This window comes from Ammodytes marinus (genome assembly GCF_949987685.1).
Source record: "Ammodytes marinus genome assembly, chromosome: 15".
In the NCBI taxonomy this organism is placed as follows: Eukaryota; Metazoa; Chordata; class Actinopteri; order Uranoscopiformes; family Ammodytidae; genus Ammodytes; species Ammodytes marinus.
The window spans coordinates 7793188-7937366 of record NC_137219.1 but is presented as its reverse complement, the minus strand read 5'-3'; the positions used below and the strand labels follow the sequence as shown (position 1 = coordinate 7937366).

Below are 144179 nucleotides of genomic sequence, written 5' to 3'. Positions count from 1 at the left end.
ACACTCAGGTGGTTTCTCTTGAAAATATGCATCCCCATATACAAAAGAATATAAATGATATGTAGTCACACATACTGTTTATACAGTTCATTAATTAGTGTTAATTATCATTTTGTTTTGAAAGGATATCATTTGTTATGCTTTTTAGCTACATATTGTTCTGTCCTAATGCCATTTTATTCAATTTAAACATTGTTAGATTCCTTTTATTGCCTTTTGAACAAACATACCATATTGTCTATATGCTGTATGCAGTTCATGCAAATATATGCCTCATCAGAAAATGCTACAGAACACAATGAGTTACAATGATAAAGGGATTTACAAGGGCTGCCCAGCATACTGTATACTGCTGCACACCTATATCTTGCAGCAGTGTATATGCAAACTACAAGACGAGTAGTACTACAAGCCATCATGACTCATGTGAATTTGAAGAGGATTACAGGAGATTAAAATAGAGAAGGAGTGAAATTGCCGTTATTACAGTTGGTTTTCTAAGTATATTGCATCATTTGACCATTAATAACATGCTGCTTTGTAGACTTACCATGCATTTACAACTTCTCACTGCGCCAGACTGTAGTATCTCCATTGCAGGTTATATGCCTACGTTGGCCTGTGAAGATATACTCTTTATCAGCACAGTGTGTGAGAATTAAACAAAGCTCAGACACTCGAGCTACAGAATTAGGCATAGAAAAGTGCAGACTGACAGAAAAGATTACAGCTAAATTCAGCTGAAATAGGGATAATCCCTGTTGTGCAATCGAACAAATGTTTGTACATCAATATTGTGAAGAGCCCTATTGACATATGTAATCCCTTGCCACTAACCATAACCTTAATAGAATAATTCAACGTACTGGATATCACCCCAATTGGCTCCCTGGCAGAGAGTTAGATGATAGGATCGATACAGATTGACTCTCAGCTACACTCAGCAGTAACTTAGCTTGATCCTTACAAAAAAAAACAACAGTTAGCCCTTTCTATTCGGGGTGTTATGCACTGGACACATTTTTGGACGTGGGTACAAACACTCTAGGAAGTTACTGAACATGTACAGAAATGGTGGCCTTACACTGTATGTATGAACACATGAATGTCTAACCATAACAATTAGCATAAACCTGATGTAAAACAGTGTTGACACTGAATCTCTTTTTTTTTTGTGTACTCATTTATTTAAAACACATCCTCACTCTTAAGGTCTACAACTCTAATTGGTCAAAGAGGAGTACCATAAAACACACACCCACACACACACATTACCACAAAAAGTGGGAGACGGTAAACGCAATGGTTGCAAGTATAGACACATTAAGACAAAGCGTGCCTTAATTGGGCAAATTAATTGAGACTTCTGATTCGGTTCTCTAGACTCTAAATGAGCTGCTTTGACTGCAACTCATTCACCCGTCTCTAATGTTGCCACTAATGCCCCATGGTGTTCTGTTTATCAGTGTTCACATCCGAGGACGCATACTCAGTTTGACAAGCACACAGTTGGGCAGGCGCTCAGGTTTACTGTCAAATACAATCGCGGCAGCACAGATAACACCAGCCTCCACGACAGCTGTACTCAGCTCCGTTCAAGAGGCAGTAAACACACTCACATTGTTTTTGTGAAATCATGAATCACTCTTTCTTCCCCTATGCTTTCACTCTTTCACACCTAACTTCCCCCTTTCTCCCCTTCAGGAAAACCTTTCCATCCCAGCATGCAACGCTCTCTGGCTTCGCTGCTGTCTATATCTCCGTAAGCACTTCAATGTCTAACTTAACTTATGTGTTTCTCTTTGTATGTGTGTGTTTGTGTGTGTGTGTGTGTGTGTGTGTGTGTGTGTGTGTGTGTGTGTGTGTGTGTGTTTTGGCACTAAATTTCTTTTATCTTTTGAATTCTTCTTTCATAAATGATTCATTTGTTTGCCTGGATAGAAATAATGTATTTATCTTTTGAATTGTCATGATAACTATGTACTCTTCTACTTATTCTTAAAAAAAAACATTGCTGCCGGCAACATAAAATGATGTCCTGCATATCAGAGGATTTCTAGATTTAATTAAACGTCACTTCAAATTTAAGTCACAATTGAATTATAGTGTTCACTCGCGGAGAGATTTTCCCACTACAGCACCCTCAGGCCAAAGAGCCAAACCAAATCTAACATTAATAAAATAATAGGAACTGTCACTTAAGGTCAGATGTCTTTGTTGCATCCTTGGTCATATTGGGTAGTTTTCTATTTTTTTGTTGCCATTCTGCTGTCCAGTGCTGACTGCAGCAGTATGTGAACTGTCAAACAGCAAAGAAGCACACTGTCATTTTTCCACGAGCTAACACGCTCCCACACATATACCCTCCTCCGCCCATTGGCTATTATGAGCTACCGGCCATATCACTGCTGCCTCACTGAGCCTGGAGTCTGCTCATTAAGGCTCGCAAGGAAGATTTCCTGGTGAGAGAGAAAAAGGCAGGAGGAGTGGAAATGGTGGAAAGCAGCTGTTGTGGTTGCTGCGGATAAAAACAAGTTGAAAAGCAGACCAAAAATGCTAGGGTCATATCATTCAATCAGTCTTGCTTTTCACTGCCAAACAGGTATTTCTTGTGTTCTGTCTGAAAATTGAAATTATTCCACTTATACCCACTCTACCCTCACTCTATCTTTTAAGAAATGTGCTGACACTCACCCACTTTACAAGACAGACTAGACATTTTAATTGTGTTGGAAATATCTGAAATGTCATACCGCTGACAGACTTATTTCCATCTCTTGCGTGAGGAAAAGTAGGACTTTCGTGCTCGACTCTAGATGGACAAGCTTGTTAAAGTGGATATTTTCGCAAAGCCTGCTTTTCTGTCATTCAGCTGTCCTCGACTTTATGTAACCGCAGCATAGTGTGCATGCAGAGACTCTGAATGTAACTGTAAATATATTCTCACTCTCCCTTCCCACTTACTTTCCCACTCAGTTTGACTGTCAAGGACTATTAATCTCAATGACCAGGTTAACCTCATCACAGTACATAGGTTTTTTCAAATTATGTCACCCATTTTGATAAAGGTTTTTGTCTTTACTGGAATGAATAAATATTTTGAAAAAGACAACATTTATTTTTGAAACCAAACAGGGAAAACTTTTCGCTTCTAAGTTTTTATTTTAAACTAAGCTAAGCTAACTGGCTGCTGGCCGTAGCCTCGTATCTAACGGACAGATGTCAGAGTGGCATCAGTCTTCCCATTTAACTCTAAGCAAGAGTATTTCTCATTATTCACCTATAACTAAGTTTAATATGTGCAGGATGACACCTGTAAAACCTCAACTCAACTGTTGAGATCTAACATATTATTTTGATGCCTTTTAATGATATCCTCTCTCTCTACAGATGTATTTCAATGCCAGCATCAGCAGCACGACCAAGCTGCTGAAGCCGTTGCTGGTGTTTGCTTTCTGCATGGCGGCGGGCCTCTCCGGGCTGACACAGATTACTCAACACCGCAGTCACCCAATTGACGTGTATGTGGGATACCTCATAGGAGCCGGCATCGGAGTCTACCTGGTCAGTTAGACAAAGTGCACAAGAGCAACGATTTATACGACCTGTTGAGCTCTGTAATAAAAATTTGTGGGGGGCGCCCTTAGCTCAGTTGGTAGGGCGTCCCCCCCATGGGCTTCGGCCAGCAGCGGACCCGGGTTCGATTCCAGCCCGCGGTCGTTCTCTGCATGTCACTCCCCTCTCTGCCCCATTTCAACTCTGTCTCTACACTATCAATAAAGAATAAAAATGCCAAAAAAATATCTTACAAAAAAAAGAAAATTAAAAATTGTGGGCAAAATATATGCCAAGGAATTTATTTAGCTAGTTTCAAGATAATTGCTACTTTTTATGACATTCAACTCAAAGCAAAGGCATTTGAACAAGTGCAAAAAGTCTTGCAATGGATTTCCTATTTCAGGATTCAGTTTGTCGAATTAGTGCCAGCATATGTTTGTATGTATTTAGAGGATTTGTTTTGTCCTGGGGGTGTAGTTAACAGTCAGTGTGCTTTATGGTGAGAATGACATAATACGCATACATTAAATATATATATTTAAATGAAGGGATTTAGTTGCCATTGTGTTATTAATGTTATTAACACTATGACAGCAAGTGCTAACAAATGCAGCTTTTTTTCATCACCTCTCCTCACTGTGTGGCTTCCATACTTGATAGCAGTTTATTTCATTGGCAGACTATATATATAGAGCAGTTTTCTATTACGGAGTGAAGAGGGGGGAGAGAGAGAGAATGAATAATCCGATAAGAATTTTCTGGAAAAATTTCACGCTTCTTTTTTTTTTACGAAAAAACTTGCCATTACCATTTTCCACGCAGCCCCTCGCTTCCTCTCTCTCGTCTTTCTTAGTTTTTAAGACGGGCCAGGCTTTCCTCCTCTCATTAAAGGATGAATTCTGAGCGAGTATATAGAGGAGGAGAGTGATTCATGCTGACCTCAGACTAAAAAGGAGGACGAAGCAAAGATTGTCTATTCATGCTTCTTGCTTCCCCCTATAATAGGACTATCAATTTTTGTCCCCCTCCAAAAGATTAAAGCAAATAAATTTCCCGTTGTTTTATTATACACCATGGGAACTACTATCTCCTCATTAATTTCTCCTCCCCTCCCCTGTATCCCTCTGTCCTCTGTCAGGCTGTGTACGCGGTGGGGAACTTCAAAGCATCGGAAGAAGACTCTCACACTGTACAGAGGCTGACCCCAGCACAGCAGAAGGACGGCCTGAGGGTGCTGACTCAGCGCAGTCATGACTCCCTCTATAGGAAGACTCCCAGGGTCTCCGAGAGCAGGGAGGAGCTGGGGGCCGGGCTTGGGTCCGGGGCCCGCAGTAAGGTATTGTAACAATAGTAATGATAATAGTAATCATTTTGACTGAGGAAACTTAAAGGAGAAGTAAGTGATATGGTCCTTTCAGCTAACCTCCTATCAGTGACTGAAGTTAGCAGTCCCCGCCAGCGTCCCTACAACACCAACACATGAACGCGCAGCCGTCTTCATCAGATAGTGCCGCGATGGAGAGCAGCGAGTCATCGTTCACGGGCACAGAGACCCGCCTCTTTATAGCTCTCTGCCTCCTGATTGGATAAAAACGAGGGGGATACTGGACATTTTATCTGGCAATGACTGCAAAGCTGAAAGACTGGGAGACCTGTTTATGAACTGCGCATACTATTTAAGTGCTTGCTGTATGAATGTAGAGTGATTTAACACGTATATTAACAAAGAAATATCACTTACTTCTCCTTTAACGATGATTTACAGAGAACGGGTGGGAAGGAATAAGTGTGAATTTCTCCCCACTCCTTTTTGGAACATGTAATCCCAATCATCAAGCATTTGTCATTCATGTATCTAGTTATGCTAATCTATTTTGTGTAACATCATTCATTTCTGTATGACACTTTTCTGTTTTCTTTAACATTTTTCGAAATAAATCTAAATGAATGTTTTAAGGTGAGGAGGGAGAAGGCGTCTCTGGCCTCCCTCAAACGAGCCAGCGCCGACGTGGAGCTCCTGGCAACGCGCGGGCCGATGGGCAAGGAAACCATGGTGACCTTCAGCAACACCTTACCCAGGGTCGCCAATGGCAACAGCCCCATCTCCCCGTCGGACGAGCCGGCCACCACCACCCAGCGTCACATGACCTTCCACGTGCCCTTTGATTCGCAGAGGAGCAGGCAGCTGGTGACGGAGTGGAAGCAGCGTTCCATAGAAATTCGCAGCCAGAGCTCCAGAGACGAAGAAGAGGGATTGGATGGAGGAGACAGTGAAGGAGGGGCAGGAGAGGGAGAAGGAGACCAGGATATGCCTTCCTCTCTCTATCCCACAGTGCAAGCCAACAAGGGCATGGCCACCCCGACCGGCGCCAGGATGGTGGTGTCACCCCCGCTGGTTTACATCCCAGAGGAGGCGTCTAGGCCCCCGCCAGTTTCCCCTAAAAGTGCCAAGACGCGCGCCAAGTGGCTGTCTTTCACCGAGGGAGGAGGAGGAGGGAAGGAGCCCAGCGTAGGGCCCATAGCGGTGTCCACCCCCCGCGTGCCAAACACCCAGCCCAACCAGCCTCTAAGCCAGCCTCCAAGAGTCACTCAGGTGAGCAAGAAAATGTGAAAATTATCTGCCCCGAGAATCGTGTCTACAGTGTTTCTGAGCAGTCATTTTTCATCATTTAATTTTCTCAAGTGGCGTGCAGCCAAGATTTGACACATAAAAGTTGAGACAAGAAGGAGAAGAGATTTAACAGCTGCCAAACTCTGTATGCGCAAGCGCAACACAACTATAATTTATGTCGTCGGTAAAATAAACACAGCACAACATACTGTAAGTGGAGAGCAATTTCGCTGATTAGTTTCCAATATAAAATTGTCTCAAAAGGGTTCAAACGCTTATGATAGCTGGAGTTTAAATCTTGTTAAAATGCCTGTGAGGGATATTGAATATGTTACTATTACCCTTTAAAATGTTACTGTAATAAAAAGCCCCTGAACTCTGGGTTTATTGCAGACATGTAGCAATTTTGTAAATACAAATTGTTTTTGTCCTTGTCCTTGGAAACACCAGCTGGAAAAAAAAAATGTTCTTGCAAGGTCCTTTCAGTAGCTGTTATGGCATTTTTGTCCAAATTCTCTGCCTCTGCAGACGGAGCTGCCATGTCATGGATTTTTATAAATATTATGAATTTTCATATTTCCAGTCATCTGACCGTGAGATTCAAAAAGTTATCATTCACTTAGGAAGTAGCAGTTGCCAAAAGCAAAATCACCGACAAGATACATTTCGTAGGTCTTCTGGAGCAGCTATTGACGCACAAGCACTCCTATACCCACTTTTATCTTTCCTTTGAGCATTTAATGCTAACCACTCATCGGAATCTGTACATATTGCGTTTACATATGTAGGTCTGGGGTTGCTTTCGTCACTTTTCTCTTATACATTGTTGACGGAAGCCTGAGACTCCAGAATTCTGCTGCTGTAATTGTTGTGCATATGACAAATAAACCATCTTTAATCTTGAATTTTAAATCCTGATAAAGATTTCCCTCTGTCTTCCAGGTGATAGCCATGTCCAAGCAGCAGCCGGGCCTGGGACCCCACACTCTGTCCACATCGGAAGGCGGCGGCTCGTCTTCCGGCGGCGGGTCAAACTGCTCCGAGTCTCCGTACTACCGCATCCCCTCCGACCGCGACAGCTGCACGGGGAGCAACCCGGGCAGCGTGGCCGGCAACGGGAGCATCGTCACCATCGACGCGCACGCACCTCACCACCCGGTTGTGCGCGTCTCGACCAACAATAACAGCAGCAACGGAGGGAAGCCGTGGGAGTGGAGGAACACAATAGGCGGTAACATGATGTCCCTAGACACGACCATGACTGGGGACAAACACCGCGTATCGTTGCAGCGCCAGGACAACGTCAACAACCACTACCGGGATTACCGCACGCTGCCGGTCAAGAAGGACTCGTCGTTCGCTTCGTCCTCGGCCAGCGGCAGCGCGGAAGGGGAGCTGCCTCTTCCGCCTCTACCCACCCCCCCCTCCCCTCTGCTCCCTCTCCCTCCTCCTCTATCATCCTCCCCTCTTCCACCTCCACTGCCCCCTCACTCGTCCTCTTCCCCTTTGCCACCCCTTATCTCCTCCCCCATGCCTCCTCCCCTCCCTCCACACGCCCCCTCACACATGCCCACACACCCACCTCCTCCCATGTCCAATCAAATGCCCCCGCCGCCCCTACCCGTCTCCTGTCCCGTGCCCCCACCTCACCACTCATCCTCCCAAATGCCTCCACCACCTCACCCGTCCTGCTCAGGCATGCTCCCCCCTCCCCCGCACCCCGACCTGCTGATGGACGCCCACAGCCAGGCGCTGTCCCGCTCCTCCACCCTGCCTCGAAGGCCCTCGGTCTCGGCGCGCAGCCACGCCGAGCAGGAGCACTACTACAAGGCCATGCAGAACGAGAGGATGTTATAGTTTTTGACATACGGCCCCTGCCGTCATTGACAACAGCAATGATTGTACTGAAAGGCCAAAAGAAACAAGTGAGTCAAAGTATGTTGTGTGGTGGCAAGGCGAAAATAGGGGTTTGTGACTTTTGAAGAATTACTAAAAGGTTTTGGAGACTTCAGTCAAAATTTGCTGGAAAAGAAGAAGAAGAAACAGCAGGGGTGGAGGACTATTGGGAGGTCTGGCAGCTCACACACAAAACGCAGCAGGGAGTATGTTTTTTTTTCCTTTGCTCACATATACTGCCCACAGCGCCGGCTCAACCGCCCCTGACTGGGAAAAAAGAACAGACAAGAAAAGAGAAAGCGGAGACAAATAGATCAGGGCGAAAAGAATTACAAGAAAAAAAACCTAGTTCACCTCAAGTTTCAGCACGGACATTCTCCGTGTTTCTTTTTCTTAAGAAGCATTCACAAAGACAGGACGGTGGAAGCCTCAGCAGAAAGAGAGATATCACAATGATCGGTCTGGGGATTTGCTAAATCGAGTGTCGTCTTCCCTTGAGAAGAGGGATAAGACGGAGAAAACAAAACATCTACAGGCAATACTAGCTCTCTCCTGCACACACTGGCGCATCTGTTTGAGGTTGCCAACCCATTACACACAGTGAAATTGCTGCTGTAACCAATGCTTCAGAAGCTGCCCAAAAGCTATGAATAAAGCAAAACAAATTCAGTTGTGTTAACTTTCGACCACAGGTTTCCAGAGAATTATCCACACAGACGAACAAACGAAAAAGCATGAGTGTCTTTTTTAGCCCCCTTGAATAAACAAACCATATGGGGGAATTTAATGTTTGACGTCGCCAAGCAAATCTGTCGGTATCCGCCGGGGAGAGAGAGAGAGAGAGAGCCGGCTTAGGAGGTGTTTGAGAAGAAGGAGGAAGGGTGTAGTGTGGGTATAAGGAGGATCACGCACAGTCGGGCGCCCCTATGCAGACGTCACTGGATGGATTACTGTTGTAAACATGAGAGGTGGTGGGATAGAAAGAGAGAATCGTCCCTCAAGTAACCGAGCTAGAGCAATGCAGCCAGTCTGTTTTTTTGCTGTGTGCTAAACCTGCCACGGAGCCTGAAGCAGCACTAAGGAGATTAACGGTTGTTTATCAGTCCATGCTATAGCACTCACTTCCCTCTGTTACCCCTTCGCATTCGGCGCCTTTGGCAAATCGCAATGGTGACGGGAATGTTAATGGAGGGCTGCCCCAGGCCAGTAGTGAAGCTCCCACCATCACCATCAACATTCACAATGGCTCAAGCAGGTGCTGTTTGGAAGCAGTTTAACGGGCATGGCTGCCATCAGTGTCTGCTTATACAGGTTAGCATTCCAAAGGTCTTGGCATCACTTTCTTAGTCTTAGTAGCGATGAAAGAGATCAAAGAATGAGCTGTCCACCTAAAGGCTTACAGCTTATTTTTGATATTTTTCTTTGTCAAAGGAATTGATGACTAATCATAGAAGTAACCAAATTATTAATCAGCAATTAAAATAAGCAGGAGTTTCAGCCCCTACACACTTTGAATCGATATCTCCAAGTCGAGGGCAGTGCATGCTCCTCCTGCACACCCCTCGCCTCTTGCGTGTGTATTTATACTACGTTGTACAAAGTTGTTATTTTGTAGCCATCATTTCATACATCCAAGTTGTTTTTTTTATCAGAATATATTCCGTCCAACGTCAAGTGCGCTGCTTCACATCGTATACTTTGATCATATTTTTCGTGAAAGAAACAAACTCACAAACACGCCGATTGACGAAAGAAAAACTTTTTTTTTTTTTCTCCCATGCACCACGACATCTGAAGGGGTACAGGAGCCGATTTTGTAAAGTTGTGTGCTAGGGAATGGGACGAGTTAAATGGAACAAGTTGTATTCTGTAGTGGAGCTCCCTCAGACGGGGGAGCTGGTAGATGATGTTTGCTTGTCAAAGTTTGTGCTTGCATGTGTGTACGAGCGTGTTTTTCTAAAAACTTGTATGCTTCAAGTCTGTGCCATTACCTTTATGTCAGACAGACATGCTGCATTTTTTCAGTGCTGGTGATTATCGTACTTCTTTCCCTTTTGACTGTAAAATAAATACTTGATATGTTATTAATACTATTATTATTATTCTGCAGTCCTCTTTTATGGGCAAATGTTTTTTCTATCTGTGGTGATGTGTAACATTAATAACCTGATTGAATAAAAAAAACTGAAGACTTCTTTGTTGAGGGTGCACATTGTACAGCTCAAAATAGGGACAGGGTCAATGCCGGAGCAGCTTTCACCGCCACGCTAATGAAAAGGATCCTCTCCATTGATTCTTGGGCTACGAATGCTTTCGTGCTCATTCATGCTGTACACTCACACATTGACGACACACACACACTCGCCCACAACACAAATACACACAGCCAGACGGACACAGCACATTTGCTCTTTTTTTTCCTGTGGGCTACAGTGTCAGGTTTCCATAATGAATTCTGCTAGAATGTTGGTCAATCCCAGATGACCTGCAGGGATGCAGCAAGCATTGGCTGAGGAGTGTGTGTACATGTGGGATACATTTTGGCCACCCCTCACTTTTGAATATACCTTTAATGGCCTGTTTGAGAGGTAAGAATTACATTTAGGTCCTAGTGAAAGGGTAATTATTTGCTATGGTAAGGGTAAAGGGCTAAGAAATCCATTATGACAATAAAGGTCCTCACAAAGATAGAAGTACAGTGTGTGTTTGTGTGTGTGTTTGTGTGTAAGATCTCCAGGTAGAGGGAGGTTACTTGTCAATTCAAATATATCACTGCTTTTTTGTGCATTTTTCTATCTGAATGCAGTGTTTGTGTTTTGCATTGTATGTACCTGTATGTGTGTGTGTGTGTGTGTGTGTGTGTGTGTGTGTGTTCAGACCTTCGAAGCATTGAGCTGTGTGATGAGGCCACAAAGGCAGTGGGGGTGCAGATGGTGTACCGAGGCCCGAGGACAGTCAGCCTGTCCATGACTCACACTGAGCAAGCCAGCAACTCGCTCTTTTTCTCTCCCTCTTTCTCTCTCTCTCTCTGTCATTGGTGGCCCAGAAATCAACCCACAACAAGTGTGCATATGAGTGACCACGGGATGCAACAGAAAAATGCAGAATGCGCTGTCCATATGCACAAGTCTATTTTCTGTGATTGTGCCTGTGTATATATGCGTAAACATTTGTGTGTGTGTGTGTGTGTGTGTGTGTGTGTGTGTGTGTGTGTGTTTGTGTGTGTGTGTGTGTGTGTGTGTGTGTGTGTGTGTGTGTGTGTGTGTGTGTGTGTGTGTGTGTGTGTGTGTGTGTGTTTGACAGTGAGAGTGAACTGTGCAGGAGAAAGCAGCTGACATTCTTTTCAGGACTGATTTCCCACTGCAGGAGAGCACAAAAGCCTATTGTCCGCTACTCCGCCTTTACTTTACTGACTTTGTCACTATCATTCTACGTACTCCCATCTCATCCTGCTCCCTATGAACCCAACCTTTACACACTGGCAAAGGGGATTCGGTGCTTTGAAGCCTATATCCTGATATTCCGGCAGCTCCATGCGATTACTGAAAGAGAGATTAGGAAACCGAAGGGTCACAGAGGGATCGTTTTACTGACAGTCCGATCAATATACAGGGGTCATTTTCCTTACAAAATCCAATATTGATTCAGTTTATGCCAGACGTCATATCCAAAATCCTGCCTTCTGGTTAGGATATACAGGGAGGGACCGCTGACAATGTATCCCCGCCCGGCCTTGGAGAGTCATTCTTTATCAGGGTTCATTACAGAAGCGGTTGAAGAACTCCTGTTTTAACAGCCCTCTCTGGAAGGGCTTCACCAATTACCAAAAGCAAACGAAAGTGATGGTTTTATATTCCCACAGCGTCACGGCTCTCGACATGTCCAGCCGTGCGCCCACCACAGTATATTACATTTAGTCTCGGATGGGCTTATTAAACCATGTTGGAAATCCTGTCATTTGTCGACCCACCAGACACAGACCTTGTAGTGAGGTCTTTCAGGATCCCAAATTATATCCAGCTTTAATGTGCCAGTCATACCACAGCCGGGGGCTAAGACTCACATTTCTAGGAGGCTGGCTTCCCCAATTCAGTAGCTTTGTTTCGAACTAGGGGTCCAAGAAAAAGTACTATTTTTTTTTAAATACATTAAATCCATTATTTTATGAGGCGAAACAAAAGACAACAGTAAAATAGTGCCTGCTAAAGTACCTGGCAATGCAAACTGTACCATCCACAACCATAAAAAGTTGACGCCATTTCACGGGTGAGGAGAATTATTTCTCTCCATGGATGATATAGTTGTGGAGTTGAAGATATATGCTAACTCGCTCACTCTTTAACCCGCAGGCTATACAGGTTTATACATTTCCTAACAAGCTGCTAGTTACACGTTTGCGGCCCAGCTGGGAGCCTGACATCTTTATAGGCTGATCCTCAAAGTACCTGCTGCTTCACAGGATAATCCTGCCATGAACCATTTGTTTTATATTCTCACCTAAACTGAAGGTCTACACAAAGTAATTATAAAATAAAATAAATCATCACTTTCATAGCAATGCTTGCAGCTCCGTAAGCTTGCACTGCTTTGAGCTAAATGCCAACATGAGCACGCCAACATGCTAACAACGACGGTTTATGCACCATGTTCACAACCTTTGTTCAGTGTGTCAGCATGCTAACATTTGCTAATAGGCACTCAATATAAAGTACAGCAAAGGCTGATGGGGGAAAAAAACTATTAGTTTTGCAGGTGCTTGGTCATGAACCACATCTTTGGACAGATGAAAAGTTTGAACTGAGGATGCCGCTAGATGAAAAGTGAAGGGAACAACAAAGGGATAGCAGTTATTTCAGAGGGAGATATTATCCGTACCAAAGTGTTTTGAAGTCCCTCTAATAAATATGACATTTAATTCAAAACCACAAATGTCAGCCCACTGGTGAGAGGAAAATACCAGAGGATAATCAATGTCATTACGACCCATCCTTTCATTTCATGAATGTCATAAATTGAGATGTTTCAGGATGGGCCATAGTGGCGGACAGACCTTAAGGCTTGCATGTCTGAACATCAATGAAACTCATCCATGGTAGAGTAAAAAATAGGTTAATCACATGGCTGACGATCTGTAAATGTTTCTAAGAATCCCTCAAAAGTTGTAAAGATTTTACACTCTCTCTCTCTCTCTCTCTCTCTCTCTCAGCTGCTCCAATTAGACTTGATATGTCTGCTTGGCTGTCTCCCTCCCTCGTGCTTTCTTCTGAGAGTCGAGACGATAAAGAGATAGATGGAAATGCATTGGAGTGAGCAGAAACACATACACAAGCTAGTGCATTCCTATGAACACGTAGCAACATACTCACTTAAAAACCCTGGTCTGGAGATTCACGCATTAAGACCAACACCCTAGATAGCCACCAATCACATAACCACACACTGACGCCTACCTTTGTCCCAGTGCCATTTGTCTACATGGAGAGACAGTGTTTGGGGGAACATTGCACTGTATTTATAAGCATGAGTGCGCTGATGTGGTTGTGGCCTTACATGCATGAGTAAGACTTTACAGTACATGGCTTCAATACCCTACAGGCATTGGAATGGGTGCGGTAACACACTGACACAGTTATCAGACCAGACTAATTGAGTCTGGGGACTGTGTGTGTGTGTGTGTGTGTGTGTGTGTGTGTGTGTGCGCGCGCATGTGTGTCAAAGAACTGTGGTATATGCACGTCTTGATATATGTGTGACCTTTCCATACATTTGTCTGGAACGTTATATCACAATCTTCTATGTTCTGTCTCCTTCACTATCCGCTCATCTCTTAACCATTTCAAATGTGGATGTAAGAAATCGAATAAGTCTGCGTGTGTGTTTGTATGTGTGCATGTATTGTATATATATATGATATATGCTTATGTGTTATTATGTCCATCCATGCATCCGTAATGAGGGCATGCAGTATGTCATATGAGCAACTCCCACCCCCTGCACTGTCTCACCTCCACTCACGTGTTTTTTTCAAATTCATAAATCTATCTCTCCTGCCATGGAAAAACTGTCAGGGTTCTCTCTGAAAGCCCTTTGGCAAGAGATCACGCACTCCTACAATCACCTGACCCAGTTTCCCTCCTCACATCACCACGGTTTAAAAGATGCCGGGGGATATTATGCACCATACACAACAACAACAACACAAACACAAATATATGGCTAACTAAACTCTGCCATAGTGCACAACACTGCACAGTTGCTATTTCAACAATCAAATAGTACACTTGAAAAATCTGCAAGTGCACTCATGCTCATGTGCCTCATCCAGTGTGAAATTTAACAAAAAAAATCCCCGTTATAATCCACTCTTAATCAGTCAGTCTGGGAGCATCATTTTAATGAGTAAATTATTGCGCTGCGGCACCACACTCATCTGTGATCCGTCCAATTTCATATCAGCTACAAGCAGGAGAGCAGAGACAAAGGCTGCATCTTTAAAAAAAAAATTATCTGACAGAGTAACTTAACTGTGTCTTGCCTGATCCTGGGTGTTTTTTCAAAGCGGGTGTAGTCACACATTTACAGCTTGTCACTGCGTCATACGTGGTGTGATGATGAGTGATGATCAGAGATTGCGGATCTGAAGTGGGATACGCTATATGCTTCAATGAATAAACATGGATCATTCTGCAGGGCACACAGAGTCAGGAAAAGGAAAGCAAAATGTTGAAAAGAGAGAAATAAAGAAACAAACAGCGGAAGGATGGAGGAGGACAGGACTGAGAAAGAGAGGAGGAGGTAAGGAATGGTAGAAAGAATGACAAGGGGTTATCAAAGAGGGAATGAAAAGAGAGAAACAAGCAGGAAAGATAGGGGCAAATAAGATAGGGGATGAAGGGATGTGTCATTGAAGCAACAAACGAGAATGCAGTAGTCAGGGATGTAGTTTACAGGAATGTTTTAAGGAAGGAAGGACAGTAAAAGAAGCTAAATGAAAGAAATGAATGGGTGAATGGGGGATAGAAAAAGGTCCTCGTCAAGTAATACCTAATACCTAATACCTATAGCTCATCCCCTGACCCATTTCCCTATGTTAATTTCTGCCCCTATTCGCTTTCATATTCCTATTAGAGTTACTGATAGGCGTGATACAAAACGTTCTCTCTGCCCTCATAGCATCGACCCTGATCCTACAAAAGTTACTCGCTCCAGCCCTCATAGAAGGATGAGTTCTAATCTAATTAACATTAAAACAGTTCCTGTCCCTCTCGCTCCTCTCCCTGTTGACCTTAGGTGTGATTTACTTAACATAAGGTCACTATCTAGTAAGCTAAATTCACCACAGATTCTTAAATCAAGAAAGGGCTTGGGTTTTATACATTTAAATATTAGAAGTTTATTACAGCATGATAAATTAGATCACGTAAAGATTTTAGTGTCCCAGGCAGATCCAGATGTTTTGATTCTGACTGAATCCTGGTTAAAGAAGAGTACAGATGACTCCATTGTTACAATAAATGATTATAACTTATTCAGAATAGACAGAAACACTAGGGGTGGGGGAGTGGCTGTATATGTTAAATCCTGTTATTCTGTAACACTTTTACATGCTGTCTCTGTTCCAAATTGCTTTGAATTTATCGCGCTAGAATTATCTTTATCGTCAAATGATTGTTTTGTTGTAATTGGTGTGTATAGGCCCCCTTCAGCTGAAACTAGCTCCTTAAACGATCTAGCACATATGCTCTCCAGTTATGGAAATAGAGAGGTAATTGTGATGGGTGATTTTAACGTTGACTGGCTCTCTGGTGCCTCTGAATCTTTCAAAGACATCTGCAGCAACATTAATCTTACACAATTAATAACTGAGCCCACAAGACCTAATCTAAAAAACCAAGCAAAATCAACTTTAATTGATTTAATCCTATCAAATAAAATAAATAAAATAGCCTCAGCTGGTGTTTTTGAGCTTGGGATTAGTGATCACTGCCCAGTGGCCTGTATCAGAAGTATTAATTTAAAAAGATCTCAACCTAAAATCATAATTAAGCGTAATTTTAAAGGTTTTAATGAGCAAGCCTTTTTAAGTGATCTCTATCATAGTGACATTCAACAGACTACGCAAATTTCGGATGTTGAGTTAGCCTTAGACCATTTCATCAATACTTTCACCTCAATTATAAACAAGCATGCACCCCTAAAAAAAAACATAGAGTAAAAAATAGATCAAACCCCTGGTTTACAAGTGAACTGTCTGATTTATTTTCCGAGAGAAATAAAGCATGGTCTGTAGCTAGACGCTCTGGAGATAATACCAATTGGACAATTTTTAGACACCTTAGGAATAAGTGCACAGCCATGGTCAGGAAAGCCAAATCTGAATACTACCTTGAATTAATCTCAAACTGCTACTCTAACCCTGCACTATTTTGGAAAGCTGTGAACTATAATAAAAACAATTCTAGCACAGTTCCCACTCAGATCAAATTAAATGCTCACACTCTCAATGATCAAAAAGAGATTGGCTTAGCTTTTAATAAACATTTTGTAGCTGCTGGTCAACTCTTTCAGAATGGAGGATTTAGGCCTTCTACCACCAGTAGTAACATACCGCCTGTCTCTCAAACTCCTCTTTTCAGCCTTGATCTTCTTCCCACAAGTGTTGTTGTAGATGCACTCCTCGCCATCAACCCCAAGAAGTACATGGGAGAGGACAATTTGGACCCCTTTTCAATCAAGCTCTCTACACATATAATATCAAAACAAATTACCCATATTTTTAATCTTTCCATCTCCTCTGGAATAGTTCCTAAAATTTGGAAAAAAGCTCATGTTATCCCTTTACATAAAGGTGGTGACAAGAACAATCTAAATAACTACAGGCCAATTTCCAAACTCCCATGCCTCGCAAAAATTCTAGAATCACTTATTAATAATCAGTTAAAAACATTTCTGACTAGTGCTTCCATTTTGAGCCCATTCCAATCTGGTTTTAGGGCAGGCCACAGTACTGTCTCTGCTGTGACTTTGGTTGCAGACAACATTGTTACAGCTTTAGACAAGAAAAAGCACTGTGCAGCACTTTTTATTGATCTGTCAAAAGCCTTTGATACTGTTGACCACCATTTGCTTTTACAGAGGCTGCATGACATTGGCTTTGATCAGTCTGCATGTAGCTGGTTTAGGGACTATCTCTCTGATAGACAGCAGTCAGTTAAACTGGGAAGATATCAGTCTGAGTTTTTAACTGTTACAAATGGTGTCCCACAGGGCTCAATTTTAGGTCCAGTTCTTTTCACAATTTATATAAATAACATTGTTTCATCGCTTAAAAACTGTCACGCCCATCTATACGCTGATGACACAGTACTGTATTGCATTTCCGATTCGGTGCACCAATCTATTGAGAACCTACAAAGCTCTTTTAACACCCTGCAGGACTGTCTAGTGGACCTCAGGCTTGTTCTTAATACAGACAAAACCAAATATATGTGTTTCTCCAGAGCAAGAACTACAAATTTTAATGATTTTAATTTGTATACAAAGAATGGATTTTTAATTGAAAGAGTCACAGAGTATAAATATCTCGGCATCTGGTTAGATGATAAACTCACTTTTAATTTTCATATAAATAATCTTGTTTGTCGACTACGACAAAAAATTGGCTATTTTTATAGGAATAAAACCACCTTCCCCTTATTTAGTAGGAAAAGGATTATTGAGGCAGTTTTCATGTCTGTCCTTGATTACGGTGATGTGGTCTACCGGCATGCATCACATTCATGCCTTAAACTCCTGGACTCTGTTTTTCACTCTGCTTTAAGGTTCATTACAGGAGATGCTTATGACACACACCATTGTCTCTTATATGAAAAGGTTGGGTGGTCCTCCCTTAAAGAGAGACGTGACACACATTGGCACATTTTTATTTACAAAGCCTTGACTGGGAAGCTTCCTCGTTACTTAACAGAAATGCTGCACATTTCAGATGGGCTTTATCAGACCCGCTCCACTGACATGCTTATGCTTTATGTCCCACAAGCCCGGTCTGAGCTGGGAAAGACAGCTTTTAGCTTCAGTGCCCCCGACTCCTGGAACAACTTACAGCTAAAAATTAAACTAAATACATTCATATCCTTTGGCCAATTTAAACAGACTATCTTGGATCTGCCAAACTCTACTTGTAACTGTTTTAATTAGACTATATTTTACACTTGTTGTGTATTTGATGTATTTGCACTGAATATTTTGTGTGTATTGTTGTTTTGAATTTGTTTTGACTCGACGTCATTGTAAATGAGGGTCACCCCTCAATTGGTCTCTCGAGGATAAATAAAGGTTAAATGAAATGAAATGAAGTTTGGAGTCACTTTTACGGCTGAAATGAGGAAATGAAAGAGCTGTCACTCCGCGGTGACTCCCAGTTGAGCCTATGAATGGATCAGTGGCTTGACCGCGATACTCGCTGACCTGCACAACAGCCGCCGATTAACACGTTGTCACATCTGAGGCCAACTTGATCCAGCACCAACGGGAGGGGGCGGGGGCAAATTCAGACAGAGAGGAAGAGCAAAACAAGAGTGTTTGTGTGTGTGTGTGTGTGTGTGTGTGTGTGGTTTACGTGTGACCTGTGAGATCTTCTGTAATATATTTTGTTATAATTTCATCACATATCCATTGAAGATTTCCAACAATTACTTTTTCTAAGTAGCTTTAGTTACCCAAACTAGATTTCTCCCTAGGGTCCTTGCTGTAGTAAAACTTTTCCAGTGCTGTGTGTGTGTGTGTGTGTGTGTGTGTGTGTGTGTGTGTGTGTGTGTGTGTGTGTGTGTGTGATTGCATGCGTGTGTGCGTGTGATTGCATGCGTGTGTGCGTGTTTAGGCGGACGGGGGACTAGACAGTGACAGTGACAGTATAGGTGTGTAACTAATTATGCATCCTTTTATAATGAGACTGACACTGACACGTTTCCTTTGCGTGACCCAATCATTATTCCCTTGTGGATTTAAGGGCCGCAGACCGATGATGATGTGCGTTTGTGTGAATATATTCCAAAAAAAAGGACAGCCAGATTAGGGGGATGGAATTAAATACTGAGTCAGGCCAGATCTTTCATTATTCATGTCTGGTTCAGTGGCGGCATTCTGCTGGCGTGCAGAGAAGCACAAAGGGAGAAAGTGATAGGGGGAGAGAGGAGAGGAAAGAATGAGAAAAATTAAACATTTGGAATTAGACAGAGGCCAGTTCAAAAAAACAAGCGGGGAGGGACACATTGTCTTTTGATGTACTTCAGTGGAAACAGCTCATTACAAAACCCAGCGACAACACACAAGGACCAAAGAAAAATACAACTCCTACACACGCACACCCACACAGGCACAACAGAGAGTAGAACTGAGAGGGGAATACAAAACAATGTACTGCAGCCCACAGAGGCACATCATTAGGCCTTTTAAAACATACAGTAAGAGACAGAGGCAGGTAGAGCAAAGAAATAGTAAAGACTTGAGGGAACAAGAAGTAATGCATTTTGGCTATTCCATGTTGGAGGAAACCTTAATATTCCTTCTCCCCTCAGGCCTCAATCTTCCTTCCAACTCCATCCCTCAACACTGTAGTCTGTCCCCCTTCTCTCTCTCCCTCTTTCTCTCTCTCTCTCCCTCGCTTATCCATTCACTTTCTCAACACCCACCAAGCCATCCATCCATCCCTCCCTCCCTCCCTCCCCTGCTGTGGATTTACACCCGCCTCCTTCAAATTCCACTGAGTTATTTTCATTTTTTGGCAATTTCTTATTCGGCGCGCGATGTTTATTCATGACCGAGGTTCTGAGAGAGCGATAAGAAGCCAAGTGCTGAGCTGGCCCCCGGGGGCTGCGAGGGCTCCCAGTCAAATCACACATGCACATAAACACCTGCTTTGCTAACCAACTGGAGCGTATTTGTGCATACACATGAAGGCAAACAAACCCTATCACACACATACACACACAATACAGACAGACACACACACACACACACACACACACACACACACACACACACACACACACACACACACACAGTTTTGGTGTTTTTCATCACCTACAAACTGTCACTGTCTTTATCAGATTGGGACTGCCTCCCTTCACTGTGTCGTCAAGGAGTAAATCTTTTTATTTTATTTTTTTATTTTTTGAGATGTCAGCACCGAAACACGCCTGACCCTCATCTGTCAGCATTGTTTATCATGATGTCATGACAGAGACAAAAACACACACACACACACACACACATACACACAGGCACGTACACACACACACACACACACACACACACACACACACACACACACACACACACACACAGGGAGACAACACAAGGGATGATATGTTTCTTTCACCATCCTTCCTTTGTATTTGGATGTTGCCAACTTGGTGCTCCTGTGTATGCAATTGTATATGGATGTGTGTGCGGACAGATTTGCAGTAGAAATGGCCAGAGGGGGAGAGACAGAGAGTGAGAGAGAGAGAGAGAGAGAGAGAGAGAGAGAGAGAGAGAGAGAGAGAGAGAGAGAGAGAGAGAGAGAGAGATTGAGCGAAGGCATGAGATACGTGATGCAAAGAAAATGAGTGAGAGACAGAAAAATAGGAGTTTGTCTCTCAGAGTGGGCTAAAAATCCTTATCCTTCTCCGTCACCGACTCCCAAATCTGTTTACTATTTCTATAGCTCTTTCCTATTTCAAGACCTTTCTCTAAGTCCTCAGACAATGACACACCAATCTTCTGCTCTCTTTCTTGAGTCTCCCTTCTGCACCTTTTCCATCCTTTTCAAATTCAAAAAATCCAGGGGCTGAGTCTGAGCTTGTGTGCTATAGTTTAATAACAACGGTGGAATTCCCAAAAATAGCTATAGCTGTAATCTCACTCACAGGTGGTTGGTTCTAGTTATGGTTCAATAGGGCTGCATAGGCTGTAGGAGGACGATGTGTTCAAAGACTAAACTGTGTTGTGGGGAAATGTCACTGTTGGGCGACTTTTCTCTACGGTGATGACACCACTGCTCACATGGAGTAACTCCCATGCCACAAGCCTCCAGTTTATAGGCTGTGCAATATTACGTAGTATGCATCAATTTGGTAAAAATGCGAGTTTTGTGCGTTCTCACTGAAATGCTGGTGAAAACCGTGTGTGTATGTCTGTGTCTGTGTGTGTGTGTGTGTATGTGTGAGTGTGTGTGTGTGTGTGTGTACTCTTCCTATTGACACAAGTGAAGCTCATTTAGAAAAAGTTGTGTGTCATCAGCAAACATTTGATCCAAAATATGTCAACAGCAATCTGATCAAAGCAAACAAACACAACCCCCTAGGAAGCCTATTAGAGTATATGGGTGTAAAATTCTTTAACTTCCAGTTTGCTAACCTATCCGATAATATTTAACGTCATATAGAAAATATTAAGATTTAAATTGAGGTTTTCCCAGGCCATATAATAATGAAAAATAGGCTACAAACAAACAATTGTGACATATCATTGGTTTAGGCACCTAAATTAAACGTGGCATATTTGGCATATTTGGCATATATTGAAGCTTTTCAGGCAGGAAACCTGAAAAGACAAAGTATCACCTCTGGATCACCACTACCACCTGCTGGACGTCGGGTGCAGGTGCAACATATTTTGGTTGCTCTGAGGATGCAGATGTGAAAGAATCATTTAGGTCAGATAATACCTGGCGACACCAAAATAGTTTAAATACAAAAACTCTTCGTCTGTGTTTCAATTTTATGTATTTTTGACTAAAAATAAAAAATATAACACGTCCATCTCAATATCACTGCCCCGGGTTGTGACGTCAGAGCCTGAGGTTACTTATGTAACTCAATGAGAACACATTTTGAGAAATTGTTACATCGAGCCTTTTCCACCACTAGATGGAGAAGTGGGGCAGAATTTAAACCCCCCTGAAAGGAAGAATGGTCCTTTTTCTCCTCTATAGCTAGGCTAAAAGGAGAGAGCTGGATTCGATCCCAATTCGCTATTATGCACTGCTCTTCTGCAGCCGGCCTGGTTCCTTTGGACGTCATATGATAAGGCTGGATGAGAGCCAGCCGGCAGTAGAGGGCCCCAGATTGGAGAGAGGAGGACCCATATCTCCGTCAACGCGCGCGGCCGGCCAGGGCCCCCTTTATCTCTCCAAGGCAGGGGAGGCGTATCCTTTTCCCCCTCGCTCTCTCTCTCCCACTCCTCTGCTGCACATACCACTTTGACTCTGTCTCTCTCCCCTCTCCCTCTCTCTCTAACCCACCCAGCACACCAACTATAGACTAGACAACCTGCTTCAGACGACGCCCATGAGATTTGCATTGCCAAGTCCGTCGTGCGTCTTTTTCGCTCGAGAGGAAACCATCGGGGCTCTTGTATTATTGTCTTCGGGCTGTGCGCTCAGGCTGCCCACCAGCACCACCACCGCGGCATCATCATCATCACCTCAGCAATAACAGAAGGGGTGCCAGCCAGTAGGCTACAAGAGGAGGAGGAGGAGGAGGTGGAGGAAGAGGAGGAGGAGAGGAAAGGGTGCTGCTTAGATTATTCCGAAAATTGACGCTCAGAAATAAACAAGGAGACACCCCGTTTCTGGAAGACGTCTCGTGGCGGGAAGCAACCAGGGATCTGCAAACTGAGTAAGTCGTGATTTAGCCTAGTGTTGCGATAGTGGTGTTTTCCTGTGGTTGACCTGTTTATTTTTTGGTAGGGTTTTGTCCAGCGGCTGGGCTATTATAATGCAGCGGCGCAATAGTAGGATACAACAATTGTTGAAGCTTCCAACCCCGGTAGCATCCCTTTTTTTTTACTCGGACAGGAGGGACATAGCGGGACATAAGGATGGAGACGAGGAAAAAATATAGGCTACAAGAATACATTGGCGTCATATAGCCTTTTTTGAATGCCTTTTCTGTAAACACGATCGCTGCGTTAATTCGGGGTTACTACTAGCCTATATGGCATCACAAGAGACGTCGCCACATCCCTTCACGCAAATTCAAAATAATAAGCTCACATGAGCTGGCTTAGAGGTGAATTATAGAAAAAATAGAAAAAAATAGCTGCAATATTATGTCATGTCAGCATCCTCTTTTTAAATCCCCCAGATAGAGGCCGCTGCTTTACTGTAGGCTATACTGTACTTCCAAGCGCCTAGCCCACACCGACAGGTGTAACGGGACGACGCTGTTTACGTGAATGCCTTTGATGCTTCATCATGTATATCGATCTGTTTTGCGAGGGGGAAAGTGTTTCAGGGTGGGTGTGTTGTTGTTTTTTTTTGTTGCCCCGACTGCGAATTTCCAGTGGCGCCAGTAGCCGTGCAGGGTCGTCACTGTATGGGTGAGAGGGAGATGATTGGCTACAGGCAGTGAGAGCAGAGTAAGGTATTCTATGGTGTGTGTGTTGTGATGTGAGCAGTCTGCTCCAACATGGCGCGCATGAGCTGAAAAACCCCTTGGCCATTACATACTCCTGTCTGGAATTTACACAGTGCAGTGCAGTGAACCAGACCCATAGGGTTTAGGATAACAGCAGCAGAGAATGAGATCTCACTCCCCCAAAGTGACTGCTGAGGTTTAGCTCAATTTCATTTCAGCAGCTCAGGTTGCCACGGGTGATAAAAAGTCTCTGGCTCCTCCGTCCTGTTAGAACATCATGTAGGCATGTATGTGTGTGTGTGTGTGTGTGTGTGTGTGTGTGTGTGTGTGTGTGTGTGTGTGTGTGTGTGTGTGTGTGTGTGTGTGTACACATTCTCCTATACTGTTCCTATTCCTGGCTCTCAATAGAACAATATCAATTGAAGCGACTCCCTGATTTTTTACTCCTGTTTTGGGGATTGTGTTGTTTGATCACAGCAGGCAGCAGGCATGGCCACACAAAGAGCGTGTTTTTGTTTGGTCTTGTGTTCATTGTTCCTCTGCCCTGTGAACTAATGGGGGCTGACTGTTGTGCACAACATCTTTTGTTGACGAGACCGCCCCAAGTTCACGATGACGGCACAAAGACGTCCAATAAACACAGCACGCCCCTTTGCATTGGTGGAGAGAACTCCTCTGAGTCCTCAAAAGTGTAGAGTAGACAGGACGTCAACCCCTTTCATTTAGTCATCTTAATAGCCAAGGTGACACCTGTTTGATTCCTGGAAAGTCCTCGCTGGGGAAATAAGAGCAATGAAAATGATTGACTCTCCTTCCACTTGTCACGTCGTCAGCCCAGGTGTGAATATGAATGTTGTTGTAAAAGAAGGGGGACGAAGGGATTCGATTTCAAACCCCAAAGGCGTGTCTGCAAGGTCAGGACAAATGCAAAGAATGATGCGTTTTCGGTTTAACGAGTAGACGGAAAAGTGTTCACCAGCAGTGGCAACGTCATGGTCTCTCTTTGCCATTTTCTGTACTGTGTGTCGCAGCTATACTTGCTTTTTCTAAATCTAAAATTGTCCATGTTTAATAGAGAAATTCAAGTACCGACCTCTAAGCTTTATAATTAAAGCACAAAATGTATGATCATGGTCGTAACAGCACGGGTAGTTATTAAACTAGATGCCTTTCTGAGAATCACTCCGAAAGACTGAATCTGTGAGAATTAATACCATCAGGTTTGGACTAGTGCAAACAAAAACAAAAAAAAACAGGAATAAAGACGACCAAATCAGTAGCAGATGTCTGCGTGCTGTTTGTTGTCCCCTGTGCCATTTTTTATTACATGAGCGAGGCATGTTAAGTCCACGTTAGGCCCCAGCCTGGCAGAGTATAAGCTGAGCGTCTATATCCGGTCTGCTGCTCTGTGTTGTGTCAGCGGCTCGCAGCAGGGCTGACAGCACTTGTCTTGTCCGCCCCAATCGTCATCTGGCATTATGACTCTGGAGAGCAACATTGCCTTGTGTTGAATGTGTTGTGTGTGCTTATATGCCTCTGTGTGTTGGCAATATGTGCAGCTTTGTGTATGCGATTTAGTCTGTTTTTGCATGTACTGTATGCAAGAAAGAAAAAAAGATGTGTGTGTGTGTGTGTGTGTGTGTGTGTGTGTGTGTGTGTGTGTGTGTGTGTGTGTGTGTGTGTGTGTGTGTGTGTGTGTGTGTGTGTGTGTGTGTGTGTGTGTGTGTGTGTGTGTGTGTGTGTCTGTGTGTGTCTGTGTGGTCTCCTGGCCTGGCAGCCTTGGCTCTGGGATGGATCTGCTTTCACCAATTTTGGATGGGGGGCAATGGGCTTTACAGGAAGGTCACTCGTCCTAATATTTGACTGTCACTGACAAATGAGGCGAAATGAGAATCAGTAAAACTCTTTACGAACCAACTAAAGCTGCAGTCAAAGCTCCCTTTAGTACGCCCTGAAGCCGAAGAGTAACGCTCTAAAAGATCAAACCCACTAACTTGTGACAGTACAGTGTTGTTGCTGATATGAATGCAAAGTTTATTGGTCTTAAATCAATCTCTACAACCCCGATGCTGCACTTACATAACAGTAAAGTCACACTAGATGTAGCCTACACATCATTTAAGTGGCTATAATCAATACATTCACATAAACAAAGTATCTCATTACATCTTCTACGTGAAACTCAACTCTACAGCCCATGGTTTTGGTTTTGACGGCCAGCAACTTTACTGTTTTGGTTAATCCTTCCTCACCACTCCCATCAAGATCCTTTCCAGCGGAAAAGCTGTAACAACACCACTGTATGAAACCTGCCCTGCACCAAACGGCCGACAAACAGAGTGAGCGACTAGCTTATCAACTAAATGGATCATTTAGCAGCTTTAAGCCTGATCCACTGGCCATATACTGAAGACTGCTATCAAAGCTGATGGCATGTCAGTGTTGTGTTTGTATTGCTTGTTTCCACTTCCCCCAGGTCACCAGTTAATACAAGTCTTAATGGTAGCTGCTAAAGGTAGCAAAATGTCCAATACATACTGTATATATATATATATATATATATATATATATATATATATATATATATATATATATATATATATATTATGTCTTTCTTTTAATATAGCCCTGCCACAGCTATTGCATCATTGCAAGTTTCCAGAATAACAGTAGTAGAACTGGTTGGCACCATGTCATCAGTGCAGCAGGCCTCTCACGGGTTCACATCCTGCCCTTGAGCAAGTAGCCCCCCAGTGATGGATGTTGCTAATTACCCAGCCTGACCTCGCTGTCATTAAGAAACCATTCATTCGGAGTTTATGAAATCACAGTAGACAGTATTGCCAGTCGAAGTAAAATGAATGTCATGCATTACAGAGGCCCTCACAGTTACTGTTTTGTGCTGGAAGATGGTGTATTGTAGAGCAAAAGAGGAAGTGGAAGTGAAAGCGTGCTCAGCAACTAGCCAAACACAGTGATGAGGAGTAACATCTGGGAAGATAGTAGAGTTGTAAGAGATATTATTTGATAATGCGATGCAATCCACCTTGCCCTTTCTGTCACCATATTTCTTTTCTACTTCTATTCATCTCTGCCTGCTCTTTTTCTCCTGGATAGTCACTTTGCTCTTTTCTTTTTATTCTGTCTATCTCTCATTACAACCCCCTCCTCGCTGCTTTGTCATGACAGATAAGGCGAGAGAGGATTTGGTTCTTTTCACTCTCCTCCCCAGCAGATACTCTGTCTTCTGAAAAAGTGTCATTTTCAGATCTGTAAATCATTTTAATCTAACAGGGAAATATATGTTTGTGCATTTGTGTATGTGTGTGTGTGTGTGTGTGTGTGTGTGTGTGTGTGTCTGCTAACTCACCCCTCCTCTTTAAACACGCGCACAGCCACGCGCTCATATGACGATCACCAGTGTTGTTGCAAAGATGATATCAAAAGCACTATTGATAAGCGACAGAGAGGGATCATCACTCTTTTTTGATCCCGAGATTAATCTGAACCTAACACGCCACACACAAAAACACATTCAACCAAATTCCCTCTCTGGTTCCCCTTGTAAAGGAAACATACTTTATGTATACACTGTATATGTTTTTATAAATCCTCAAGAGACAGGGTGATATTGAACAAACGCACTTAGCATGAACAATTCCTCTTGAGAGCCTTAAGTGGCCAAGGACTGGGTTCTTGCCATAAGGGAAAGAACCTATTGGCCTAATGGTTCCCGTGTTAATGTTGCTCCAGTAATGCAAGTATATCCGGAAATACAAAGTTTGCTGATTGAGCAGAGAGACGCGTAAAGCGCATCAGGACAAGGGAGACCACTATAGAAATAGTAAAACAAAAAGCAATGATGTCAGCATATTGTGTTGACGCTAATGCAGGTAGCCTATATTGTGTTTGCAAAGAAAAGATGCAGACTGAGGAAAAAGTCAATAATTAGAACCGCCAAACCCATTTACTCATCCTACTTCAGCTCTCGAAAATGTCTCGGAAATATGTCGAAGCCGCAATGGTTAGAGACACAAAAAGGCATTTGTAGCCGTTTTTGAATAACATGTTTGTAATCTGCCAGCTGTCAGGTGATGCATTGATAATGCAGCATCCATACAGACAGGCATGGATAGGCTTTTTTTCACTGCTATACTTATGTTCAAATTAAGGCATGTGGGAAAACTCCAACAATGAACGCATTGTAAAAAAACAAAAAAATAAAACAGTATCTCTAATGGTGTTGTTTTGTGGCAAGCAGAAGCGAATGAGAGATGTTTTAGCTGGAGCACCCAGATTCAAGCCCAGATGTAGAAGTTCTGTTTTGTTTCTTAACCGGGTGACAACTCCAAGTGCAAAATGCCTCAACATGAAGTTACCTTGATGGCATAGAAGTTGACTTTGGCTGTCTCTGTTTGGAACTGACTTGTTGCTCGCTTTGATTTTGGGCCGCAGCAGTCTATTCATTTGTCCATTAAATGTATAAGATTATAGAATATCTGTATATTATACAGAATATTATCTGTATTAACATTTCAAACAGCTGAATATGACATATGACGTGAAAAACATAACAATGTCACATTTCAGGAGCTGGAACAAGTGAATATTTGACATGTTTGCTTGAAAAACTATTAAAAAAGATGATTGATTATCAAAAAACTTTGCAATTAATTCTCCTATCAATCCACTTATTGATTGATCGACTAACTGTTGCAGCACAAATATAGTAGTACTACGGCCAGCATGCGTTTGTTTTAACTTTGGTCCTAGTTCCCTTTCAAAAACACACTGCTTATCAATGCGACCTGATTGGTTATCAGGTGTGGAGCTAAATGTCCTTCATATCACTCTCAGAAATGGCGGTTGCCACTCTATTCTGAGATACACATTTTTTTTTTTCAAACAGTGAACCAAACTCTTTCTGTGACATCAAAGACGCTGTGCACATGTTCTCCTAAGGTCTACAAGTACTTTTGCTTAGCATTTTGGTTGGACGACAAGATGAATGAACAAGTTGGTTTCAGCATAACCCAACCTTTAGAGGCGCAGAAAAAAGCTGCTAATCATGGCGATGGGGGGAAAGTAAAGCAGAAGTAGCCATTGCTGCCAGTGATGAATAAAAGAAAGTCTGAATTATTGCTGTTATACAATAGGTAGTAAAAATGTTTTGCCATATAGCCAGTCTTTCCCACTTTCAGTATGTTCTCCAATAAGAAAGTTACAAAAATGAGGTGACGCAGACTATCCCTTTCCAAAAGTGAAATACTAGATATCTTTACCTTGCGCTTAACAATTTACCTATGGAATGTGTATTAAAGATAGTTCAAGATACAGTGTGTTTTGGAAGCTTGACTTATACTAGGAACTATCATGAATGTCAATATATTTTGGCCTCTGCTTCTTTCGTTTTGGCTGTAAATCCCCCAACATTATGTAAGTGCAAAACTAAATCACAGGAGGATTTCTTTTCTCAATTGAATCTTTGTCCAAAACAGTGGTTCACTGTTGACAGTCGGACAAGACAAGTGTGACATCAGAACTGACTCTCACTCCCTTAAGTTCTGACCTCCTCATGCCACCCCCACGTGTCTCTGTGTCTGTGTGTGGCTTCACATTGGTTCTCTCCACATGAATGTTGCACAGTATTTCACTCTCTTCTGGTACTGACAGAGATGTTATTTGTGGGTGACCTCTTGGTGGTTGGAGGGGAGAAGAGTTTTTACCCCCTGACCTTTTGAATACTAACATGTGACCTCAGCGGACTTCCTAGAGTTTGTATTGGCACCGCACTGTTTATGTTTGGCAGAATCTGTGTTGTGCCGCAGATAGGAGGAGGAAGATTTCAATGTGTTGGTGGAGCAGAAGTCATGGGGTTGCGTGCTGGCCTGGGCCAAGTGTGTGAATGTGTGTGTGTGTGTGTGTGTGTGTGTGTGTGTGTGTGTGTGTGTGTGTGTGTGTGTGTGTGTGTTGTGTGTGTGTGTGTGTGTGTGTGTGTGTGTGTGTACACTTGTACAACTATTTTTGTGAGAACCAATTTGAGTGTTGAGACCTTAAGAGTGAGGACATTTTTGGAAAGTGAAGACATTTTTGCCGGTTCTCACTTAGGGGTGCGCGTGTGTGTGTGTGTGTTTGCGTGTGTGCGTGCGCTTGTGTGTGTGTGTAGCCGGGGGGCAGAAAGGCAGGGAGGAGCATTGTTGTCCCTGGGCTCTTTTGGTCTGGAGGAAGGAAGCCGTGGAAGTGGGGAGTAGAGAGAGAAGGAGAAATAAGTGCCACTCCAACAGCAGCGAGTGTTAAGAGGATTTAAGATTAGTTTCCTCGTTTCAGACTCTCGCCTTTTTCTAAAGCTTGGTCGGGGTCATTAAGCTCAAGAGTCATTTTCACAGTCATCGTTCTTTCTGAAAAGCAAAGGTTTTTTTGTGCCAGACAGTGTTAAATGTGTTGATGTATTAATTTAGTATGTGTGTCTGGTCTGTACACGTTTTTTTCATTGTGGAATAGCCAGAAATAACTTCTTGTTGGCTTCCGGGATCTTTCAATATTTGAAGAGTAAGTAATTAGTAGTTTAATTAACTTCCATTTTTTTCATTTCATTTTTTTTCTGCCTTCTAGTTTCATCTCATTTCAACACAGGAGGTAGTATTGAGAGTTTGCCTACGTGTGAGTGTCCTGGGGAGTTTCATAATAGCTGCACAATACCAGTTAAAAGGTTCTTGCAGTTATGAGTTAACACCTGAGTGAACACATTTTCCCATTACCTACAGAAATAGGTTATTAGAATGTGTGCGACATGTTGTCTGAAACCATAACAGGCTATTTTCAACTATATGTTTTGTAACTTGTAACATCACATGGACGTTTAAAATTAGGATGACTGTATCTGCCTTGGTGCGCTTTGTGAGTTTTTTAAGGGAGTGGGACGGTGTGTGTGGGATTGACTAAAAATAAACTACAGTGCCCAATGCTCATCGTAGTGAAGGAAGATGTCAGTATAGTAACAGTGATGCGCTTTTAATGTTATTTGTGGACAAGGATTGATGTCAGTGGCACAGAAAATCCTAATATTTTTGGGCCTTTTTTGGTGATGTCACCCCTTTTCTTAAGCCAAAGGACATCCCATATGGTTGCAATTGTGTAGGTGGTGGATCAGTTTAGGCCTTGTGCATTGAAGTATGTACTGTTTAATGAAGCATAGATGCTTTAAAAACAAGCTTTAAAAAAACAAAATCAGTGCATCTGGTGAACGTGGGAGTGCAGGATCAGAATCAGTGTATGTTGCTGTGTCCAATTCCAGGTCGTTCTTGTTTTTTTGTTTTTGATAATCCTACAGAAGCGGTGATGAAACCTGGTGTAATCATCCACCACTGCCAACAGATAGTCACTTAGATGGATGGGCCCATGGCTGTTCCAGAGTCACGCAGTGCGACTAGCCCGTACAGCGTGTACTTGCTGACCTTTTCACTCACAGCCTGTAGCTCAAATAATTACACTGTTTCTCTCACTGACTTTCCGGAACATATTAGTCCAATTGGGCAACCTTGTTCCTTTACAAAAAAACATGCCTTTTAAAAACGTTCCCAAGTGATGTTTTTGTTCCAGCAGGGAAAATAATTTTGTATGAAAGGTGAGATTTAATGGTGTCATTAACTAAAACCAATGTTGCAGGAGTGCCAAATCTAATTTTGTTTTGGTGCTTCCTGCAAATTCAAGGGAAAATAAATGAAAGAAAACCATTGATTTTTCGCATTGCAAGGGAGAGAATCCAGGTTGGGCCTTATAGGTCAACATGACATTTTGTAAACAAGGATGCTAAGCAGGATTGTTATTCTTTTAGCTCACTTTCAAGGTATTTAAGTCCGGGTACCAGAGGACCGTAAGCACAATCATGCTATTAGAAGAGGATGCCGGTTACAGGCAGCTAATGTGTTCCTGGAAATGCTACAGCAGCAATGCACCCAGTCAACAGGGAATAGGGCTGGTCATTTCTCCGTTTCCCCTCGACTTTTTCTCTCATGCACCTGCCATGACATATTGACAGAAACATCCCTAGTCTTAGTCTGCTGTTTGTATGAAAGGATATTGCTGATCTAATATGTTTCTGCTGGCCTGGTCTATGAGCAAGCTTGCGACTGCTGGCGTCCCTGGATGTCTTCTTTTCTCGGCCATCAGTGTAATTACTCTTCTAACCATGATGCCAAGATGCTTGTCTACGTGTCCTTTCTCCCTGTTTGTCCATAATTTATGAGGGGAGCCAGCATGATAAAGGCTCACCATGTTCTAACAAGGTGGACATATTTATCGTAAATAATTCATTACAGATGTTAGCCTAGAAGTTAGAGAAGCAGGGCTGACATTCAGATTTGAATGGTGGGACAAGTGTGGAAAAGCTGAGTACTTAACCCCCAATTGGTGCAATGGACATCTGCTGTGAACCTTAGCATGATCTGGATGGTGTGGATCACAAGTAATAGAGCCAAAACGGATTATGTCCCTTTAGTTGAAGGTAGCTTCATGTTGTGATGAAATAAAACATTATTGAATTAGAGAAGCTGCTCTTGTTTTGTTAGATAGACATATGGGTTCTGAAGAAAACATGGCATTATATGGTATTGACCCCAGAACTCAGATATTTTATCAAGTGATTCAACATTATCTATAAGCAAAGCTGGGGTATGTGATTTCTGATTGGTCAAAGTTAACATGAGCGATACACTTTGACCAATCAGAGCGAGGCTCCGATTCTCTGTTCTTATTGGCTGTTGGGACTGTCCATTCACTTTGGCACGACGTTGTTGGTGGAGAGCATGTCAGGGAGGGACCAAAGAGAACAAGTGGAGCTGTTGAGGTATTTGGATTCGAATCTCTATCCCAACTGCCATTTTCTCCCCAAATCCTCCACCCCAGCTTTAAGACTTAAAATCCATGGTTTAAACATATTTAAATTATGTCAACTTTTGTGTTAAATAGTATATACTGACAAATTTGTACCACTGAAATTTCAAAAAATTATTTTCAGTTGGCTTATATGTATGGCAAATGACCAAAATGTTGACGCTTCTTTTTTTGTTTAATTACACTTACAAGTCTGTATCGTGACCTACATTGTTCTGTTAAACCGAGAGGAAGTCATGTGACACGTCAAGTGACATTGGTGTACATTTTTTCTGTTACTATTGCAGGATGTTTTGAATAAACATTTGAGTAGTGTGAGCAGATTGTGTGTCAGTGTGTTGGTTCATTTTTCAAATCTAATTGACATTAATGTAACATGTTCTGTCTGTACCTCCAGCCTGTCGTAGCTTCTGTATGGGTGTGTCCTGCCCAGTATGCTCACAGTGACCTCTCCCAGGTCAGGATGGTCAGCCGGTGCTTTCAGTTCTCCTCCATACCACTGGTGAACCGAACCAGATGAGGCTTATAGTCAGCTAACTGCCATGCTTCCCCTTTAACCTGAGGGCTGGGACAGGGTAGGAGATAGGGAGAGAATTATATCAATGCAAACAGAACCAGAATACAGGCTTTACTTTTTTATTATCGAGTAATTAATTTCACAGTGCTGGCTTCTCTTATTCAGACTGATTTTATACACTGAATCTCCAGATGTTTTTCCATCTTTCTTGTTTGTCCTGGATCGCTGGGAAAGGCGAAAAATTGGAAAGAATGTGTCTAGACAGTGCAGCAGTGTGTATGTGTGTGTATATGTGTTCATCTTTGTACTTAGGGGGTTGATCAGATGATGATTGTGGTTTTACTTTTTATCCAAAGGGTCTCCATGTGATTGGGATGTGGCTCTGTGGAAGAGCAGAGAGCAGTGTTTGGTGTTTGACTGTGTGTGTGTGTGTGTGTGTGTGTGTGTGTGTGTGTGTGTGTGTACTTGCAAGAAAGCCAAAAAATGGGCATAAATATTAAATGTTACAGAGTTTCCTTCCCTAGTACACCCCTGAAGTCTTTGTCGTGCAAGCTTCTGCGATTGGACAGCGTGTATGAACAAGCATGACAGAAATTGTAATGTTATGCTCTTTCTTCTCTCAATTCTTTATGATTTGGGTGGAGGCTGAAATTAAAAGTGTAGCAATCAGACTCACCCTACAGCAAGGACAAGATAAGAAGGATTTGCTCTATTTGATATGCTCACAATACAAGCATTGTGAGCGCTCAGTTGGTTGAAATGTTTGCAAGCAAATTCCAACAGTGACAGTGGGTGTCCTGGTCATTCATCCGGAGGAGTGACAAGATCAAACCATTTGAACACGTTTTACTGCCACTGCAGAGGGGTGGGCGGGGACAAATGTAGAGTTTGTTTATGTCAAAGCTGTTTTGTGGGTGTTTGCATTGGGCCAGCAAAAGAGAAATAAGAATCCCATATGTGTTGTCATGCAGTTCCACCATAAGAATCTAATCGGATTTAGTTTTAAAAAGGAAAATTGAGTTTGTTCAGGCACAACACTCACATACATTACACTTAGCCTATGGTTTACTATTAAGTACACGGTCCGGTCTTTTGCACATTCCCTATTAAATGTCTTCCTCCAATGTCGAAATGAAAAGGACACTTGTGTATTTACATTCCTATACAACAGAAGATAAATCCTATCCTATTTTATTATTTAGGAATGCCATTTCAGATGCTATTTCAATCCCTATTATAAATATAAACCTCCCTTTTTTACGACGGATGTCAGAAGTGCTGAAGAATGTTCAACTTGGAATAGATAAATGTCAGCCATTAACTACCAAACTTTATGTAAGATATTTTTGAGGGAGCACCACACTGTGATAGCTCTGTCCCCAGTCTCAGTGGAGCAAAAGTCGCACTCCTTCTATACTCTCGCTTCCATCCTCCATCCTGCAACCTTGGTCTGGAACCTATTAGAGCAGGAATCTCCAGCAGCGCCCTGCTAGCACATTAGCATGCCTTCCCTGACTCTCCCTGACAGGAAAGAGAGTGACACTGACTTAGTGCAGACAGACAGATTTTGAACCTCGGCCACTGGGAAGTCATTGGAAGGTAAATGGCTGGGGTGCGAATGCTACAATCCAGGATAGTTGTTTGTCACTGTGTGTTAGGTCTGATGTTGGTGGTCATTTGTGGTGTAACTGTCTCTCTCTCTCTCCCTCTCTATCTCTTTCTGTCTGTCTACCTCCATCTGCCTCTCTTTCTTGACTGCAGGATGGAGGAGGTGTCACAAGAGGAGAGAATCCAGGCCATCGCTGTAAGTTATTTTTTATGCACACAACACATTTATCCACATTTGCGTTCTCTCTCACAAACATACAGACACACAGACACACACACACACACACACACAAAGTGAACATCAGGCCAAACTGATGACGGTCGAAGCAGCAAATCATCCCTGCTTGTCAGGATCTGACCGCCCGTCCTAATGGCTCAACCTTTTAGATCCCATCTCCTTCACCCATTAGAGGCCATGGAAAGCTAATGCAGTAGCTACAACTCAATGCCATTTTTTTTCTCTCTCTCTCTCTCTCTCTCTCTCTCTCTCTCTCTCTCTCTCTCTCTCTCTCTCTCTCTCTCTCTCTCTCTCTCTCTCTCTCTCTCTCTGTCTGTCTCTCAGTGTCTCTCTTCCCTTTGCCGTCTCCCCATGTGTGTGTGTCTCTCTCTCTCTCCCGGGCGTTTATTCTTTGGGTCTGTTCTATCCTCTCTTTGTTTTCAGACACACAACATGTAGGTTTTTCCGCTCTGTATAATTTGCTGAGTAGTATATTACATTTTCACAAAACATTTATAATTTACAGTTCCCGAGACATTGGATTGTAGTGGGTGGTCTACTAACCCGATTAACTCGAAATCATGATAGTGGTGTCATTTAAAAAACAGGGTGTTCTAAGTGTTTCTTTTTGCGAAATAATTCCTAATGTGTACGTGTTGTAACAGGACAAAAGGAAGAAGCAGACAGAGATTGAGAACAAGAGGAGGCAGCTGGATGATGACCGACGGCAGCTCCAGCATCTCAAGGTACAAACACGCTCCCTGCCACATGCATACTCATACGCATTTTGCACATGCCCTATTTGTACTACTGTACTTGTGAGAGTACCAACACGTCAAGCTTTAATCGGCGAAGTGTGCACAGGATAAGATATAGCTTGCCCATACCGTCTTGCATATGGAACAAGACTTTGCTACACTGGTTAGCGCCAGCTTCACTTACTTAATACTTGTATGTTTCCCGTTAAGCTATTGACTGACAGATGCTGATAGTAGGATGAATCAGTTCCAGGAAAGAAACCCATTCTCATGTCCCTGAATTGTGTCCTTGAATTAACAAAAGAACTAGCAAGTGTTTTCCACATTGTACGGCTTCAGTTTCATTCACAATGTACATTATAACAATGTGGTCATATAATAAGAACATCTATATTCACCTTGGATCTAGCCTACTTCTTATACACACATGGAATCAGTAAATATAGACAATAAAAACCAAGCCAGCAAGTTATTTTTCTCATTGTACCACTGTTGATTCACAATGTTGTCAAACCCCACATCGTACAAAGCATTTCTTTAGTATGACCTGACCCTGAATCTCCCCATCCATACTCATCATCAGTTGCTAAGGAAACTGTCCATCATGTTTGTTTTTCTTCATTTTATATATTGTGTGACAAACAATATTAGGGTCGGACCAAAGCATCTTAGCTCTAACTTTATAGCAACCGTGCACTGCAACCCAGGAACAGTAGCTTCTTCATTAGTGCTAAAGCTTCATTCATACTTGCAGCTCTGTGGAGCCTCTATGCAAGAGATTATGAACACAATTATTTACAAGCCCAACTTTAACCCCCATATGCCTCTTCCTTACACTTCATTTTATTAGTTGTACTCGACCTATGAGCAACGTTAGACACCCAAGCAAGAATATTACACTACTCATCAATTTCTTCTGAAACTATCAGTCCTACACGGTGAGAATGAGATACTCCCTGACTGTTGCTGTCACGGAATGTTCAGAATGGGCAGCAGATAACACCAGCAGCTCCTCCACATGCTGTTTTTACACACACACAGTCACAGTCACACACACACACACACACACACACAAACGCACACACACAAACACACGCACACACAGACACGCACACAATCACACAAACACAGACCCTAAACAACTCACACATTCAAATCTGCATGCATGCAGACACACTCTTATTATATCAGAGCCTGGGCTTTTGTCAGCTTATGTGTCAGCACTATCAAAGCTATTTCAGCCCCGGACAGTTCACTGATACGACAAGCAAAGGTTGCGGAGTGTGTACGCCTGCGCAGGCGTGTGTGCACTTTGTGGCAAAACTAGTGCCCGTGACCTGTGCTATTGCCCTCGCTTGCTCCCACTTTTTTTTCTCTTTTCAGAGTAAACCGTGTGTATATGTGCGAGTGTGTGTGTGTGTGTGTGTTAATTTTTGTGTGCATCGCTTCATAGAAGACCACCGAAGCCTCAGACAATGTAGAGGGCTTTAGCAGAGGAAACAGATTTTTATCCCACTCCCACCAACAGGAAACGGCCCTCACACCCACCGCACCCCACTTTGGTCTCGCACGCAGACACACACTGACACAGACACGCCGAGGGGAAGTGTAATCACGCCGTACAGGAGCATTACAAGGCTCGTTGTGCAAACCACAGCAAGTACGGCTTTTCCAGAGGCCACGCTTCATGTGGAAAACCCAATAAATGTTTCCGTTTACATGCCACGTTTTTTATAAGGGTGTACCTGCCGCACCATTAAATGTTAAACACTGGAGGAATAAACAGGATCATACACACACATACACACACACACATCCTCACAGTGCATACAAATTGGGGAGATGAAGTCGGACTGCTTAGAACACATTAATAGGAATTCTGTTTTTAATTAGCAAGCCACGGCAGATATGATCATGCATGAGGCAGCTGTCACTGTCGTTTAATTAAAACCTCTAAATATGTAAAACACGCAGTTTGTAGCGGCGCGTATAAAAAGTAGGCTAATGTTCAAAAATGACAAGCTAGATCCAGCAACCTGTTACCTTCACAAAATACTAGTAAACTGCTAGCATGGCTTTGTCCAAAGGTGACAGAATCCGACTACTAAAGCTCAAAACACTTTAGCAACTGAAGGCAGTAGTGGACAAAACAATAACTATTCAATAGACTGGATAAACTATATAATTTAAATAATACAAATAAATAGGCTACTGGGATGTTACTTTGTAGAAAGAAGATGCAAAATGAATTGTGAAATTAAGGCCTTTTCACAACAGCTGCTCAGTTAATTTTGTGTGTGTGTGTGTGTGTGTGTGTGTGTGTGTGTGTGTGTGTGTGTGTGTGTGTGTGTGTGTGTGTGTGTGTGTACCACAATTCCGCCCTTTGTCTGCTACGTTAGCAGCTTTTACTCCAAAGAACAATAGAGAGAGAGAGAGATAAAGAAAGAGAGAGGTAACTTTAGCGCTCCAGCTTTACGACTGCTCTTGCATACCGGTGTGTGCGTGTCTGCGTGTGTGTCTGCGTGTATCTGCGTACACATGAGTGAGTACATTTAGTGATGTCAGGCATTGGGGTAGTAGGGTGTGGCGAGAGAGAGAGAGAGAGGCTGAGAAAGAGAGAGACTGAGAGAAAATAGAGAGAGAGTGAGGCAGGGTTAGATTCAATGCCCAGGAGACCATGAAGTAAGAAGAGTGTTGAATTACACTGTGAGTGTGTGAGTAGTAAAGTAGTACTGTAAAGCTCTGGGTGTCTGGAGCGGAATCACTCAATAGGGGGAAAGCAGGAGTTGAAGCAGAACAACAGACGCTTCAACAGATAACAGCAGAAAAACACAGATTGGAAATTCGGGGAATTACCAGGTTGACATTTACAACCCTATTCATAACAACATGAACAAACCTAAAAGTTCACGAACTGTGTGACGGTTAGAGATGTATAGCCTACTAGAGGGAGGAAGGGGCGAGTCGGATAAGAAAAGAAATGGGGAAGGGGGGAGTTGTGCTGTAGAAAATTCTTGTTGCATCATTGGAGAGGAATTCACATCAAGTGCAGGCTCCAGATTTCCAGTCAAAACCGGCGAAAAACAAGAGCTTTTTCTAGCACTTTTCCATATGGCCGAGCATGGATTGTCTTTCGCTGCGCGGTCTAACAGCTGCGACTAAGACACACTGTTATATTTACCTCAAAGCACGCTAAAGCATTTGCGTTGATATTAGCTTATCTACCGGAGGGAATGTGGATGGGGAGTCGAGATAAGTATGCAGGGCTACTTGGGGAAATTGATAGAGGAAATAAACAGAGATGAAAAAAGTGAAAGGTATATGCAAGTCCACCTCGGAAATAAAATATATTCACATGCTTCTGATTATTTAAATACATTTGGGGGGTACTTAATTATCTTGTCCTAGAATTAACTTCATCTAGAGTAATTATAATGAGATTAAGCGTTTTCTATCCGTAAATCTAGTCACAGACTATGCGCTCAACTCAGCCTTAAATAAATAGTCTTGTGCCCATTATCAGCCTCTATAAGAAAAGTTTGATGGGGTTTCAGATTAGTACTATCTTGTTTTTATCATTCAGTGATTATCTAGATTTCCAGTCTACTGTAATGATCAATTAAGTAGAATACGGAGATAATTATATCTTAGTTTATTTATTTTTTCAATTGCCAGAAGCCTTGATGCTCTGGCTGGGTGCCATAGTCCACTTGGCAACAACACGTTGGCAGCATGGGGAAGCATGTCGCAGTATCACTGAGTGGCAGCAGTCAGTAGACAAGTGCTGGACTCCGTGGTAGATTGTTGCTGTAGATTAGCTTAAGGGCTATTCGTTCTCTGTCAAAGTGCCCACTGATCTCTTCTCAAAGAAAACTCACACAGATGTCCAAGTGAGAGAAGGGCGATAACGAGTGGCATTTTGGGAGATTGAAGTTCCGCTAATGAATTAATCGGCTGCTTCTGATGGAAGGAGAATGGTCAAAAGTCCCAATGTCATTACGGCTGATGTACACACTCATACACCAAGCGCATGAGGGGGGTTATAGTGAGCTGTTTTTTCCACCACTATTACATAAATAACTTGTAGGAAAATGTAATAAACTCTCTGCCTTATAGGGGTGCAAATCGCTGGTTTCATCACGATACGATATTAAATGGATTCATTGGACAACGATGCGATATGTAGAAAAAAAAGCTGAAACCAATTCTCTTGTCTTATCTGTTTGCCTTTTCTCTCAATGTTGATTACTCATCAACAACATGTCTATATTTGTCCTGTCCCCTTGCAGTCGAAGGCACTGAGGGAGCGCTGGTTGTTAGATGGAGCTCCGGCTGAGGAGGAGACCCAGATGCGTCTGCATGAGGATGAGGTGAAGACCAAACTCCTGGAGCAGGTCATCCTCAGGTCAGCATCTTAGACAGAAAATTGCACGTCCAATGTCCAAATATTTGAAACAGACTGAAATAAACTGTAAGATTGCTGGATGAATGAAGACAAAACCCTCATTCTTCAAGCCGGGAATATATTAATCATGGAGATCATGTTGGCCTTTGAAATGCAGCCATGGTCAACAGTAACAGGGCCCGACAACGCTTTAATGTCATGTGTTAGTGTTAGGCGTCGCATTACATGTGATATAGTACGATTCCTGTGTCAGTTTAAGATAAATATCAGGAAATACTATTTCATTTGTACATTGAAACTGTATTTACTCATGTGGTGTTGGAACTTGATGAAATAAACGTGAATCCAGTCTGTATATGTCCGAGTGCCAAGTCCAAACATAGATAAAAGGCATATAAACAACTGCTCGGTGTTTTTCATACATTTAAATAGTTTTTAACTAGGAATGGAAATTTGAGACGGTTTAATGGCATTGGGGCTGACATGATGAGCTAAATAAAACATACTTTTATCATCATTTTTGTAGAATCGGTCATCCACTCAAAGTTTGCCAACAATCTATGTGGCAAAAACTAATTATAGCTAATTTTTGATAATTAATTTCACATGTGTGTGTCTGATTGTGTTTGTCTGAGTCAGGCTGGAGCAAGAGATCGAAGAACTGGAGACAGGCGGACCAGCCAATAAGGGTGTGGCCAAAGAAAATGGAGGTAAGTTCAGTGCCCATGGCAACTGATGATCACAGGGGAAAACCATGGCAACTCAGCCCACACACCTAGGTCAGCAAGAGGAGAGTGAGACAATAATGGCCTCTTCATTTGCTCCCCTCCCGGAGGTCGTTAAAACAATATTTCCCTTCTTTCTTTGTCTCTCTGACTTATGACCATGCATGCACTCTCTCTTTCATTTGGCACTCTCCTAACCTCTCCAATGATACTCTGGTGCCCCCTATAGGTGAGAATGGAGTTGTGCAGTCATCTGGCCAGACCCCCAAGAGAGAGGTGACAGGGATTGAGGCCAAGCTGCTGGGTCCAAGCCCTGACCAAGCTAGCGAAGACAACCCAGTCACCCTGGTGTTCATGGGATACAAGACCGTGGAGGAGGAGCAAGAGAACCGCACGGCCTTGGAAGGGGTGGACGGCAACGTCAAGGCTGAGTTTGTGGTGATCGAGGACGGGGAGGGCAAGGCAGGAGGGGAGGCCGCCACGGAAGAGCAAGCTCCACCCAACGGGAGCATGGCGGAAAAAGAAAAGGCCAACGGGGGTGGAGAGGATGGGGAGAATAAAGAGAAGGAGAAGAAACAGACCTGCAAGTGCTGCACGGTCATGTGAGCTGTGTGTGAAAGTGTGTGTCTGTGTGTTTGTGTGTGAAAGTGTGTGTGTGTGTGAGGGGCACACCTGCTCCAGTGACAGCTTGTGTGCAATTGCATTTGTCTGTATTTGTGACAATGTAAGTAACTTTGTGTCTGTGTGGGAGTGTTGGCTTGTGTGTGAGTGTGCGCGCATGTGTGTGTGTGTTTGTGTGTGTGTGTCAGGACTGGAAAAAAAGACAAAAAACCGAAGTACACAGCCAATACAGCAACAATGAGAGCCGATACAAGCTCCAGCTACAAAAACAAGAACCACAAAGACTCATAAGTACACTTTACTCTGTATACTTTATTCTGATATGTATTTGACTTTTGATTTCTATTGATATTTTTCTATTTTTCTGTCTTGACATTTATATTGTATTCGGTATGTATATCTTTATTATGGGACTGTGTACTGTAACTTCATTGTTATTATTGTTGGGCGGGAAAAAGAAAATGTATTAGCTCTCTGGATTGTACTGCTACCCACCTGGGGAAATCTGGAAACTTTCAATCATTTCAGTCTGAACAGCAAACTATGAAGGACACAGATACTTAAATATATATATATTTCTTTGTGTAGGCCTACCAACTATTTATCAGTCAATTTCATATTGCAATATTGTCTAAGATATTATTTTAAATAGTATTTTAATATATTGATATGAAATTATGTTTTATACAATGTATTTATTGTTTTGGTTTCTCTATATCATCTCAAACCATTAACTGCATGTAAGCTTGTAAGCACTACCAGATGTTTTGCATTACAATCATAACAAGTGTCTGTGCTTTCTGAGACTCATATTGTGATCATATCTTTAGTCACACACGTCTTTCTATTAGTGGCAGTCGATATAATTGGCAGTGTTGTGCATTAAGTTTTAAAATAAATTTGCAGCACGCAGACGAAGAGGCTAGTTAGAACAGTGAGCACACTGCAAAGCGCATTAGCTTCTCATAGATAGTAAATGTGACACAATGTACATGAAGTTCAAAGCTTTTGTATTTTTGGAAAATAAGATGATTCCACGTGCTTTAGTCATGGCGGAAAAGCACTGCGCAAAATGCTTCAGTAATTTTGTTCTCTCAACAGTAGAATCAATGTAAATCTTATGAGGTAGCACTGCATGACGCCTTGCAACTGTTTTGCCCGTCTTGTCACTTGTTAGGTCTCTTATTATACGCTGTCACGTTCACATGAATGTAAAAACCCAGGGGTTAAATTGGGATTCGTTCTGCCGCAATGAGAAGAGGCGGGCTCGCTCAGCTCACCGTCAAAGAAAAAATAAAATAAAAAAAGCTTTTTGTGTCTTTATGAACCAAATAAAATCTAATGATACTGTAATGTAACTGTGTGTTGGTCAGCTGCTGGTTTCTGTCCTGCTCGCTCCCAGTTTAACCCCTGACTTTGTAGACCTGGGCCCAGTAGCGCTGGAATACATTCACAGAAATAGAAAAAAAAAAGATTTGGGTGAATTGGCTTTTCTCACAAATAATGATGATCTCTAGGGACCTTAAACAGTCCAAGACAAGGCATGCATAGGAAATACATGTTGGCCTTATAGTCTTCTTACTTCTTTGGCAGACAATAGAGGCCATGGACATGGACAGTCTTGGCCAGTGCTCCCCTACCCCCTCCACAAGCTTTTCCAAATCACTGATTCACTTACACGGCATCACCTTTACCTCAATATAACACCTTTCATCCTCATTGTCCAACACACACAGCCCCACCTTCAATGCACGGAGACACGCAGCTCAAAAACCTCTGAAGTTGGTGCTAATCCTGAGTCTTGTCTAATACTCTCCATCCGCCAACTATTACTTATTTTCTATTTTTTTTCTTCCCTCTGTCTTACTCAAAAATCACTGGTGAGTGAGGGGCATTGTGGGGAATCTACTGCCTCCCACATACACTTTGAATATAAGAGAGTCTTTTGCAACCTTCAGTGCCAGATGCATTCTCTCGAGTCCTGCCTACATTTAACACCAGAGATATGATCCCCTCTTACATTCCAAAGGGAGGTCAACAGGCGTGGACAGATGAAATATAGTCTATCTATGCTTTCCATATGTACAGTTCCACTGTAATTGTACAACTTGCAACTTTGTTTTCTATCAAATTGACTCATTTCTTTTTCTTTCCTATGGCCTCTTTGCAAGGCAGTATATATTGTATTTGATGTGTGTATTTTTCAAAAAAAAGATGACTTCATCTGTGTATTGTTGGTGCCTTTGTCAGGTTCAGTTTGATGGACTTGTCTGTCTGCCGCCATTTTTAGACCGGGGTTTTTTCTTGCTCTGCTCCCGGTCATGATGACCCAACTGGAAAAACACTGCCTTCTACTCTAGAGGGTCACTAAACAGATATGACAGAATATTATACATGTTTTTTTCAATCAAACGCAGCTCAGACGATAGTGAATATGCAGACAACCGTTGGTGTTTTGCCAAAATTCCGAACTGCAGCAATTGTTTAACATTTTGCCTGGATAGAAAACGTTATGCGGGAGACTAACTGACAGTTTATGTGTGTATTATACACATAAACATGTGGATATATTTAAGCATACATAAAGCTGTGAACATAGAAATACATGTAAATGTGCTGAGCTAAAGCTTTGCTTAATAGTGGGTCTCTGGGACAGCAGCAAAAGAAGCAACCTTGTGTTAAAATCAATGCCTGTTTGTCTATTCTGTGGTCGTCTAAATGTTTAATCTTGAATAAAAACTACTGTTCGTTTACAGCAAGTCAGAAATGTGTGTATGTAATTAACAGAATGTATGCTTACTGTAGATAGGAGCTGTGGTTGATGATGTGAGGGATTTTGGCATCTCTGCTGATGGAGTGTCAGATGGGCTCAGGACGCCTTTCTGGGGTCACAATTACAGATACGACATCGATTTATATTAGGACTAACACATTTGAGTACTAAAAATATTATTAGGTCCTCCTCATTTATGGAAAAAGCATATTTCTAAAGGATAAAGGTCATAGGTGTGATGTGACGAAAGATGTTGAAGATGAGATGTAAATGGGAAACAGCGTGTTATAAAGAGCAGTCTCCCACCAGTGGTACTGTATATTAAGCATACGTTTATGGGATTTCAGCATCATGAGAACTACATACTGTCTGTCAATTGGCTGGGGTACTTCCAGGAGTGCTCTACACGGAACCTGCCACTAGAGAGCATACGCAGACTGTTTTGCAAGTTAAACCTGCTTGTTTGCATATGGGGAGAGATAGGGCTGGGGGTAATCAGGGAGACAAAGATGGAGGGATATTTAAATGAGGCATTCATCAGATGGAGGTCAGGTATGCATTTTTTTTTCAAAAGAGCTGCCATAATTATTTTGAATTATGCTTCACCAGTTCTGCCTCCAGTAAATGACTATTTAATAATCCTCTTGAGCCCTGTGTGAATGTGGCATATTTGGTTTGAAGGCAATAGGCACATAGACTCTGTGAAGAGACGGATTTTAACATTTAAGAGAAGTGGCAGAGGCGTTACACCTCAGGAGACAGAGAGTGTATTGTGTGTGCAGGTTGTTTTTTAGGTCAAACCACTGACAATGCTTTTCCACACGCTCAACAGATACTCACATGCACACACACAAAAGCACGTAAGCAAAACACAACTGTCCCAGATATGACGGGAGTGGAATATGAAAAAGCCAACAGAAATAAAAAAAAGTAGATGATGTAAGTTTGAAAAGTTTTTAAAATGTATTTTCAATTACGTTATAACAAGTCCCAACAAATAAATCATCCTAATCAAAGCTCACTCTAATTGCTTCTATATGGTAACGGGTAACAGTATTTGGTTTTCCTCTTTATTAGTTTGTCAAATGTAGGGTTTAGCTACTCCAGTATGAGATGGAAATGCAAATACAATGTAATGAAACAATTGAAACCCCTTTTGCGTTTAAAATACAACTTTAGTCACCCCAAAATAACTCTTTCTGATGCCTGCAGGAAACAGTGCAATCAGTATACAGTACTTCAGCACCAGCTGCTGTGTGTACGGCTTCTATTTTCCAGGAAGAAATGACTGTACACACATCTTATTCACACACATCACTAATAACTTTGTACTGGCATTACTTACTTTGGCGGGGCTTCTGTTACTTCCCAAAACCCAGATAGTTATTTCCCCTAATTTTCCACAACAAGAATTCAAAGTGGTAAGTCTGACAATGAATTAAAGAATATTTTGATATTAACATGTTCCCTCCTTCCCCCTCTTATAAATTGGCGAGCCATGAAAGTAAGCCTACATAATTTCAACTTACTTGGTTTGATGTGAAACTATTGGACCAGACTCTCTCTGCTTGACCTCTTTCCCCATGACTATAACTCTGCCATACAGAGGACATGTGATGTTTTGCTTTGTGACATGCATACCCCTGCTGTGTCCTTACATACTGCAAGTAGTGTGTAACTGAACTTTAAACTAGTTAATGTTGTTATTTTCACTCCAGAACTTATTGCCATTGAATCGACAGACATACAGACGGACGGACGGACAGACAGACAGACAGACAGACAGACAGACAGACAGACAGACAGACAGACACGGGTGTAACCATATTGGTGCTAATAGCCCAAGGCTATAAGCACCAATATGGTTAGACCAGTTACACCCCACCAAAACCAGTATTGTTGATACTCTGAGTGGTGGAAACTGCAGCACGTGCTGTGTCCTGAATCTTTTTACCCTGAAACCAACTGTACATTTAGATTCCACTAAGTGTTGACAGACTTTGGTCCAGATATTGTCATCACAAATAATCAGGTAGGCCTATAGCCTATACTGTAAATCGAAAAAAGCAACAATAAAGTATGTATGCATTACCTGGCTATTTCCTTATAATGCAACTTTTACTCTACTACATCAGAGGCAAATATAGCAAACATAGCTGCACCACAGCTCAAAGCCAAATTACTGACAGATTAAGAATTTACACAAAGATGAATAAACATCGTATGATCCATATTGGTTTAAAGGAGTGGTATAATTGGTTCCAGATGGTCTATACATTACATAGCTAAGGCTACCCACAATTACCATAAATAGGCTAGGCTACCATATTAGCACACCTAAAACATGGGGGCACTAGTAGCCAAAATGTAGGTGGGAGCATGTTCCCCTTTTATAATAGGTCCATGATTTTCCCACAGCTCAATGTCTCCACATCCCTGGTCCCAGGTTTCTAAGTTATCTAGAATAGTAGGCCTATGTCTGTGTGTGTGTGTGTGTGTGTGTGTGTGTGTGTGTGTGTGTGTGTGTGTGTGTGTGTGTGTGTGTGTGTGTGTGTGTGTGTGTGTGTGTGTGTGTGTGTGTGTGTGTGTGTGTGTGTGTGTGTGTGTGTGTGTGTGTCATTTCTAGCCTCTCCCTGTCCCTTTATCCAGCTGTGATGCCTGAACCCATTCGCCAATTTCAGGAAAATAGGGATGATGACCCCATGTAGGCTAGACGGTTCTTTGGTCGTAACCTAGGATATCGAGTGACTTTAATGTAAAGTTAAAGTCACTTTTGTTCAACCAGGCCTGTCGGAAAGGAACAGTTTTACCACAACTAAGATTGCAACTACATGAATTACGCCTAATTCTAGTTAGGGACAGTTTTGCACAAACTTTTATTGTAACATAAAACATGACTTTTGGTACAGTACGCTATTTTAAAAGACTACCAAACCAATCAAGGCCTTACTTTTAAATTAATTAATTCAATAGGCCTATATGTTAAGACTTTTTGTGATTTGCAGGAATCTTGAGTTTAGTCTATTGTAACATTTATTCCATAGCCTACTTGACACCTTACCTATAGCTATGTCTTTTGTAAAAACCTCGGCAGGATGCTTCCTCGCTTCTTTCATGTCATCAATGTGGTCACTCAAAGTACACTTATCGTCACATTCATTCAATCAAACCTAACCAGTAGAGTAATATTGATATCAGTGTGCTGGAAAATTGCCGCGGCCCTGTTTTTTGTTTTGTTTTTTTACCCAAATTGATAGTCGTCTTGTCCAATCCCGACTTCAGCAGAGGCTAGTCCCCGCCTGTTTTTGGCTCTTGAAAGTGCCTGGACTAATCAGCGCTCGCCTCCGTGTGTTCAGCCATTTTGTAAGAAAATCTAGCAAGTCTGCCGCCCTACCTTCGCTTCAGACCTGCAGTTTTTTTCTTGTGCAATGGACGGGTAAGTAAAAAAAGAACCACTCTTAAGTCTTAATTTTACAAGGCAAACCGGCCGTTTACCTACTTATATTAATACATCGGTTGCTTAATACTCTAATTTGGCTTTGGTGGCTGTTTGACTTCACCGTTAGACCGGAAAAGTTTTGAGACATTTTTTTTTTCCACCAAAACATGCAACAGTTAGCAGACACGGAAGCTAACTAGCAGCTAGCCGTCGCTGTTAGTAACAAATATGAGTTATGTGAACGTAAACGTGTTTTCGTCTTATGCCACCGAAAAAGAAAGGTGAATAGACGTGACTTATCCAGAGTTCAGACTTGGACAAACCTTTTTAATTTTTGGTATCACATTGGTAGTACTCCGCCGTTTGCTCTCGCGGACATTACTACCTTGGTAACTTGGGGTTTCACGGGAGCTCGAGCACTAGCTAAAGCAACGTGTCTCATTTCCGCATTCATTTGTCTGCGGAGTGCCAGGGCCATGTTGAAGATGTCTGTTCTGAACATGTCATGCTGATTCAATCAGAGAGACTTCATTGGGTTATTTAGATAAGAGTAGGATCAACAATAGCTTTTAGTTTCAACCAGGCGTATTCGACTCGTTTGATCATCTGAATTAGTCAGTGTAAAGGAGGTACAGTGAGGGGCGGATGTTGCCTTGAAATCGTTCGCCACTTCGATTAACGTAAATGTCACATTAGTGATTGGCTTCCTTTCTACTTGCTTTTAAATACCCAATCTGAAGTACGATATTGTGTTTTGCCATCCCTCTACAGCCGCCTAGACGCTGAATTGTACCCTCTGGGAGCCGGCTACGTCCCTGAATTGGAGTAAGTATTTGTATTTTTTTTTTGCATGGCTGACTTTAGCTCGAAATGTCTAGGTTGACTAAGTGTGTTCTAGGTTTAAAGCTTGTGGATTATATTCGTAGCTGAATTGGGAAGTCCATTTTAGTTCGATTGGACGGCTCTACATAATTAATTTTGTAAGGACCGAATTTCCAGAGTGCACATGATCTGCGGTTGTGATGCATGTTTAACGTGATCTCGTCATAGCGTATGGTTTTATTTTCTATGATGTTCTGTGTCTAACTATGTACTTTCTTTCGCTTTCACAGAAGTGTCCATGACATATCAGTTGGCACAAAGGTAGGATTTTTTTTTAAATACATATATTTTCTTTGCTCCTTTTTTGCTTTCCCTCCATTTTACTACCTAGACTAAATAATGAAAGCCAATGGTTACGGTGTCTGTTTGCTTGGTTTCTAAAATTCCTGGCAGCAAAATAGGTTTCAAAGCAGATGATTTTTCCTTGTATTTGCATTTTACTAACTTTGTCTGGGGTTTCTACATGGCTCTCACTGCAGCCAAATTAATTATTAGGAAACTGGTTTGAGAAACTTTACAGAGTGAAGATGGAAAAACAACTGTGCTGACATTAGGGACTTGAATAACATAGTCTGTGAGTTTGCAAGAGCTTCCTCTATAATTACAGAGAAGCAGCCCAAAGCCATTTCTCATGTGTAATGAGTTTGCAGTTGCAGACTGGCTCTCCTTTTTAAGATTTATGATGTATAACTGAATGGTCAGCACATGGAGGTTGGAGAAACTCTCAAGACTATGGACATGGAATATGTTATAATTAAATTAGGATAGATTATATGAGGTGGGGCTTTATGTTTTCCTGTTTCTGTGGCTGTTGGGAAATGAAACTTCCTGTTGTTAATCTTGTGTGTTCCTCAGTAGCCAGTTTGTCGCATTGGAATGTTATGAAAGCAGCAGCATCCTGCCCTTGTATTTTTCTGCCTTTTTTTGCCATAATTTGCTCTCATAATTTCTAGTGAACAGGAGGTTTTTGTTGTGTGACTGGAAAAGCCCATCTCTACATGATTGTATGTGCAAATAGTGTCTGCAAACTTGTTGAAGAGTGAACATGTTTGTTTTTGTCAAACTGCTGGCTGTTAACCTGCGTACCCAATAAAACTGCCAACTTAAGTAGTAATCCTTGGCAACAGGGCCTGGGCAGCTATGCGTAGCAGTAATTGAAGTCAACTTAGATGTAACCATCCTCCTGCAAAAGGTCCTCATCCTCCCGACCAAAGGTCTTTACACTGTTTGAACAAGCACTTAAATGCACACGCCCATAACGGGGACACACCCCACCCCCTCTATTCACCTCAGTGAGGCCTGTTGTTGTTCAGCATGTTAACAATGCGTAGTTTAGAGGGCGCTTATTGGCACTCAGTATTTGACTCCCGGTAACTTTTCCCGTTTTGTGGATTTGATGTGCTGTGGTAGTGGTGATACTGAGTTACGGAGTGCTGCCCTGCTGGAATCTGTAATTATTCCGTCTGGGCAGAGTGTCTGGCATTCCGCGGTCACATTCCAATCTCCCCCCTCCAGCCCCTGGTGAGGCACAGCTCCCTGCCCCCTCCACTGGCAAGGGCTGAGCACCGTGAGCAAACATGTATGTACCTGTCCTGTGCTCTTCTCCTTTGTGCTTCGCCTTTAGAAATTACCACCCGCCTAACCCCCAACAGAGTCCACAAGGAAGTTGCTTGCAGGCGCCAACAGAAACAAACAAATCGTTACATTCTTTTCAAGCTCATAATGGCCTTTTTTCTCTCCAAATGATGCATTACATTTAGTGATCCCATGTTCTTTCCATTTATTGCAATGAGAACCAGGTGTGATTTGGAATAAAGAGCAGAGCAATTGCCTCCAGTCCATTTTCCCATTTTAAAAGTTAGTTCAGGGCAGGCCAACGCTATTGTCTGCAAGAGGAAGCTGGTCAACAGTTTCTGCATGAGGGCGAGTGATGTGTCATCGCCCCCCAAAGGTTACTTACTTTCTTGAGCAAACAAAGGAGGTGACCACTACACATTTATTGGGTCTTGTAGGAAAAATGGGTTTTGCACTGTGTTGGAGTCAACTTACAAACCACTTATAAGCTCCATTTTTCTTCCATTGGCTTTTTAATGTAACTCTTTTTTTGTGCTGCTCTAAACTTTCCCCCACATTCTCCAAAAGCAATGTCTTTCAATGTTTCTTGTTCGAATAGTTATACAATCCTCAGTTTTGTATGTGATTTGATGTTCCTGTTCAGCACTGTAGATTTTCTCAGCTCGGTAGTTATTATTAGATTGGGGAAGAGAGAGAGAGTCTCTTGCTATGGAACAGTAACCATCAGTCCCCTAGAGGAAGTTTAACAAAACCCTGGAAGCGGCCTTGATGTTTCTGCTCTTCCTGTTTGCAGTTAGTCTGCTGACTGATAATGTGACTGTGCCCGCCCACGACTGTTCAGTCAGGCTGGAGCCACTTCCTTCATTTCTCATGGCTATATCTGCCCTTGGCACATTTATCAAGCAACATTTTTGTTTTTTTACATTTTATTCCCACCAACTAGAACACACAACTCTTACTCATTCACTATACTCGGTATTGCAGGCTTCTTGTTTATGTTCCACCAGTTTGAGCTAACCAGCCACTCCCATGTGTAAAAAAATAAAATAAAAAAACGACCCCCTTTTGTCCCCTTTTTGATTGCATCCCACGCTTCAGCATATCCTGCTAAGTTGCATCTTGGTAATTTTAGCTCAGTGATTGCTTGTAGTTTATGCATTCCATTTATGTAAAGATTTGAACATTGGCCAAAGTAGGGTGCCCCCTGATCCTGAGGCCTCGCAGAAAAGTCATAGGAATGTCTTTTGTTGCTTTAAGTTCATGAATTGAGATAGCAGACCCTGTTTCGTGTGGGCCCCAGATTGAGTGAGAGTGACCAACTCAGCCAAACCATCTGGATGTCAAAGGGTAGTGTATACTACTGCTTACAGAGTTGTGCTCTGTGGAGCAAATAACTCAGTATCCAACACAACCCCATTACAATGTTTACAGACACCGCCAAATGTTCCCTCCCAGGTCACCTTAGTACTGCTTTTTTTTAAAGTAAACTTTGAATCCTGACCGGAATGTACTCTCTAAAACCTTTGCATGTTAAAAGCATTGGATCAAGGTGGAGAACAATGCTAGCAAACCTGCATGACTGGATGTTAAAGCGCTACAGGCCTCTTCAACTCCCAGAGTGTCCTTGGGGCTCCATATGTGTGCGTGCTGCCGTGTAACAATGACCCTAGTCTCAGCCCGAACAGGACCTTCATTGTAGAGTGTTGTAGAGCTTAGGCTGCTGAGCCTCTTCTTGTGACTGCTATACTTCATCTCCCAACACCACAAACACACGCTCGGCAGTGAAACGGCACTTTATATCTACTAAAGAGAGAGAGGGAGAGAGGATAGTCGAGACTGTTTCAGCAGACAGTAAACTAGTGTGGGCTGGGCGATCCCCATTGTGACTTCCCATCCAGACTGCTACAGTTTGTTATCCTTCCGCCTAATACTGATATATGAGAAGATGGGTTGTACTGACCGACAGCTGCTGCTGACATAAGCTTTTACTGCTGACTGTGTGCTACATTTTAAATAGTAGCTCTTCCTTGAGTGTGATTTTTCAATGATACATGAGCATTTGGCACATTGCACCAATTAAGAATATTTTTATTAACTAGTCATTATAACTGTTGTAGAATGTTGTAAACTAGTGTGAATAATTTATTTTGATGGGAAGTGAAATATCCCTGGTCACCTAATTCAACCTGGTGAGGAAGGTGGGTTTCTTCTGAAGCGGTCAATCCTCTTTTAGTTATCAGATTACTTCCTACTCTATCACACAATGGCTCGGTAATAGGAGAGCCGTGCTCTCCACCTGCCAGCCCCTGCCCTCATTGGTGAATGCACTGAAGTGAACCATTGTTTTCTCTCCTTCTACAGAGGGGATCCGACGAACTCTTTTCTTCCTGCATAGCCAACGGGCCATATATCATGAGCTCAGGTAGGGGTCTTGTCACGGAAGGGTGAATCCTTTTTTTATTCAAGTGCTTGTTGGGTCTGTGTTGTTTGTGTTGCCATGACGATCAATCCATTATTCAAGAAGAACCAGAGCCCTCTGTTCCCTCTCTGATTGTATCTGCTTCTGTTTTTTTTCCTTGCAGCCAATGGCAACGACAGCAAAAAATTCAAAGGTGACGTCCGTAGCCCTGGTGTTCCGTCACGTGTGGTCCACGTACGCAAACTGCCCAACGACATAAATGAGGCTGAGGTTATTGGACTAGGACTGCCCTTTGGGAAGGTCACTAATCTGCTGATGCTGAAAGGGAAAAACCAGGTAAGGACTGATATATTAAGTCTGGTAACCACCCGTATGATATGCACTCCTGCATGACATTTCATCTTAGACGCAAGACAAATAATCAGCTTTTTTACCTTCTGTCCAGATGTGAAAATGATGACGATGACCCCTTGATCACATCCTAATGTTTTTTATGATTAGGCTTAGATTTCCTGTAGGAAGACATCGCTTCCCTTTTTTTTTAATGTATTTCTATTATCTCCAGTTTTCTATTACCTGCAGTTCTGTGTCAACCAATAAAGATGTCAAATGTGGCTTACAATAGACAGTGATGGGCAGTGAACATAATTAGAAGGGTTTACCACCCGAATTATTAGAACCACATAATGTCACCTTATTATCTGAAGGGAGGAACTAATTGAATATGTCTCTGGTCCTCCCTTGCAGGCATTCTTGGAACTGAACAGCGAGGAGTGTGCACAGACGATGGTGAGCTACTACTCCTCTGTCACCCCTGTCATCAGAAACCACCCCATTTACATGCAATACTCAACCCACAAGGAGCTCAAGACGGACAACTCTCCCAACCAAGTGGTAAGGTCCTGCACTCTCTCAAGCTCAAATACACTTGGTTTTAATGCCAACTTAACCCTAACCCTGTATCTAGTATGGCTAATTTAAGCGTACAATCCAGGGAGTTGTGGTGTGTTTCTGTCTTGTAAGTTTGTTACATCATGCTGAATTCACTGACTTGATATCCATGCTAAGAACTTCCTCTTTCTTATCCCTTCAGCGTGCCCAGGCCGCTCTGCAGGCAGTGAACGCGCTGCACGGAGGTGGGATGGCCGGTATGGCTGGCATGGCTGGCATGGCCATGTCAGCAGATGCAGGCGGCCTCATAGGAGTGGGAGGAGGAGCAGGATCCCAAAGCCCTGTACTGAGAGTCATAGTGGAAAACCTCTTCTACCCCGTCACCCTGGATGTGCTACACCAGGTACGGGCAGTTTGAGAAACTACAGCTTTACCTGGTTATGAAACAAGATTTAGCCTTTCAACAACACATAATAGGTTTGCCAGTTCCCGTTTTAACCTGTCAACAGACCTTGCACTTTGGGTGGTGAACAGTACAGTGACATTCAGTATTTACTTAACAATTTTCTAAACGACTGTTGTCGATGACTCAAGCAGACCAACTTGTTCATCTGCTATTCTGAATGTGTAAAATTGTCAATGGAACACACCTCTGCTTTATTACTTCTACTCGCTACTCAGCTGCATAAATCAGCTGCATAGATATATGTTTGTGTTTTTGCATGTCCTCTTATCATTGTGTTAACAAGAAATGTTTGTTTCTCACATTTATTGCTTTCTCTGTAAAATACTTGCATATGCATGTTGGTAAATAGTGGAACTTAATTATTTTTTAAAGCACAGTTGTACTGATAGTTTGATGTATGCATGTTGTCATGATGGGATCCCTAATTGTACTGCCTTCCCTTCATAGATTTTCTCTAAGTTTGGGACCGTGCTGAAGATCATCACTTTCACTAAGAACAACCAGTTCCAGGCTCTTATCCAGTATGCTGATGGCATGACAGCTCAGCATTCTAAACTGGTAAGACTGGAATCAGTAATGCTATTTGTCATGAGGTTTGAGGTAGTTACTGTTGTGTGGCAGGTTGCTTTGTCAGCAGGTAAGGACATGACAAATGAACCAAAAAGCAAACCTTTGCAGTAGGGATGCACCAAAATTAAAATTCTTGGCCGAAACCGAATAAAATTAAACAGTTGGCCGAAACCGAATACCGAAAGAGGCTTTTGCAGTTGTTTATTATTTAGTCAATTATTTCAACATTGCATACATGAACTCCCAAATGTTCTCCTCAAACATAGCCTACAACTAAAAAGCAACCCTAAATAAATAATTAAACAGTAAAACCTTCAAATCTAAGAGTAAAATTAATATTTTACTATTAGTTAATTTGTGAACCACTCACTGATTTTTACCTCGACTTATATGAGGATGAATCTACAAAAAGATCGACTTATTGCCTTTCTTAATTTTTTGCAGAGGCTTTTGTGTTTCTATGGTGATTAAACGTCAGTCTTGGACGAGCGTTTTAACTTTATGCTGCATAAAGGTGCGAACACACTAGGCACTTTACACGCGTAAGATTTACGTGCGTAACGCGGCTAAAATGTTGCTTGATCATTTTGTGTCAAAAATGGTTGTACGCGCGTAACGTGCCTAGTCTACCTACCGATATTGTATTTCCCCTAATCAACCATGGCTGCGATCAGACCCGACACAATAGCGTGCATGTCCGCACAAAAACAACAACAACACGGCCAACAACTGTGCCAAAAGACAAACTGAACAGCACAAATAGCCTAGCATTAAAACAGCATTGCATATTCACGGCAGCTACATAACAAACGCAGTTACAGCAGCATCAGTGCACGGCGGCACAACATAAAGCCAAGTAGCCAACATTAGCCTACCTGGCTGTGACGGGACCGTGGCTGGCGTAGATCAACACCGGTGCTTCGCTGTACTCGTTGTGAAGGTCCCCCGGACATAGCCGTCATGTTTGGGTTCATAATATGAGGCGCTAGCCGCCCGCACACAACAGGGTGAGTTAACTAATGCTATACGGCGCTAACTTGTTTTATCGGCTTAAGCACAGCCGCACATATTCACTGAATTAACCAGGAAGTCCATTCTCCTGGTTTACTCTCCCCACGTCTTCTATTCCCGAGCTGCTGTCATACAGCACCGGCTCGGCTGCCTGCAATACATTTTCCTCCTCGGTGTCTCTCATCAGCCTCTGTGTACAGTACACTGTCCGTCTCTCTGCCTGTGACGTCGGCTCTTTTAAAAACATATTTCCTTATTGTCATTTAGTTCTCCAATTTTCGGTAATGTTGTTCGGCTTTTTAACTGTTTCGGTGGCCGAATATTCGGTGCATCCCTACTTTGCAGCTACATAGCAGTGTGTACACTGTAGGACAGATTCATCTGAAGTACATGTAAAATCAACAATGTAAAACACATCACTTAAAAATGTCTTAAGCCTAATGCTTCCATGTCTGCCTCAGTCTCTGGATGGACAGAACATCTACAATGCCTGCTGTACCCTGAGAATCAGCTTCTCCAAGCTCACCAGCCTTAACGTCAAGTACAACAACGACAAGAGCAGAGATTACACCCGACCAGACCTCCCCACTGCAGATTCACAGCACTCCATTGACCACCAGACCATGGCAGCTGCATTTGGTAAGATTGGGACAATATTTACATTTTTTGTGCCTGATCATGTTTATACATGTTGACAAGTGTGTATAAATAGTCCAGATGCCTTTTTGTTTCAGGGCCTCTAGGTTTTACTTGACCAAATGTTTAAATTGTGCTAAATATTTTCTGGTTGAATTTCCTTTTACATGTTTTACCTGTATCATTGTATACATTTGATGGAGAAGCTTGTACTCTAATTTGATTGTCGCTTCTTGTCCCAGCTGCACCGGGCTTGATCTCAGCCTCTCCCTATGGTGGAGCTCATGTCTTCCCCCCAAACTTTGCCATCCAACAGACAGGTCAGTGCACACTTTCTCTCACCTTGCTATTCCATTAATAAGATCTTTATCCCTCCTTTAAAAATCTGCTTGCTATGTACAATACATGTTGCCTTGACTCTAACACTCCATGCATCTCCTAGTTATGTTCTTCCTACCAGATCCCTTCAGTTTTAGGAGATGAGTTGAAGGTAATCAGTATTTTGTTCCTCTTAGGTCTGTCGATGCCTGGTATGCATGGTTCCCTGGCGTCTCTGGGCATGGGCCATGGTGGCATGGCGGCTGCAGCAGCGGCCGCTAGCAGGCTGGGCCTGTCAGGACTCTCCCCCTCTGGGGGACACAATGTCTTGTTGGTCAGCAATCTGAACCCTGAGGTCAGTACACTCATGAGGCCTCTGGCAGTGCAGTGCTGAGAAACCTTTTACATTTTACACTGCCACTTGTTTATACTATGCTTCATGGACCCGGATCCATTTGTTGAAGAGATCCAGTGTAATTTCCCACCACACCATATGATCAGATTAGTTGGACTGCCCTTACCAGGGTTTTTAATCGGAAGGTTTTCAATCAAAAGGGGGTCATCGAGTCAAAACCACTTCTCTTTCAGGATCCTTTCTGTGTTTGACCAAACCTGCTGCATTTCTGACCTGCCACTTTGCTCACTGTGAATTTTAAGTTTATTCAAAACACTAACTTCCTTTTTTTTAAACTTACCATTTCATATCTTCATTTTTGTCCATTAGTTGAAATCATTCTTGAGTTGGTGGAGAGACAATATTACTTTATTGTATTTCTTAAAGAAACACATGTCTTTGATTCAGGCCTTTTTTTAATACAATAGTGGGTAGAGTGTATAAGTAGTCTGTCACACATTACATTTACTGTAGATAAGTATTTATTACATTAAGCATGTTATTTTTAGGATCAGCTTTAACTCAGAACTTAGTCAGTATTATTAAAATTGATATTCAGATTTGACTGTTATTATAATTTAATGTAAAATCTAAGCAAACATAGAATGTAATTTAAAAGTACATATTGTCTCTGCCTTTTTCTGTATTTCATTGTTAATCTTTTTTTCTCTTCTGTTTCTCCTAGTGTTCCCATAGTGACAGTGCATTTTAATTTTAGCCAGTTCTACTGTCTGAAGCACTACATTTCTTTGTGTATACTGACCTTGTTTTTTACTTCCTTTTTTTCCTCTCTTCTTTCTCTGTCCCCCTCTCCCTCTTTTTTGTTTAAAAAAAAAAACCTCACCCCAACTCTTGCCAACTGACTGCACGCCCCACAACCAATTACTCCTCCTGTCCTCCTCCCCTCTGCCACTCCTCTGAAACTACTATAACCATCATCCCATCCGGCCAATACTTTCTTCCTTATTCACTGTCCCAAATTTGGACAACCCCATAAATTGAAAAAAATAAAAATAAATTGGCACATATTTGGTCCCCTTCCCCCTCCAATTTTGCCATCATATGCCCTCCCACAATCTTTCCTCCACCTCCTCTTTGTCCTTTTTATTCTCCTCTTCCTCCTCATATCGACTCCTCTCCCCCTCTCTTCATTCTCTTCGTCCCTCATGCCTCTCCTTCCTCCATGGTACTGTGGCCTTCCTGTGGACCTCGCTGCCTGTGGCCTGCGGACATGTCCCGACTCCACTCCACTGTCCTCCGCTCCGTCTCTTTTCCCCTGTCCCCTGTTCCCTATCCCTCCCTGCCCCGCTGCTCCCCCTGCTGTCTCTAAAGAGCGTTACGCCACACTGCCTCTTTATTCTTTTCGGTACGTTATCATCCTTTCATCTCCTTTTATTTATTACTACTGTTACCTGGCAAGGTGGGCATGTGTTGTCTCATGTTGTTGGCTTTGTTTTTTTAACCACTGATGTCTCGTCATCAGGCTACAGGGCTATGAAGGGTGGGGGTGTCTGTTTGTGTGGGGGGTTTGTATGACCTGGTTTGGTTGTTGTGGGTTTGTGTGAGGAAATTATGGTGAGAACACCACACAAAGCTGCAGCATTTCATTTAATTTTTCTTTACCAAAAGTGGTTTACTGTCCACGGACAAAAAAATATTTTCAGTTTTTCATCTTCAAAGGGCACACAGCCCCTCAATGGAAATATTGCCTCACTCAAAAGAAATGTGAGGATCATCTGTTTTTTCGGAAGGGAGTACGAAGCCGATCTTAATTCCAAAGTATCACCTCCAGGAAAAGGATAAAACTCAAACACATTGGTCCCGCGCATTCCAATTTTAAGCCATGAATGTTGATCTTATTTAATTTGTTAATTTGATTTTCCCTGGCTTGCCTTGAGTTACTCAGCAACCGTACATAGAAAGATGAAATGCTGCTGCTTTTCTAGTGATTGTGAGTTGACATATCCCTCAGATAATGTCACCATATTATTCTTTTGCCGTCTGTCTGTTACTCTAATGTAGGTATGTGCATGTTTAGTTTATTCCTGCATGTCTTTCTATTAAGCCCTCAAGTTGCTCAAGAAATCAAATTTTTCTTCACTGTAGAGCGATCAAAAACTCATTTTACTTGTCTTTTGATTTTTACCTTCAAATCACTACCTCCCCCTTCTCAAGCATAACCACTTTAGCCGATGACATCTGTGATTATTATCTAGGAGGGCTTGTCTAGGGTTAGTTCTAGAGATTCCATAAATAAGTGGAAAGAAATTTTAGTAGCAACATGAATGTAATATGTCCTAGATTTGATGCTTTAAATTGTTTTGTGTTGCTGTGATTGACTGCGTAGCCCGTGTTAAGGCTGTGTTGTTCTTTGTTCCACTTGTGACACCTTCCTCCTCCTCCTCAGGTGTGTATGGCGACGTAATGAGAGTGAAGATCCTATTCAATAAAAAGGAGAATGCTCTGATCCAGATGTCTGATAGTACCCAGGCTCAGCTAGGTAGCTATACTCCAGCCCCGCTTTCTTTTATCTATCATTTTCAATTATCGTACTTGATTACGGTACAGGGAAACTTTGCCTAGTGTGAGTGCGCCCTTAATAGCAAGTTTTGACTATCTTACTTTTTTTTCACAGCAATGAGCCACTTGAGTGGCCAGCGCCTGCATGGCAGAGACATGCGTGTTACATTTTCAAAACACACCACAGTGCAGCTGCCCAGAGAAGGCCACGAGGACCAGGGCCTCACAAAGGACTATGGCAACTCACCGCTGCACCGCTTCAAGAAGCCTGGCTCCAAAAATTACTCCAACATCTTCCCACCCTCTGCAACACTCCACCTCTCTAACATACCGTGAGTGCTGCTGCAGCAGCCGCATTTTCATTCTGACACTAACGGCTTTTGTGCTCTAGGCTTTTTTCCTTTGTTGTCCTGACTAATTTATTTCTATATTTAGATCCTGGGATTAAGTAGTGGTGTCAGTACTTTGTAAACATGCTTCTCTAGAGGTGCATTTTTTGGATTTAATGTTGGCCCTTGTGTCAAAATACCAGTAATTGAACACAGACATACATGTAATTTTAAAGGGAATGTAAAACAACAAATGCTTTTCTGTTGTTGATTTCCTTTTTTTTCTCTGTTTTCAGGCCGTCTGTGGTGGAGGAAGACCTCAAGAGGCTTTTTGCCAGCTCAGGAGCCACAGTCAAGGCCTTCAAGTTCTTTCAGTAAGTCCCGATCCAGTCACACTCAATTCACTTCAATTGTTATTTCCTTTATTGGTGGTTTGAATTCTTCTTGAACACATTTCAACCTCCTTTTTAAGACAAATCCAATTTAGGAAGGGGTTGCTATGACTATTTGACCCTGTGCTCTACAAGACACCATTTGTAATATAGGAAAAGGCAAGCAACCCTAAAAAAAAGTGAGCGACATTCAGAACACATTGTCTTCTTTCTTTAACAGAAAGGACCGCAAGATGGCCCTGATCCAGATGGGCTCAGTGGAGGAGGCCATCGAGTCCCTCATTGAGTTCCACAACCACGATCTGGGAGAGAACCACCACCTTCGAGTCTCCTTCTCAAAGTCCACCATCTGAGTGCCTTTTCTCCCTCCCTCCAAGTCCATTGCCAACTAACGGTTACTTTAGTTGCCTTCGGTGGTAATGGCCACCATTACATATTTATGGCTGTGGTTCTTTGTCGAACGTTGCTCCCCTGAACCCCATTCTTAATTATCCCCTATCGTAAATAGGTTTGTGTATAGGATTTAATGGATTCCACTTATTGATTTTGCTTGCCATTCCCGGTTCCAAGATTTTGTCAATCATAATTACATTTTATTTTTGATAGCAAACTATAATACAGAATATAACATGCAAGGTATTTTAAATTCAAATGTAGGCAGATATGAAGCTTTCCTCTTGCCCCCCACAAATCGATATTTAGCGGTTTTACATTTGATTCCTATTGGAGGCATTATGAAGTTGATTTTTCGCTTATCGCTACTCTTGAGTGAAGCCTTGCCACACTTACAATAGGCCCTTGCCGTAATATACACATCCATTACTGCACGTGTAATGGAATGGGTCCAAATCAGTAAGTGGAATCACAGTGCATTTCTGATCAGATCCCTGGTTTTGATAAATAAGGAAGTAATTTCAGTTCAGGACAGGTTTCTGATCTCCCACATTATCATTCATTTGTTCCATCATAAAGTTATTGGTGGGGGCCAGGGAAACGGGCAACGTTCTGCAATGAAACATGTTATTATATTGGAGGTAAAGTAGGGGCAGCTCATGAACTGTCACTTTAGACCAAATCGCTATAAAAAAAAAGAAGACACCCTCCACCCTGGATGTATGCTTAGTATGTGGATGAATTGTATCCGCACCAGACACACTTCAGCATTCCTTTTAATATGATAGTCGTGTGGATTTATCTGTGTGCCTTTTTTGAAATGCCACTTTGAACCTGTTTGGCCAGTCAGAAACGGTTTGAGACAAAGGATTTTGTTTTGGCTCACAGACCACCCAGCAATTTATTTTCTTTGTATCCATTTCTATTTTGTCCTCCTCTTAACTACTCACCTATTTGCTTCAGGGGATCCATACCACTATCTAAAGTTATTCAATAAGGACACATTATTCTTTCAATATCTTTATCTACAGTCTTGTGCCTTACTTTGCCCAAACCAAATTGCCTAAAACATTGCTCGACTACATTTGGAAAAGACGTGGCTCTTTTTCCAATGCCTTTTGGTATCTACCAGCATTGTTAAAATAGCGGTAAAAGTGGCTCATTCAATCATCTGGTTTTCTTAAAACACCAATGTTTAAGGATTTGTATGCATATATCCCCATTATATGTATGTAGAAACTATGAATGTAAGTCAGTTAGATGCCTAATATTTTTGCTAGGTGATGTAGCTCTGTTAGGTGTATTGTGGCAGGAGTGTAGAGCTGTGTCCAGCCTTCCTGTCTTACAGTCCCCATTCACCTCCATTTAGTCCTCTCAGTAGGGACAATGGTGTTTGGGGCCTCATTTAACCATATTATGTTCATCTATATGTGGACACATATATATATTCATTTATCTTTTCTTTTAATGTTAGCATTTACATGTGTATCATTTTGAGGCTTAATTGATACCTTTATGTAGTGGCTGGGTTTGATCATTATCACAGTGCCTTGACTCCTTGAGTTTTTAATCTGAGGCTGACACACTTTCTGACCTGGTCAGTTGACTTTGTTTACCTCTCGTTCAGGTGTTTTATTTTACCTGTCTGCGAAGATGCCTTTAACCCATTATATTCAGGTAATCTTACCTGTGAGAGGGCAGCTCGGAGGTATTTGTCAATCAAAAGTAACAGTCTTGGGCTTCAATCTTAAAAACCCAGTATATATATATTTTTATTTTTTTCTTAAATTCAGGATTACAGAATCACAGGCTGGAATAGCCCTCAACCATTCCCTTTCTGTGCCCACTCCCACAGTCAGGTTCTTTAGTGCACTTTTCCTCAACGATAGGTCCAAGTCGGCACCATCACGCTGAAGTCTTAAACGTTGTCACATTCCTGCGTGCCTCAAGCACCAGTTTCCACAGCCTTCAACCACTGTAGTTTTGGACCAGATACAGATGGCGCTCTGTCTCCTATTTTTGTAAAAGATTATTATGCATGGTTTAACAAAGCTTCATGTAGCTACAGACGGTTATTGCTGTTAAGGACCAAAGTATCTTCTATCCCCTGCTGTTTTGTAGTGTTGTGATTTCTTAAAGGTTTTTTCAAATTCCTGCTATTCCACGTTACACAAGGCTTCAAATTCCCTTTTCTCCCCATTTCAGATGCCTTGGAAAACAGTCACATGAAGTTGAAACATCTTTTGGGTTTCAACCTATACTGTATATTGTATCCCTTTTTGTTTGCCTTCACAAAGAGCCTACTTTGGTAGAAATTGCTTTAGAGTGGATACTTAATTGAACCACAGTCCTAGCTGTGTTGTTGACTGTAGAAGATTATATGCCTTTCAAGTTTTGTTAAAAGCTTTTATTTTTCTCTTTTTTTATATGGGGGTGGGGTGGGGTTATTGTATGAAGCGGGGTTGATGGTTGTATATATTCATGTTTTTGTACCACAAAAATCATTTGAAGTATATCCACTTTACGTTCAAAACATGTATATTTTGATAAACAATACAGACCTATTAAGCTCTCCGGAGCTGTAAAAACAACAAAAAAAACTTTTGTAACACAAAGACATTAAACCTATCTGAACACAGAAGTGTCTCTGTATGTGCCCCGCTCCCCCCTCCCCTTCTTTGCCATTCTGTTCTTGTCTCTTGCATCTTCTGCTGCCTTCAATAAATCTTTAGTTTGTTCCTTCTTTCATCTGGCCTCATTTGGTTTCTGTCTCTTCCCCTCTGTCCTGTGGAACTGCCGCTTTGTAACTGTTAACAACTCGTAACATTTTCAACACTTCCCCATTCTGTTTACTACGGGTGGGTTTTAAAAATATCTTTTTACATTTTCTTTTTATATTTCCAACTTTGTACTCATCCCCATCTGAAACTTGACAGTGCTCATCTCAATCCCGTCTACTATCCTTTGATGTAACCGTTGCGATGACGACGGCAGGGTGGAGAGTTAATTCCATGTGCTCGTTACTTGCTGCTACTCAATGATTCAGAATAATCCTCCAGTTTTGACCTTTTTCAGTTTAGCAGGTCTGTCTAACGCTTAGAAGATGAGCAAGTTTGCTGTAGAAACTAAGTGGCTGCGTCTCATAAAATGAATAATTAAGACAAAACACAAGCATGGCTTTTGGGCATATCTTGCAACAATGTTTATGACACAAAGTTCCTTGGTTGCGAGAGACAGACCTTTGTAACCAAAGTAGTTATACACAGCTAAACCACCAGGGGGAGGTCTTGCTCTCTGCTGGTAATCGAAGGGAAATTGAACAGAGGTGACTTTACCTGCCACTCTCACAATGTCAATAGTTAGTGGCTTAATCTCAAGTGCCTCCTTGGGCTTTCTGACTTCATACCCCCTCCCTACAAATGCCTTACAGAGCGATAGAGAGGATTAACCTCAGATCTTCCCTGCCTTTTCAGAGAAGTACAAATGAAAGAAAACGACAAGTCCAGTGGTGCCTGGATTTCGTTATAATCCCAGCAGTTTGTGGACTGTGGTCTTCAATACAGTGTGCTTCAATTTGGTTGTAGGATGCTTTAAAAAATGAATATATCTTGACCACATACTTTATTTGAATGTTACCCTTCAGGTATTGGAACAGTCACCTTTGCCAAGTCATGTTCAGTTACTCTTTTTCAACCCCTCTGCGTCTGCTATAGTGGGCTCCATGGCAGCAACTTAAAGCTTTGATGCTTCTTTGATACCTCAGACCCTTGTTTACTTGCAGCAACTTTGTATTTCACTCTGCACCAACAGTTATTTAGAGCAGGGAGCAGTCTACACAGAATCCTCTTTGGAATATATTGAAATGCAAAGAGATTGCATAATTGGGGGGGGGGGGAGGAGGATAACTCTGAGCAAGATCATCCAAACGTAGATTTCTAATGTTGTGTTTTTTTTTTCTGTTGGTGGGGTTATCAAATTCCAGAAGCCACTGCTGGCACACAAAAAATGGTATTTCATATGATTTTAATTGGTCAAGATTTGTTTTTATGAAAACAAAAACTGGCAACCACTGCATGTACAGCAAGGATAAACATTTATTTTTCCAAATTTGCTCTGATCCAAAGGCTATTTGACACCGTAGAAGGAGGAAGCCATGTTGCATCCAAAATGTCACCCCATTTGTACTTCTAACCACTTCAGTGTGTCATGCACGTTGCCATATAGCCCACCTCCTCTCCATTAGCTGGCCAAACCCAGACCCTCGGGATGATACTGTGTGTTTACGCCGGCTAAACGAAGCCATGTTGGGTTGTAGTGATCCTTCCACATCTGGCAACGTTTATTTACATTAGTACTGCGGCCTCTAATCAAGCAAATACTGGCAAAGGCCAAGGCCACACACAAATGCAATCCTGGTGGTGGTGACTGAATCGGGGGGTTGGGGAAGGGGTCAAGTAGTTCAACAGACTGTCTTGTGTATATCATTTGTGACATGTTCAATCCCACCAAAAAGCTGGGAAAAGCTGGATATGTGTGCTAGGCTAGAACGTTGGGTGAGTGTGAATGGCCGCTTTGTTAGTCGATACCACACATTCATCTGTTTTCTGTTTTAAAGTTGTGGAGCTGTGGGAAATAATCCATATGTCTATAACTCAAGTTGTCTCTTAAAGCTGAGTTAAACATGAGAGCAATCACAGACTTAACGTCTACATTCCAGGATTTAACACCCTTTTAAGGAGGCGTGTGTCCTCAACATTGACACTCTCTGGCTCCCATTCAGTTTAGATTTAGGATCACTTAGGAGGCCTTCATGTCTGAATGTATCCAACGCCGTGTAGTCTGCCCGGCTTACGTGAGATTTACACACACTTTTCAGAGTGACACAGCAGAGAGAGAGTGAAGGATGGCTTTTGCTAGCTACCCTTTAAAAAAAAGAGAAATTTAAAAAGCCACCCTGAGACTATCCACCTGTTTACATATGCACGCATCAGACAGATGTTGAATAATTCATCCACAGAGGCGGACAACATGCAGCTGTATTTGGGTTATGGGGGTTGCATGGGTTTCTCTCCTCCGCCTGAATTCACATAGCCCAAATTATAGGCATTACTTCGCAGGCAGAGCTGGTGCAAAGCAAAAAAAAAAAAAAACTGGGACACTTTGCATGAAGGATCCGACCGAGAGGCAAAGCAATAAGATGGAGCTGCACTAAGGTTGAGTTTAAAATCATAATATGGGTCTATTAACCTTGGGAACAGTGGGACATGTCAGTGTTTTTATTGTTTTTTTGGAGGGGGGGGGGGGGATTGACAACTGCAGAGAATAATTTCCTTCCGATTCTGCATGCAATTTAATTCAACTACTTAAGACACATGGGTCCATAAAAGTATAATGTATAAAACAGCAAAAAAGCTTTAGGCTATTCATTGAACTTAATATCAATGTGATTAAATCAGGTCATCTGTTCAAATGTTTCCAAAAATAACAGTAGGCCTATGCCACTTTGTGTGTGGCTAGTTGAGGCCATTCATGTTTTTGAATTCCATTTATAAACATTTGAACATACAATTCCTCAATACCGTAAATACAGCATAAGGTTGGGAACATCACTATAATCACAAACATATGACTTTCACTTTGACCATCTTGGAAGTTTGAGGAAGATCCTTCTGAATTCATCATTAAAGCAACCTGACATTTTTGATTAAGTGACTCTGCATCACACTCCAAAAAATAAACTACAAAATATAAATTGTATTTCTCGCAGGGTGGTCTGCAGACGTGGAATGTAAATGAGCTCCTGGCGCACACACAAATATCATTTCCCCGAATCAATTCTCATCTTGTCGACCAGAGTGGATTGATCCTCGCTGGAGCTCGTTCTGCTCAACTTATCGACACATGTTGGAAGAATCATGGAGCGCCTTGTGGAAACAATGTAGTTAGCCTATATTTCTCCCCCCATTGGCACTGACACTCATAAAACGTCTAAGATGAGATAGATGTTCATTTTTGCGCACAGGAGTCTGCGCACTCATGCACGCGTGCGCCCACGCAGGACAAAGGCAGCAAGGGGTGGCAGCGCTCTGTCAGACAGTCGGAGCTATCTGGAGGTTTATGGTTCACGGGTTTTTAGACTCGGTGCCTTCGCTTGCCCTTTTGATGCCTAATGGACACTGATGGAAAATGACTCCACTGTTCCAGCTATCCATCAGACAACCTCTCTTCCCTGCTCTCTCTCTCTCTGCTCACTCTCTCTCTCGTTCTCTCACTCTCACTCTCTCTGAGCTCATCCATCAGGCCGCAGCTTTCAAACAGATAGTGAACTTTATGAGCGCTTTATATTTCCAGCTGCGAGGCAAATAAACCGCCTTCAGTCAAACAGATGGCTGAGTGGATCATTTGGATTGCCTCACAAGTGAACAGTCACCATCAAAGATTAGGCTACGATTTCCACTTTCTCTCTCGGAACTCTGTTAATTAGGCTTACTCTGGGTGCACCTAAACAAGTCATAGGCCTACTAAAGGGGACTTTGTCACATTAAGAAAGTATATTCGAATTGGTTCCCCTCCGTACATCCCCGGCCGGCTGTGTATGGGACGCAGTGAGTCAGCCAGCCCCGAGTCCCCGGAGAGAGCGTCGACGGAGCTGCACGGCTACACAGACCCCGCCCGCGCAGAAAGAGACTAGCGAGATGCGAGAGAGGAGAGACTGAGAGGGAGGCGGGGGTTATACTTTTAGGCCGAATCAAGGTACCGGTGCGTGTGTGTGTGTCGGTGTGTGTGCAGTTGTTGCCGGCGCCTTAGGTGGAGGTTGTAGGCTATACGGGAGCATGTTCGGACTATACAGATGTGAACCTCAACGGCTCCCCCCTTGGTCAGCTTGACGCACAGAAAGTGAAGACTGGAGTCACATTGGATTAGAGCCAGTGAGCGCGCATGGGATCACCAAGTTGAGATGCCGTAAGAGCTCTGTGGTGCGTGTCTGTGTATGTGCTGAGGAGGAGAGAGGGATGATGCTCGCGGCTCGCAGTAGTTATTGTGCGATAAGTTTGGACAGACGATAACGGAAAAGGAGCGCGCTCGATCGTCTACCTGGGATATACCTATTTGAACTGCAATAAGATAAGAAAAAAAATATTTTTTAAAGGTCAAGTGGACGCATTTTCAGACAGAGATTTTTTGCAGCGTGAGAGGAGCGGAACAAAGCGTGCGCCAGGCAAAAAAACAAATCTGGGTAAACAAATGATGACGGCCGTTTTTGACGTTGTCTTGCGTCTGTCTACGAGCAACGATATCGCCGATAGAGATATAAACCTCGGGTGAATTCTGGAGTGTAATTCATTGTGATTTTTTTATTTGATTTGAAGGAAAAGGAGGATTCTAGTTCAGGTTGCGCATCTATACCTGCGCGTAATGGGAGAAAAGTTTCGGACCTTGCAGAGCAGGAGACGCACTCGCAGCATCCCGCCGCCGACGCGCTTCTAAATAACATGTGAATACCCCCCCACATCCCTTGTTCCTTTCAGCGACTGACCCCAAGTTTGAAAGGGAATGTCCACCGATTCAGTATGACTTGAAAAACAGCCTCCGGGGGGTTTTGTCTGAACTCGCATCAAGCCAATTAACGATCCATGAGCCGCCGAGCCGATTTGTCCAAAGACGCGCAGACGGACATTAATGATCTAGAGAGGATTCTTGCAGCAACAGCAGCAGCAACAGCAGCAGCGCAGTGAAAGCCCTGGTCCCACTGATAGAGAGAGAGAAAGAAAGAGTGAGAGAGAGATTTCCACTGGATGTCTATGATGTTGTACCAGCTCGGGCAGCGGTGGTGTGCGATGGAGGTGGTGCTTCTGACCCTCCTGTCCTGGGTGTCCGTGTGGGCAGAGGAGAAGATCATCTTCGACCGACACGCTGTCTACTGGAACAGCTCCAACCCCAAGTGAGTTTTTTTAGTAGCCTATATGAGTTGGCCTTTAAAAAAAAATTGTTTGTTTGTGTTGTTTATCCATCTACCTGCCCTGACCCGAACTGTTCACAAAAATAATGGTGACAAATTTCCCAGTATGTAGGCTAGGCTGTGCCCTGAAGCAACCATACACACACACACACATACACACATCCTTGTTTTTTTGCCCCATGCTGTCAGACCACATCACTCAGATTCTCCAGTCCATTTTCCTGGTACAGCAGTGTTATGGCTACTTTTTTTTTTGTTTGTTGCAAAATTGGTTTCTTTTACTATTAGCAGTGTGTGTGTGTGTGTGTGTGTGTGTGTGTGTGTGTGTGTGTGTGTGTCTTTGAGCTCACTGGATATTTTGTTCTGTGGACAATGAGTTCCTTTTGTCTCAGACAATGAGGGCATCCTGCCTCCTCTTCTCAACACTGTCTAGAGATTTACTCCCTCTTTCACTTTCACTCTCTCACACACACACACACACACACACACACACACACACACACACACACACACACACACACACACACACACCAGCAACAAACATACAGACACAGCCCTCAAGCCTTTACCTTTCTTTCGGGGCTAATTTCAGCCACTTGTGCCAGTATATGCAAGTGCACATTATTTATCTGTCAATTGCAAGCACTTGTGCAAAAAACCACATCCATAAATAAACAAGCAGAAAGGGAGACATAAACACATACTCATGCACGTGGCTACACACACACACACACACACACACACACACACACACACACACGTACATGCACCTACAGAACCCACACAAAAAACCCACTGGGTTGTCTTTAGACTGGCCTTGGCCTCTCTCATTGACATGGGGCAGAGCACACTGGACCCGTCTGCCTAATGGTTTGTGACAACCTGGCCTGCCTCTCTCTCTCTCGTTCTCTCATTCTGTCCTCTCTCACTCTTTCTCTCTCTCTCTCTTTCACTCAGCCTTCCCCTCCTTCTCTCCCTCCTTCACTTTTTTATCCTCTCTCTCTCCCAGGTAGATAAATAAACAGTGAAAGTGCTCCTTTTTGCTCTCTCACTCGCTCACGGCGGAATTAGTCCAAACTAACGGCCCTGTCTCTCTCTCTCTGCATCGACTAAACACACACACACACACACACACACACACAGTCACACACACACACACACACACTGAGCTAACAGGCCTCTCTCTGACTGCATCACTTTTCCACATAAGGCTTCTCAAATATTTAACAGGCTAGGGGGAACATTTTCTTCCTTTCTCGCCGTCTCCCTCTCTCTTTCTGTCTTTCTTTTCGTCCCACTGTGCTCCTTCATTCTCTCTCTCTCTTTCACACACACACACACACACACACACACACACACACACACACACACACACACACACACACACACACACACACACACCACACATTTCAAACGTCACCAGGTACAGCTATATGGACGTTTGCTGGGGGCGCTGTTATTCCGTCAGAGTCGTGTGGGGAAAGTTGAAGCAGAAAAGGGGAGCACATCAAAAATGCATTGCTACTAAAGCAATGAATCTAGGCTCTGGAGCCCGGGCGAGGTTGGTTCCCCATGTTAGACCCTGGCACTGTCATTGCTCATGCTGTGCTTTTTGTCTGTGCACATACACACACACACACACACACACACACACACACACACACACACACACACACACACACACACACACACAACTTGTGAGGACTTTCCACTGACAACATTGATTCCTCAACTTTAATTTCAAGCTAATTTTATTTCTGAACTTTGGAGGATTTCGGCAAGTTGGTTGGGGAACCAGCCCTACGGCGAAAAGCAGACACCCAAAAGCATTCCAGCTCTGGGTTTATTACAGCTTGTGTTTATGGTCATTAAAGTGAGATCGTATTCATCAAGTTACATGCTGTGATCTGTGAACGCTGTGAAATTACGTAAAAGATTCCAACTGGGCCAAAAACAGGAGCAGTCAGAAAACCAGGCTGGTAAACAAACTCCAGCGTTTTCGCAATCCAACTGAAGAGGAAATTACAGTGATAGTAAATAATTATACGACGGTGAATGAAGTGACATCCAGCACCAACAAAACAATATGACAATACTACATTGTCACAGCAAGAGTCAATTATTCAAGTAAACACACAAAAGTATTATCAGCAAATGTACTGAAATTATAACAAATATAAGTACTCCTCTTGTGACTGCTATTTTATTATACATAAAACTAATGAAATATTTTATGTGTAGGTGACATTTAAAAGAGGTAGGGGTATAGTTTTAACTCATTTCTATAGAGTTAGATTTAGTCCAATGGCTCCCAAACTGTAGGGTTCAGACCACCCTAGGGTCGCAAGATATATCTGTGCAGTCTTCAGATGATTAATGAGAAAGAAGAGAGAGAAGTAAATACCTGCATCACACAGCTTTCCTCCATTCATTTGTTTTATGACTGTTCTCTGATCTTTGGTTCTTCTTCTTTATTTTTTTTTATAGATTATGTGACCTCGTTGTGCCTCAAACTGCTATTTAATTGAAGCTATCAGAGAGTTTTTAGTGGGGAAATCAATCTTCGGTGGAATTGTTAATTATTTATTTGAAACACTTCAAAGCGCTCAACTCACGGTTTGTTTATGAAGGTTGACATGCCAAAGAGTTTGGGAACAACCGGTTTGAGTAAGATTTTTTTTTTAATCTGATTATGTAATGGAAAAGCTTAATTTAAAAGTAAATAGCTGTTAAATAAATACAGTATTTACAATACCTCAATCTTAACTGGGGTGGAGCTGATGTAAAAGATAGCATCAAATAAAAACGGTCAAGGAAAGTAAAAGTACCTTTAAAAGCTAACCCGTATAATGAAAATTTGTACAAAAATATTTGACCAATTACCCTCCTGACACCTGATTGGATTATTTGATCACATGATTTAGAGAAACCAGGAAGTGGTGTGATGATAGTGTGGGGATCAGTTAATGCTGCTGCAGAGATGTCTGTCTTCATCAAGCCTGTTCTTCAAGGTAGGAGAGTGACCCTAACACACCACATATTGACCCATACCACCAAAGCTAAAGCATGGACTATGATACACCGAGTGGAAATATTCCACACACTAGACTTATATGCATCTATATTCTCTTAGTGCACCTTTACCTGTGGAGCCTTTCATGACACATTCCATGTAGGAGGATATCTCACAGATTAAGTTGTATTCTTCCAAAACAAATGCTGACCTACTTGTCCCCTTATTAATGCACTTGATGGTGAGTTAAGCACCATGGGGACACGGGGAGAAGCTCAGGGAATAATGCATCACATCCAAACAGCATGCTATTGTCTGAGGCAGCGAATTGACACGAAACGTCTGGGGAAATGAACAGCTGTCTGTCCTAATTGATCACATCATCAAGCACACAGCTTGTATTGAGCTATCGGGATGTTGTTTTTTTCTCTCTCTCTCTCTCTCTCTTTCTCTCTCTCTCTCTCTCTCTCTCTCTCTCTCTCTTTCTCCCTCTCTCTCTCTCTCTTCTTGTGCTCTTCAAATGTTTGCACAATCGACTTGAGAAGGGCGTTGGCTACAAGGTCACCGGCACTGATTGGTAATGTCTAGACTTGATCATCACTGTCTGTTTTGTAAGACCGGCAAAAGTTTTCTGATTATGTGGCCACTTTTCATGAAATGTTGCCACGACTTCTTGTATGGAATAGGGGTTCGTTTGCAGAGAAAAAAACTCATTGAGAATTATTCCAATTATCATAATGCAGTTGTCTTCAACTCTATGGAGCGTTCCAATGGATTGTTTTGCTTTTTCGCGGCCCACAATGTTACCGTTATCGTTTGCTAATCATTGTACTCTGTGTATTTTTCAGTAAAAGGTTATCGACTAGCTGGTGAACACATTGCACTGCATTGATTGGCTAAAGAGCCAGATATTTCCCCACGGAAGTGGTGGAGATTGAAAACAGGAGGACTTGTCCATCGGATGTGCAAATGATTTAATGGTTGCTAACAAATTGGATGTATCATTTTAAAAAAGTGCTAATAATGAGCAGTCAAAATGACTTTACAATGGGCATGTAAACTGTATAATCCTCGTTTGTCGCCCGGTACATTCACAACGGTACATAAAAGAAAATCAACATGTTTTTTCAGGCTCTAGATGTATCCAGCCGTGCAGATAGTTTTGGTTTGATATGCTTTGAGCTCTGAAAAATGGCACTTTCATTTTCAAAACTTATTTTAGTTGTCCAGATTGGGCAGAAAAAAAAACTACCCTAACTGGTAACATTTCTTGTAAAACATTTTGAGTAGCACACTTAAAATTCTATCAAACCCCCCCTGCCCCCCCCCCCCCCCATCCTTTTGGAGTAACGGTGGACGTTTTTGGAAAGCGGTATGTCAGGATCTGGGCATACAGAGCGGAATCTGCAAATGGCGAGACACCAAGTGATTTATGTCATTTGGGTGAAGCGACCCTTTAAAAATTGTCATTTCCCTGTGGATATGGACACGGCTGCTCTACATTTCCCCCAACACTGGTGATGTTTTTCAATGGCTTCAGGTCATGTTTGTCTACTTCCTCTCTGTCTACCTCGTTGTTGCTTGCTCTACTTTTCTCTCAGCTGCTCTTCTGGGATTAATCACCATCCACACTAACATGTTTTAATTGTTTTTTTACCTGCTAATTAGTGCCGCTGCCGGTGCATTAGCCAGGTCTGTTTAGCAGTGCCTTGATCTCAATCAGACTAACCTGGATATGTCACGATGAATAAAATCAGTTAAACAAATGTTCCTATTTGAGAGAGGAGGCATATTACAAATTGCCCAAACCCCTTTTATATCAAGGGCTCAGGCTCTCAGCAGGCCTATCTCTTTCAAGGTCTTGCGGGATAATAGAAAATGTATGAGATAATCCAATTCAAACAACTCCGGCCACTCTTGGTCATGGCCCTGTGTTTGCGAGGGGCTGTGAAGGAGTGTGCGAGTCTCTCTAGCACACTCCTCAGAGTGTTGTCCATCCCCCTGTTGTGATGAGATACGCCGTGCACACTGAGAAAGTACCATGACACACATTATCACAACAATACCGCAACACAAGAACAGGACCTGGAAATCTCCCAGACCCACATAAAAGGATTTATTCCACATGCAGGAGGGAATATAGGAGGAACACACACACACACACGTGTGGACGTACACACCCGATTTAGGTCACAAACTCGCACACACACACACACACACACACACACACACACACACACATACACATACACAATCGTATACAGCCAGAATTGGTGTCCATTGAATACAAGGTTAGGCAGCTCCATTTTTTTATTTACTCGCCCTTGTGGGCACATGCACACACACACACACAGTCAGTGGCAGCTAGATATGGGACACATGCACACTCAGACTGGTTATGTATTGAGTGAAAACCCATCCATGTTACTGTTGCTGGCTGCCACCCAAGCATGTACGTGCACACACACGGACACATGCACACACTGAGCCCCCTTCTGGCTCCCAGGCCCATACTATAAAGCTTGCAGGTGAGGGGCTTTGTTCACCCCGAGCAGCTAATGTGCTCAGAGCAATGGGCTCTAGTCCACGCACACACATACACAAAAGCACACACATCCTTAGACACACACACTCAATGGTCCAGAAGGAGCACCTTATCTAATCCCATGGTTTATCCTTCAAAAGGCTTTCTTTTCCTTTTTCTTCTTTGTTCCCTCTCTCTCCACTCTCTTCATCTCTGTGTCTTTGAGGAACTCCATGTCAGTGAGAAGCGCTGATGGTTGACGACACTCTCATTCTATGGGACGGAATCTATCTCCTTGGAGACACACACACACACATGCACCCACACAGCCTTTGAGGAAGAAGTGTCTTATGCACGGTGCACCCACACACTCGCATACATATAACCACGCACAGAAAGTTCCCTACGTGTGTACACACATTAACACTTATGTCAGTGCACCCAACAGACCCAGAGTCCTTACACATAACCCCCCCGCCCCCGCCCCCACACACACATACACACATCCTCCGTCTTTTCCGACGTGTCCCCCGTGGCTCCCAGTGATGTGTGTTGTCACTCGCGCTTCCTCAGCCCTGCCACACACACAGACACACACACAGATTTGCATCCAATTTACATGTAGTCACCACCTCTCAGTTACTGACAGGTTGTCAGACTCAAACCTGCCCCTGGGTTAAATCCATCTTCCCCTGCCACCACCACCACCACCTCCCACACTGCCTCTCTTTCCTCCCTCTCTGCCATCATCCCTCCTTTCTTTCTCTCCGTCTTTGTGCCTCCCTCTCAAGCTCTCATCTTCCACTCACTCTTATCTTCTCTCTCTCTCTCCCTCCCTCCCTCTCTCGTCCCATTAGGATGCGCTTAGCATGTTTTTCTTGTCCTGCGCTGTATACTCTGCCTCAGGCAACCTCCCTCTGTATGCACATAGCTGCACTACATCAGGTTACGTGTTCTTGCTCATGACCTACATGATTGGACAGCGTCTGTGTTTGTTTAAGGATGTCATCTCTGCTATGGTTCATGTTGGGAGGGAAGAGACCGCCTCAGGGGTTAATCGTGGACTCCAGAGCCCCTCTCACATTGAGCTAAAAATGATACTCTGAGTAATTAAATTCTAGGGCTCCTTACATGGCATATCATATCTCCCAGCTCAGCAGGAGAGACACTTACATAACTAGATGTAGTGTAGCTGATCTTAGTCATCAGCAGATTCCGTGCAGTGATTGGCAGGAGGAGGTCATCTAAATACCCAGAAGGCAATAGAGTGGAACAGTTTGTCTGCCGTTATTAAACGCACTGCCAATTCCTTTCGTTACAGTGCAGGAGTCGAAAAAATTGGTTGTTAGACAAAACACTTCAGTGGTTCTTGACCACAGAGATGTTATTGTCTTCACTGTTGACTATACAGATAGCTGAATGATGTATTTAATTGAACCTGTCAAGAGAGTGGAAATATACAGGGTAAAGATATGGATCTTTTGAAGATGAGCAGAGGCACATCGCATATACAGTGAGCGAAGGAGGCCCACTGGCATGTACTTAGGAATGTTTTTGAAGTTTTTGTATTATCACACTGTACAGAGTCTAAAATGATCATTGGTTCTGGGTTCTCAAATGCGAGAATTTCCTGCCGTTTTATATCAATGTCTTTGCACACGGTGTGTTTTTCCCACACAGGTGTAGCTGATTAACGATCACAATGGCAGCGGTGTTTCAGAGAGAGACCCATTGGCACTGCATCGTTAATGTGATTAATTACACCTGTGTTTTGACTACGCGCTGCGAAGAAACCCCAAATATTTGCCGTGTAAATCTCCTGATTGAAGATGTCAGTTTGAGTTGAATGATGGTCCTTTATTGTAGCCTACTATTTGTATTTACATTTATTTAAAAAATATATATATCATCACTAAATAATATTTATATTTTGCTTTAGCTGTAGTCCTAGAATGGATTGTGTGTTCCCTGACAACATAGCTGAGATTGAAATAACAACCTTTATTGTTAACCACACTAACATTAACTTAACCTAATGGTAGCCCCCTGGGTAATGAAATCACACTAAACTTGGTTTGTGTGAGTTTTAGGTTTTATCTCCTTTTTTGTGTTGCCAAGTTGGGCATTTTTCTGTGACCATTAGTCATTCTTCTGCTTCCTATTCCTACAGAGTTGTGTCAAAATGCACACATGATCAAATTAGAAATACAAAGTCATGCAGAAGAAATATTCCTGTACAAGTCAGCACTGAATTTATCATTAATGGAACTTTTGTATCACAAAGGAAAAGCATATAGATAAATGTTTTGGTGAACTCGATTTTTCCTCTACCACGCAAGCCGATGGCAAGGCGGAAACCCTTTCACAAATTTGCACTTCCAGTCCTGTGTCACAGGAGTCTACTGTCTAATGTGACAATTAGCAGTGAAAATCAATGTCACATTAAGAAAAATCTCCAGACCCATGTTTTTTTTTCCCTCCTCTTTGGCGGCAAAATCTTCCCTTCACTTTCGGATTAAGGATGTTATTCTTTCTGTCATTAAGGCAGTGGCTTAGAATCATAATCCTTGTCTCAGAAATGATTTATTTTTCAGCGCAGGTTTACCCAAAAAATATCATCCAACCAGACCTCTCGCATGTCTTTTTTTTGGATAGCTTTTCATATGCCTCGACAGCGCCTGTGCATGCTGCAAAATATCATCATAATTTGACATGCCCATAGGATTGTAATGATCTGTTTAGCATGTCAGCAGCATGCCAATGAATCTTTAATGACGCCGTGTGAAATGTTTACCCAACACCCCCCCCCCCCTACACACACACACACACACACACAAGTTTGATTATTCACAAGCAGGTTTAAAGCTATAGTGCGTAATTTTTTCATATGAATGAATCTCGATTACATTCAAGCCAAATTAATCGACATTAAGTTGATTAAGCCTATCAGCTCCACAAAACTCTCTCTGTATTTCGAAGTATGGCAGCGTTTACAAACTGGTGTCACCCCCTGACAAGAAGGGCCCAAGAAAAGTTTCAGTTGTTGATTCTACTGCTAAAAGAAACGTACAGCAGAAGGTTTCAAATCCATGTGCTATCACCAAAGGTTTACCTCATGTAGATGCGTCGACAGTATTGTTGTAATTACTCAGAACGCCTCATGGGGGCAACATAAGTTACACACTATAGCTTTAAGGAATTACGCTGTGATGTTGCTCCTTCCGTTGCGTTCCGTTGTATTGCTACCTTCACCTAATGAGGTGTGTTGATGGTAATGACTGTGGCAGTGATGGCGGTGATGATGATGTAAGCGCTCCGAAACAACCTGGGGAGATCCCTGGAGTTGTGTTGTTTTAATGAAGAGGAGAGAGAGAGAGAGAGAGAGAGAGATAATACAGTTTCGAGTCAGGGAGATGGAGAAAGTCAGTCAGCCCCAGGGTGGAGGTTAAGATGAGACAGAGGCCAACAGACAGAATGAAAGAATGGGGGAAAATCATGAATAAGAGAGGACAAAATGGGGGGAAGATACCAGCCCGGAATGGAAAAAGATGCCTCAGAATTGCATTCAATGCATGGGCGATACAATGGGCATTGTCATTCCTGCTCCATCCTTGTTCCTTCCCCCCCCCCCCCCCCACTCTAATACTTTTCCTCAGGTCCCGGCTGGTGGTGCTGATTGTGTTAGCCCGAGCCAAAGAATGGGACTCTTTCACTTGTGTCTATCCTGATACTGTGATGGGACCCCAACCCGCTCAGCCTTCATACAGCCCAGCTGGAGACTGATAATAAGAGATTCACTGCTCTGCCTACGCCTCGGACTGGCCCTGAGAGATGGGAAAAAAAAAAAGTTAAAAAAAAAACGTGAAAGGGAAATAGAGAGATCTAGCTGAAGTGAAGGCTACACTCAAAGCATGAATATGAAAAAGGACAGAAAGACAAGGCCACGTTTTTACTTATTTATTTATTTGCAGAGAAGACACAAGATGAGATTTTGAAGTGGTGATGGGAAGAGAGAGACGGAGGCGAGAAAGGGGAGAGAGAAAGAGAGAAATTAGGTGGAAAAAAAGACATGGAAAGTGGTGGTGAAAACGCTGGGGAAGGGACAGGAAAATGACTTCTGGAAGTCTTGAGTGCAGACATTTAGCGGCGTAGGTTGGAGAGAAAGCGACTAGATATGAGCCCACGGTTGGATGGTCACAGCAGGTGAATGTCAAGAGGCTGATGGTATTACAGGAGAGAAATGCTGGGAGCCTTCGCCGCATTGTTAAAGATGCCCTCAGGCGCACTTAGCTGTTAGGATGGGAAAAAGTTTGCATTGAAAACAGTGTAAGTGAAGATGGATGCTGCTTCCCCCCCCCCCCCCCTTCCCTGTTTCCGACTTGGCCTCATTGAAGGTAACGCCGTTTTACCAAGTTCGCCCTAAAACGTTTTGGGGACGATTATTTAGGAACATTACGGTCATTTTCTCATTTTCAGACTACACAATGGCATCACGAGACTCTTGGCTTGCGTTTGTATGAGTGTGTGTTTGGTGTGTGTGTGTGTGTGTGTGTGTGTGTGTGTGCACACGCTATGGAGGAGCAATAATGAAAGCTATTTTTTTTTTTATCTTCATCCAAAAAAAAAAAAAATCCTCAGTAGATTTCCAAACAGTTGGAGAGGAAAAGTCAAACAAAAGAAGGAGCGAGTGAAATCATTTGCATTGTAATCCATCCGACAAGGCAAGGAGGAAAATCGTATAATTCCCAGCCAGCTCCGGAGCTCCTCGCTTACCTCGGGTTCCATACCAGAATGGGGGCACTGTAAACACACCCCTCATTTTAACACTATGCTAATGGGGGCATAATAAAGCAGAACCAACAGATGGTGCAGCACTCTCGTGATTTAATCGCTGCTTAATTCTGCCCGGTGCTGATGGCGCTAACTAACTAACAAACTAACTAACTAACTAACTAACTAACTCAGCGCCCCTTCTCCAAGGTGTCTGTATGCATGCCACCTCCTGGTTTGTGTCATTTTGTCTGTGCAGAATAATCCTCACCCGGGGTCTAATCCTGATTCCTGAGTTAATTCTAAGCAAGATTCCGAGGGGGGGTTTTATATTAGAAAAACTGTCCCTTTAATCGGATGTGCCTCCAGGCAGACACGATAAGAGGAGGGGATGATAGCCTATTGATCATCCTGATATTATGAAGGCTCAACTGAAAAGTGATGAGGAACATATGGATCAAGATGGCTGCAGACGTGCAATTGATAACGATGATGATTGAATGTCCACAGTCCAGTTTGGAAACGTGTCTATAAACACATACATTAAAACATAGTACATTCAATGCATTACAGATTCAGGACAAGGTACCCATCCATTTAATACAATGCAGTTGTAATAGTTCATGTAGTGTTGACAGCCTTTAGGGACAAAAGAGCTTTTAGCTTTTTTTGACCATCTGCCTTTTTAAAGCAGCAGGCTATAGGGGGGAGGATTTCCAACTCAACTCATGTAGAGGAAACTTTTTTTCAAGAGCCTCTCCCCACCTTGAGTCGTGCTTGAGCTGCGTGTTTACTTTCTCCTCCAGACGTATTAACAATGCTGTTTGATTTTTATTCCTGCTTTTAGAATTTAAGTTTCCATAAAAAAAAAAACAAGCTTGGAATTCTCTCCCACTAAACATCAGGCTGATAAAAATAACTCTCTTGAATAGGTTGATATACAGCTCCAATCCCTCAGCATCATAACAAAAGGGGGAAAAAATGACATTTGTCATTTACTTACATAAATAAAATCAGTGTTGATGATTGCGGCGATGATGCTAATGATGTTTATGAACATGCTGATGATAAGTGTAATGGAAACAGCGGGGGGAACGTAACCAGCAGTGATTCAAATTTAAATGAGGAAAATGAGGCGGCTGGTGACAGCAGTGATGATGAGAGGGTCTGTGACAGCCACATGAGTGTTTTCATGTGATGTTGATTATATTAATGGTAATGATGATGTGATGATGATGGTAAAATAGAATAGAAGTGTTTGCATCAACCAGTACGGGAAATAGTGTCATTGTCTCACCAATAAGGACAGTCAATCAAGCAAAAACAATAAACACAACATCATATAATATAATAAGATATATTTTATTCCAAAATAAATAAATAAATATATTCTATCTGTTTTCTCATTATGTTAATTAATATTACTATAACTTTTTGTGTTACCAGAGAGATGTTTTTATATAGCCTAGTAGACATCAACGTAAACAATTAAAATATAAAAATCATAAAATTGTAAAGAGATGGCCCCCTGCTTTGACCTCTGGCAAATAGAGTTCTCAAATACTTTATAAACGGAGAACATAAGTTTGTTTTGTTTTGTCTTTTGTTTCTGTGTTCACTTTTTCTGTGTGTGTGTGTGTGTGTGTGTGTGTGTGTGTGTGTGTGTGTGTGTGTGTGTGTGTGTGTGTGTGTGTGTGTGTGTGTGTGTGTGTGTGTGTGTGTGTGTGTGTGTGTGTGTGTGTGTGTGTGTGTGTGTGTGTGTGTGTGTGTGTGTGTGTGTGTGTGTGTGTGTGTGTTCTCTGGAGAAAAAAATAATCCATAAATAAAGTATCAAAAAAATAAAAATCATAAAAGTGATTTGTTTTCATGTCATAATGATGGTGTTATGATTATACTGGTCGGATAATATGATAAATAAGGAGAGGGATTGAGAGAAAAAGAGATGATGATGCCAAATGGCAATGGTGCTGCTGATCATGACATAGAATTGGAAAAAAAAACTGATGATTATGGCGATTGCACTTGTGTGATAAGTGCAATCCCATTTTGATGCCAATGTCGAGGCGGAGGAGGATTTAGAATGAAAAAAAATTATCTTAAAGAATCCTGAAAAAGTTCTCACGACACAGCACTGACATGATGGAGAGTGATGGCGGTAACAGTGACAATCATCAGAGAGGAGACAAAGCACAAAAACACCCTGCAAGTGATTTTTCAAGGTGGGATATGATGGCTACCAGTGTTGACGATAATGAGCATAATGGCACCGATTGCTAATAGAGAAGACAGTGTTGATAGCAGCCATTTTCTTTTGATGGCTGTGTCAGAGGCAGCGTGATTGGTAATGGGTTTTTTGAAGACACTGGCTGTGATGAAAGGACCAACGATGAGTCACCTCCCTTTTTCTGTTCTCTTTCTCTCCCCCCCAAAAAAAGACAACCCCCCACTCCCACCACCCTATCCTATACCAATCTCTCTCTCAAGGAGGTTTTTGTGAAAAAGAGAATCAGAGCACTCCATTAAAATTCCTTTTCTTCTTCTCCCCCTTGCGTTGCCTCTCAATGGAAAATGAGAAAAAAAATTAGAGATGTGAGGATATTATTAGGTTTTTTTTTTAGGTTAGTTCATTCTTTTTCTTCAAATGGCAATTCGTAAAATGAGGAGACTCTCCGCTGATGAGATTGCTCCTTTTCTTTGAGGCGTCACCTCTAACTCACTCACACAGCCCCAGAGAGGTCTTATGTCACAAATGAGAATGGGGGAGATAGAATGGTCACTTCTTCTATTGTATGCGACCCCTATTTTTTTAAAGGTGCACGCTGCAACTTTTGGTGTGTCAGAAAAGTAAACATCGTCTAAGGTATATTCTCATAGCTAAATAAACAAACTTTACTCCGAGGAAAATTGGATCCTTAGAATACTGTTAGAGGTTAGAAAAGCTACCTTAAAAGTTACTGTTGTTGACAAACACATGTTGACTTACTTTTGATTCCAGGTGGCTCAAAATAATTGTGTCTCGATTCATGATGAAAGAATTATTCAAGACTAAGAATTGAATTTAGAGAGAAAAAATATTTTGCAAAGTAACTACAAGCTCTGAAAAGGTAAACAAATCCCCTCTCCCTTGAAGCTGCATCGTGCACCTTTTAATTTTTTGAGTGTATTGCCTGCCTGCCAACTCTGTATATGTGTGTACTTTTGTATTTCTTTGGCCCTTCTGTGTGGGTGTTGAGGTGTGGCTTTAGGACTATGTACATGTGTTGGCTTCAGTGCGGGCGATAAAAGATATCCCATACAGCGGGTTTGAAGAGCCTAATCAAAGGCTGGCAAATTTCCCTTCAACTCTTGTGTAGTTGTGGAGCAACTGCTGTGCTCCTCTTCTCTCAGCTCTCTCCTGTTCTGATTACTGAAGGGGCTGCAGGAGGGCTCTGCTCTGTTCCCCCAACCGCACTTTGTGTTGTGTTGACGTCCTTCAGAGCTGTTGTGTTAGTAAGAACATGTTAGCTTGCTTAAAGGAGCTATGTAGCTTTGAAAAACTGTCCCGACTGTCTGCATTGTTTTTCTCACGTCACCCACTGTGTGATGCGTGGACACGAGTGGGTGACACGAAGCTCGCTGTGGCACCAATCACCCAAAAGCCTGAGGTGAAGCCACAGACGGGAAGGAAGGAAGGAAGGAAGAGATACTAACGGATATATTTATAGTTTTTGCACAGTGGTGAATTATATTTTGCCTAACAAGAAATATGGCTCTAAGGAACTTCCTGGTTTTTTGGGGAGGGTGAGATAAGACTGTGTTATGAAAGAGGAGGAGAAAATAATTGGTCCAAATGAAACAAAGTTTGGGGGGGGGGAATGTGTCTTAATGAGATTAGTGTCTGCAGCAATTACTTTGTGATTTGTTAGAGCAATGAACACAAAACATTTTTTAATCCAAATTTTAAAAGAAGAGAGAGAGAGAGAGAGAGAGAGAGGAGGGGTAAGGGGCAAGAGGGATGGGGTGGACAAAGAAGAGTAGCAAGAGAAGGATGAAAAAAGAAGAAGTAAGTGAGGTTAGGACATATAGAAAAAGAGAGGAGCGTAAGAGAGGAAGAGAAAGAGAGAAAATTGACAGGAGGTGTGAATTGCTGTCTCCGGGTGCAGTGAGGAGTATAGGCTGTGGCATCCACTAGTGGTGCTGAATACTCTCTGTTTGATCAAACACACTTCAAACACACTCGCTGACTTCCTCTTGCACAGAGTTGGGAGATGAGCGAGCGTGTGTGTTGTTGTTTTTTCTCCTTCCCTCCGTGTGTGTGTGTGTGTGTGTGTGTGCGCCAGCGTACGTGCACGGTGGTGTGTTTGCTGAGGAAAGCGTTATTGATGTTTTGTTTACCTAAAATGGGTCAACCCTACAAACCACAAAAGCAGCACAGTGTATATACAGTGGCTGCTGCGTTGACTGCTGTAAACTGCGGCTTCATTGTGGCTCCCAAATTCGAATAATGTTGATGAATGACCCTGGCGTGTGTACAGTATGTATTCAAGTGTGTGTGTGTGTGTGTGTGTGTGTGTGTGTGTGTGTGTGTGTGTGCGTGCGCACGGGCACTACTTTCTCCATTATCACTCCCCAGCCACTCTTTTCACCTCTATTAAGTTATCCGCCATTAATCACTCTCTACATCTACTTCATTCCATGTCTTCATTCTATCTCCACTTGCCCCCATGGTAGACCTCCTCCCCTGCAGCTCTGCGCCTTACAGAGATGCCACTCCAGAGAGCTCATTATAGCCATTAAGAGAGAGAGGAGTCACAGAATAGTTAGTGTCTCTCTCTCCCTCTCTCTCTTTCTCTTTCTCTTTCTCTCTCTCTCTATCTGTAGTGTGCGCTCATATGGCGACAAACACCGACCTTTGACTCATCCACTTATATCTGCTTGCAATCCAGCACCTATAGGCCGCCTCCTCATGCATGTTGCATTATGTTGCATACTGTGGTCTTTTCATTTCCCTCCATTAAAATCACTCTAACGCAGTCGGCCCTGTCACATGAAAGTTTGATTAAGAACATTATTGAAGATTAGTTTGATGAATTATTGATCGGGAAGGTGGGAAGCCTGTGGGGAGTAGATTAGACACGGGCCAGGAAGTGTGTTTGTGCGAGTGGGTGGTTAATACATGCATGGGGGGGCTGTATCTGCGTATAGCTGAGCATGTGTGTGCACGTGTAATTAACTATGTGTTCTTGAGAGCAATCCAGTGTGTGTGTGTGTGTGTGTGTGTGTTGGAGATCAAGGGTGTGCGTGAGTGTGTGTCCATGTGTTTAATCTAGAGTGCAATGTGTGCGTTGAAACCCCCACTAAGTGATAACTCAGCTCGGAGCTGATGGTAAGGCGGGTAACGGATTGTTTTTTTACGGAGATCATTTAGAATGCTCTCTGATGTTATGGCAGACAATTTGCATCAACGCGCCGTCGACATCTCTGCGTAGGTTAAAAAACTAAACTGCTGACTCTCTTTTTCATCTCCGGATACTAAACAATAGCACGTAGTAGGAGTGGGTGTATCATGTGCGGCTTGAGAGTTCTTAGTTTCTGAGCAAAAAAGAGTAACTGATCTATTTACAAAACAGAGCATACTAGCCGTAGATGTGTCATTATTTGGTCAGTTCATTCGTCCGTGTGTGGAGGTGTAAATAATGCCGTGTTGGACTAGGCGCTAGATGATGTGGAAGTAAAACAGTGTAGCCTCCTAGGGGGAAAAGGCCAAAAAGAGGACATGGATGCATCTGTGATTTTTTTTTTGTCCAAGCAGAGCACTAGGGCCATCAGTACTGTAGAAAATCTTTGGTGCTGTGCCTGCTGTGATGTCACGCATACAGTCTGACGGGACATTTTCAAGCCAGGAGCCTTTTGATTGGCCCATCAGCAGAGCAGAGCATGGGTCGAACAGCTGAGTAATGGGGCCAAGGATTGTAGCCTGCAACACTATAGGTTTGGCTAAGACTTTTCCTTTGTAGAAGTTCATTTCTATTGCAAAAGGGTATTTGTGTATAAGATATGAGAGGCATTTTTGAAGCAAAACAATATACTAGCTACCGCAACATCGTAGATTCCATGTATTGACCCAATGGAATCACATTACCGTTCTATTAAAGTAAAGTATTCCCCATTAAAGGTGCACTATGCAGTTTCAGAGGGGGATTTGTTTACATGTGTAGAGCCTGCAGTTAGTTTACTCAACATATTTTCTCTACATGTAATTCTTAGTATTGAATAATTATATCATCCTAACTCAAAACTAAATTATTTCGAGGCACTTTGAACCAAATGTAAGACTAAAGAATATGTAACCAAACTGTGGGCCCTGCTGCTGTAAACAACAGTGATACAGTAACTTTTCAGGAAGCTTTCTAACTTCAGACAGTGTTCCATGGATCACATTTTCCCACGAGGAAAGTGTGTTTATTGTGCAATGAGAATACACCTTAGAAATGATTCACTTCTCTGACACACCCAAAGTTACATAGTGCACCTTTAGTGTGGCTAATCGTGGCTGTATGGGTCATGCTAACCTCGCACGCACCCTCCTCCGTTATAGTGATGCAGGAAAACGAAGGCTCATGCAAAACAGTATCTGTATATCTAGGCAAGCCGTGGGAGCCTCCTACAGTTTTTCCAAATAGACATGAATTTACATTTCAAACGTTTGTCTCTGAGTTTGACAGGAGGTAAAACTGAAAAAGTAGCAACAAGAATTCAAACACCTTCAAGACACACAATAACAGCAGTGTAATTAGCAGTTAAGAAAGTAACTTCTATTATTTTTAACATACTGGGTAAAACATATATTTATATTGAGAGCTGTCTTTCACTTCAATACAATTGCAGTATTTACGCCAGCATCTAATGGCCATCAGTCAACAGTTCCTTTAGCACTCAGCCGATTTTGTTATCTCCTTGAGCTTAACGACCCAAGAGCCTTGTTGTGTCATGACTGTGTGTGTCTGCAAACACCTAACTGTAAGAAAAAATACACAGACTTTTCCTTTTCTCCATAGCAACATTATTTCGTAGCAACCGGATATCCCCCCCCCCCCCCCCCCCTCCACCCTCCTCCCTTTGTTCTATAATAACTATTCAAATTATTCCAGGACAATGCTGCTGATTAGGGGCTCGGGAAGATATTCATTTTTTTAGCGCTAAGCCGTGATTTTCATTATGTTGTACTCTGCATGCACACTGTGATTGAAAGCTGCCAGAAAGCTCACTCAGGCAGCAGGCCTGGTGGGTGTGTGTGGGAGGCTCCAATCATGATCATGACCATTTTACACCTGGCTCTTTAATGCTCCTCTGCTGACAAGGTAGCAGTCAAATTGCACTTGTCTTCACATTAGTCAATATGTACATTCATCCATACTGATGCATTTGTTGATGCTTTGGTATTTTTTTAAATAATTCTACATTAATAGAAATATGGCTGTAGTGCTCAATGTTACGTTTGTAGACCAGGGTTAGACCTTTGTACCATTGCAGCACTTCTATAAACCCACAGTTTACAAGATAAGTGAAAGAAAAAAAAACATTTTATTTTTGTAGCCAACACTCGGTAAAGCTCGGTTCACACCAACTTGGGTTGTAAATTAAGTGGAAGTGTGTTTTGTGGTGACAGGACAATCAATCCAAAGACACCCCTGTTCCACCTCATCCCTGTTAAAGAGGACACAAATAGGTCCGTGAGTGTCAGTTACTGGTCTTTTATTTAGAAGCCCCCCACCTCTCCCCCCCTCTGTTTGTCACCCCGGCTCTGAACACACACTTACCAGAGCATCTGGGGAGCTACTTAGCAAAAGAACTGAGTCAGTAATGAGGCGGGCGGTTTCACACTCACAGCAGAGCGTCTCCCTTCACTCTAACCCATAGCCTCCTGTCTGTTGACGGCCTGGTTCTCTCTCTCTCTCTCCCTGTCTCTCTCTCTCTCTCTCTCTTCCTGTCTCTCTCTCTCTCTCTCTCTGTGAGACACCAAATGCCATCAACGTCTGCATCCAAATTATTTGCCCGAGGAGAAGTTGGAAGTCTCCCATATTCTGAGGAGGAGAGAATATATGAAACTGGAATATGCCTCCCAGGAAAGTTCTGGGATAATCCATTTAAAATAGCTCTGGGACATCCACATTGGCAGATCAAATCCTTCCCGGGCAGGTCATGCTTGCTGGGCGTGTGCCTTCAGGGCCGCACCCATGGGCAAAACATGTTAAGCCGCCTTAAGAAGACAAATGTGACTGTAGAGAAGAACGTACAATTGGAAAGTTTGTTGGAACTTTTTATTGACAAGGGCCAGAACCCGGGAGGAGGCAGTGTGTCTGTGCCCCGTGGTTAAATGCAAATTGGCTCCATTACGAGTGTACCGTATGCTTGTCCGTTTCAATGATGAGACTTATAGAGCCTTTTTTGGTAAAGGCTTCCCATCCTAACACCCATCCTAACACCCCCACCTCCCCCCCGCCCCCCCCCCCCCCACACACACACACACACACACACACACACACAGATCCAATGTTGTATTCCCTAATCATGATTACTTTTCCACTGTCATTGTTCAGAGTTTTTTTTCCGTAATTCCCTCATCATTTCAATCATATGAGTGCGTTTGAGGGCACAGTGATTCTTTCTCAAAACACTTCCACCCTCAATAATAGCACTTTCACTTCTCTGCTGTGACAAAATTATTCAAATGCGAGTGTGTGTGTGTGAGTGTGTGCATGAATTTGCTACGGTTGTGTATTTGCCTGCATGTGCACACGCGCGCAAATGAGTGTGCGCCAGCTGCCGGGAACACTCGATAAACCCATTACAATTCCATTATGGCTGCCGATTTAGAACTCAAACTAAATTTACTGCGGAATCCAAGACTCTCTCTCTCTCTCTCTCTCTCCCCCTCTCCGGCATGGATACGCAGTGCAGGGTGCAGCTAAATTAGCATCATGAAGAAGTGAAGTGCGCTAACCGTGGTCTAAGCATCCTTTCATAGCAGCGGGAATCGACGTCCAAGCAGTGGGACTTAAAAAAGGCCTTCAAAATAAAACACAGAAGCCAAAATTCATTGATAGAATCTCTTAACTTTTTGGTAGCTCAGTTTCATTCATCTATTTACTCATTGATACTCAATTCCCACCAAACCAGCTCCAGCTTTTTCTGTTCCCTCAAAAAGGCAACAATAAAAACCCAACAAAAGACAAAAGTGCAGATTAAAGATTAACTGTCATTTGTCATCCAAATGATGCATCATGTAGCGAGTGAATTTCCAGGCCCAGATGAATAGATGTGAGAAGAGAGACGAAAGAGAGAGAAAATAACCAATTTGGTCGGCTGAGAAAAAAAAAATAACAGGAAGCAAATAAAAGGCTCACTCTCGTCTCAATTGAGACCAATTAAACTGAACAAGATTATCTCAAAACTGAATTAGGAAACAAGAATCTTAAAAAAACACAGCCAGTATCGCAGTAACTGCCGGCAGAAACTGGACAGCTGTCACTCTTCCAACATGTGGATCTATTGTTATTCCCTAGAAGCTCACTTCTTCAGAGATGTGAGGACTATACTCTTGACAGCAGTGACAGGCAGGAAGTCCTCCGCGCATTTTTTGATTTGGTCGGCATCCCCGGCGAGAACACAGGTTTCTCTCTCTCTCTCATCTCTGAAGATCTTTAGCTGGCAAACTGTTTGCCCGCTTCTGGTTTCTTCATCAAACGGACAAATCTGATGCAAGGTTGGTGCTGCTTTTGGGAAGAAAAAAAAACAAAATAAAAAACTAGAACAACCCCTCCCAAATCCCACGCAGGTTTTTTTTTTGTGTGTGTGTGTGTGTGTGTGTGTGTGTGTCTGTGCGCGCGCATGTGTGCATGCATGTGTGCAGTTCCCTCTCCATGCAGCACCCGTCTCCCCCCCCCCCCCATCTGCAGAGGAAAGAACTCTTTGAACTGTGCACCAATGAGCATCACAGCAGCAGCAAGATGTTGCTAGGAGCAATTCCTGCATCCAGCTGTGGACCTGTGCATAACACACACACACACACACACACACACACACACGTAAAACACACACTTTGCGCACAAACACACCACACACACACACACACACACACACACACACACACACACACACACACACACACACACACACACACACACACACACACATGAAAACAAGCGTCTGTCTCAAGGCCATGCTGTCAAGGTGATAGTTTATGGATGCTTCCTCCCGCCTCCTCTTCCTCTTTTTAGGGTGACATGTTATGTATCTGGAACATGTTATCTCCTACTTACATAGCTGCCACTTCTTTTTCTCTCTCCCTCCCTCCCTCCCTCCATCTCTCTCTCTCTCTCTCTCTCTCTCTCCTTCTCCCCTTTTTTCTATCTAATGCATAGAGACAGGGTGGATGTATAATTCATGCCCCCTCTGCCAGCCGTGCTTCTCTTGGTGTGTGTGTGTGTGTGTGTGTGTGTGTGTGTGTTCAAGTGAGTGTGTGTATATGTGCTGCCACCATTACTCGGCAGGCTGAAGAGAGAACTCACCAAAAAGAAGTAAAGCGGAAAGAACAGGTCATCTGAGTATGTGTGTGCGTATGTGTTCATGTACACACAGTACATCTCTGTGTGTTTACATTGATATAAATCATGAATGGGCGTGGGAACACACATGACTGCTGACTTATCTTTACTTTTCATTACGTGGCTCAGGGTTAAAAGGAAGCGAGCGGTGGGCACAACATTTGGCGTGCTGTGTTTTTCTGTCCTCTGTGTATTTATTGGTTTCCCAGGACTCTTATTTATCACCGCATGGCGTGCGCGCTCTCCTGCTCGCCACTTATGAAACTGTAAAAAGCAGGCCAGCGTTTGCTCTCCGAAGGCAGACATGCTTCTCTGAGCGCGAGTTTCTCTGAAATAGAATTTGGGAGGGCAAGACCCACCTCTCTTCTCCACTCAACCGTACACTTACTCATTCCCCGAGGGGACGAGAGAGGGAGACAGAACGAGGTACAGGAGTGGGAGGAGAGAGAGAGAGAGAGAGAGGATGAAAGAGAGGCCTAAAGTGCAAAGAAGGGATGGGGAGGTAAAAAAGAAAAATAGTCAAAGAAAGAAGGAAGTAAAGATGAAGAAGGCAAGTGCTGAACAGCGGAGGAATATTTATAAATGACGCATTTAAATACCATTTAAAGGCAGTATTACTTTACTGTAGTATTTTAATTAATGCTATTCCATAGGTCCACTTCAGTTCGGACGAATATTGTACTTTTAATTCCACTTATTTGGTTGGTACAGTAAGTAGTTACTTTCCATATAAACGGATAATAATCTATGTCTATAGTCTTAATGCCAACAAATCCCATGAAGAGGCCAAAACTAAAATACTTAATAAACAATGTTAAGTAATTAAGCTTATTCCTCTTTGCAAAAGAGCTTCATTGTTGTCCAAAGAATGTCGACATTAGCATGAACATGGGCACTTTAGTTTATTTTGAGTAGCAGAAAATAGTTCCCAACAAATGCACAATTTAGTTTGAGTAACATTTCCTAAAAACTGCAGTGCCCAGCTGCTTTAGAAAGCCATTTAGCTTTTATTTAACATGAAACTGTAGCCTATATTTGTGACTCGTCTCTAAAGATGTAAGTCTACAGAAAAAAAACAATGGCTTTGGGGCTGAGAGCCACAGACAGGGAAGGGAAGTCCAAACGTATTAAGATATGGACTAATGCATTCATGCAAAATGTAGAATAGCAACAGCCATAAGATTTCACATACAAAATGCTGAGTCTGTTAAATGTTACACATTGTTGTTGACCATGCACACAATTTTACGATAATGAAATAATTAAGATCCACTATTAATTATCTACATTTGAATATTAACATGCATTTGTACATTTTTCATTCATAATCCTTATGCACTTTTACAGTAAGTACAATCAGGACACACTGCTCTTAATGGAGTATTTCTTAATTTGTAGTTTTAGCAAAGGATTCGAGTAGTGCTCAGCTGCTGATGCAGATACAGAAAAAAGAGGAAAGAAACAGAGAAGAGAGAGAGAAAGAGAAGGAACACGGGGGAGCTTTTGGTGCGGAGAACAAAGTAATGGAGAGGACATGTAAAGCAACAGAAAAAAAGATGGAGATTGAAAAGAGGAGAGCTATAAGCCGCCAAAAGCTTGTAGAGGGAACGAGATAGGAGCGGGAGAGAAGGAGGCAGAAAGAGCAAGAATACATGTACGGTGATGGTGGTGGTGGGGGTAAAAAGGCGAAATAGGGGAAGCGTTAAAGGCACAAGCCCAGAAGATAACATGTAGAGACAAAAAGAGAAACAGAGAGAAAGGGAGGGAGGGAGGTAGAGAGAGTGAGAGGAAAAGAGGGTTAGAATGAACTCCTCTGCCTCTAATGGGTGAGTGAGCATTGGGAACAGTCAGCTGAGTCCATGTCAAGATGAGAAGAAGAAGAAGAAAAAAAAATCCTAAACGAGAGCAGGAGTGCTTTACATGCAGAGTTTAGGCCTGAGCCCACACCGCTGTAGACAGCCTGTAGGCGCACTAATGGACAGCAAGCAGAGAGGTGTGGGGAGGTATATAGAAGAGAGACTTGGGGAGATGTTTCAATTGAAAAGGGGAGGGAGGGAGATAAAAAAAAGTGCCTCCGTGCTCTTTTTACTGTATGCCTTGGAGTAGCTGTGTGACGGCGTAGGGTTGGCTCACTGTCTGATAAATTGCAAACAGAAGCAGGAAGGGGAAATACACGCGGGAGATGCTTTGATTAAAAAGAAGACTCAAAACTCATTTAGGGTAACTCAGTGCTGCTGTTTAATAGATGGCAGGCGGGGAGACGAGAAGAGGAGAGAGGGAAAGGCACATCAAAGTTGCGATTGGCGATAGAAATGCATTAGAAATAAGCAATGCCCCGATGTTAAGCATTTCAAAGCTTTCGACATCTTTAGCCTGCCTATCCTCCGGGATCTTAGTGTTATCGTTATTGCTTTGAGGGAGTTTTTTCTTTTTGCTACTAAGGAGAGCGGGTGACCGTGCCTTATTCTATTCAATGAAGCGAATGACACGTGCTGCTGTACAAGCGCCCAGTTTGCCTGTTTAATGGATGGCAAAGTGAGAAGGAGACAGAAGGGGGAGAACGCGTCTCCAAGCTAATTTAGCGTTGTCGCTCCGGCTGTGGCTGGTTAGCGCTCACTTCAATAGACAGGAGGCAGAGGAGGGGATGGAGAGGGGAAGAGGAAAAAGGGGGGAGGGGGGGTTAAAACATATTGCTGAGTCTTGCAAGAAGTTTGTTTAAGCAATAAATCTGACATGACTTTCACCTGATCCTTGTAGATTTCATCATGTTTTTTCTTTTTCACAACACTTCTTTGAAAACTGGTGTGGAATTACGTGGAATTTACTCACCCAGGCAGAGTATTTTGTTCTTGTTTCAAGCTTAATATGGCTTGCTATAGTAAAATTGGACAGTTGTGTTAAAGGTACATTTTATGCTCATGTTTAGGTTCAAAATTGTAACTTGGGTTGTTGCTACTTGAAACTGTTTTCGTGGTGTGGAGTCCAGAAAAACTTTTTATTTCTCACATTTCCAATTCTGAACCTCATCTTTTTACGCTCTGTTTTACAGCCTGTCTCTTTAAGCCCTGCTTTCCAAAAAGCCCAGTCTGCTCTGATTGGCTGTGAATCTAACTGTCTCTAGACCGTTGAACCATATCAATGTTGTAAATCCATGAAAAAGTGAATTTTGGTGTGTAGTGTATTTCGTTATGACACATTTTAAGATTACTGTAGTGTATTATGATACTATACATTTTATATTAAGGCCTATACTGCTACAGAGCAGGACAAAGACAGTCAGCCTCATCTGGCAGGGGGCAAAGTCAGGGATGTCAGCTGCTTGAGTGAGGAAACCCTCAAGGCTGACCTGTAGATCATTCAAATTTCACACAAAGGTGACTGTCTTGTGATTTAATCAAAGACAGTCTGGCTAAGAGTTAACAGTAGTTTATTGATCCTGATCATCATCATCATCATCAGCATTGTCTTAAAAGTTGCTGAATCAGACTTCTTGGCCAACGTGACATATCGACTCTAGGTGATGACTAGACTCAGGATGTCCTCTGGGGGCCAGAGGGCAACCCCATGGACATATAAAGAAATGGACACCGGACTGAAACACGGCGCTCATTCATTCCTATGAAACTGCTCATTGGCGCAGGGAAGCCACAAGGAAGTGATATGCGGAAATTCATGCGGTCCATGGTTCATGGCGATAGGTCCATGAGCATGACGTAGCGGCATTATGGACCTATCAAGAAAGAGGGCGGCAAGCGTAGCAATGACGTAGCGGACTGGTAGCGGATGTAGAATCATTCTCGTTCTGTAGCATCCGTAGCATCTAGCATTGTAAGCTAAAGGTCTTTATTATACTATCTATGGTCTTAGCGAGCAAAGTTGTATTGCTTACCGACCATGGTCGTATAAGTCACTAACCCCCCGATGAACCGCTATATGTGATCTTTGAATTACACTCCGTTTTTGTAAAGTAAAACAGTGGTGAATAAGTTCTAAACTACGACTCTGTTCAGCTGCCCACGGCTGCCCCCTCCCTCCTCCTCCCTCGAAAACAAACTGAAAGCCGTTAAAAGCCGTTGGGCTAATAAGACGCTTGAGGTGGCGTTTTGAAATGAAAAAACTTCAGTTTTAATAGTATATGGTCTAATGATAAGTATGAGCCTATGTTTGATATTCAGAAAAATTTTGCGGAGACACAATCTTGTTCGCCGCTTGTATTGTGTGGACGGGGAAATCTACCTCAGGACAGCATGAAAATAAGCTCCACCCCCCAGCCCCATTCACAGCATGCAGTACTAATGGTTTGGCCACTTGTCCATGCTGGTTGCTCGGAGAAGGCAGTGTCCTGGGGCCCTGGGCAACCCAGATGTCCCCTGACTTATTAGGGTGGAGTTAGTTAGGGTACACCAATTAGGTGTTAGGAGGAGCAGGGCGTACTGTCCTAAAGAACCAATCAGCTCACTTAGAGTGGCGGTTAAAACCGGCCACAATTCTGGAAAAAGTCGGGTCTCTATAGCAAAGGAACTTCTTCATAGATTTGGCTACAAACACTTTAAATTCTTATTGGCTTCGTTTTGACTGCAGGATGAGTTTTGTTGTTTAATAAAGAGAAGTTTCCTGAGACCTCCTCATCTGCATTCAACTGTGTCTTCTTCCATCAACTAACTACCAACGCGGCTTTCTGAGTAAAGGCCCAAGAAAATATACTGCAGGTGACCTTTAAAGTTCCCATTAGGCAACTTGGTCAACGTAAGACCTATCAAGTTATAAGTCATTTTAAGACGGTCCAAGTCATGTGTTCATAGGAAAAATCTTCGATCAATTTCATGTTATTGAGATTGTTGTTGTAAAGAGCAGGTGTTAAGTGCTTTCACCAGTGTGAAACATGTTTCTCAAACATTAATGTTGTAGTCCTAACAGGCTATACTAACACCATGGGTCCATGTTTTTCGAGGTGGCAGATCAGCGCAGCCAAAGACAAATGAACTAGGATGAACCTGCTCGGGGCAGGGGACAAAACTGAGTAGCTATTAACCCCCGGGCTTAAGAGACGGCCCCTCTGCCGGCCTGTTTATCAGAAAAACACACTCCTGCACACTATATATCTTGTACCATCCAAGACCTGAGAATAAAGCCAGACAATTTTTCGAACAATTTCTCTTGGAAGCAAAGAGCACAATGCAGCCAAAAACCATGATGTGAACAACTAGAAACATTTGTACATTCATCTTAGTTTTCTGTGCACCTGGCAAGACGCAGGAGAGAGGGGGGGAAACAAGTATCAATTGGATAGAAAAAGAAAGTGTCCGCCCCAGCAGTTTAGGGTTTCCTTGTCAATGTAACTAAATAGCTATCTATCTAATGGACAGCAAACAGAGCAGAGACGGAGCAAGAGATACATCCAAATGACTTGATATTGAAAAATTATACCTTGTTCTGGCTCTACAGCAGCTCTCTATTTTGGGGGGTAAGGTAGAAGGTGAGAAAGAGAGAGAGAGAGAGAGAGAGAGGGAGAGAGAGAGAGAGAGACAGAGAGAGAGAGGGAGAGAGAGAGAGGGGGAGAGAGAGACGGACAGGGAGACACCAAGCAGATGCTTAAAAAGTGTCTCCAAGCCAATTTAGTGTTCCCATGCCACAGTAAGTGAAAAGCTCTTTTATTGACAAAAAGAGAGAGAGAAGTTAAAGAGAGAGTTAGAACAATGCAAAGTGATGGTTCTAATGAAAAGCAAAGACACTGGAGACCTATGGGGATCCTCCCAGGCTCTGGTATGCCCTGGTATTTACTGCTGCTATCAGATGGGGATTAGAGGCAGATCACAGAGGTCAAGTCGTTTTAGCCCATTCACTAGTTGAGTAGTATTATTAAATAATTAACCATTCTGGAGAAAGCTTCTATCTTTCCAAGTTTGACATTTTTTTTACGACGACTAATTAGGATGTTTAAAACAGTGTGTCCTGTCCAATCTGTCTTCACTTCCGTTTTTTTATAACAGATAACAGATTTTCTAATTTATAGTTTAAGTTTTAATGTCAGCATGTGATGAGCTGGTGTCTCGCAGTATAGACACACAAGAGCGAGTACACTGTTGGAAAAGTGATGTTTTGTTTGTTTGTGTGTGTGTGTGTGTCCGTGTGTGTGTCTTCAATTGGTAATGACAACGGAAATGGAAATGTGTATATCATATATCATTTTCGCCTTTTTCTACTACATTTACCACAAATGACTCATCTTAACAAACATTGAAATGATGCTATGTATGGGCTGTGGAGAAAAGTCATTATCTCCCGTTCATGTAAAGCGGCGTCTTTAGCAACCTAATTCTCCATCTTTGTTGAAGTTCGCATCCGAAAGTGTCATATGGTCGGTTTCAGGCAACAAAAAGTATTTGCAAGAGCGAATATTGTAGAAACCTCAAATTTGATACATTGTCGATGCACATCCTGACACATTGCAGATAAGTTCATTAATACCATTTCCTCACTATAATGATTTGGTGGAATTAGGTTTGCATCTAGTATTATGTATTCCCATACAGGAAACTGAGCAGAAAGGACATGTAACATAGGCGTAAATCATGCAGTTACACATGCGTCATATGGGTTGATGGAGAATTGTTCTGAAAACTTTGGTGTCTTTTTTTTTTAGGAGAAATTCAGGGCTGGGTCGAGACTGTTTGATGTATTTACTCTCGAGTACGGAATCAATAAAGCAAAACAAATATACACTGTGGCTGTGATTGTATTAGAAAACCACTAGAGCACATCTGCAGTGCAGCAAGGTTACCAAGTTCAAAGCAGCCTGATTTTGATCCTGTTAGTCTTTCGAACACACACACACACACACACAGACACACAAACACACACACACACGCACACACACACACACACACACACACACACACACACACACACACACACGGAGAAGGGTTAGAAAATGTGTCCATGAAAGTTCTCACAAGAGATCACAAGATGTTGGTTTGGGACCAATGTGGTGTGAGATAAATGGAGAGAAGTGTGAAGAAAGGTGGGAGGATAGAGCGAGGGGGGGCTGTAGAGAAGCAAAGGGAAGACTAAAGAGGAAGAAGAAGAAGAAGTGAATCCATGCATCGCTCCGCTGGGAGCCACAGCTCCAGCCTCCAGACCTTCAAGTCAGAGCCGTCTACCACTGCAGAGGAAACACTGCCTCAATGCCCCAAACACACACACACACACACACACACACACACACACACACACAACACACACACACACACACACACACACACACACACACACACACACACACACACACACACACACACACACACACACACACACACACACACACACACACACACACACACACACACACACACACTTTCCCCACCTTTGCCTCTCTACACCCCCCCAGAACAGCTGTCAGCTACTTCTGGTCCCCTGTGGAGGGAGTATGTGTGTATGTACTTCAAACTACATGTCATGCATCTACAGTGTGCATGCCTTGCCTTGAATGTGTGTGTGCCTGGGAAGTTCAATTATTAATGGTTGATTTTTTTATTAATTTTTTTCCTTTCAAATCCTGCATTTTTGAATATAGAAATCAAACAGAAATCACACTTTCAAAAAAAAGGAATAAAGAAATAAATCCAGGTGAAAATTGGACATTTTAAAAATATAATAATTTTTTTTTTTGCATAATCACCTTTGCGTTTTCTGCCCATTTTTTAATTTTGTATATTTATACTATGTGAAGCATTTCCTCGAGCTGTGCCTGTCAAAAGGAAGGGGGAGAGAGCGGTTTAGGGAAACTACTACTTTAAGATGCATGGAGACACACTCAATCCCAGAGAAAATCCATATAAACCGATTGATACTTTCAAAAAACGCTGGGTATTTTCTGGGGAAGATTTTTGTCAAAACGCGAAAGATTTGAGCCTCAGGCATCTGAAAGGCGAGCGTGACTCTGTGTGTCAGTGTGTTGCAAGCCCCTAGTACTGTAAATCTCTCCGTCTGTTTGGTGCATTATCTTTCCTCTGTGTGTGTGTGTGCGTGTGTGTTCATCACATAACTAAGGGGGATGGTTAACGAGGCATTAGTAGTCTTACTGTGCTTTCTGTCACTTTGAGTGTTGTTACAGGCTATTTTGGCTCAGCTAAACTAAATCGATACACAATAGGTAATGCCTAACAACACATGCATGCACACGCCAACACACAGACACAAACAACCACACAGACTGTTGCTCAGAAAGAAATTGCACAGTCAGCGACAACCTCCAATCAAGAGCCGTTTAAGAAGATAGAGAGAGCTGTTAAGAGGGTGTGTGTGTGTGTGGGGGGGGGGGGTTGTTGCTGTTAACGACAGGTGCTGCTTGAATTCACGTGCTGCTAATTCATCAATAACCTTTTAGTTTAGCTGCCAATGGATTTGTGTGTGCGCGCGTGCGTGTGTATAGATATTCTGTAGCTTTGAAAGATTCAAGTATTTGCAAACACAACAGTCCTGCAGGAAATCCCACATTCTTGAAGGATGTATTGGATATAGTGTTACGTTTCAGTATTAAACTACCTGCATTCTGGGGGCTGTAGTTTTTCACTCTATTGTTTCATATACTGACATCTACCCCATTATATCCAAATGGACGACTGAGTGTATTTTCTACAACATTTCCTATAATCATTCATAGTTCATGTGTAAAAAAGCTTACCAAAGTTTGCAGGTGGTGTATGCAGTGGGCTGGTGCAGAGCGCAATTAAAAATGTATACTCTGCTATTTATGGAACTGAAATTTCAGTGTTATGCAAGGGCTAACCGCGTGGTACATCATGACCCGTCCCAACATAATACCCTAGTGTGTTTGTGTGTGTGTGTGTGTGTGTGTGTGTGTGTGTGTGTGTGTGTGTGTGTGTGTGTGTGTGTGTGTGTGTGTGTGTGTGTGTGTGTGTGTGTGTGTATGTGTGTGTGTGTATGAATGTGTGTGGGTGTGTATGAATTGGTGTGCAGCAGAGCAGCAGTGTGTGTGTGTCTGCATATGCCTGTCGTGTGTATGTGTGTGTGTGTGTGTGTGTGTGTGTGTGTGTGTGTGTGCCCAGTGAGCATTTGACTGCTAAAGACCTGAAAAGCCCATGAATCAATACTGCTAATGAGAGTCTTAAGGCTTGGAGGGGAGGGATAGAAAACCTCTCACCCTGTTCTTTCAATTTGTCTTCTCCTCCTACCTTTCCCACCTTTCTTTACCTCCCTCTCCCTCTCCCTCTCCCTCTCCCTCTCCCTCTCCCCCCTCTTAATCTTCACCTTTCCATCTCCCTGTCTCTCTCAGCCCGTATGTTTCTGTCCTCTGCCATCCAACTCCCATTTGTGGTTCAGACTACTTTGTTGCTTTCACTCCTGCCTCTCTCTCTCTCTCCCTCTCTCCCCCTCCCTCCCTCCCTCGTTCTTTTTCCCCTCCATTTCATAGACCCACAAGTAAAAGGCGTCAGGTGGTGCTAAACCGTACCATCATCATCTCTTCCTCTCAGATGCACTTTGCTCCGCTCCTCCACTCTGACAAATTGAATATTCCCTCTAAACTATTTTATTTTTCATTGGCGTATAGGTTTGCAAGATTTTTAGCCTCAAAATCATGTAAGCCTTAAAAAACAAATTCTACAGCCAATGTTAAAAGTGCAGGTTCTGCGTAGATTATTGTTGCCCTTTCCAACTATTCCAGACAGCTATTAGTTTCCATTTATTTCAGCACGTCATAAAATATAAATGAACCCTGCTGCGTACTGGCTTATGTGTTGTAATCCATCACGGTGAACATCAAGTCTGCATTTTCTCAGTGTTATATTAATGGTGCATGGTAATGCGGTTTTTAAGCACACAGACTGAGTTGAAATGTCTGCACTGCATCACATCATCAGCAGTGGAACGTGTATTTACGGGCCCATTTCACCACATTTAGCTTCGGTTCGATTCGTAACACGATGAGATGTGTCCCTCTCGCTCGTTTAGGGCAGATCAAAACAAATGCCCTGGAGTAGTTCTCGAAAACTTTATCTGCAGTGTTCAGCCAACAGACACTTCTAATGCTGTGAGCGGTTCTAACAATTTTGTGAGACATAGCTGTTGTATCCCAAAGACTTATCATTAATGTTCTGTTAATATGGCTATTAACAGAAAATGTGACTTAAATGATGGTCTAAATTGGGGCAGATTTTCTCGTTAGTCCCTGGTATGGGCGGGGCTCCAAAAAACCGAAATGCTACATACTGTATCTCATAACGCATACTTGAATATACATATACAGTTTGGTAGATTCATCTCCACTCAATCAATCTGACAGCATTGGCTGATCATATAAGTTGAATAAAAGGAAATACTTAAAAAAAAAGATCTCAAAATAGTTCTTTAATATTTGGGATGAACGTCACTTATTTACAAAAATGCACTGCGATAAAGTAACTGCGAGCAAACAAATAAATGGATTGCAAACTGTGTGATCCCGATACATACGTACATAATACAAAGAAATGCAAAGAACCCAACGGTTGTCTCGACCGGTAAACAAATTACACCCACATTTCTAAATCGCATCGCAACGGTTGCACGTGATGTAAAAGTGATTTTAAAATCACAGCAAAAATGGGCCAAAACAAACAAAACAGCTGGCGTGGGAAAAACACCAGCACCCCAGTGTCTAATAAAGAAGTTACGAAGTTGCTGATTAATACAGTCAGATGAAAGAGGAGGTGGGGGAGGGGGGGAGGAGAAATGATAGTTTAGGGACTGTGGGTTGCACACAGAGGTGAGGAAGGTGAGTTTGATAAATGGCTGACTGGGCGCGGCCTCGTTTAGAGTTATTAATAATACACAGACGCTGTATCGATCCCTGACACGGGCGGGAGGCCCAGCGCCAGCAGATATGCTCTCTCTCCGATATAGATTTACATACGGCCCCCGTTTCTCCAGTATGGATTTAGTGGCAAACGCTCAGAGTGTTTTTCTAAAGGCATTGACTGATTAGGCCTGTCCGATGCCCTGAAGGTGTACAGGAGAAAAGAGATAGAAAAAGAGAGAGAGAGAAAAAGAAAGATGTATTTACTGTATTTAAAGTGTGTGTGAGTGGAGAGGGGGTCAGCAGGGAGATGCCCCCAACCATTCCCCCAAATCAACTCTGAACATAAGCGGAGCGGACAGGTGTCGGCGAGCACGCGGGTGAAGCCTCCCCTCTCAGTGAAAGCTATCAAGAGGCTAGAGAGCTGTCTGCGTTCAGTTAAAAAAAAAGAACTCCTAATCATTTCCTCCCGACTCCCGCAACCTTACACAGCCCAGTCGCCATTCATCATCCTCCACGAGACATCTCGGGGAAAAGAAAGTTCTTAATTTACTGTGATAATGACAGCGTTTGCATATAAATCGCTGGTAACAATTGGGAGCGCTAATTCAGAGGGAGGAGAAACCGAGAGGGGGTTTTTCTTTTTCCCTTTCTTTTTTTTTCATCTTTGTCTCGAGGAGGAAGAAGAAGAAGAAAAAAGTAGTGGAAGTATAGAAGCGGATCCCACGGCTTAAGTTCCCCGCTTTACTTTCACACACACACACACACACACACACACACACACACACACCAACACAAGCATATGCACACATGCAAGGGCCCCATCTCCTTTCCCCCCGTGAAGGCACGTGCAGGGGTCCAGGGATCACCCAGAATGCTTTGCCCTTCATTGTTGGGCAGTTCCTTTCAGTGCATTTAGAGGGGGGTGAGAGGCTCATGCTTTGCCAAGAGATGGGTCAGGCCCTTTCGCTGCCAGCATCCTTCTTTCACCCAGGCCTCTGTCTCCCGGGGCAACTCTCTTTCTTGTCCCCCCTGCATGTGTGTGTGTGTGTGTGTGTGTGTGTGTGTGTGTGTGTGTGTGTGTGTGTGTGTGTGTGTGTGTGTGTGTGTGTGTGTGTGTGTGTGTGTGTGTGTGTGTGTGTGTGTGTGTGTGTGTGGAAGAGCGCGAGTGAAAGAGGAACATGAAAGGGAAAAGCAGGCTCCATGACTCGCTGCCAAACCTTCTCCAGTTTCCTCTCCACGACTAATCTGATTGGCTCCTCTGATGCTCCGACGGTGAAAGGAGCGCGGGATTGGACGATGCTAGGCAGGAATCGGGAAAGACAGTGGGCCGTACTTGGCAGGGAACGCTCGGGATGAGGCAGGAATTTGGGCAGATCCCCCCCCCCCCCCTTCCTATAGAAGTCTTTCGGGGGAATCTTTATGTGTACGTCGACACGTCTTGTATAGCCAGTGTGTTTAGAGCCTCCCTCAAGTGCCCTGTGTGTGTGTGTGTGTGTGTGTGTGTGTGTGTGTGTGTGTGTGTGTGTGTGTGTGTGTGTGTGTGTGTGTGTGTGTGTGTGTGTGTGTGTGTGTGTGTATGTGTGTGTGTCTGTGTTTGCAGTTTCGCTTGAGCGTCCTGTTGGATTGAAGGGCACGAGGAAGCTTTGGATTTGGGCAGAGAGGAGGATGGGGGTAGAATAAAAGGCTAGAGAGAGGCCAAGGGGGAGAGAGTTAAAAAAAAAAGTTTATCTCCTGTTCACCCGATTTAGGATTACCAAGAAAAAGCAGGGGGGGGGGGAAAGAGAGGGAGAGAGGAAAAAGACAGAGAGAGAGGAAGAGAAAAACACAGGGAATTAGACGTGTAGAGAAACAATGAGGTGAATCAGGCTGAGCAAACCCAATCGACAGGGGATGTTGGGAATTGGAATCAGGTTAATCGGCAGGTAGGCTACATGAGTGTCCAAACAAAAATCCTGGCATATGAATTGTGGATAGTTATTTTTTTCCCATTTTGCCCATCCAAACCCAAAGTTTAACTCTGGCTCATTAACTGTTCACTTTTTTTTCTGTTAAACTACTAGCTTTGTCCCCAAAAAATACACATTTTGTTTCAAAATAACATGAAACAAACAAATGAGCACTATATGGCAACACACACTAGTTCAAAACAGTGCCAGTGACTCCATGAGACTTTACATAGGCACAGTGGTGATGTCAGCATGCCAACTTTACTTTTAACTGTAGCTTAGCTATTGGATGTCCACAATTAGCATGTAGACATCTAAACTTCACAACTCATACTTCATTTGAGAACATCTCACTTCCAATTTCTTGACATCACGGGGCTGATCAAAGATCCTCTATTCTTCTGGGGAGGCTTACCCACTAGATTTTGAAACCTGGCTGCTAGGGCTTTGCTTCCCATTCAGATACAAGGGCATTAGTGAGATTCAGCAAACCATGTTTAAAAGTTGGGCCTGGCTACCACTCGGCTTTGTAGGTTTTTCACAAAAGGTTTATTGGGGCTTCTGTCAGGCCAGTCTTATTCTTTCACACCAAAATTGGAAAACTTTTTTTTTAATGGACCTAGCAGGCTTTGTTGTAATGTATTCTGCCCCTCCTAAACTGTTGCAGAATAGTTCAGAGTGCCTGTCTAAATTATTATTGCCTGCTGGGCCATTTAGTTGTCCCTTAATGGAAATACTGCTGGGTGTCTTTGTTCTTTTTGTTTTTAAATGAAAGCTTCCACTAAAAGGCCTGTGATGTATATCAGTAATACACATTAGTGAGTTGGCATAGATGAATATTTGCAGCAAAGTAAACATTTCTCACTAAGGGTGACAGTGTGCACTATACACAGAATAAAAGCAAGAAGACATTTCTCACGACTAACAGTCCAAATGGAAACAGCAATACAATTAAAGACGCAGGAGGTGAGAAGCAAATGAATAAATAAAAGAGACACGCTCGCCAATTTGGGAGCAAGGAGGAGTACAGATGCGGGGGAAAAAGAGAGAGTGGGAGAGGGAACGAGAGAGGTGGGGAGAGAGAGAGAAAGAGAGAGAGAGAGGGATAGTGGGGGGAAGAAAACGAGAGAAACAAAGACCTCACAGTGTTGGGAGCGCTGCTGGGCATCCTCAGAGGAAAACAGAGGAGACTCCTTTGTAGTTGAAGAGGAAGCTGCAGGTCTTGGTGGATGTGTGCATTAGCTGGTCCTTGAATTAGTGGCTCCCAAAGGTCTCTCTCCCTCTCTCTCTCTCTCTCTCTCTCTCTCTCTCTCTCTCTCTCTCTCTCTCTCTCTCTCTCTATCTCTCTCTCTCTGTAGCATGTACATGCCTATCCCTTTTAGCCATCTTCCCAGCTCTCCAAAGCCATCAGTTGATCTTGCTGGCTCTCTTCACCTTTCTCTATACATCTTTACCTATTTCACTCTCTCTCTCTCATTCAATCTCCCACACACACACACACACACACACACACACACACACACACACACACACACACCAGAAATACCGAAATAGAAACTTTTGCACGCACACATGTACAGGTAACACAAGCATATGTGCACTCTCTCACTCTCTCTCTCCATCTTTCTCTCTCTCTCTCTGTCACACAAAAACACACACACGCAGGCAGGCAGGCAGGCAGGCAGGCACGCACGCACACACACACACACACACACACACACACACACACACACACACACACACACACCACATATTGTAGAAACACAACAACTGAGTGTTTTTCTCTCATAAGGCTTTCTCTCCGCACTCAAACAGGCTTTTCCAAACCAAGCCCGTCTTCCTTTGTGGGGTCTCAGGTGCAGAGCTCGGCATCAAAACAGACTTATTCTTCTTTATTTCTCGTATTTATTCCCTTTTCTTAGTCTGAGAAGAACCCGCAGCTGATAAATCCACAAACTGAAATTTGACAAATGACTCACAGCGAGCTTTACCTGTGCTCTGCTTTGACAGTCTCTCGTCTTCATCTTCCTCCCTCTCACTCCATTACCTTTTCTCTCTGACGTGCTTGTTTTTTCTTCCGCCTTCCTCTTCCCTTTTAACTTGGTTGCGGTGGAAAACTCAAATGATTTCACGTACTGTATAAACCGAGCTGCTTCACAAAGGATTATTCTCTCTTGTGGCTATTTCATTTGGGTGTGTTTGGACCCAAAAGCCTTGGAAATAGTTTTTACGTTTACGACTATTTGTTTAAGAACACTTACTGTCTTACTGTTTTTCTTTAGTGCTGCTCAAGTGTATGAAAAAACATTTCACTACAGCAGCCTAGGGATCACAGTTAAGTTGTCACGTTACTATTCATACAAAAACACGTTTTGGAATGCCTTGACCTTAAAAGAATAGTTTGTCAAATTACATTATTGCCGAGAGCAAGATGGAAAGATTGATATTACTCTCGTCTCTGTGTGCTGTCTATTGGGCTGAAGCCAATTAGCTTAGCTTAGCATAAATACTGTAAGCAGTGTTGTTGTTTAGTATGCACGGTATGCAGAAAGACCTGTCAAAACGATAATTTTGTGGTTTTGGATGTAGTTTTTCCATTGAACCAGTATTTCTACCCACAGATAAATTTTTATTTTTACATTTCAGTTTCTGTAAGGATTCCGCAAACGTGATTCAACCCGTTCAATTTCTTAGCTCTAGTGGTGTTGTGGTCACATAATAATATAAAACCTGTTTGAGCCAGGTTTTTATACTGCCTATTTCATGCCCTCCTCATTTCCAATGTAGTTGCCGTTGGCTTGTGCATTTCTGATCACCATGCATCTTCAGCAAAGCCTGCCCACAGGTAACACACTCGGTGCGTTTCCATGGCACAACTAGATTGGATTAAGACATATACCGAACTAGACACTCGAATGGACCGTGTTACTTGTCTGAGTATACATGGCCTTTAAGAAATCGGATAAATGTCCGATGCATGGCTGTCTCCACTATGCTAGGTGGCGCTGTAGCCAGGCTGTAGCCCTTTCAACAAGTTGTTATAGAGCCACATCCGGTTCCCTTCCGGCAATAATTTATATATATATATATATATTTATATATATATATAAATTATTATATATATATATATAAATATTTATTTATATTTATATTTTTATATATTATCTATGCAATAACCCTACTATTTTTTTACGTCGTCTCCTTCCACTTCCTCACTCCCTCCGCAGGGATTCTCGAGCAGGCGCAGAAGCAAACTTCGATATGCGATATCCGATCCCTGTATACATGCAGAGAGAATGCCGACAATGAACGAGTTATCCAGGTGTTCTTATCCGACTTCGCTTGTCCGTTAATGTGCCGATTTGTGTGTGAAGTAGATCGGATAAAGGTGTTTACATGCATTTTATAAGTCCTGTTGAAGTCTTATTTGTTTATTTACCCGATTATGAGTCTGCATGTAAACGCACTGACTGAGATGGTAGAGTATATCAGAGGCAGAACATGTTCTACCAGTCAGTGTTGTGTGTACTTTCCTCTGGACAGCTGGCATATTGAATGGGAGCCTCTCCACAAAACTAAAGCCCCCTTCAACCCTTGCATGCCTCCTCTTGCTCCCTTTTGCTCCTTTGGCTGCATCCTACATCCCCCGACACACACACACACACACACACACACACACACACACACACACACACACACACACACACACCATTCAACAGTTGGCACGGAGTCAAGAAGCGAGACGGGATTTGAAGGGGGGGGGGGGGGGGAGTGGGAATTGTGAGTTGGGCATGGGGAGTGGGTTGGTTGGCTGGTGGAGGAATTCTGTCAAAGAAAGCGTATCGGTTGCACCTTACAGAGAGCGCCGAGGGGCAGTGGGTAGAAATAGGGTTGTTGTGAGGGGGTTTGCAGTAGTGGAAGTCTGTGCAGGAGCTACTGAGCTGGAACAGTAGAACGATAAGGGCTCGTTCATATGGAGAGCTCCCTGTTGAGTTATCACTCCATGAGGGTTTGAGGGTTTTGGGAGGGGATTTGCTTGTTGGATGCTTCTGTGAACATGTGTGAAAGTTGTCTACTACAGTATGTCTTGGTTTTTAGGGAGTGTGTCCTTGGCACGCACAGTCCTTGGTCTTCTTGCGTGTTGTTGCCTCTTTTAGTTTGTGCTGTGTGTTGATGGCTGTGTGTGTGTGTGTGTGTGAGTTGTGTTATGAGCGTTCTGCGGTTCTCCAAAGTCTGCGTGTGTGCGTTGATTGATTGTCAAACGTCCCAGTGCACGTCTGTCAAATTTGTGTGTGTGTGTGTGTGTGTGTGTGTGTGTGTGTGTGTGTGTGGCCTCCTCCTCCCACACATCTGTTTATCTCATTGTATCAGTCCCAGCAGTGATGGCATGTCTTCAGCGAGTCCCAGTCTGCCCATATGTCTGCCGTGATCCGTGAATAACTCTGCCTGCCAGTCTCAGACAGGGCCAGCCCTCTGCTACCACACTACGCTGCTCTCTGACACACAAACACACAAACAAACACACAAACACACACACACACACACATACACACACACACACACACACACACACACACACACACAAACACACACACACACAAACACCCACATGCTGATGCTTACCCACTCCTTTTAATGCACACAGGTATTCACATATCGTCTGATGCGTGCACTCATCGAATATAGATACAGACATGTGCAGGCACAAATTCTGCCCATCATCGAAGCAGGGACACAAGTGTACACTCAAAAAAAGCCCACACCAATTACTACACACCTGCACACACACCTGCACACACACACACACACACACACACACACACACACACACACACACACACACACACACACACAAATCCAATTGCTCACAGATGGGTAATTGATGCAGGAACACAGGCAAATGTGCACATGAAAGCCTCTCGAACACACACACACACACACACACACACACACACACACACACACACACACACAACCCCTTAGCATCCCTCTCATCTCCTCCAGGTTAGAGGACACTGAGGTTTTTGACATTGAACACAGCAGAAGGAAGTAGTCTGTACGCTTTTATAAAGTCCGATAATAAGGGCTAAGGTAAATAAGGGTGAGGTTAATAAGCTCCGGGCCGGGGGAGATGTGTTAAAACACAGAGCAGAAGACACCCGGGTCAGAAAGATCAAAGTCTTACATCAAGATTACTTCTCTTGGAGAATACACCACAACACATTGGTGCTATAGCCTAGGACTTCTCTCTCTCTCTCTCTCTGATTCTAACTGAGACAGCACCAATTAGCACTTCAAAGCACCATAAGGGTTTCCTCCGGCTATCTTTAGATGCCAGTAGGCGTCTTTCTGTCATTCTGTCAATATCACTCAAAGAAGTTGCCGTAGAGGGAGGGAGAGAGAGAGAGAGAGAGAGAGAGAGAAAGAGAGAAAGAGAAAGAGAGAGAGAGATCCAGTGGGGGCAGAGGTTTGAATATGTTATCCAGTCGAATCCGTATCAGTCAATATTACCATTGTTATTGGCATCGTTATAAAGATGAGCGTCACGGTTTTCGAAAGTCACGACTGAGAGACGGCAAGGCAAAACAAAAAAGTTGGAGGGAATAAACTAGTTCAGAGAATGTGTCTGCGTGCGTGGGACTGTGTTGTTTTTCTGTGTTGGGAATTTCCAAAAACCTCCCGCTGTTCAACTCCACCGTTGTCAGAGGACAGTTATAACGATGTGCATGAAATCATCGAGGCTTTAACACCGTTCTAACAGTGTAGGCTACTCAGCATTTTAAAGTTTTTTTTTTTCCAATCTGGAAAAATCCTCATTGTCATCCTTATCATCAAACAGCATCATGAATTACATTACAGTCATCAGCGTTGTTACATTAAACTCCAGAATAGAGCTGGTATACGCTCAGGATTGCTGCGGCCTGCGCAGAGGTAGGGCAGCATGACCCTAATATTTGGGCCCTAGACAGTCTGATTTCCACTGATAGAGATGAGATTGCAAAAAATAAATAAAAAATTTAAAATGGTCTCGCTATGCAAGCCTTATGATTTGCACTTTGTCAGCGGTAGCTACGGATTGAGCTGCTGTTCATTATCATGGAGACGCTGTCGATTCTTTGGGGAATCCAGGAGGGAGAGAGAGAGAGAGAGAGAAGACAGGGCGAGTGAGGTAGAAGAGGGAAGGGGGGGAAAAAATGGAGGCAGCAATATCAAAGCAAAGTTTAGTCAACTTTCCTGAAGGTCGTAGGAGAGCGTGGCTGGGACGGGCCCCGGGGAGCGCCAATCAAAAGACAGCTTTGTCAACCAATCAAAAGGCCCGACGCCGTATCATCTTCAATCGGACAAAAACACACCCGCGGAATAAAAAGAACGGAAATGGGGGAGTGAGTGTGCTTCACTCTGTCAGAAGGTGGGGAACAGACAGAGCCTATAACCTTTATCTTTATACTCTATCAGTATAGGCTCTGACCTCCACGGCTATTAACAGGCATTACCTACACACATACAAATGCACTCAATGCTTTTTTCCTCACATGCACACAAAGAAGGAACATTTTTAACGCTTCTTCTCACACACATGTACTCACACATACTCACACATGCACACACACTGCTTGGTGCTATGGGGCTGTTTACATAAGGCCTTGCCCTGGGAAAGCACTGTCATGCTGCCAATGCTGCGAGTGAAAGAGATGGAGAGAGTGCGGAGGGGAAGGGAGGGAGGGAGGTGGCGGGTGATGGGAGATAGAGCTTTGCCAGTCTGATGTGCTCACTGCCTGGGGGACCAGCGGTCACTCAGAATGAGGGATGAGGATGGACGGAAAGGGGGTAAGGGGGAGGGAGAGATTCAGAAAAGGAATGTGAGATGAAAGGAGAAGTGTAGTCGAAGAAAATCTGAGCAAAGGGAATGGACGGCTTTGGACGGATGAGGAGATACGTGGAGGAGGAGGAGAGAGTGTGGGGGGGAGAGAGATAGATTGAAGAAGAGTGAAGCAGGCCAAACTAAGCAGGGCAGAAGAATGGACTGACAAGCCAAGAACAAAGGAGGTTAGGGAGAGGGGTGGGGGGGTTGGCAGGAGGGGAAGATGGAGAGATGGCAAAAGAGAGGAGAAAAAGATGGAGATAGAGACGGAGAAGGAGGGGAGAGGAGGGAGAATCCCAGAGTCCCCCTCGGTTCGATGCTGTTTTTTTCCTCTGGAGGCTATAATCTATATGAATAAAAAGCATCAGCTCCCTGTTCACACAGTTTGAACCTTCATGTCCGCACTTCAGGCTTAAAATAAAGTTTGTTTATTTAGCCGGTAGAAAGGAGAAAGGAGGAGGGTGGACTGGTGGTGTGGGAGGCAGGGGGGGAGATGTACCCAAGGTCAAAACCACTTAAGTGTGTCCCTCTTTCTTCTTATGTAACCTCTCTCTCTCTCTCGCTCTCTTTCTGTATCCGAGCTGCATACTAAAGCACACACACTCGAGCACACACACACACACACACACACACACACACACACACACACACACACACACACACACACACACACACACACACACACACACACACACACACACACACACACACACACACACACACACACACACACACACACTCACACTCACAGAGGCATACTAAAGCAGGCGGGAGTGTATCGATTTAGCATGGTGTGCAGATTCCCACCACTGCCCCTATACGCAGATTAAAGGGAGAGGAGAAGAACACACACACTGACACACACACAAACAAAAACTCTTGCTCCCTCATTCACACACACCTTCAAACACAAACACACACACACACACACACACACACACACACACAGCGAGGCAGCTTCATGCTCTCCAAGCTTTTTCCTTTATCAGGGCAAGCGGGGTATAGTCATTATGCATATTCATTTTACGCATATTTATAATTAGTTCCCCAACGTTAAGTGGTTGTGACAGTATTTTGCAAACATGCGACTTTAGGTGCAGCATTTTAGATTTAATTTAACAGGGACGTGATGGAAAAGGTGTGTGTGTGTGTGTGTGTGTGTGTGTGTGTGTGTGTGTGTGTGTGTGTGTGTGTGTGTGTGTGTGTGTGTGTGTGTGTGTGTGTGTGTGTGTGTGTGTGTGTGTGTGTGTGTGTGTGTGTGTGTGTGTGTGTGTGTGTGTTTGCATAATGATCATTCCCCTATGCCGCGGCTTCTTGTGGCTCTCAGCATGCCAGCTGTTATCCCCTGCTGAGGGACTGTACACACACACACACACACACACACACACACACACACACACACACACACACACACACACACACACACAAACACACTATTGCCCACATGCCACACCTACACACTCACATGTCACACATTCTCTCTTTTTTCAACACTATCAGCCAGCAGTGAGCTTCTGTGTCGTCTTGCAAGACCGACTATACAATAGTGATGTGTGTGAGCCTTGAGAAGAGTTTGTAATGTGTAATGTGTGTGCGTGTGTGCGTGTGCGTGTGCGTGTGTGTGTGTGTGTGTGTGTGTGTGTGTGTGTGTGTGTGTGTGTGTGTGTTTGTGTGTGTGTGTGCGTGTGTGTGTGTGTTTGTGCGCATGGTGACAGAGTGTGAGACTTGTGTGATCCTCACTGTGTTCACTGTAGTCACTCTCCTCTGATGCACTCCTTTCTGCTCCCGAGCCACACACCATTAGTGGCCCACTGGACCCTCACAGATACTTCCACTGCAGACCCAAAAGGAGCTTTCACCAGTATGCACCTAGAAGATTTGGCACGCTATGTTCCATTAAAAGCATTTAAACTTACTTTTGCCAGCCCTGACCGTGCTGCTTTTTAAAAAAATAAAAATAATTTTGTTATTTTAAACCCTGGACACGCAGTCTTCCACACACTGCTTTGCGCTTTACATTTAAATCATGAATTCCTATAAACTGTGGGTCAGGACCCTGTACATGGCTCTTTGGCAGTTTTTACTTCCCACGCAAACAAGAACAGCACTAACATATTGTGACCTTATAAGAGATCCAGCAGTACAATATGATGGCATTTAAAAGCGAGCAATCTTGTTGTGGGTGCCTGTCTTTGCCAAAACATGGCTGACAAATACAGTTTAGAAAATGCATTTACTTAATCCCAATGATTCCTGACAGATAACTTGTCATATACTTGTCCTACGATAAGTTATTTTTCCCCCTCTGCGGGGACTCGACGGTAATAGGAGCACAACATGATGCAGCATGAAATGACAATAAGGCGGTAAAATTTGACTAAACTAATTTCAGGCTTTACCGTGGTGGATTATCCAGCTCAGGCAATTTTCAACTCTCTGTGGAAGTTGTTTTTCCACGCTGCACAAGAAATGAGTGACAGCAGCAAACAGCTTTTTCGGGTGAGGTATGAAAAATTAGCTCTAATAACTCTAACACTGTATAGGCTTACTCTATGAGGACAGAACGAAGAAAATCATACAAAAAATATTTATAAAATAAGAGAGAGAAGGAGAACACTGTGCTGTGCAGAAACTTAAAATAATGATATAGTATTAATCCTTTCAGGTGGGAACAGATTGGTTTTGCATGCTTTTTATGTAATTTGCTAGCTTAGTTTGTTGTTAACCTTTGGTAGCTAAATCCGCGACCACCTGTAGCTGCTTCACAATAATAGAATCCCAATGCTCTAAGTGTCCATATCATCAACACAATGCTATCTGTAGAGGGAAGTAGGTACAGCAACATTAGTAAAATCAAAAACACAAACATTAGCACAGAAATGTTTTATTTAAATTTTTTTTAAGGGACTTTTACAGTAACATCTAATCATGCCAAGACAGGTCTATTAAAGAAGGTAGCCTATGTTTTTCTCACATTGCTGTCATGTTGCTGTCAATGGTTTGTTCTGGCATTGGAATTTTTAAATCATGTTATTCTGCGCACACACAAGCGACAATGCAAAGGGTTGGATTGAGAGAGCAGGGGAAAGTAATGCAGATGAGTATTCAAACCAACATGTACAATCCATAGGAGATACTCAGAACACATTTGTCAGGCCAAATACGTGATCTGAAGAGGTGCAGGCTTTAGCAATACGGATCTCAGGAAGAAAATAACAAGTGTAGCTAATAGCAGTCATCTGATAACAAAGCTTCCACTCTGATGACAAAAATGGGAAAAAAGGGCTGGTTGTCATTTTTGGCACTTTGACAAATGGCTGCAATTGTAGCTCTTTCACACAGATAGCGTGAGACTGTTTCGGATCGTTACAACCGGCACAAATGATAAGAGCTCCGCTTTCTTTGCTGCATGCGGAGTCACTTGTCAGAAGAACTGCAGGTAGTGTGTGTGGTTGCAAGCGAGGCAGCTTGCACTTTAAGCTCGGGAATAGGTGCTGTTTAGTATTCTGTCCCATTTTGTGCCTTGCCTCTTGTACTTTCCATTATGTCGTGTACTTAGGGCCCTGGGAATAGATACATAATTTGACCCTTCTGTAACCACTTTTGTGTCTGCTTGCTTGACACATTTCTATTTGTTCGTATGAGAGTGCTTCTGCTTGGGAAATCTTTTGGACTTCCAAACAACACAATAGGTGAGGAGGAGGAGGAGGACTTAATATAATGGCCATCTGTACACTCCAGACGGGCGGATTTAGGGAGTTTGTTTAGTTTAGACTTAAGCAGTATTCGCCTGCAACATGATAAATTGTTTCCCGTGATGTGTTCAACTAAGTGCTCCTTGTTAGAGGAGCCGGAGAAGATTCAGTGTGGACTTTGGCAAAGATTTTCCTCCATTCTTCCTTTTCGTCCCTCTAGTCCCTGCACTCGTGGGACAATTATTAGCCAAGATAAATGGTACCTTTTACCATGAGCCCTTTACTTTATATGTCAAATGGTGGTAAAGAGATAGCTCATTCTCTCCTTTCTGTTTTTTTTTAATGCCCCCATCTCCTTATTATAGCTCTGAGCTGTGTAACCGAGATGCTGATGGAATGGGGATGGCTCTCACAGCATCATGCTTAGATCAATGTAACATGACAGGGGGGCTTTTTGGCTGGGTATTTTTAGAAGACAGCATTATGGTCTCTCGCGTTCTTACCGAGAGACACTTCATTATCATGAGCAAATCGTATTACTCTCACGGTGTGTGTGTGTGTGTGTGTGTGTGTGTGTGTGTGTGTGTGTGTCTGTGTCTCTGTGTGTGTGTGTGTCTCTGTCTGTGTGTCTGTGTGTGTCTGTGTTCGCACGTGTGAGTTTTCTGGGATGTAGAGTAGCCAGTCAAGGAAAGTGAAAAAGGATGTCAATGTCTCTCACTTCCCTGGTCACACAGCAGGCACTAAGGTGTGAAGGGTGTGTGTGTGTGTGTGTGTGTGTGTGTACGTGTGTGTGCTTGTGTGTGTGTGTGCACATGTGGTCACCCATTAACATCTTCCCATCATTCTATGAATACTTTTATTCAAAACATATTCCACTGAATGTTTCACAGGTGCCCAGCCATCTCTGCAGCAGAAATCCTCTTCTTTCCCTGCTTTTTACATTTTTTAAAACTTGCAGCATTTCTAAGTCAAACTTGACAGACAGCTAGCTCAAATTTGGCTCTTTGATTTTACCCCTAGACCCTGTGGCTGCTACTAAGTGTCATTTGAGGAGCAGAAGATTGCTAGAAGAAGAACCACTCAGCTAAACTCTATTTATAAACCTGGGGGTGCTGATTGGACGGCGTGCAGTTGCTCTTGTCTCCATTGGTTAAAAACACATGAAAGAGTCAGGGAGCGCGCAGGGGGGCGGGTGGGCTCACGCACCAACGTGCACAAACACACGCACGGATACAATAACCACCACCACCAGCTAAGGCATGCATGTCTTCTAATTAACATCCATCCCCCAAGCTGTAACGTACAGTACAGAGTCTAACAATAAATTCATCCTCCTCTCCCTCTCCCCTCTTCCTTTTCCTCTCTCTCTCTCTCTCTCTCTCTCTCTCTCACACACACACACACACACCTCCGCTAATCCGCTATGTGTTTGCTGAGAGGCATTCCCCTTCCCTACTCCCCCCTCCCACTCTCTTCCTCTCTCGCTCACATCTTTCCCTTGCCTTCATCACTCCCCCTTCACACACACACACACACACACACACACACACACACACACACACACACACACACACACACACACACACACACACACACACATCCTTCCCCAAACTGCCTTAAAAGAAAAGACTTTTAAGACTTACAGATCTTAACACTTTTTTGGGGGGTGGCTTAGGGGTGTTATAGGGTGTGTGTGCGTGTGTGTGTGTGTGTGTGTGTGTGTGTGTGTGTGTGTGTGTGTGTGTGTGTGTGTGTGTGTATTACCCCATGTGCATGAGCGCTTGCAACACTGTAAATGTGTGTGTCACAAAGATAGAGTGCACGACTGTGTTTGTGGCAGCGTGCCTGTGTGTGTGTGTGTGTGTGTGTGTGTGTGTGTGTGTGTGTGTTAATATGTTTGAGGGTGTAAAGGAAAGCAGGGAAATGGGGGGGGGGGGGTAAAGGCTTTAGGGTTTAGAGGGATGGAGGCGAGGGAGAAGAGGAAAGGAGGGAGAAGCGGTAGTGTGTGTTTGTCTGGGTGCACGGTGTGTGTGTGTGTGTGTGTGTGTGCATGTGTGTGTGTGTGTGTGTGTGTGTGCGCGCATGTGTGTCCGTGCGTGTGCGTGCGAGGAGGCAGCAGCAGCAGCGGCGGAGAAACAGCAGCGCTAGCACTGCTTAATTAATCAACATCAAAAGACAGCATTAAAAATGAATGGAACCCGAAGCAACAGTTTGGCTAAAGTGAATAATTCAGGCGTGGAGCTTACCCCGCTGCCCAACATTCTATTAAGAACTAAAATCGAGATTTTTTTTTTCCCTCCCCGTGCCCTCATTTAGTCTCTGTTTGTAGCAGGGCTGCAAAGTTTGCTACTGAGGATCAATGCCTAGCTTTTGCCAGGGGGAATTTTCAGGCAAACAAGTCCCAGTCCACTTTTCAGAGCCCTTCTATTGGAGCAGAATGCCATTAGTCTCACTGCTGACCACGGTTACGGACCCTTAGTTCCAAATTAAGGCTCTATTCCTTTTTCAATTAATTGTATTTCGAGGAAGCGATTTTCAATTAAATGAAAAAGTCGCTGAACTCTGAGATGAGGAGATCTTTAACCTACGTGAAAAAAATCCATTCTCTATTTCATTATTTAACTGTAATATGAATGTCTGCCCCTTTCGCAGTGAATTAAAACAGAGAAAATGCAAATTTTAATTATTTATTGAGCGATGTGTACATGTCCATCATGAGTGATGAAGGCTAAGGCTGTCCTTGCTGCTAATGACGAAGCTTTGCCACTAGGCATCCATCCACCTGCTCTATTAGTGTATACTCAAACTCTTATTTTTATTAATTAGTATTAATACCTTACTGTGAAACATTTCTATGAAGTAGAAGTCAACAGCTATTTTAGCTTGTTACACACATACAGTATGTCTGCAAACAGCACAGAATTGGAACTTTACCTCATGTTTTTTCAGGGGCAAACGTATTTCACGGTAGCATGAAATGTAGGCGGTAAAAAGTTTAGAGCTACATCTCTGCTTGGCTGGTATAAACACAGATGTCATGGCTTCCCAGAATGCATCTGTTCTTAGCTACCAAACCAAGCAGGAGCCGTTAACTCTGCCGACCAGCCAGAGGCAGTCTGTCGCCTTCTGGACTCACTTTATGTTGTATGTCAGGCGAGAGTAGGCGAGATGCAGGAGTGTGGTAGAAGACGAGATTTGTGCACATGAAGGGGAGGAAAACAAGGAGAGAGTTAGTAGCTACAGCAGCAGGACTTTAGCTTGCATACATTTAGAAGTCTGATAGTGCCAAATTTCAATAAAACCAGATTGTCGGATGAATCACATTTTTACAGCATGTGCTTTTTTGTTGTTGCCTGTAGCCGAATCCCTATTTCTGAACATGTCTTTCAATTTTTTAAGCCGAAGACGTACCAAAACATCTCTGCTATGCAGCATTTCACTTGTGAATGTTTTATTAACCCAATCCTCAGCGTCGCATAGCTGCAGGAGACAGGCCACAGCAATGGCCGACATTGCAAACAAAACTGAGAGGAATAGAAAGACTTGTCGCAGATTCCTTAGTATTTTTGATGTTGTTTGTCTTTTTCTATGTGTGGCGTCTGGCTTTTATAACACAGCAACACGGGGAAGAAGTCCTAATTTACTTCTTTGTCTCCTATTTTCTACCCTTTGATGTTCTGATCTGAAAATAGCCAAGACTAAAAGTAAAACATACAGACGTATAGCCAAGTGGTGAGTAAAAGACAGTAAGGTACACACTCACACATACACACACAAGTGCAATTTATTTTGGAAAATCGTGAACCAATCTCCTGGGACTCACTTTAAGAAGAAAAAAAGTTAAAAAAAGAGACATCTGGAACAACAGTCTGGGTCTTTGTCTACGGGGTCTGTGTGCCTGTGCATGTGTGTGTGTGTGTGTGTGTGTGTGTGTGTGTGTGTGTGTGTGTGTGTGTGTGTGTGTGTGTGTGTGTGTGCCTGTGCGTGTGCGTGTGTGCGTGTGTGTGTGTGTGTGTGTGACTGCAACTTTCCCCAGAGTGAAAAAGTGGAAGACCATGCTAGTGTATGTGTCAACATCTTAGATGTTTTGTGTGTGTGTGTGTGTGTGTGTGTGTGTGTGTGTGTGTGTGTGTGTGTGTGTGCGCGTATGCGTGTGTGTGCGTATGTGTGTGTGTGTGCGTGAATACGCGTGCGTGTCCGTGCACTGTACGCATCTACGCTCGGGCGGAGGGAAGTGCATGCGAGCGGTGAAAGGAAAGGCTGGAGGCTTTCTGTGCGAGAGTGTGTTTCTTTCTTCTCCTCCCTTAGCGAATGCCTATTTCTAGATGGGTTTGAGGGTCAAGGTTTGGCCACCGGTGGAGAAGAAGCTGTGTTCCCATTTAAAAGGGGCTCTCTGTTCACAATGAAAAGAAGCCTGAACACACACACATCATCCTCTTAAAGCCTTAACCCTTGCTCTGCCATAAATCATCTCGCGGCACACGATCCCTCGTGCTGCAACTGTGGGCTGATAAAATAAAAACATCAAATCCCGCTTTCTCTAACATTTTTACTGATCATTAAGTCAAACTGTTACAATTTAAATTCAAATGCATCTTTGCTGCAGAGGCTGGAGGAGTCCACTGAGCGAATGTACAGTAATTGGTGTTGCTGTGATTTCATCAGACAAAGATGTAGAGCTTTAACCTTTGGCCTGCCTCACAGCTCACTACAGAAAAAAGGTTTTTTGTGGCTTTTTCATCTCAAAATAGTTTTTTGAGGCTTTAATGTGAGTTATTTTTATTAAGTAAATAAAAAAAATGCTCAATTCATATAATTCAATGTTGCAGATGGGGGATTTTAGATTTTAGAAGTCTACTTTATTAAAATATTATTAAAGTATTCTGGATTGTGAGTTCATTTGAGCTTACTGTATCAATTAAGGGGTCGAAATTAGAAAATGGATTACATTTATTTTATTTTGTTAATACAGAGATGAGACTCTGCTGCTGGTAGATGACGTACATTGAAAGTGATGTGTGTAAAACCAAGCACATATTAAGCACCTATCAAGGCAACACAATTTCAAAATACAGCTATTTAAATGAGTCGTCTATTTTTCAATGAATATTTTCCAGTTTGCATTGACTTTGATGTTTATCCATGGTGGTTTGTTTTAATAAAATAAAAATTCTATTAAAATTTAAAGAAAATATTCGGCAGAGCAGCTGAACCTGTGAGCCGAGGAAAAATGTGCCATTGCAAAATTCATGCGAGGGTACGCATCCAAGGCAATATATCTATGAGCTGGGCAGAAAATGGTTTTGTCTGAAGAGGAGTTGAGGGGAGAGGACCTCAAATTATGCCTGTTAAAATGCTAAACAAATCGCATACTAAGCAGAATTTAGATGACGGATAGTGACAACTTTCCAATCGTGTGTGAGACACCGAGTGTGCCAAGTAATTGCCCCCCCCGTCCCTCTCACTGACATCACCTGGCAGGTATTTTCAACAGAAGTAATTGTGGGTGGCATGTCAGAAGAAAAGAAAGAAGAAGAAAAAGAAAGTCAAACTTCATGGAATTGTAAAAAGTGAAACTACTGCAACTTCATGCTCCCAAAAATAAATGGAGCTTGTGCCGGTTGGTTTTTATGGGATGTGTTTCCTGGCATTAGTTAAGTGAAGAATATTGGCTGTATTTCAGCTACAACTTAAAATAATGATTGTGAGCTCTTGGGGTCTGGTTTAATGAGGCATATCTGATCATACGATTGTAGTTTTCTTTTTAATGGATGTTTCATTTCCCTTTTATGTGTGCCCCATTGATCTGTCCTTTATTTTTAATTTCAGTTCATGGTCAAACATGTTTGTGTTTTAATGATGTTAGTTAACAGTTAAGATTCCAATACAAATGGTACGTGACCATTTAAGTGTAAGGTTAAGTGTATAGGCCTAAATATATATATTTTTAAATCCAGGTATTCATTTAAAAAAAAAGTGTATTTGAAAATCACTTACAATTGTACATTCCTCTCTATATGATGAAAAAAATATATGCGTTGAACCCGAAAACGATAGCAATAGCAATTAAAAAATATAATGTTACATGTTGTATGTGATGTGGTTCTTCCCCACCCCAATGTATCCCAGCCATGTCATCCAAAATGGCAATGTCATCATCAACAAGCCGTGAGCCGTGCAGCTGAAAGAGCACAGACATGTTTGCAGAATGTCAAGGGATTCTCTGCACCCAGTCGTGATCCCAACTGTGCATTTTAATGGCAGAGCCAGTCGTAGGCAGCCTCCACAGTGGCTGTGTCTGCCGCCAGTGAAAAAAATAATATTTTGAGGGTCCATTTGACAACATTAATTCATAACTCGGTTAGTGATTTGCATTGATGGGGCAGTGATGGATGAACCAGAGCTAACCACATTAAAAACATATTGTAACTGCAGGACATCTTCGCACAATTTGTCCCCCTCGTAGTTGGAGCGCACTCTGTGAAAATCTGCTCCCAGCACACAACAGTAAGTTTTGAGATGGATGAAAGAGTTCTACCATCACGACCAGAGTAGCTTCAGGCCGAGTTGAAATCGTAACCAAGATAGACTAATGTTTATGGATTTCATAGTGTGTGTGTGTGTGTGTGTGTGTGTGTGTGTGTGTGTGTGTGTGTGTGTGTGTGTGTGTGTGTGTGTGTGTGTGTGTGTGTGTGTGTGTGTGTGTGTGTGTGTGTGTGTGTGTGTGTGTGTGTGTGTGTGTGTGTGTGTGTGTGTGTGTGTGTGTGTGTGTGTGTGTGTGTGTGTGTGTGTGTGTGTGTGTGTGTGTGTGTGTGTGTGTGTGTGTGTGTGTGTGTGTGTGTGTGGCTGTGTGGCTGTGAAGTGGGTGTAGTGGCTGTGAAGTGGGAGGGGGGGCTATCTGTGACTATTTGAGGGAGAGAAAAAAATGAAGGAGTGAGACACTGAGGAAGAGAGAGCCGTAGAGAGAGAGGCAGCAAGTCTCTGTGGAGTTGTTTTGGTCATGGTGCTTGAGCACTGTGATTAATGCTCATAGAGAGACACCAGATGGAAAGACAGAGAAAAGAGAGAGAGAGAGAGAGAGAGAGAGAGAGAGAGAGAGAGAGAGAGAGAGAGAATGAAAGGGTAGAGAAGACATTTTGGAAGAGGAGAGGAGAGTACCGTGGAAGAAGATGATCAGGGGGAGGGAGAGAGAGAAAAGACAGATAGAGGCAGACGTTGGGGAGGGAGTGAAAAAAAAGATCAGACTTAACACTTGGAGATGATGAAAGAAAGCCAGAGAAACAAAGTGAAACTGAAACACCATGAAAAAAGAGCTTTCCTCTGTGGTTTTTGGTAAAGGCAGTGGTTCCTTACGGTCCACGTATAGGCCCAATGAGTTATAACTCAACCATTTATGCAGTCAAAATTATACGTTTAGTTCAAAATTCATTATTGATGTATGTAAACTGTTTTTTGGGACATATCTGAAATGCCTTTAAAAGTGTTTGATTGACAGCCAAGCTGCAGGCACAAGGAGAAGCAATAGCCTTGTTTTTACGTGAACACATTAAACAAGGTTACAGCGAAATCCGGATCCAAAACAAAAACCTATTTACACTTATACAGGCTATACTTTGTGTGAGTTTCAGTTTCAGTTCAAAATACTTTCTCTGGAAGTATTTCTGAATAAGAGCTTTTCATTGCAACGCGGAATGAACTCTCTTCTTTGATCCAGCCGCTCTGCTTTCACAGTCACTTCTTCAAGTCTTCTCCACGCATACTGTATGCATAATTGTAAAAAGCTAATCAGAAACCCACTAACATCTGACTATACATTCCATAGATTGGCATTCTCCAGGGTAATGTAGCTGGGGAAAATCAGGTCTCTCTGGTCCCAAGCCTCAAGTACAAAAACCTGGTTTCTCATATAGCCTATATGCTATGTTTAATAAATCATCTTACTGAATAAAGCCCACTGTGATGGAGCTGCTTTAAAGTTACCTGTGGAGTTTTCTTGTACACAAATGAAAGAGATGGGTGGAACTTCTCATTTCTGTTTCGTAGAGATGGCTATTTTTTTGTAGTATTTATTTTTTAACTTATTTGCATTGTTTATGTCCATGTTAGCTTGCTAGCTTGTTGGGGAACGGCTGGGGAACATTGCCAAATAGGCCGGTCTCTACTATTGGTCAGAAACTCTGCCGATCACTTCAAGTGAAGTTAACCCACTAAATGTGAACAAAATTATGCTGGTTGTAGCTATATAGCTTACAAGCTGAGGATGGGCAGAGTTTTGTTAGCAGCATATGGCCGTGCTTTTTAGCCTCTGAACCACTTTTAAAGCTGTTTAACGTGCCACACACAAATGATTGAATTCTTTCTTGACGTTTTATCCCTGCTTATGTGTGCTTGGTTGCTTGCGCAAGAAGCTAAGGTGCAGGGCAAAACATGTATTTGAGATATTAGCCAGGAAGCTGCATAGTCATTCAAGGTCATACAGCAACATTAAGATTTCATGCGAGTAGTTTTATGATTTTATTGGCTATATGCAAAGATGAGAACCAAAGGCATTTACATATTGCACAAAAGGGGCTGCTTGAGCGTTAAGGCTATTTATCTAAAAATAGGGTGCAATATGTGTCATTCACAGAAGATCTGTATGCTACAAAAAATCTTACTTCAATTGGACTTTAAAATAACAAAACTCAAAAATCCGAGTAGGCTATAGGCTGCTGCTTTGAACAGTTATTGTAATATTTCAATAATTGTATGACTTTGACGATGCTTTATGCAAACTATTTGAGCATTATTCTACAAAAAAGCATCTGCGAATGTGTCTATTATCTCGCAAATAAAATGGGGTACAAGCCTAAAGAATATTTTTGGAGGTTTGAAGTCTGGTTGGAGATGTGACGCTGGCAGAAGAAAGAATTTTGAAGGAGAGAGAAGAGAAGAGGAGTAGAGAGAGTGTGTGTGTGGGGTGGGATATGGGTGGGGGGGAGGGGGTAGGTATTTTTGGGGAGATCAATGGCAGGGAAGAAGATGAGAAAAGAGGGTTTGGGCGCCGCAGGATTACTCCAAGATGTGGTGAGTGGGAGAAAGGAATCCAGAAAGGCCAGGATATAGAGGAGACAGAGAGACAGCAGCAGTTATTTTTGATTTGTTGTAAAGAAAAAATGAAAGAATGTATATGTTTCAATCTTCCCAAGCTGACATATACAAACAATAGATAACAACAAAGATGTTGGAAATTGAATTAGTTTACTGATTGTAATATGGTTGGTATAATGTTTGGTTAGGTCTTGATCATGGACTCCATCTAAAGATACTATGGATAGAACTCCTCTATTGGGCTCTTTTTTTTCTTATTCTATATTTCTTTTTCACAACTACTTCCATCACTTTTACTGTGTGGAAACAAGAACAACAGTCATTCCTAAATTCTAAGATTGTCCGAAGGCATGGTTTTCTCTGTTTTGACCATGATCAAGTCTTCGCCTACGGACACTTTTGCCTTTGGATGGGCTCCATCTGAACTATTTAGTTTCAATATTGATAATATTAATAATGACGCAAACACAGCTCATTCAGTAATACAATTTGAACAAACAACCAATGCTGACATTTATCATGATAACAGGTTCAGTATCTGTAATTTAATTTTTTATTTTTTTTACACCTTGGAAATGGCACTGGGCTGGAATTTAAACTGAGAAAGAATGATTGACACACAGAGAAGTGGACCGAACGAACAAAGAAGGGAAAGAGCTGGAGACGAATAGCAAAGAGAGAGAGAGAGAAAGACAGATGGAAGGAGTCCAACTGGCATTGACCTTCACTTCATCAAGAACCACATACAACATTCAGCACATATCGCTGCAATTAATTCGCCGAGACTGGAGTGTGTGTGTGTGTGGCGTGGTTGGTGTGTATGTTTCTATTTTTGATTCAACCCATAGTGGTGGGACTATTAGTGTGAGCGTGCATGCTCCCCTTGTGTGCCTTTGATTTTTTTTGTTTACATGCTGATGTTTACTTCGACATGTGGATGTGTGTGTGTGTGTGTGTGTACTTTATGTATGTGTGTGTATGTGTGAGCCTGCAAACACAGCGGGTATGTTAATTGAACTCCATTCAAGTGTTTAATTACTCATTAGAGATGCTGCAAAGCAATCTATACAGCAGCTTTTCCCTGTTTGCTCCCTGTGCCCTCTGTGACTCCCAACCCGCAAGAGACTCAAGCGCTTTGACCCAAACTACATGGATTAGTTCACCTCGTCAATCCGGATCAACCCATCCATATGAGATGAAGATCCTTAAGCCAGGAGGAGTGATGCCAGACAGTTAATAAGTCAGTCAGTTTGACACTCAAGTGAAGGATTGGTCGCCTATATATGTACTGTATAGTTTTTCACCCACTAAGTGATCCAGGTACTCAGTTAATGGGCCAGTCAGTCTGTAGGCCAACAAGCACGATGGTCTTTTAACTGGCCTGAAATCTGTCACTTACATAATCATGTTGTCAAACTGTCAATCACTATGTCAGTCAGAATGTCAATCAGAGAGTAAAAGAGCTTCTAAACCCACAAGGGATGCTTCACCCGTACCGATAATTTTATTTATTTATTTTTTACTGTTACAGGTATTGGTCCAATATAGAAAAGAACTATCAGCCGAAGGGTATAAATTGAAGTTAGCTGAAATTATTGTTGGCTAATTCAACAGGAAAAAAAGAACCTTATCATGAATGTAATATAATCATGAATGCAGGATTTAGTTTTTGGAATACACGTGCATTAGATTTATCTAAGTGTACCTAATAAACTTGCAGCTAAGAGTGTAAAATACATGAAATCCCAAAACCATAAAAATATTGGATTCATAATTTAAAAGAGTTTTTCCAAGTTGCCAAGCCAGAGAAGCTTTTTTGTGCTGAATCTGGTGTTAAAGAGATCATAAATAAATGAGAGAGAGCCGAACCAGGGTGGAGGGTTTTTGTTGTGTAGCTCTGTCCTAAGGGGGTTCAGAGTTTCTGCCCTGGGCTGTACAAGACATGTTTTTGTTGTGTTGGATCTCAACCAATTAGTCAGGATCCATTTGATTGACAGCCCCAAAAAATCCCCAATCTGTAAAAAAAAAAAAAAAAAAAAATCGCATTAAAATTACATCATAAAAAGTAAATAATGCATGAGAGTTTTTGGGGGAATGAAAAGTTCTTCTCCCTTCTTTAAACATTGACTTTGTGGAGACGTGACATTTCTGCAGTGCGCTGCTGACACAAATCCTTTCATGTGTTGAGGAGGAGTGATTCCTATTGGTGGGCTCGGACACAAGCCATCAGCTCCTTTGCACTTCTGCTCCTGGGCCAACCTTGTCGATACCAATACAGGTCTGTTGCTGTCCACGCTGTTTATGGTGCCAAAGCTGGAACTGCATTACGGTGAATGCCATTCAGAATAGAAAAAAAACAAGGAGACTTGATACAGGCATATCATGCACTGCCTCTGTCAGCTTGTCAGAGGTGACGCGTGTGCCCGACCTCTCATCTTGTCTGTCTCTGCTTGTTGTCCATCCATCAGTGTCTGCATGTGTCACTCTATCTGTCTGGCTTTAGGCTCCAGTCTCTCTCTACTTATTTGTGTGTATATTTTTGCTACCACATCACCAAGGTGACGATTTATCTTCCATTGTGGTGTAGAGATTGTTTTGTTATGTTCATTTCTGTGTGATGAGTGTCAGGTTGAATGTATCTGTTTGTATGTATGTATGTATGTATGTATGATGGGGAGCAAGCATGTTTGTGACTGACAGTGTGTGTGCATGTGTGTGTGAATATTCGATGGATTGGCAGACGCGGCACTTAATCCACAGACATGTTGCCCGTCTTGAAGACCTACATAATAACCTTTCAGATGTGCTGATTGTCTCCACGGTGATCCACGGGCGACATCATTCGGAGTGACAGATGTGGAACTTGTCAAAACAACACAACTTGAGCTTGGGAATGCGAGTGTGCGCTGGTTTGACGGTTTATGCGTGATCCAGTATATATGTACAGTAGGATATCCATGTGAGTTGTGTGTTGTGTCTTGGCTGTTTCAGCGCTTTACACAGCAGCGAGGATCAAGACTTACTTTACATGACTGAACATTAAACAGATGTGCATCTGTCTTTGTGACTTCTAGTATGTACAATGTGGATGTACATGGGTTACTGTAATCTGTCAGAATATTTTATATCCGTCAATATGCCCCAGTGTGCTTTGGTATGGTATAATTCTATGTACTTTATGTGTAGGTGTATGTGGCTCAGCGTGTGGTAACTTATTTACTTTGCCCCATTTTCCTAAGCATCAGACGACAGCAAGAGAAAGGAACACCTCATGCTGAGAAAAAATAAGCTGTGTGTGTGTGTGTGTGTGTGTGTGTGTGTGTGTGTGTTTGTGTGATTGTGTGTGTTTGCGTTTGCGTTTGCGCGCATGCTTGCGTGCGTGTGTGTGTATGTGTGTGTGTGTGTGTGTGTGTCAACCATTAAAAAGGAAGGAGATGAAAGCAAGGGTGAGGGGAATAGAAACATACCAATAGGGAAGAAAGAAAGTTAAGACAGAGAAAGAGAACAAGGTAGAGAAAACAGCGGGGAGAAAGAGACTCACAAAGACTGGAAAGAGGAGAAAGTAACGATGCCAAATGATGCTGCTGTGCTTCTGTAGTGAGAGAATAAGGAAAGAGGGAAGTCGTGGAGAACAAGTGAATTAATCCGGAGGGAGCCGAAGATCAAGATTGAGAGAAAGAAAGGAAAGGAATGGAGCGAAAGACGGGGTGAAGACAGGGGCAGAGGAAGATGGAGAGATAGAAACGGAGAGTAATGTGGAGTTAATTGGAGAGACATTGAGATTGAGTGAAGCGCGGCAGAGACAGCGTAACTCTGGCAACTTGCAGACACACACGCTCACACACACACACACACACGCACGCACACACACACACACACACACACACACGCACACGCACACGCACACACACACACACACACATTCACACACACATCGTGAAACGGCCCACGGTTTCTTCCCTGCCGGGGAAGCCAAATGAGGTGAAATTGTCTAGGCTACATTTCAGATAATGAATGGGATTTTTTTCTTTTTACATTTAAGGGAAATATTTTCGCTTAGCCCAAGGTGCCTGGAATTGGCCATGGCAAGCCAGAGATAATGGTGGCCGTCTCTTTGTGTTGCTATGTGGTAGAGAACAGGCCGGATGTTCATTACCGTCAATAAGGGAATGATGATAAACTCTGGCGCCGGGCGGAAAATATCACCCACTGTGCCTGTAGATTGGAGCTGGCAGCCGAAGTCCAATCTACCCTAGTTTTACTTTCAAAGTGTAGATGAATCAGAAAAAAAATTCAAAATGGATCCACCTCCCTTTCCACCAGGCAGATCTTGTTTTGCTCCCAAGATAATTAGTACTTAGATTTTGACACCACTTTTCATTTACCGTTGAATCTTGGTTAAAAAGGAGTTTTCAAAACAATTTAAATTCATTGTATCTGTGCAAAACAACTGAGCTCTGGGCAACATGTTGAGTGCATTTCCTTTCTCATAAAAAACATTTGCAAAGCCAACATTTTGAATCGCAATGTGTTTACATTCATTTTAACTCACTTACAAGACCCATGCATCCATCCAGCTCAGACCTCCCTGTACATACTCTGTCGCTCACTTCCAACGTGTCATAGTAAAAGGCAGCTACAGGGTTTTGTCACTTGAATGTAAAGCATATGTCATTTTTTGTTGGCACCTGCTGAAACAACTGATGCTGCCATTCCTCCTTGGAGTACAGTCTCCATGCATGATGAAAACAGGCAAGGGACCCAATTGTAAAAAAAAAAACATTCCCATATGGTGCTGCTACTGGTTACATTTAAAAAATAATTTCTTCAGTTTATAAACTACAATGAATAGCAAGTTTCAATCATGTGATCTCTTAATTGCTGTCAGGTGGCTAAAGCCTCTTTTCTGCTTGCATGGAAGTGATCTTGCGGGTTGAAAACAATGCACTGTTTAAAAGTTCTTTGGAGCATCTTTTTTTTTTCAAAGCATTTTCTGATCCGAAATAGCCCCACACACACCCCGGAGCGGTGTTTCTTCTCGCCATAGCAACAAGAGTGACAGAGATCTTGGAGGAAAAGAAAAGAGAGTTATGGAGGGCGAGAGGGGTCACATAGTTAGAGAGAGAGAGAATGAGTGATGCCCTTTGATGTCCGTGGGTTGGGTACCTGCCTGCTGTTTAGGACGCAGGCAGGTTCTGTAAACACATGGAGGCTTCTCGAAACCACAGGCTTTGATCACACCAGTGCTGAGAGATGATGTTGAAGACTCAGTAGTGCCTGAATACCAAGGAGTGACCAGTATACACACCTATGCGCGCACACACACACACACACACACACACACACACACACACACACACACACACACACACACACACACACACACACACACACACACACACACACACACACACACACACACAGGCATATGACTGTCCAGGAGATACTTGCATCTACAGTACATACATAAATACGCCTCTAGACACAGTCAAAGACATATGTTTTCATTTCTTCTCCATTCTTTCGGTTTTAATCTCTTCAATTTGTACTTTGATTGATCCTGATGTGCACACAGAATACCATTAAAGCCTTTTACACAGACACTTTTTTTTTACACTGATGGTGCTCCAAGCCTTCGGAATGAGCCTCTTAAATCCAGATGAGGGCCGGTGGCCAGAAGCCCAGTCTTTGAGCTGTAACTGGCTAACCTTACCAGACAAGTCAATTGCAACTGCAAGGGTGAAGAAGAATCTGGGAGACGTTGAGGGATTAGAAACTAAGCTACCCCTGATATCATGTTGCTGAGGTTTAAACACAGACAATATATACAGTATATATATATATTTTTTTTAAGCTTGAGGCAGTCCGTGTTGAACAATATGCACCACACATCTGTTTTGTGAATAAATTGTACTGCCGGGCTTCAACGCATAGAATTTTTAAAAACAAATTGTTCTATCCTTCCGTAAAACTAATTATTACGTTTTTCTTCCTTTTGGTATTTTTTTATGTGTGGAAATAACATTGATTGTCAATACACAAAAAGCTATCCCTCTCTGGAAATGGAAAGATAATCAAGCTTTACCAGCCGGAAAATAAGTATATGAACTATTTCTTGTCCCGGTGATAAGAGTTTACACAGAATGGGTAAAAGGATTAGTGGATTCATTTTTTTTTTCACTGTGCCAATGCTGAAAGCCACCTTAAATCCTGTGTATATAGAAGCTTCCATCACTTAATCATAGCGTCTGTTGAATTATTATAATGTATGCCTTGTCTTATGCCCATACATTGTTAATGTCCTATAAGGTTAGATTCATTGAGGGTGAACATGCTTTGTTGCCTGCAGCTTTACAACAGGAGTTTTTTCGATACAACATCTTGGGATCAACAGAGTCAGAAATAATGAGGCTGTGCACGTACAGTAGGGACTTAACAGTGTCTACCATCAATGTGTATATAATAAAAGACTATCTGTAGTTCAAGTATGATGTTACATACATTGTAAGCTGGGTTAACAGTGAAATGGAAACTAAATCAACAGCTTTAATAGCTATAATTAGAAAAAGGGTAATCTACAGAAAATGCTGCAACAACACTATTTCAGGGCTAATCAGATGATAGATGTCTATCAATATTTGCTTGTTCAACAGATTTCACAAAAGCTTGAATGTAAACGTTTCAGTTAAACTGTTACTGCTATAGATCCGTGCCAGTAGGAGTTGCTATTAGCATTAGAGCGTTAAACAATCGTGGTTCATTAAAGGCTTAAAGTGGCAACGAGTAACATTTAAATATCTTTTAAACAGCCTCATGTTTCCTCTCATAATCATAAATTACCTTTAACAGCAAACGAGACCATCAGTGCAAAGAAAGACGTTTTTATATAGTTTGTATTACTGCATTTGGTCTGGTCGTACACCCAGTCCGATTTTCGGTTCACGCGTGCATGCTCTATGGTCACATATCCGTATTGGTCGCAGATTTCAGTGTGGCGCAGGAACGTGAATTGAGAAGCCTATGGCTCTAGGTGAGGGAAGGGGAGCGGGAGCCTTGTTTGAGACAGTTGTTTGTAGTCATAATGACTGATAACGGGGCTGAACCATCAAAGAAAAAAAAGAAAATGCAATGAAGAAAAGCTAAACGGGAGAGTGATAGGCGGGCGGGAGGGCGTTGCCAAGCAACGTATACACAATTTCACGGAGCGAACCTAGACTGCAGTGTTTACTCCTAAATGAATGAGCGGTAGCCTACTAAAACACAGTTTACTTTGCCTCACCAGCATCATCAGATGACCATTATTCATCTGAAATAGTCATTATTTACAACAACATAAACACATTACCTCATCGTGATCCATAGACTACTAACTAACTGCCATCTCACGGACACGGACTCGTTCAGCTACGTGAGAGGTGACAATGCATCAACTCATTGCATTCAGGTGTGTTTAGCACTTACTGGCATTAGTTGAAGCTGTGTCACTAACCACTCTCTGGAAGCCGAAAAGAGTCCGGTGCCCTCACACTTTCAACACACGGACACGCACCATATTGCTTCCTGATTATTTGAATCTTGGACTCCCAGCACGAGCTAGAAAACAGCTGGCGTCGTAAAAATACTACCGCTTTTGTTCAAAGGTGTCGCCAACGTGCCGACTTACTCGTAGTAGCTTTAAACTGTTATTGTAACTGTAAAGTATGTTTTCCCCTCTTGGTATGAAGTGATGCGGATATTTTCTATTCAGGCAAATGTCTAAAATGTCTTCCACAGCGTCATGCATATCCCTTTAAATGAAGTGTTAAAAAGTATTATGATGTCATGTAACAGGTTTAATGTTTTTCTCTAAATAATATGCAAATATTGATGTCCAATCAAGAAAGACACACCAATACCAACACCCACAAGACACACACAAACACGCGCGCACACACACACACACACACACACACACACACACACACACACACACACACACACACACACACACACACACACACACATACATACGCGCACACATTAAACACTTGAGTTCTATGAGGATTAGACATGCGGAAAGTGTGAGTGCATTCCCATGTCTTTTTGGCCAGTGCAGTCTGTGTGTTTAATTCTAAATGATGCACAGCCTGAGTGGAAAAGGGATGCAGGGACACACACACTACCACACACAGACACACACACACACACACACACACACACACACACACACACACACACACACACACACACACACACACACACACACACACACACACACACACACATGACAGCACACCAACATGTACAGTTTAACTGCTCGGAGTGTGGTGGCACACACCTGCGTGCACATTAACACACACACACACCTGCACATACGGTTTCCTCTCGCCTGGGCGAATTAGGAATGCAGACAGTGTCACAGGAGCACAGGGCGCTGAGTAGCTCAATACAACCTAATGTATCCTGGCATATTAGCCCTTTCTTGGATTGAGCATCCTCACTCATAGAGACCCACTTTCGAAAGCAACAATTTAAGCAACATTGCACACATACAAACACGCACACACATGCACACACATACTTGCATCCACCAGGCAGTGCTCGCACACACACATATGTTTTGTATGCCAAGAAGTACAAATGCTCAGATGGTAGTCATCCATAAATCTATTAGTGCGCAATCAATAGGCAGAGCACACACAAGTACAAATTGAAATGAAAGACAGAAAAAACTCCTCCATCTGTTCTCCGTCCAGCTGGCCTCCTCATCCTTTTTCTGCTCTTTCTATTCTATTCTTCTCTTCTTTCGGTCGGTCTCGTTTTACTCTCATTTCATGCAATCCCATTATCACACACACATACACACACACACAGACACACACACACACACACACACACACACACACAGACACACACACACACACACACACACACACACACACACACACACACAGACACACGATCTCCTGTCTCCGTCTCTCTCTCTATTCCTTTTGTCCTCATTCGGCACGTATCTCCAGTCCTCCCCTATACACCTTTTCTCTCTTGTCTCCCTCCCTCACTCAGTTCTTTTTCCTCCCAGACCTTTAATTCTCATTCTGTGCATCTCTCTTCCTCTGTTTCTCCGTCTCTTGCCTTCCCCATCTTTTTAGTTGTTAATCAGAGGTGATTTGGAGCAGAGCGAGCTTGAGAGAGAGAGAGAGAGAGAGGTGCTCCCCAGTGGATCAATGCCTCTAAATGATCTGTTCAAGGATCCCCTTTAGAACCTGCAGAAAGTGTCTGTGATAGGGCAGCCGAGCATGAAGGCACTCATTTCACATCCAACACACTTCCTGATTTGCCCTCTGGGAGAGAGATAGGACTGCCGTTTATAAGGGATAATTTGTCCCCGAGCTAAATATCCCACTGACTAAGAAAGTAGTTAGGCCCTCAAATGTCTTCATTCCAGGCAATCAATTACTGCCAAGGTTGAGGGGGGGAAAATGATGAATTTGTTTGGAAAGCCCAATCTGTGTGTGTGTGTGTGTGTGTGTGTGTGTGTGTGTGTGTGTGTGTGTGTGTGTGTGTGTGTGTGTGTGTGTGTGTGTGTGTGTGTGTGTGTGTGTGTGTGTGTGTGTGTGTGTGTGTGTGCGTGTGTGTGTGCGTGTGTGTGTGTGTGCCATCTGAGATTTGTCGAGATTGCCAGACAACTTGGTTTGTTTGTTTGCGCTTGTTTGATTGGAGTAATTTGGTCTGCGCCTCACATTCACTGAGCTCTCTAGAAACAGTTGAAAACGTCCGTCGGATGAATTCTGAATGTATTTCACTGTGGTACGTTTGAAATTAAATTGAATTGTTGCCATGGTGAGTGATGAATTTGTGGTTGGCACTACAAATTCAAACATGAAAATTTGATAGTGTGCGCTACAGTATCACTTTGATACATTTTTAGACAAGTGTCTCAAAGTGAGACCTAAGTTCTTAATTAGCGTGGGTCGTTAAAGATGTAAAACCCAAATTATTATCAAGTCATACCCTTGAGAAATGTTACTTATGCAGTTCTGTGCTACTGAATAAAATATCTATGGTATTAATTAAATAATACTGATGTATTGTATTTTCTCACAGAGGGCGGCCGTATTTTAACACTTGTGTTTGAACAAATACAAAATCTCTGAGTAGACTATGTTGTGAAATATTGATTCATCCTTTTCCGCTAGATGTAAAAACTAAGGTCTAATATTGGGCTTGTAAACAAAAGCAACCACCAGCACTGAATCGATTAGACTAACAAGTATTGCTGTGGCCTGAAGGCTGCTTGTTCCTTTGTGCCAAAGACATTCCTTGTTGTTGTCCAGAATACATAAGTGTTGTTGTTCCTCAATGGACATCTGCAACTGTAGTTTTGATCATGCTTCTGTGAATTCTTATTGGAGCACCACATGTGTACCAACGGATAGCTGAAAATAACACTTGCTAAAAACTCTATAAACTACATGTTTATAGAGTTTATTTTGTCTTTTTTTAAAGATGAAAGTATGTTTTCAATCAGAATGAGTAAGAGAGCCAAAGACAAGATAGTGGAAGCACAAAGTATTTAGAGACAGACTGCATATTGTTCTGTTTTTTTTTCTTAAATGGCATTGGTTGACAATAACAAAAATATAGAATATCAGCCGCCTTATCCCATAATAGAGACCGTTTCCACTCCAGTGACTTTCAGACTGTAAACAGAAGTTCAGTTCCCATATGAGCGTCATTGGCACCAAAACATAAACGCAAAATAGGGCCTTATTATGTAGGGGGGGGGGGGAATATGCGGCCATATGTTTTTAATGTACAATAACTGCTTTTGCGGAGGCTGTTGAGAAAGGGGGGGGGGGGGGGGGAGTCATCAACTGAGTTGAAGCACCATCTTGTGCGTTTCCATATGTTACCTGCATCCATTTCACAAGCTTTTTTTTGACTCATTGCCAGAGGGAAGAATGTAGCAAAGAAAATTACCACTATATGTATCCGCTACAATAATATTTCCTCTCCAATAACCTCTGACCCATTTCTATTCATCCCGCTAACCACAGGGATCCGCATGTGTACGCTACTAAGTGGACTTTTCACCAAGGCCGCCTCTAAACACTGCTTTAGGGGCTAGGGGATAATAATGTGTTCTCTCTACCATCACATGACCCAATTCTGTTGAGTATCATACGAGTTGGCTCATCCGCACTATGGAAATAAAGACTATATTCCAAAACATGCTTAGAAATCCCATGGAGCATAGTTTGCCAAGCTTTATTAAAATAACATTGATTATACTGTACAAACTTTTGCCATAACCGAAGGGATAATTATTGATTTTTCTTCTCTTGTTTATTAGATAAACATTTTTTTAAACACACACACACACACCCTCTAGGAGGTTTTTCTTGCTTCAAACTGCCATGACTCAGGTGGTTTGAAGACTCTCTTATCAGAAAGCTTTTGTTGAAGTGTCCTTGAGCAAAGTGTGGAACCTCTTAAAGAGTTGCAGTTTTGTAGCTACTAGCTGGCTGGCTCTGACCTTGGATCTTCCTGTGAAAATGTGCAAATACAAAATTGCCCGAAGAGCGGTCATACAGTTTCATATAATTACCGTACACACACAGCATGAGTGAACAAAATGGGCATTCATCGCCGTTTCAATACAGAAATCCAATATGGGTTGTAAATATTCATAGTATTCATAGTTTTTTTTTGTTGCCAAATATCTGCCTCTCAACTATTTCTTTTTATCTCAGGAAACCTTTCCTGAAGCCTTCTTCTAACCTCTGCCCACTGTTTCTGTGCATGTTCTGGAGCCCGTTGGTGATTATTTGTTATTCATGAAGAAATATTAATTCATTGTTTTTCGTCTTTGTCTTGCAGTTTCTGGCACGGAGAGTACAGAGTGGCGGTGAACATTAACGACTATCTGGACATCTACTGTCCTTTCTACGAGGGTCCGCCGTCCCACGGGCGCATGGAACGCTACATCCTGTTCATGGTCAACTACGAGGGCTACACTTCCTGCCAGCACAGGATGCGTGGCTTCAAGCGCTGGGAGTGCAACCGACCCAGCGGTCCTGACGGGCCCCTGCGCTTCTCAGAGAAGTTCCAGCTCTTCACCCCCTTCTCCCTGGGCTTTGAGTTCAGGCCTGGACACGAGTACTACTACATCTGTGGGTTATCAGCTATTGTTGGTTATCTGTGTGTGTGTGTGTGTGTGTGTGTGTGTGTGTGTGTGTGTGTGTGTGTGTGTGTGTGTGTGTGTGTGTGTGTGTGTGTGTGTGTGTGTGTGTGTGTGTGTGTGTGTGTGTGTGTGTGTGTGTGTGTGTGTGTGCGTGCGTGCGTGCGTGCGTGCGTGCGTGTGCGCGTGTGTCAGTTCTCACTTCGGGACAGGCCCTCAAAGGGCTAAGACTAAGTTTTAGGGTTCAGGTTAGGATAAGGTTTAGGTAAGGGTTAGGGTTAGGGTTGGGGTTAGGCATTTAGTTGTGATGGTTAAGGTTAGGTTAAGAGGCCTCCTCACCCAAGTATAGCCATACAAACGTGTGTGTGTGTGTGTGTGTGTGTGTGTGTGTGTGTGTGTGTGTGTGTGTGTGTGTGTGTGTGTGTGTGTGTGTGTGTGTGTGTGTGTGTGTGTGTGTGTGTGTGTGTGTGTGTGTGTGTGTGTGTGTGTGTGTGTGTGTGTGTGTGTGTGTGTGTGCGTGTGTGTGTGGTATGTGCATGTGAGCGTGGGTGTGTCCCTGTTTGCGGGTTAGCCACACTTTGGTTCAATATGCATTAGGGAACGATATGTAAATATGCAATCAAGACATGTTGATTGCGAGTGTTCTCAAACACAGCACAACACTCGCACACCCACATCTAGAGGCGTGTATAAATACACCTTCCGTCTCTCTCCCTCGCCCCCTCCTACTCTCACTCTCACTCTCTTTATTTCTTGATGTATCGCTGTTTGTGTCGACATCATAAGTGGTGTGCTCTGCAAAGTGGTAAAAATGTCGCCCGGCGTAGTTTTGTAATCATTTTTATATTAGCTGTATTGATGTTTATCCTCACTTCAGCAAGTGTATTAGTATTACGGATAAGCCTTGTCTCCTGAGACTGTTTTTCTGAACCCGAGCAACAGAACAGTCCCTCCACCAGACATGGGACAAATAGCAAGCTTTAAATTACTCTTAAACATTGTTTTCAGCTGCTCTCTGTGCCAGACGGTTGGGAAAGATTTACCACATCCGGACAGTTAAGTCCAAGATTGGTTGGTAATCACAGGAAAACCAAGTTGAATTGACTTTCAAAAGCTTCTCTGTGGATGTCCAAAACTTTCCGGCGCCATACAATAACGTGTCAGTTTTTCTATGTCCAGGCTGCAAGAGTTTACGAAGATTGTGACAAGACCATTTTTTTTCCCGTGTTATGTTTGAATCCGCAGACCAGCTGGGAAAATACCAAATACGTGGAAAAGAAAATTGTTTTCTACTGAGAACAACATACCTAATTTACACAATTACAATTTATGGGCTGTGTTGAGTGTTTAACAAAAAAAAACATTTTATCCTGCAGTTTGTCTGGTGAGTCCTGAACAAACACAGGAACGTAATGTAATCACTTATTTCTCTCCGCAAGTTGTAATTTGATGAATTTGACTTGATTGCCAATTAGCAAAGTTACCTCATTATTCCTTTACATAGTTTACTTGTGTGTGACTCTCGGAAAGTCAAACTCAAACCTTGCCTGTCTCCATATTTTTTCTTACACCGTGTGCAGCTCATAGCACAGGTCTTTTCATTTATCCTTGTGTTACCCCTCATGCACAGTGGGCTGTAGGCTGACCTTAACCTTTTTAGTAGGAGATGATGCATGCTCACCATGACCTATAATGGGATGAGGAGCCTCTAGCCGCTAGCATCAGGTCGGCGTGCAATTGAAGCATATATCTTTGTCGGGTTTTTTTTAATGCCCTTGGACGCTGGATCTGACCCTACACTGTTATCCTTGTTCAGATAGCGGAAGGGCAAAGCAAAAAGTGATTACCTTGACTTATATTGACACAGACTTAAAAATGACATAGACTTAATATTACTGCATTCAGATTTGAATTCTGATGCAGTAACACAACCATAATATAATGACTGCACTTACTGTGAAGGGTACTACAATTGCTATTTGTCTATGGAGTAAAAAATTAAGTACTAAGTATTTTTAAATATTCTTTTCCCCCAGTCTGTTGTCTGCACTGGCACAAAGACACAGCATGCGAGAGAGTCAAGAGAGCTAAAGAGGCAAAGATAACAGCCACCCGATGTCCTCCTGCACTTTTCCCAGTCGACACACCCACACACAAACACAAACCCTTTTGTTTTTAGCTTCTTGTAAGGATGGACAGGGCCCCTCCAGAGTTGTATAGCTGCTGACTATAGTATTGTGTTTCTGGGACCCCTGAGGGTAGTGTGTGCTCCACAAGACTGGTGTGTGTGTGTGTGTGTGTGTGTGTGTGTGTGTGTGTGTGTGTGTGTGTGTGTGTGTGTGTGTGTGTGTGTGTGTGTGTGTGTGTGTGTGTGTGTGTGTGTGTGTGTGTGTGTGTGTGTGTGTGTGTGTGTGTGTGTGTGTGGGGAAGGGCTGGTAGTGGGGTCAGTTGTCAAGCAATTGTGAGTCCGTGAAAGGCCACGTCCATCATCTTGACTGACAGCCACGCGCGTTTTTGTCTCTGACTGTCTCTCACATGCATGTGCACACACAGGCACGCACGCACGCACACAGGCACGCACACATGCACTCACACACACACACACACTCCCTCTCTCTCTCACTTTCTCTCTCTCTCTCACACACACACACTCACACGGGACACACACACACAGTTCAGAAATGATGTGGAACGATGTTGACAGTTTTTAACCATCCAGCCCCTCCGATGAGTTTGTGTGTGTGTTTATGTGTGTGTGTGTGTGTGTGTGTGTGTGTGTGTCTGTGTGTGTGTGTGTGTGTGTGCGTGCACGCGTGCGTGTGCGCCTGCCTTCCTGTGTGTGTGCGTGTGTCCCCTGTCCACAGATACTCCTCCAAACTAAAGCGCATTGATCGGATGAGCCCAGACCTGTGTGTGTGTATGTGTGTGTGTGTGTGTGTGTGTGTGTGTGTGTGTGTGTGTGTGTGTGTGTGTGTGTGTGTGTGTATTTGTCATGCGGTTGACATGTTGACAGGTCCACTCCACCCCTCACTTCTCCCAGCTGCCATCTGATGAGGTTGACTGACTTTCAATGGGGTTTTCAGGAGACGGTGTATTGCGGATGTGCTGGGAAACAGGAGGCCCTGGGAGAGATGATAAGGCTTGTTTTGAAAGTGACAAAAGTGCAAATAGTTGGAGGACACGGAAAAAGAATTGGGCAGGTGGGGGGTAGCTGTGAGGGGTTGTAAATCTATCCACAAGCAGCCCGCCTCTTCCTCCCCGAAATGTTGCCATTTGTCATTGGAACAGTAAAAACCTGAAACACACATATACACACAACAGGAGGAAAAAAAGACTTGATACAAAGCTGGCAGGGGCTTCATAGGTGACCACTATACACATTGTCTGGGCGACGGAAGGTGGGTGGGTGGATGATTTGAAGAAAATTGAGGTGAAGGAAGGTGGGCAACGGGGGAAAGGCATGACAGGTTGACGGAGGTGAAGGGCAGGGAGAAGGATGGAAGGGAGGAGTTGTTGAGGGCTGAAAGGAAAAGGGAGGGAGAGGCCAGAGGAAGGGGTCAGCTTTATTTCCTGTGTGCCCTGGATCTTGATGATGGTCCTCTCTGGGGTCACCGTGGTTACACCGTGGCAATGCTGACTACCTCATAGGGGAAGGCCAATAGGTCTCGTACAAGCACCAGTGGGTGTGTGCACATTCTTTGGCACGTCCTTGTATGTGTGTGTGTGTGTGTGTGTGTGTGTGTGTGTGTGTGTGTGTGTGTGTGTGTGCGCGCGCGTCACAGAGCTGTCCACCATCTCCTCCATTATGTCTCCAGCACTTTCTCACAACAGAGGGAAGTGGGACTAAAAACTCGGATTCAATTCCCTTTTTCTTTTACTAAGTTTTAATCACATTAACTTTTTTGACATATTTTCTTCCATTTTATTTTATTTTTATTATTCAACCAAGGCAGCATGTTTTTTTCAGTGGTTAGCAGCACTGTCACCTCACAGCGGGTGAACTGCGTCTCTAGGGAATTTGCATGGATTCCCTTTCCCATTCCATTACAGAGACATTCAAGTCAGGTCGATTCCAGAGCCTGTATTTCCCTTAGGTATGAATGTGAGTGTGACTGAATCCCAGTGTGGGGTCTGATGATCCCTCACATACTTGTTTACATTGTCTAAAATGTTCAGTGTGTTTATAGGAGTTCACAAGCTTGGGCACATGGGCGCATGAGAAGCTCTCCAACTGCTTGAAGCAATAAATGTCATCAAGAAAGTAATAGGCTGCATTAATGAATACAATAATGTCCAATTACTGAGCAATGATAACTCACATAAAGAGTACCATCCTTGCTTAACAATGCCTAGCCTAGCCTTGATTAACCATCTCTGACTTTTTTTTTGTTTTAAGTTAATTACTTACACTTATTTTATGTGTGTTTTACATTGCTGTAACAATTGCCCATTTATCAGTGACCGTCGTAAGGCATCCTTCAATGATCAGAGTCTGTATTAGCTTGCTCCTCCATTATTATAATTTTTTTTGTCAACAAATTCTGTGAAAACCATACTGAAAACACAAATCTTTATAAACAGGTCACACAATTATGAATGTATCTATAGGAAAGGCATAGTATTTATGTGTATTTTCTGGGCACTATAGGTTTAAGAAAATGCAGCTCAAGCACGACTCAAAAGGGAATTTGTTAAGGACTATTTTCAGATGCGTAATAATACACATTGGGTGCTCTAGAGAGAATATTTAAAACAGTTGGATGGTGTATGCAGGAATTACTCGAAATACACTGGCCCTCTTCATTGTAATGCAGCTGGCAAGTCATCCAGGGTAACAGTGAGGCTCATTTTTGTGTTTTCAGGTATTTTTGGACAACAATAGATGTATTTGGCTTGAGGAAATAAACCATATCAGGCACACATAAAATACTTTTGTGTAGGATCAATTCATTGTTGATTTTAGTTCTTTCATGGGATTTGTTGACAGAAAAGAAAATACATAGAATATCCCCAGGTATACCTTTAAAAGATGACGCTGTGTTATTTCCAGGGACCCTGTGTCAAATTTAACTTTTATATGACGCATATTGTGAAATAAATTTGCATATAATGTATTTCCTTTAAGACAACAGAACTGCAGAGAGGACAAGGGTAGGGAGTTAATGGGGGCTATTCTGTCTATGTGAACTCCCAGTCCAATCTGCCGTCTGATAATAAGCTTCATAGCACTATTAAATAAATAAATAATTATATTTAATTTAATGTTTTCAATTATTTTACTGAGTGTGCAATCAGCAGCGAAAGTTGATGAATATCTCAGCTAATCTGCTCTTTCAATTTCTCTCCTTTACCCAGCGTCCCCTCACCCAAACCATGTGGGGCGAGCATGTCTAAAGCTGAAGGTGTATGTCAGACCTCCAGGTAAGTCACACTCTAACTGCCACACACACACACACACACACACACACACACAAAAACACACACACACACAATCACACGCAGGTCCAGATTGGCTATCAAAGTAAAATTAGGGGGGAATAAGAGGTCTGATAGAATGCCCCGCCAACACTCTCCGCTCTGATTCACAGACCAGCCAGGCCAACAATTTAACACCTTGACACACAGGCACACAAGCACTGAATAAAAAACAAAAAAAGAACCCACCACCACATGCATTCGACACACACAGAGGCGGAGGAGCATGCGCGTGCACACGGACTACAAAGTGGCATACGCACTTCACATCAAATCACATCACATCGCACTGGGTGTGAGGGAGACCTTCTGTCCTTGCGGAATGAGAGCAGGCTGAAAGTGCTCCGTAAAAACGTTTCCAGGCCTCCACTACATCACTCTATCGGCCAGATTCGCTCATAAGAAACAAGAGAGCAATCTAATAATAAAGCCATTGCATACTGTAGAAAAGTCTAACTTAATAATAGACACTTCATATTTTTCAATAAAGTTATCTGTGTTTGCACCAGCCTTATGGTAGAACATGAAGAATTGCCTTCTCCGCCAAAATAAAACTGAGTGTTTTTTTTATACTTTATTATCAAACAGCATTCCAGCTTGGTACAATATACCCTTTAGAAAACAATAGCTCCCTCATATGTCGGCATAGACAGGGTAGAGTGCTCTCACAAGTGTGTGTCTATGAGCTTTAAAAGAAGCCGGAGATTGGCAAACATGGCTGTTGGATTGCAGTGGGCATTACATTGCACTTGCGTTATCTTAAAAAAAAAAACACCTGTACATCTTTTCAAAGGGCAGATTCTCACTCATGAGTATTCAACCTGAGCCCGACTAAAGAAGCAAAACCTTGGGTAGCAACACCTCTCCCTAGATAATGACACGGCTTTGAAGATGTTCGTAAAAAGGATGAGAGTCTTGCCTTTCGAAAGCTTTCCAGGGCTCAGATCATTCCACATCTAGCTAAGGGGGAAAAGGAAATTCTCTCCTCCTCCATAATTACTGAAACAACATACATTCTTTTTTATTCCGTCATGGTTGCATCCCCCCTCTTTGAGAGTCCTTTTTTTGTGCTGTTAAAGTAATCTGTCTGACATTGCAACTTCCATCTCCATCTGTGAAACACTGTCACCACCGGAGTGAGCTGTGAACGGTTTCACATGTGGATGTGTGTCTTTGTGTGTGTGTGTGTGTGTGTGTGTGTGTGTGTGTGTGTGTGTGTGTGTGTGTGTGTGTGTGTGTGTGTGTGTGTGTGTGTGTGTGTGTGTGTGTGTGTGTGTGTGTGTGTGTGTGTCAGCTGCTCCAGATTCTGGGTCTGTGTGATTAAACTGTAATTAGGTTGGTTAAACCCCCCGCAGAGCTCGGTTGCTGTCGTCTTCCCCTCTTCCCTCCGTCTCTCCTCTCCTCATCCCTTCCTCACTCCATCTCTCTTGCCTTTTCCTCTACGTTTGAAGGGTGATGAGAGTTCTGTGGCTTGTCTCTGCACTTTCCACGATAGTTCCACTTGTCTACCCTTTCTCTATTTCTCTAAATCCACCCCCAATCATCGTAGATTGTCTTGTCTTTGTAGCTGTCTGTGTGTGTGTCTTTCTCAGTTGAGATGTTTTGTCGTTTTTTTTTTTCCTTTTTCTCTTTGTCTCTCTCTCTCCGTTCCAGATGGTTCGGGATATGACTCTCCGGAGCCCTTCCTGACTGATGGAGGTCCAAGCTGGAGGCCAGCAGGGTGCGTGGCCCCGTTAGCTGCCCTGGCCTCACTGCTCCTGGGACTGCTTTCCCGGCTGTGAGCCCCTCTCTCCTCCTTCTCTTCCTGGAGCTTCCCAACCCCAGGGTCGCTAGGCTGGGTTGGGCTGGGCTGGGCTGGGCTGGCTGTCCCTCTTAATCCATCACCCCTCAGGGAAGCCCTCTGTCTCCGTCCTACCCCTCTCCCCCACCTTCCAACCACCCCCCACTGCCCCATCCACAGCCCAGCCACGGACCCCCTTCCCCTGGCCTGGCTGAGATGGTTTTGGGGGGGGATCTTTTTAAGCTCTTCTGGGAAGCGGACCTTCATCTCTGATCCCCGAATTCTGGATGAAACTGCCAGAAAAGACACAGGGGAAATGTCTGTGCACTCATATCAGAGGGGTTCCTTTTTGATTTTGACTATTGACTCTTCTTGGCCACTGATGGGGTAGATGGGTAGATGTAGCGGTAGGCTATGATTAAACTTGTCCTTCCAGAGCAGCTCCTATCGCCCAATCAGGGCCAGGATGCATTAAGCGATAGGCCTGGATGCACAAAAATTGGATATTTTTTTCTCGCATTGCCGTCCCATCGTCAAGAAACCAAGCCTCGAAAGTGGCCGAGCTTGCATTTTAATTGAAATTCTATACAATCTGGGATCTGGTCCAACTGCGGTGAGAAAAAAGGGGAAACGTATAAAAAGAGGGAGAGGAGAAAAGTGACCCAGAAAACGGTAAAACAATGCGGGCACAGATTTGGACGAATATGGCCGTGAGGGAAATAGTAATATTATATGTGTTGATATTTTCAGACCAAGAGAAGATTCACAGCAATGTGATACAAAAAAGATGTTTTGATTTTCTTTTTTCACGAGAAGCTCGGATATCACCATTATGATGACAAGTATAATCATAGCCCGTTTCAGTGGGAGGGTGGGGTGGTGTGGGCGGGTGGGTGGGTTTGGTGAGGTGTATATTTTCAGGTTTGGATGTGTTCTTTTTGTCTTATTCATGTTTCTAAACAAAGCATTTATCACGGCCTGGCCAGCGCAGGCGTCTTCAGCACTGTCTAATGTCTAAACTTGGGGTCGGGTGACTGTTGGAACCATGACTTTCTCATGTATGAATGTACCACTGGTCACCCACCCACCTTTGTCTTTATGTAATATTACGACTGTGGTCACTTACAGTATACCTTCTCTTCGGGACTGGCAGGATGTACGTGGGTCCGGGCTTTTTTTTTGGGGGGGGGGAGGGGATAGTGGTGAGGGCGGGTGGAAGAGAGAGAATGGTGAAAGTAAGGTGGTGACAGGTGAGAAATAGGAGGCGACACTCAAAAAGTTGCATGACCACTGTGAAAACCTTCAGATCTTCAATCTCGTTTGTAATGATGATATATTTTTTCATGGGGGACTAAAGAAAAAAAACATCGGAAAAAAAACGCCCTGCTACCGCTCTCTTTGCTCTCCCTGAGACTTTTTTCAGACTTCAGAAGAAAGAAAAAAAAATGCAACCTCTCTTTCCTCCTCACGCCGTTTCTCCCCGTCTGGCTCTTTTGGGTCGTTGATGGATTAGCTCGGAGCGGGGCCGGGAGATAAATGGACCCACAGGGCGAAACTGACTGGGAATCAGCCCCTCGGAGCCCCGGGGCGGAATCACAATGGACGTGAACGCTAAGTGAAGCTGCGGTCCAGGGTCTGAGGGTTAAGCCTATAAGGGGAGCATATAGACTTTGGCAAATGAGGCGAGGTGTGTGTGGTAGCATCACAAAAAACCAACATGCGCATGCACACACACATACACACACACACACACACACACACACATACACACACAGTGTTTGATAACAGGACTGTTCCTTTTGAGACTGTGGGAGCAGTCATGGACATGACTATAAAGGGATCAGCACAAAGAGAAAGAGAGCAGAGGAGGGAGCGAGGGAGAGGGAGAAAGTGTGTGTGCATCATGGGACTAAGACTTCTTTAATGTTTGAGAAGTGAACATTATGAGTAAGCACTGTGACGACACACACACACACACACACAAACATACATGACGACCCATGTACAGATACACACACACACACACACACACACACACACACACACACACACAAGTACGGACATATGTAGAAAAGCACATGCTGAACTAGACATATACAAAGACATGGCATGCACATACACACATGTACAAAGACAAACACACACACATACAGACAAACACACAGGAACACACAAACAAGGGGGAAGCACTTCCTTTCCCGTTTCATCTTATTTTTGTAGCATTTAAAACCACTGTTAATTACTCCTGTGTGGGATGCAGTGATGGGGGGTATAGCCTGTGGAAGATTAAAAAAAAAATTGTGTTTTCTCTTCTTCTATTCCACTGATGCTGTCCTTCTATCGTTCTCTTTTTCTTCTGGTTTGTGATACATGGTCGGTAGTGGTAGTAGGATGCCTCCAGGTTGTGAGCGTCATGTATGAGTTTGTCTGTCTTTTTTTCTGTTTGTGGTGTTTTTGTGGACGCCTGAGCCCAGTCATTAAAGGGTCAGTCCGTCGGTCAGTCAAAAGTAAAAACACAGAAGTCAGAGCTAAAGGAGAGAAACACACAAATAAAGATTGTCTTTTTGTCTACTCGAAAAAAGAAGAAAAAAACAAGCGAGTGATTGAGTGGAATTTTTTCAATGGAAATGTGAATAATTCTCATTTGATTGCCCCCCCCCCCCTCCCTCCCTCCCTCCCCGCCAAAGGGTAGATGATTGTATTCATGCATTTAGACCGCACCTGGGCCTTTTATTTTGGCCCAGTCTATCTTCCCTCTGACGTCAAGGTCTCGAGACGGTCGGCAAAGCATTGAGCTCTGCCAGTCAAAGCATGAAATTATTCAGATGAAAATCACCCTCTCTCCAATCTTCAGCTGTTTTCTCCCTCAGTGATGTGACAGCTAATCTGGGCCGCTGACAACATGGAGACCCAAAAGCTTGATAGCCTTTCCTCTCCTGTTTCCATCACATTTCCAACAGGGTGGCCAAGCAGTGAGGGAAAAAGGGGCATTCACTCAAGTACGATACCTTTCTGAGGTTCTTGTACTGTTTCTTATGTCCATGGTCAACTTTATACTTCTGCTCCACTACATACTGTATGTCTAGTTTACTTTGGTTACTTTTACATCTTACCTAAACAAAAATGATGCCCTTAATAGTTACACTGTTCAAAATTGTACCAGTGGCTCGCAAGCTGTTTTGAATTGTGACCCTCTATAAAAAATAAAAGCACTTAGGGCCCCTTGTTACATTTCAGATGACTATCAGAATGTTTCCTTCACCTGTTTTTAAGTGCAAAGTTTTTCAATTTGTCCGTAAA

The 144179-nt window shown here is 42.9% G+C and overlaps 4 protein-coding genes across 5 annotated transcripts in view; all 4 read left to right on the top strand.

The window, feature by feature from the left end:
* The window catches only part of plppr3a (phospholipid phosphatase related 3a), a gene marked incomplete at both ends in the record, with an annotated part of 12414 nt that extends 4388 nt beyond the window's left edge, over nt 1–8026 (top strand). Inside the window, 5 exons of the mRNA XM_080041926.1 lie at nt 1705–1762; nt 3391–3564; nt 4697–4894; nt 5516–6151; nt 7112–8026. Of these exons, the coding sequence (XP_079898052.1) occupies nt 1705–1762; nt 3391–3564; nt 4697–4894; nt 5516–6151; nt 7112–8026 (1981 nt within the window). The remainder of the gene's footprint in view (nt 1–1704; nt 1763–3390; nt 3565–4696; nt 4895–5515; nt 6152–7111) is intronic.
* Nucleotides 8027–22350: 14324 nt separating this feature from the next.
* Nucleotides 22351–43919, top strand: palm1b (paralemmin 1b). Its single transcript, XM_080042119.1, has 6 exons — nt 22351–22725; nt 34637–34679; nt 35366–35446; nt 39748–39863; nt 40503–40573; nt 40818–43919. The coding sequence occupies exons 2-6, from the start codon at nt 34638–34640 to the stop codon at nt 41192–41194; spliced, it is 687 nt and encodes a 228-aa protein (XP_079898245.1). The 5' UTR covers nt 22351–22725; nt 34637; the 3' UTR covers nt 41195–43919.
* Nucleotides 43920–47358: 3439 nt separating this feature from the next.
* Nucleotides 47359–62905, top strand: ptbp1a (polypyrimidine tract binding protein 1a). Of its 2 annotated transcripts, none has more exons than XM_080042814.1 (16): nt 47359–47418; nt 48193–48246; nt 48534–48564; nt 52240–52300; nt 52461–52633; nt 53045–53191; nt 53391–53591; nt 54102–54212; nt 55697–55874; nt 56114–56191; nt 56387–56544; nt 57916–57949; nt 58991–59083; nt 59219–59435; nt 59729–59806; nt 60045–62905. In XM_080042814.1, exons 1-16 carry the CDS (start codon nt 47411–47413, stop codon nt 60175–60177), a joined length of 1755 nt encoding a protein of 584 aa, XP_079898940.1. In that variant the 5' UTR covers nt 47359–47410; the 3' UTR covers nt 60178–62905. The 2 variants fall into 2 exon arrangements, with proteins under 2 accessions (XP_079898940.1, XP_079898941.1); XM_080042815.1 differs by lacking the exon at nt 47359–47418 and adding an exon at nt 48078–48101 and having other exon boundaries at nt 60045–62904.
* A 5108-nt stretch (nt 62906–68013) lies between these two features.
* efna2a (ephrin-A2a) lies at nt 68014–140880 on the top strand (the record flags this gene model as incomplete). Its single annotated transcript, XM_080043105.1, has 4 exons — nt 68014–68159; nt 133324–133616; nt 138980–139045; nt 140753–140880. 4 exons carry the CDS (start codon nt 68014–68016, stop codon nt 140878–140880), a joined length of 633 nt encoding a protein of 210 aa, XP_079899231.1.
* Nucleotides 140881–144179: the final 3299 nt, after the last annotated feature.

Bases quoted from the DNA above. Each gene is read 5' to 3' on its own strand.
- palm1b (XM_080042119.1), top strand. From the start codon at position 34,638: ATGGAGGAGGTGTCACAAGAGGAGAGAATCCAGGCCATCGCT. The intron at 35,447-39,747 runs GTACAAACACGC...GTCCCCTTGCAG, and splicing joins GGCAGCTCCAGCATCTCAAG to TCGAAGGCACTGAGGGAGCG. The intron at 40,574-40,817 runs GTAAGTTCAGTG...TGCCCCCTATAG, and splicing joins TGTGGCCAAAGAAAATGGAG to GTGAGAATGGAGTTGTGCAG.
- ptbp1a (XM_080042814.1), top strand. The intron at 56,192-56,386 runs GTCAGTGCACAC...TGTTCCTCTTAG, and splicing joins CTTTGCCATCCAACAGACAG to GTCTGTCGATGCCTGGTATG. The intron at 59,084-59,218 runs GTAGCTATACTC...TTTTTTTCACAG, and splicing joins TAGTACCCAGGCTCAGCTAG to CAATGAGCCACTTGAGTGGC.